Genomic DNA, 144,179 nt, shown 5'->3' with positions numbered 1-144,179 from the left:
GAGAGAACTTTTAGAAAAATATATACATTTAATTGTTTATAGTCTCCGTAACCCCTCTGTGATAGTTTTTATACAATTTACTAGTCCTTGGCACAAAAAATGATTTGATACCTATAGCCACTATAATACATTTAGGTAATAGTTAGCCAAAGTATTGTATAAGGTAGTGATAAGTTTACTTCAAAGTATTATTGTTTTTTTGCGAGTTATTTTACGTAGGTACAGTATTTACCTACTTGCTGGGGTACACAAAATATTTAATAAATTGTGTACCTACGCAATAATATTATATCTGTAACTTTACTATTTATTTATATCAACGTTTATATTACTGCATGTTTTTAATAAGTACCTATGTAAGAATATTTTATTCATTACCCATCAAAATACGAAGCGTTAGTCGTAAGTATCTTTCCTGACCTATATTTACTGACTGTTTACTTAACCCAAATCCCCCACAAAAAATATTTACCTACTCATAATTAATGTACTTACCTTATGTATTAAGTATTTCTCAATTTCGATAGAATTTGTAGTTAGTTGTGGCTTTTGATTGATTTCAAATATTTCGTTAAAGTCTTGGTATGATGTGGTTATCAACGTGATAACGACATAATGATGACATCTCTATATTTTGCCACTGCCATAGATATATATAGGTAAAGAGATGGACGCTTTCGCTTTATCCGGTCATCATCACGTCATGACCTTGATGCCTCCTGGCTTCAGTGCGCATTTATGTTTCGAAGTGAATACCATGCATCGTCCACTCCACACTGTTAACTGATAATACTTACCTTGTGGCAAACATATAAGGTCAGTGTGGGTGGTGTTGGAAGACCGTCAAAAAGCAAGAACTCTCGTATTTGAATTCATCATCATCATAACTTTAGAGCTTTGCTCTTGTCGGTGGAGTAATCGCCAATCATTTCTTTCGTGTGCCAGTCTTTTAATTTGAATTCATACTTCGCTCAAACACAGTCTAAATGGAAGAAGGAGGAACGGTGTACGTTATGTAATATGTATACAAACGTAAGAAGCGACGAAAGATCGTGTAGATGTAGACCATCGGTAGGCAACCTGCGGCACGTGAACCTGTCACTTGCGGCCCGCGAGCCTCCCTGGCTATTTTGACAAACGACAATGTCTGATAAAGTCATAAATATTAGCAAAGTGCGGCCCGCGTCAACTTCGTTAACTACTATGTGGCCCTTGGCTGCTAAAAGGTTGCCGACCGCTGGTGTAGACTGTGTTCCCCACACTGACCTTAACCCTTATCCAGTCGCACCAATCGACAAGGTTCTCAAAAAATACAAACATATTCCAATTAATCCAGCTTGGATGATTCAGTTGAAGACAAGTCCAGAAAGTGCAATCTACTTTGAACATTGGAATGCTACTCGTAAAGTTGAAATTCTATTGGCGCGTATGTGGTCGATAAATCGTAGGTACTATGCCTGGAGAATGGTTAACTAAGGTTCGCCCACAGTCAGTTAATGGTGTTGTTAGTACCTAGTCTACCTACCCATATTTTTCTAAATAACTGGATTCATTCACAGAAATTGTACAGCGGCAGGATAATGAGACAAAGATATCTTCGTTATTTTCGCCGTCGAGACTGAAAATGAGAAATTTCTGTGAGTGTTAGTCCGCTTGTTTGAGTTTTCATTACATATTACCCTTAATTTATCTTCAACTTCTATATTATTTTATGATATTATTATTTTTGTGCCTATGAAATACGCATGGTACCTAACACTACATTATCTCTTTTGACTTGATATTACCTTGTACTTGTATGCAATAAGTTTGTTACTGATTACCAGTCTCGATACAATAAAAAACCAGGGAATGCGTAATTTATAGCCAGTCCTGTTTTAACGGCAGTCTCACATAGTACCTACAACGGGATTTTAGCTCCATTTAAGAAACTTTGAAACAATTTAACAATGCATTCATTCTGTTGTTGAAGTTAATTGAGTAAGTTGATTAAAACAACTTGTTCATGACTTGTAAAGTCGCTTAAGATTGTTCAGTCCCGTCGTCTGTGTAAAACGCTGTCTTTTGTTTTAGATTAACATTTTGGCCTCAAACATTTTATTCTAATGTAATCTGAATCTGGTAACGTTTTATAATAGTTCAATTCTTAGGGTCTCCACGCGCAAAAAGAATAAACAAAACCCGGCTAATAGTTAATATTGGTTCCGTCGATTTTAAATACCATTTGTTTGAGTATTGGCGTTACATTAGATTAAAAGTGTTGAGGGCTTCTTCCCTAATGTTGTGTTGTATGTTTGTTTGCTAATGGTCCTGTATGTCGTAGGGAGGCGGTTGCCCGCTGTAGCTGACGTGCTGCCCGCGCCCCCGAGAGCGCGGCGAGGCACTCTAGTCGCAACCGCATGCTAGCATAAGGTCCAGTTTCCTATGAGTTAACTGAACACTAGTCAATCTTACACTGGGTTAAAGTATGGACGCTAAGAATGAAGAATGTCGTACATTGACTATCTTTATCGCACGCGTATAAGTATATTTGCTCTTCCGCTCGCACAGTGGCATTGACCGCCGGCACACGGGCGGAAGAGCAGTATTATTAGATACGCGCGTGCAATAGAGATAGGAACAAGGATTACCTAGAGATATAGGTAATGACTACAACTACATCCGTTAGTGAGAATCCCTTATTGTCAATTTTCTTACCAGTGTTTATCACCAGGGCGCATTTTATAAAGTGTTACTTTACGCGTCTCAATCGGCAACTATTGAAATCGTCCCTTTGTCAACCTGCCATTGGTCAAGTTGAATCAAACGCCATTTGTGACCTGTCATTATTTTCTGTGAATTTAACCTTTAGGTTGACTACTGGTCAGTTAAGTGCTTTAGATGTGTCGGTTCTGGGCTCGACTTTTGTGATAATCTGCCTATTTATTTGGATTCCTTATAAATACAATGATCTAAATAAGTAAATGCTAAAGTCCGGCCCAGGAATCATTTTGGAGGTTTCCTCCAGGAATGCCGTTATGTTGACTGATGTCAGTAAACGCGTATGAAGTTCCTTACTGCCTGTTACTTAATTATTGTCTCAAATTTATTTATTTTTCTATGTAGAAGCCACCCAGTTAAACATCATTTTCGTTATTACAATGTTAATTTTGTTCAAAGTTAAATTTTCGCCTTCAAGGGAAACGAAATTACGTTATAGAAAAATAACAAATATTTTTGATTGATAAATAACCTATAGGTACCTATGTAACGACATTATGTCCAACTGGGATAAAGATATAGTACGAAGTTGTAATTTTTATTCTCCTTTCGGATAGGTACTTACTTAATGTTTGTTTCTCTTGTTCTGGGCTGGGCTGCCACAAATATAACTTAATTTTAAACAATCTGGCTTCGCAATATTTCACCTAATTTCAAATTTACAATTTGCAGCATAATTCTCTGAACTTGCTTAACGACATTAAGCCATTAACTTTAGTAAAAAATGCTCAAAACATTCCGCTTTCATGTTGAGAGTACATATTGGTGGCGGCCCGTCCTTCATACTAAAATATCATTACTATTACATCAAATTTTGTATTTTGAATGAGTGATGCGGTCTAAGAATTACCTACAGTCTACCATTTTCACTTTTGGGCCACTTTGGACCTTATTACAATGATAGTTAAGACATGGTGTCACACTAGGTCGGCAGCAACAGCAACGTAAGGTTACCCGGCAGTCGCCATTGTCACAGAATAAATAATAGTACTAAGTACAGAAGACTCACTCTCTAACAAAACGCGTCTGTTACGATCAGCACAGATATGGCCGCTAGGTGGCGACAGCGCCACGCGCGGCTTATGGCTTTCCCCAAAATTGGGGCCGAACGGATGTACTTTTAACTACCTGTAGCAAAGCGACGAAATCGCGGAGTGAGCCACGCCTGCCATTGTTTGCATGCGGCGAACGACCCAGTGGGTTGGCGCTGTGATCAATGTCATAAATTCGAAAGTATTTAAACCAGAATTAAATTTGTTTGTCTGTTTATTTAACAGACTAAAAGTTCTGCAAGCGACCTGAGCGTATGTTTCCAGTAATTAAATAAATTAGCCAGACTGACTGTGATAGTTAGCATGCATTTAGTTAGCCCATTTATTGTTGTGTTCAATGTCCTTTCGTTCCCAAATGTCCCAATATACCACATTAATAACATTAATTATCTGTTTACTGGAGAGACAATTAACAACAGTACCATCGCCCACACTGTTAACTGACAGTTCGTAAACCTTATTACAAAAGGGTTACATATCAGAATACCGAAAATCGATTTACCTAATGTTGAATAGGCATAAGGTCCATCGATGTACAGTGAAGTTGTACCTACTACCTATTTATTTTATTGGTTTTGGCTTTCGAAAATGTGGTATTTTGGGAATGAATTGCGTTTTATTGCAATCATGCCTGTTGCCTTTGTACCTATCTATAGCTTAAAAATCTTAGATTTTTAATACCTATTAGCAGTACCAGAACTATATTAAATTTAAAGCTTACGAAGAGAAAGATGTTAAGTCCTAAGATATTATTTAGGATTGTATTTGTATGCACACACCTAAACTGATGTAAGCACCAGATTTTTACAATAAAAGCAAAGCTATTAAATTTAACATTTGAATCGACCATTTCTCTTGTCGTAGTCTGACAAAAAAAAATAACTTGAAATCTCAATAGGTATTTAAAAAACCAATTTATGTGTCGTTTTTAATTACTTTTAGCAATACACTGTATATATCTTGTTTGTAAATAAATGATTTAAACCATTTATGTGCTCGTGCAATATTATTTTTAGATAATATAATTGAGCTAACCTACAAGTTATTTGTAGCATTTATGCATATTAATATTTAATTGTACTTATTTTACGTGAATCTTGTATTAGGTGAATGTAAGACTAAAAAGCGGACTTAAGGCAGGGGGTAATATCCTTTAGATATGAAGAAAGTACCTAACAAAAGGGGAAACGTAGGTTAAATATCTTCTTATATCTAAATAATGCCCTGTGGCAAATAATGGTAACTGCCGTAAGTCCCCTTTTTGAACTAGATTGTGACGGTCGCGGCGCTCATTATTAAAATTTTACAGGTCAGGATATCCACATAATAAATATTAAACTACAAGTAGTTTTTTCTATTGTATCCACTTACCGATGTTTTTAGTCTTAAGGTTGATTTTTATTTAACCAAGTTCAAAGACATATTTTACATTGATAGTGGCGCCACCTCTGTCACGTGTATTTTCACGTGAATGTTAGTATCTACAGATATCACGTTTGGACGATGTTCCTGATAATTTGTTGTACTCATTATGGGTTGTATTTAATTTACTAAACTTAGTTTAATTAATTATTTTTATTGTTAGCGTCCAAAGAACATCATCCTTGCTACTTTTGTGTATAGTTCGTTTTTTTTAGCATTAGCAAAGACTACGCGATCTTGACGTGTCTTTTAATTGAAAAACGCTTTTTATAAATCAGTAACTATTACTTATGAAAGCAAAATAATGTAAATAATCGTATATGATTCATAATTGTTACATATTTGCCGTGACTTATTTAAAAAAAGTGTTTTTCAATAAAAAGACACGTCAAGATCGCGTAGTCTTTTCTAATGCTAAAAAAAAACGAACTATAAATACCTAATTAAAAAACTATCAAGCTGGTAGTAGTACTGCACCCAACCAATGACAACTAGGCGCGGTCGGATCATGCTATTAACATGCACAGACTGCAGTGAAAAAGTGTGGCAGTGCCACCATATTTCTAATTTCTAATGGCGTTATTCATAAACGTCTGTCAATTATAACAAGCCGTTGATAATCGTTTGTTCCTATCCGTCATTTAGTTCAAAGTTACACATTACAGTTAGACATTTGTGTTTGTCAGAAAGAAATGATATTGAACATATACGTTTGTTAAACTTTATGAATAATGGCATATGAAAATACGAAGTTTATAATGGCAGTGCCACACTTTGCAGAGCTTAGATGCAACTCTACTTGACACTGTCGACCACGATAGATATCATTGGACGTCTTAAACGGTTTGTTTTTTATGTTCATGTTTTTGAAATGTATGAATTCTATTTGCCATCATTTTGGAGCCCTTGAAATATTATTAAATGGATATTGTTAAAATAAGCTTAGAAATGCTTCAATAAAGTGGATTATTTATTTAAAACGTTGTTTCCTTTCTTCCTCTTTTTAGTAATTTAGAAAATGAAATAAAAAATATAGGATGAAACAAATATGTATATTAATTGTCATTACAGTATAACATATTTATTTACAAAATGTACATAATATGTACTATAACAGAGTATTTATTGCTTACATTACAATTAATTGCAAGGGAAGTTTCAGTCCGTTTGAGTGATGGATGCTAGGTACTGATCAGTTATTTAGGTATAATTACTTATAGTAGAGTTAGACATAGCCTTTTAGAAGACCTTACAAAAATATTTAATTATTTATAGGACTTCCATAACAATTTTCTAGCAATGGGTACTCAATCCTTTAATTATCATGGAATGTCACAGGGTTATAAAGGTACAGGATAAAAAAAGGACTAGGTTTAACAAAATTTAAGTAACATAATAAAATACTATCCAAAACTTTCCGTTTTAATACCAACTAATGACTAATTGACTATTAACCAATCCTTATTAAAAAAATTGTTCTGAAGATAATTAATTGTTCACATTTCATACCTCTGATATGACTATATCAGACCAAGTACATGGTTACGCTTTGGCCTTTATTTTCGATAACCCTCAAACTTCCTCAAAATCCTGGTTCCACTATTGGTTATCGTGTAGCTCCCCTTTGAGTTTTTTTTGTTAAATGTGACGTCCCACGGGTAAAGGTACCTTATGGCCGTTGGCGCTTACGCTATTATTAACGCCGCTCCGCCGCCGCGCGCTATTATTATTGCGGCGCTATGCGACGTAAGCGCCAAGTGCCATAAGGTACCTTTTGCCGTGGAACGTCACAAATATAAGGCTAAAATAAAAATAAAAAGCGGCCAAGTGCGTGTCGGACTCGCCCATGAAGGGTTCCGTATTTAGGCGATTTATGACGTATAAAAAAAAAACTACTGACTAGATCTCGTTCAAACCAATTTTCGGTGGAAGTTTACATGGTAATGTACATCATATATTTTTTTTAGTTTTATCATTCTCTTATTTTAGAAGTTACAGGGGGGGGGGACACACATTTTACCACTTTGGAAGTGTCTCTCGCGCAAACTATTCAGTTTAGAAAAAAATGATATTAGAAACCTCAATATCATTTTTGAAGGCCTATCCATAGATACCCCACGTATGGGTTTTAGTTCGAAGTATGGGAAACCCCAAAAATTTATTGTTTTTTTTCTATTTTTGTGTGAAAATCTTAATGCGGTTCACAGAATACATCTCCTTACCAAGTTTCAACAGTATAGTTCTTATAGTTTCGGAGAAAAGTGGCTGTGACATACGGACGGACAGACAGACGGACAGACAGACATGACGAATCTATAAGGGTTCCGTTTTTTGCCATTTGGCTACGGAACCCTAAAAACTGAGTCAATTGTTCTTAAAAACTGAATATGCCCTACTTAACTCTTAGCCTTAGCCTCTGGCTTCTTAACAACAGTAGTAGGACACTGGCACCACGGCGTCCTCTTCTCGTCACAGACCAGCGCCACGGTCACGACCGTGGCTCCCAACCCGTCGACCGTCACGGCGTGTTCGCTGTACACGCGGTACGTGACGTCGTGCAGCCCGGTGTCACGGTCGCGGCGGCGGGTCGCGTCGCGCTGGTTGTAGCACTTGCGGTGGTCGCGGCGACGGTACGACTTGTCGTGGATGTGTCTGGACATTTAAACGAATTATCAATATGCATTATATATTATACAAATGATGCGGATGTCAGAAACTGAAATAGATGTCATATACTAAAGTAAAAAATATTTTTTTTAGGTGTGTTTTTTGTAATTAACTTTAGTTAATTAATTTAATCATATTTTATGATGTATTTTCTAAAGTAAAATAATAAAACAATTGAGATATTTTCACTTCTGTTACCCGCTTGGTCTTGCTCAATGGAGTGTAGAATCTAAAGTTGTACCAAGAAGAACTGTACTATCAACTACTTACTTTGTTATTGTGCTAACTTTTAGAATCAGACATCTCACTAATCAATACATAATTTATGATTTTATCATGGATATCATAAATACACTAAACCAAAGACTTAAATAGGTACCTATGTTATTCTAATCACTAATCTGCAATCATAATATTAATCAGGAAGTAATGACAATGGTTATTAATGAAATTTACAAGATATTAAGCCATTATTGCATTTTGAATCAACTTGCCTAGGTAATAGAGTTGATTTTGGACAAAAAATATTTATTATGTAAATAAACAGATTTAATAGGTATATGTAAACCTTTATTTTTTAATCAGTCCATTCTTGCCATATTTGTAGCTTTGTTTTCTCTGCTTTGCCTCAAGGTTGACTGGTACAGAATGCCTCATGGCACTAAGCTAACTTATTTTGTGCAGTCAAGTTTAAATTTAGTGAATAATTATAATTAATTACTTAATTTAGGGACTTTTATTCTGAAATAAATTATTTGAATTGAATTGAATTATTCACTATTCTCAATACAATTTCAATAATTCTATAGGATTGGCATTTGTCATTGTCTGAACATTAGAGTCACATAGGTTTTAATTTACATTAGTTTGGGCATTCACAGAAATATCAAGAGTATAATTTATAAAAACAACGAATTGGTGGAATGTAAGGTGATTTAAAATAACATGAATACATACTTAAATGTATCTTCAGTCCCAGTGGTGATCCCCGCCGGGCGCTCCACGTGCAGGCCGGCATCCTTCAGCCGCAAGTAGAACTCATCATCCTCCAGTCCCCAGCCCCAGTAGTTGTTGGACATGCCCCGCACCAACTCGAAATGATCCCGCGTGATCAGCAGGATCCCTCCGATGAATGTTGCATAGTGATAGTTAGGATGCGTCTGTGGTGACGATATGTGAACAGGATTCGCAGCTGGATATGTATACTTCAAATCATCATTCATGGGTAATAAATCCACGTCATGCATCGCTATATAGTCAAAGTCTTTCCTCGTATGTAAAAAGCCCACATTGATCAAGGAAGCTCGGTTGAAACGGTTGTTATCCTTCTGTTGGATCACAAATATGTGGAACGGGATCCCTTGCCTGTTTAAAAAGTCGTGCATATGCGGGACGAACTCTAGAAGCTCTTCAAATCGATCTCTAAATGGTACTATTACTGCTAATCGCTCCTTTTGAGACGATTTTGAGATATGTTTTTGAACTGGTTTAGGTGTTATCAGCTTCTCTGAGGACAAAAAATTTAACTGTATAATGTGCTAGGAATAACGACAAAATATTTCTGATGTAGTTACTCACCGTTTTCTATAGGAAGTAAGGCTAAATAACAACCTACGATACAAGTTAGTCCCAAACACGTAAAGAGACATTTTGAGCCGCACATACGATAACCCATTAAGCAATAAATTTGGATATTGACTAGCAGATACAATTAAGAGCTACGAAGCATAATTATGCAAAACGAATAATTATTTCATTTAAAAATAATTAAGAAATACGAGTAAATTCCAAACACTCCTAATTTTTTTTTTTTTTTTTTTAATAGTTATGGCCTGGATGCAAGTCCTTTAAGCCAAGTCTTTGTTTTGCTATTTTTAAAACACTTCATTTAAAGAGTTAAATGGCAGAGAATGCACTATTAATTTTGTTAAAACACTTCACTTTAAATCTTCAACGCTGTATTTTTGATATACTTGTATAACGGAACGTAACTGTCAACGTTTTTAAGAATGTCGTTGAGGCGGCGGGGGACATTATTATCAAACACTTCACTTAATTCACTTGCAAGGATGAGTCTTTCAAACGCAAACACTTGGCATTTAAATATAAGGTGTTCAACATCTGCAATGCTACCATTCTGGCAGTGAGGACATGTACCATCGGCTATAATCGAAAATCTGGCTAAGTGCGCTGGTGCACAGTTGTGACCAAATCTCAATCTATTGATTGTGGTAATAAAGCTACGACTTCCTATGTTTATCTTCTCATACCAAGGCTTTCCAGGTAAGTCGGTTTGAATACTAGCGTACCATCTTCCTTTTGTCTCTCTATCTTTGGTCCATATATCTATCCACATCTTCACAACATCAGTCTTAACAGAAGCTTGACAATCAGTTAGTGGAATTCTAGTACTACATCTTACATCTAATTCGTTAATACCTAAATAAGCAGCTTTATCTGCAGCTTCATTCCCTGTTATTCCAGTATGGGATGGAATCCACATAAAATTTATATTTACATTAATGTTTTTCAATTGTAATAACATCTTTTTAATTTTATACAAGATAAAATTATCTTTATAATGCAATTGATTATTCTGTAATCCATAGATTAAGCTAAGTGAATCAGTGAAAATAAAGAAATGCTTATATTCTGACACTCTTATTATAACTTTCAGGGCTTCAAATACAGCATACGCTTCAGCCGTAAATATGGAACATAAATCGTGCAACCTAAAGCTCTGTACAAATTTAGTTTGAGGATCATACACGGCACTTCGAACATGAGACTCTGCTTTACTACCATCTGTGTATAACTTATAGTAATTTGGAATTTGTGACAAGAAATGTAGAAAGTCAGTATTATTATTGATAGATTTTGTGCATACTGTAATGTTTAAAAGTTTACTATTAAAGCTATCTTCATAACATGGCCAAATTTCATTTTTATATATATTACAAAACTTAGCTTCCACCTGTAAGAGTAATGCTGTTAACTTAGGGATCCTGGGATGACCCTTTATACTTCTTATTACACTTTGGTTATCTTTAGCATATATCTTAATTAAATATCTATAAGCTAACAACACCCATCGAACAGGTAAAGGCATTGTTTTAGTCTCTACTTCCATTGCTTTTATAGGGGTTGAACACATTGCCCCTGATATTATTCGCATTGCCTTATTTTGAATTATTTCTAATTTATGTGTGTGTTCAGTATTCATATGTACAAGAAAACTATAGTCAAAGTGACTTCTGACAAGGGTTTTATACAGTAAGGATAGTACTTGAGGGTCTGCGCCCCAAGATATACCGGCAAGACATCTCATAACATTTAAACCTCTAACAGAATTAGAAATAATGTGCTTAGCATGTAGGTCAAATTTTAAATGATTATCTATGACTACACCTAGAAACTTATGAGAAGGGACTTCTCTAATAATCTCATTATTATATACAATATTTACATTCGTTGTGTCCTTGCTCAATATTAGTAACTTGCTTTTGTCAGGGTTTATCTTTAAGTGTAAGTAATTATTATAATAAACATAAAGTTCATTTAGTGCATTATTAATATGTGCTTTAGCTACATCTAAATTTGAATTAATAGAATATATTACAAGATCATCTGCAAATTGCAGTATATTAACATTAGAACTATTTACAAATGAGTCGATATCACTAGTATACAAATTATACAGAAGAGGAGACAGCGTTGCTCCTTGCATTGTGCCTTTGAAAACTTGTCGTGGTCCATGGAGTATGTTATTAAATTTTACATATAGCTCTCTATCGTCTAAGAAATTGAATATCCACTTGCATAATTTCCCAGGGATTTTAATATTACATAGAACCTTAACAAGTATTGTAGGATCAACATTGTCAAATGCTCCTTGTACATCTAAAAATATACAAACAGCATGTGACTTGTCATAGTTAGCTAATTTTAAATCCGATATAAGAGATATGAAGCTGTCAGAACAGCTTCTACCTCGTCGAAAGCCGTTTTGAAATGGAGGCAGTATATTGTTTGCCTCAACATACCAATCAAGTCTAGTCTTTATCATATTCTCAAAAACTTTACCAATACATGATGATAGAGAAATAGGTCTATAAGAATTGGCCTCACTAGGAGGTTTGTCTGGTTTTAAAATAGGTATTACACATTGTGTTTTCCAAGATTGAGGTATTTTCCCTTGTAACCATAGTAAATTCATTATTTTCAGCAAAACTTGTTGACCATTAACATGCAGCTTCTTTAAAAGCAGGTATGGTATATCATCTAAGCCTGGGGTAGTATTCTTCCTAGATTGCAGACTTACAACGAATTCCTCCCAAGTAAAAGGGTCAATAAGGTACTTAGACTCATTATTCTCATTGTTATTTTCAAATAAACTTTCTATAGAGCTAGGATCGTTACTACAACCTTGGGTTAACTTAGTTATAAATGGTTCTATAAATTCATCATTTTTAATTATCTGCTTAGATTTTAATCCCTTAAAACGTTTAATATTGTTCCATATTAACCCAATAGGTGTACATCGATTTAAAGAAGCACAAAAACTACGCCAACTACTAGTTCTTTCCTCTGCTATTGTGCGTTTTTTAAGAGCATTAAGTTTCTTGTACGAAATATAGTTTTCTAAAGATGGATTCGCCCTGTAATATTTTAATGCCTCATAGGCTTTAATGACACTATCTTCACATTTTTTATTCCACCAAGGAACCGGCGGTCTGCTAATAAAGTTTGTATTTTTAGTAAATTTTGGAATACATTGTATTTTTAAGAGGTGAAGTTCAGAACTAAATTTGTCATATAATTGTATAGGATCATTATTCTCATTTAAAGGAAAATTAGAAAATACCTCTTCTGATAGCTCTTTATATTTGTTCCAGTCAGCTTTAGTGTATATAAATTTATCTATTGGATCATTTATTTGATATTTTTCAAGAGATGTTAATATACTGACTATAGTAGGGTAGTGATCGCTGCCCATAGGGTCATCATGGACTTGCCACTCGCACATAGGTGCTATACTCGCACTGCAAAAGCTAACATCGATCGCCGAAGGATTTCGATTGGGGTAAGTAACTGTAGTTGGGTTTCCGTCATTTAAGATACATAAGTCTAAGTCACTTATAATATCGAACAGGGTGTTACCCCGCGATTGGTTAGTAGCGCAACCAAACGCTGTATGATGTGCATTGAGATCTCCTGCTATTATTATAGGTGTTGGTAATTTCTCAATTATATTTTTAAGTCTATTTAGTCTTATGTGTGGACGGTTTGGAGGACAGTACACACATAAAACTGATAAAGGCCCTAAGTCAGTCACAATAGAGATCGCTACATTTTGAATACTTTCATAAAAGTTAGTCTGTATAAAAGTATGTTTGTATATATTTTTAACAAGTATAGCAACTCCGCCACGTCCATTGTTACCATACTTGCAGTAAATATTATAATTAGGTATTCTAAAAGCAGTAGTTGGCTTTAACCAGGTTTCATTAAGAAGACAAACATCAATATTATTTACTTTTAAAAAGTTAATTAGCAACGGTTTTTTATTTGAAATAGATTGAACATTGAATTGAGCAATACGAATGTGTGTAGGATCCATTATTTAATGTTTTTAATAAGCATATCTTTAATACTACTATTAGTGATTGGGTTAGAATCGGTCTTGTTGGCTAATTCTATGAGAGTGCTAACCAGTGCATTCATTAAATCTGTATTCTGTAACAATTCTTTTTTAATGTCAAATTTCGGGGTTTCTGCTGGTGTAGAAGGAACGGTTTTTTGCGATTGTGTTTTTGGTGTTTTTTCAGGTCTTACAGTTTTATTTTTGTCAAGTAAAGCCGGAAACTCAACTTTTCTCGTTTCAGCCTTAGAAGCATATGTGATGTTTGTCTTCTTTTCCATTATTTTTTTAAGTTTTACAGGACAAGCTTTTGAAATTGCCAAATGAGGGCCGCTACAATTGGCACAACACAACTCATTGGGTTTATCACAGTCCTTATAAAAGTGGTCACCCGAGCAAATGGAGCAACGCTGTTTTCCGTTACATACCTTAGCTGCATGATTAAATTTAAAGCATTTAAAACACTGCAGTAGTGGAGGCACATATTCGAAGACTCTGTACGAGAATAAATCGTACTGTACATTGTCCGGTAGTACATGCGACAAGAACGTAATGCTCACTGTCTGCAAAGGAACACGTTCCTGTCCGACTTTTTTCGTGAAGCGGCGAACCGCTATGATCTCATAAATAGAGCTCAACTTTGTGTATAAATCCTTGTTCGAGATATTGGCTGGCACAAATCTGATTATCCCAGTTTTTTCGATTTGGGTCGCCGGTATGTACGCCTTCATGTTATATTGGGTCAAAAATGCAGTGTTGTTTAGAAAATTGTTTGCTGTATTATACTGCTTGAAAACAACCGCAATTTTGTTAGCGTTTACTCGCTGTATAGCCGTTACACCTTTTATGCCACTTGTGAATATGTGGTTGAGAAATATTGGACTTTTATTTCCCAATTTGTCCTTTGGGTCCACATGCTCTACGAACACTTTAAACTCTAATTTTCCCGAGTTCTCAGGGTATAGTCTTTTGTAGTCCGGTTTAAAGTACGGTAAATACGCACTATTACTACTATTAGATTGCTCACCCCCGCCGCTATTGTCCGTGCCGCCTTGGCCGTTGGTTTTGGAGCGTTTAAGGGTGGGCGGGTTTTCCCCGCCCACCTCGTCACCTGCCATTGTTTAGCCAATAACTATAATTATTTACAAAATTTTACATCAAATATATACAAATTAACTTCGTTTAAACGAATAAAACTAATAAAATCTCAATTTTAAAAGTTGGAGCGAAAATTTTCCGACTACTTTTTTCAAGTTCCCGCCAAAGACCCAAACACTCCTAATTTTTTTTTTTTTAAACAGTTATGGCCTGGATGCGAGTCCTTTAAGCCAAGTCTTTGTTTTGCTATTTTTAAAACACTTCATTTAAAGAGTTAAATGGCAGAGAATGCACTAGTAATTTTGTTAAAACACTTCACTTTAAATCTTCAACGCTGTATTTTTGATATACTTGTATAACGGAACGTAACTGTCAACGTTTTTAAGAATGTCGTTGAGGCGGCGGGGGACATTATTATCAAACACTTCACTTAATTCACTTGCAAGGATGAGTCTTTCAAACGCAAACACTTGGCATTTAAATATAAGGTGTTCAACATCTGCAATGCTACCATTCTGACAGTGAGGACATGTACCATCGGCTATAATCGAAAATCTGGCTAAGTGCGCTGGTGCACAGTTGTGACCAAACCTCAATCTATTGATTGTGGTAATAAAGCTACGACTTCCTATCTTTATCTTCTCATACCAAGGCTTTCCAGGTAAGTCGGTTTGAATACTAGCGTACCATCTTCCTTTTGTCTCTCTATCTTTAATCCATATATCTATCCACATCTTCACAATATCAGTCTTAACAGAAGCTTGACAATCAGTTAGTGGAATTCTAGTACTACATCTTACATCTAATTCGTTAATACCTAAATAAGCAGCTTTATCTGCAGCTTCATTCCCTGTTATACCAGTATGGGATGGAATCCACATAAAGTTTATATTTACATTAATGTTTTTCAATTGTAATAACATCTTTTTAATTTTATACAAGATAAAATTATCTTTATAATGCAATTGATTATTCTGTAATCCATAGATTAAGCTAAGTGAATCAGTGAAAATACAGAAATGCTTATATTCTGACACTCTTATTATAACTTTCAGGGCTTCAAATACAGCATACGCTTCAGCTGTAAATATGGAACATAAATCGTGCAACCTAAAGCTCTGTACAAATTTAGTTTGAGGATCATACACGGCACTTCGAACATGAGACTCCGCTTTACTACCATCTGTGTATAACTTATAGTAATTGGGAATTTGTGACAAGAAATGTAGAAAGTCAGTATTATTATTGATAGATTTTGTGCATACTGTAATGTTTAAAAGTTTACTATTAAAGCTATCTTCATAACATGGCCAAATTTCATTTTTATATATATTACAAAACTTAGCTTCCACCTGTAAGAGTAATGCTGTTAACTTAGGGATCCTGGGATGACCCTTTATACTTCTTATTACACTTTGATTATCTTTAGCATATATCTTAATTAAATATCTATAAGCTAACAACACCCATCGAACAGGTAAAGGCATTGTTTTAGTCTCTACTTCCATTGCTTTTATAGGGGTTGAACACATTGCCCCTGATATTATTCGCATTGCCTTATTTTGAATTATTTCTAATTTATGTGTGTGTTCAGTATTCATATGTACAAGAAAACTATAGTCAAAGTGACTTCTGACAAGGGTTTTATACAGTAAGGATAGTACTTGAGGGTCTGCACCCCAAGATATACCGGCAAGACATCTCATAACATTTAAACCTCTAACAGAATTAGAGATTATGTGCTTAGCATGTAGGTCAAATTTTAAATGATTATCTATGACTACACCTAGAAACTTATGAGAAGGGACTTCTCTAATAATCTCATTATTATATACAATATTTACATTTGTTGTGTCCTTGCTCAATATTAGTAACTTGCTTTTGTCAGGGTTTATCTTTAAGTGTAAGTAATTATTATAATAAACATAAAGTTCATTTAGTGCGTTATTAATATGTGCTTTAGCTACATCTAAATTTGAATTAATAGAATATATTACAAGATCATCTGCAAATTGCAGTATATTAACATTAGAACTATTTACAAATGAGTCAATATCACTAGTATACAAATTATACAGAAGAGGAGACAGCGTTGCTCCTTGCATTGTGCCTTTGAAAACTTGTCGTGGTCCATGGAGTATGTTATTAAATTTTACATATAGCTCTCTATCGTCTAAGAAATTGAATATCCACTTGCATAATTTCCCAGGGATTTTAATATTAGATAGAACTTTAACAAGTATTGTAGGATCAACATTGTCAAATGCTCCTTGTACATCCAAAAATATACAAACAGCATGTGACTTGTTATAGTTAGCTAATTTTAAATCCGATATAAGAGATATGAAGCTGTCAGAACAGCTTCTACCTCGTCGAAAGCCGTTTTGAAATGGAGGCAGTATATTGTTTGCCTCAACATACCAATCTAGTCTAGTCTTTATCATATTCTCAAAAACTTTACCAATACATGATGATAGAGAAATAGGTCTATAAGAATTGGCCTCACTAGGAGGTTTGTCTGGTTTTAAAATAGGTATTACACATTGTGTTTTCCAAGATTGAGGTATTTTTCCTTGTAACCAAAGTAAATTCATTATTTTTAGCAAAACTTGTTGACCATTAACATGCAGCTTCTTTAAAAGCAGGTATGGTATATCATCTAAGCCTGGGGTAGTATTCTTCCTAGATTGCAGACTTACAACAAATTCCTCCCAAGTAAAAGGTTCAATAAGATACTTAGACTCATTATTCTCATTGTTACTTTCAAATAAACTTTCTATAGAGCTAGGATCGTTACTACAACCTTGGGTTAACTTAGTTATAAATGGTTCTATAAATTCATCATTTTTAATTATCTGCTTAGATTTTAATCCCTTAAAACGTTTAATATTGTTCCATATTAACCCAATAGGTGTACATCGATTTAAAGAAGCACAAAAACTACGCCAACTACTAGTTCTTTCCTCTGCTATTGTGCGTTTTTTAAGAGCATTAAGTTTCTTGTACGAAATATAGTTTTCTAAAGATGGATTCGCCCTGTAATATTTTAATGCCTCATAGGCTTTAATGACACTATCCTCACATTTTTTATTCCACCAAGGAACCGGCGGTCTGCTAATAAAGTTTGTATTTTTAGTAAGTTTTGGAATACATTGTATCTTTAAGAATTGGAGTTCAGAACTAAATTTGTCATATAATTGTATAGGATCATTATTCTCATTTAAAGGAAAATTAGAGAATACCTCTTCTGATAGCTCTTTATATTTGTTCCAGTCAGCTTTAGTGTATATAAATTTATCTATTGGATCATTTATTTGATATTTTTCAAGAGATGTTAATATACTGACTATAGTAGGGTAGTGATCGCTGCCCATAGGGTCATCATGGACTTGCCACTCGCACATAGGTGCTATACTCGCACTGCAGAAGCTAACATCGATCGCTGAAGGATTTCGATTGGGGTAAGTAACTGTAGTTGGGTTTCCGTCATTTAAGATACATAAGTCTAAGTCACTTATAATATCGAACAGGGTGTTACCCCGCGATTGGTTAGTAGCGCAACCAAACGCTGTATGATGTGCATTGATATCTCCTGCTATTATTATAGGTGTTGGTAATTTCTCAATTATATTTTTATGTCTATTTAGTCTTATGTGTGGACGGTTTGGTGGACAGTACACACATAAAACTGATAAAGGCCCTAAGTCAGTCACAATAGAGATCGCTACATTTTGAATACTTTCATAAAAGTTAGTCTGTATAAAAGTATGTTTGTATATATTTTTAACAAGTATAGCAACTCCGCCACGTCCATTGTTACCATACTTGCAGTAAATATTATAATTAGGTATTCTAAAAGCAGTAGTTGGCTTTAACCAGGTTTCATTAAGAAGACAAACATCAATATTATTTACTTTTAAAAAGTTAATTAGCAACGGTTTTTTATTTGAAATAGATTGAACATTGAATTGAGCAATACGAATGTGTGTAGGATCCATTATTTAATGTTTTTAATAAGCATATCTTTAATACAACTATTAGTGATTGGGCTAGAATCGGTCTTGTTGGCTAATTCTATGAGAGTGCTAACCAGTGCATTCATTAAATCTGTATTCTGTAACAATTCTTTTTTAATGTCAAATTTAGGGGTTTCTGCTGGTGTAGAAGGAACGGTTTTTTGCGTTTGTGTTTTTGGGGTTTTTTCAGGTCTTACAGTTTTGTTTTTGTCAAGTAAAGCCGGAAACTCAACTTTTCTCGTTTCAGCCTTAGAAGCATATGTGATGTTTGTCTTCTTTTCCATTATTTTTTTAAGTTTTACAGGACAAGCTTTTGAAATTGCCAAGTGGGGGCCGCTACAATTGGCACAACATAACTCATTAGGTTTGTCACACTCCTTATAAAAGTGGTCGCCAGAGCAAATGGAGCAACGCTGTTTTCCGTTACATACTTTAGCTGCATGATTAAATTTAAAGCATTTGAAACATTGCAGTAGTGGAGGCACATATTCAAAGATTCTGTACGAGAATAAATCGTACTGTACATTGTCCGGTAGTACATGCGACAAGAACGTAATGCTCACTGTCTGTAAGGGAACACGATCCTGTCCGACTTTTTTCGTGAAGCGGCGAACCGCTATGATCTCATAAATAGAGCTCAACTTTGTGTATAAATCCTTGTTAGAGATATTGACTGGCACAAATCTGATTATCCCAGTTTTTTCGATTTGGGTCGCCGGTATGTACGCCTTCATGTTATTTTGGGTCAAAAATGCAGTGTTGTTTAGAAAATTGTTTGCATTATTATATTGCTTGAAAACGACTGCAATTTTGTTAGCGTTTACGCGCTGTATAGCCGTTACACCTTTTATGCCATTTGTGAATATGTGGTTGAGAAATATTGGACTTTTATTTCCCAATCTGTCCTTTGCGTCCACATGTTCGACAAAAACTTTAAATTCTAGTTTTCCCGAGTTCTCAGGGTATAGTCTTTTGTAGTCCGGTTTAAAGTACGGTAAATAAGCACTATTAGATTGCTCACCCCCGCCGCCATCGTCCGTGCCGCCTTGGCCGTCGGTTTTGGAGCGCTTGAGGGTGGGCGGGTTTTCCCCGCCCCCCTCGCCACCTGCCATTGTTTATACACTAACTATAATTATTTACAAAATTTTACATTAAATATATACAAGTTAAGTTAGTTTAAACTACTTTAAACTAATAAATCGCAATTCTAAAAGTTGGAGCGAAAATTTTCCGACAACTTTTTTCAAGTTCCCGCCAAAGACCCAAACACTCCTAAAATCATTGATATCTTTCGATTGTTAAACTCAAACAAGTGTCAAGTACGTCTACTGAAATTGACAGCTGTCATACCTATTACCTGTGGAACAAACATTCATATAAAGGCATGAAGGGCTCATCAGTTCAGACATTTTAAAAATAAGTAAAATTTACTGTTTTTCAAACAAAATAATCATAATGAATATGTATAAGGTTTCAGGTATAGTATATAAAAAAAACAGATGGGATGCAAACATCGCAAACATTCAAGAAGTTAAGGAAAACGTTTCAATAGTTTGACATTAGGTTTGGTGTTTACAAAGACTGTCTTTAAATATTACTGTTAATTAACTTAAATTGTATCTTGTGATATAAATTTTAATGTTTGTTCATAAAGTGAGACCAAAATAAAATTTCGTATGAAAACTAAACTATAAAAACTAAATCTCATCCAAAGAGATACATATAATCACTACGTTTTACTCATCTCATCGAGCACGGTTAGAGTAAACTATAAATAATAGATGGCAGCACATATCATAAACTGAACCATGGGAGTTTGGGAGTACCTATGTAAATACCTATCTATATTCCACAAACTATTATACTACATTTCAAATACCAAGGCCCGATTGCACTTGAAACTTAACAATGGGGCTCATAATGTTTGCCTTTTGTTATCTAATTTGGAGCACTTCAAATTGGCACGCGTCGTCGGTGCAATCTGCATTGTTTAAAAGGCGTTTAAGCAAAAGGGTCTAGCCAGGTATCTTTTGTTATCACTAATCCTATTGTTAACGCCCAATGACCGTCTCAAGTGCAATCGGGCCTTCGTATTTGAAATGTAGTATACGAAGATACCCGCGGACTATAGGCTTCGCGTTTTGTTAGAGTCTGTTCGGAAAGAGAAGAGTCATGGAATGTATTGGGCCCCATACATTCCACGACTCTTCTCTTTCCGCACAGACTCTATTCCGTGATGATTATAATTTATAGAGATTTTATCATACAGAAAAACAGATACCTTTTATCTGAATGTATGTATTAAGTGACCATAGAAATTCAGGCTCTGATATTTTTGCTCGCGTGTGGTGTGCTGACAATGTGCCACAATATGCTACCGTTCTCAATGTCACGTGATTTCCTTCCGATAAAAATGCTCTAGGTAGTGTATAATTTATACCACTTAACTTTATACTGAGCTAACTTGCACTTAGCAACGTTTATTGAAAGGTCGGCTTTAACTGCAGTATATCGATTCATCAGCCTATTAATTATTAATTAGACCATTGGCTCAATCGAACCTGATACCAGAGATAACTAGAATATAAAGACTGTTAACCACCGTAGGTACAACGTCGCGTGCCTGGTCTAGCTAGTGGTAAACTCCACACAATAAGTTTCGGCCGAAAAATACATTTTTAAAAACACAATTATCTATTTATTGGTACCGTCAACATTAATACTATGAGAGTACTATTATTTATTCTGTGCTATGAGCCCAATCTAGAGGGGTCTACTAGTAGTTACCGTAGAGTTCTACTAACTATACATAATACATCTTGTTAAGCAAAGATTAGCAAAATATGATACAGAGACAGTTTACTATAATTATGTACCTACTTAAGTAAGATTTACCTTCATAAAGTAACCAGACACCCTTTTCATTCTAAAAAGGCAACATTGGCTCGGCATTGTTCAAATCCGTATCAATCAATATTTTTAATATTTACTTGATATGGTTGTTTTCATTAGTTACCTTTCTTTGTCGCAACTAAATTGCTACAAATGGCCGATCAAATAAAACGGAAACGTCTCTATAGTCACCTGTAATCGTAAATACTATCAATATAGAGTCCATTTTTTTACAATTAAGGCCTGCGTGCGAGTCCTTAAGCCAAATACACCGTCTATTTAAAGGACATTATTCTTAGCTTATTATGAATGGATAATACTCATGTAATAAGGCTATTTGTGGAACAAAGACTCGTTAAAAACGCTCCGCGGGCGATCCATAAATAAGATCCCCGTTTCTGTTTGTTAACTCGAACCCTCAATTAAAGTTCGGAAAATAAACAAATGCCACAATACCAGCTCTAACTCCTTATTCTTAATTACTTCGACTAAGACGTAACTCAATGCTGAAAGTACCTATTTAGTAGACTTATCTAAGGACGTTGATGTATCGCTCCGTGAAACGGAGCGTATTTGTTTTTTTTTAATCGCCCAGGGCCGCGGTCGGTCAGCCAAACCGTGTAATTAGGGCGATTATAAAAAGTTTAGGTAATTAATTGTGTTCCATTGTGTTCATAGCGAGTGTGTTAAATTGATATTTATTGTTGACAGTTCGTGCCGTGAGCGGAGCTCGTATTTAAATGTTGTTAATTTTTATTCATTGCATTCTCGGGTTTTAATAAAACGCGATTTGGAGATAGGAATTTTGTTTGCAATTAAAATTGCTGGACGCGCTTCCTAATCTGGAGTTTCATCTATTATTTTAATTTAAGAGTTTATTCCTGTTGCTTATTAAAGCTAAGTTTTTTCTAATGATTTTAACTAAGTATAAAATTCGTTCAGATTACGTACTAAAACAATAACAAAAACGGTATTTTGCTATCGGTAAAATTATTTCCGACATTTCGAGTGGTTGTTTTTCCGCTCGGATTAGGTAAGTAGTTACCTAATCCCAAGAAATAACGTAGGCACTTGCTTTTACGAAACTACGATCTGATCGACTTAGTTCCGCTCAGAGAGGACACCACAAGGCCTTAAGGCTAGTTCAGATTACATTATTTAGTAATTTAGTCGAGTGGCGAGTATTTGTGACTTTCTCATACCTACCTAAAGGGTCCCTATCCATGCTCCATGTGTAGCACTCAACTAAATTAGGTACTAACGTAGTCCAAACTAGCCCTTATTGTGATTAGTGCAACAAGTCAATGTTCAACTCAAGGTTCATTAAACGTGTAGGTCGTTTTTAGTTGTTTAAGAAAAAATTAGAAAGTTTATCAGTTTAAACATTATAAATAGGTACTATAGTTAAAATCAAAACACTATCCCATTAAATAGCAACGGAAGTGCAAACAATAATTACAAAATATGAATTAATCGTCATTACAGCCGCGAACGCTCGTAAAACGGAGTGTTTACAAAATGGCCGCGTTTTTAATTTCAACGATACTCTCTATGGCTGCCTTTTACTTTAAGGGGAGGGTTCTACAAAATAATGTAGGAAATAATTTTATCTATTAGAGACTGTTCGGAAAGAGTGAGTCGTGGAATTTATTGGGCCCTATTCATTCCACGACTCTTCTCCGCACAGACTCTACAAGTACTTTGCCGAAATTATTATCTTAGACTATGCTAGAATTTGAATAAATAATGGCATTACAAGCTAAGCCAACTTTGTAAGTAGAAAGAGGCGTTGAATTTGAAAAAAGTAGACACGCACGGAGGAGCGATTCAAATTTTGAATTTCGCGTGTTTTTTTACCGATAAAGTTGACTTGCCAGAGTATACCTAGGCATCAATAGCCCGTCACTAGCGTATGCTAATTTTTTTTCTAATTACGCCTGGGCACGAGCGATAGAGCGATCAGCCGTCGCGTGGCCCCAGCTATTCGGACAAGAAAGGTTAATGTTGTCTTCGCCCTCTTTTAGATAACGCGTTTAGGGGTTATTACCTCACTCGTCGTCCAACACTTTCTACTATAACAATGGATGTAATGTAAGTAGTACCAATAATGAGAGGGTATAGACGTAGAAATTTTACGGGTAGGTATCTATTGGTGTAAGCATTTAATTTACTCCAATTTTTCTCTTCAATGTCTCCTGATCGATCGGTGCCGTTACTAAAGATGGTCAAGCAGATCTTGTCAGTAGAAAAAGGCAGCATATTTGAAAAATGTAGGCGCGAAGGGAATCCGTCCCATAGAAAATTTGAATTTCGCGCCTTTTTCTACTGACAAGATTTGCTTGACCATCTATATATCTTGCTGCTAAGAGGAACAGGGAAAGAACATATGTACCTACCTCTGTCGCCCTTAATAGAAAGTATCCGGCCGGATAAAATGTAATACCCCCTTTGGTCGCCATACTTTATTAAGGATAGTTAGTTTAAGCCTTAAACTTTAAGGTTAGAATAATGTTATCTAGTCACTTATTTCGATAGCGTTAGGTGAAAACGGTAATGGGCAGGGTAGAAATGGCTTGGAATTTGCATTAGCCCATTTGTCCTGAGCTGTTAGGCAGATTAAGGTTAATGATGATTGAAATACTGTTTATTTATACTAAGCATTTAGTTTCAGTTAATTTAAGAATGAGTATGATTTTTATGTAAGTGAGATAGATTTCGATAAAATATGTTAATTTTCATCTTAACGCATTTACTGCCAACGTTTTGTTTATTTGTTTATTAGGATCACCAACAGAAGATACAATTTACATACGAGTATAAGTTCGTAGCTCTACGCTCGTAGCCGATCCCAGCGTATTCCCGCTATGTAGAGGAAAGTGACTACGAACAGAGAACCCGCCGAGCCGGTTCCCGGCACACAATGTGTTATGTAATTGAAATCAGGTCTGAATTTATCAGATTTAATAGGTCAGGTCCAAATATAGCTAAATCAACGAACTTTTGCAACGTGTCGCCCCTTAAATAGTGAGGTGGGCATATCGAATAATATCGATAGTTAATTAATTAGGGAAGGGACCGCCCGCGGCGCCCACCCGCAGCCATTGTTCCGCGACACTTTTATGATCGATTCCGCTAGGGCCGAGCCAATATTTCGGACAGATACTTAGTGTCGATATAACGAAATTCTGGGAATGTCCATAGGCAGGTTGAGAATGTTGAGATCTACATTTGTATTCTATAGTTTTTCTTTCATTATTACAATTTGTGATACTTAGATGATAAACAAATTTGCGCTGAATATGTACCTATTCCAGTATCTCTAAAATCATGTTGTAGCCTGTTGTAGGTATATTTTTCAAGGGTACAAAATTATCCCATTAATACTTAGTTTACTGAAACAAGTGTTAGTTAGTGTGTTGGTTATTTGAAAATACTGAAAGTCCTTTTTCATATGTTCTTCACATTATGTGCCAACTTCTTCACATTATGTACTTCAAGTAGGTGCGTTACACCCCCTAAGTTTAAGAATAGAATAACCGTCACTCAAGACTTCTAATATCGAGCTATGAGTTTTGCAGTCCTCTTCGCCATCAGTAATAGAGCTCCCAAACGTCTCAAATCAAAGTTGTTTAAAATATCGATACGAACTATAACGTGTGTCACAGCCCTACGGCTATTACCCGACTATATCGTTGTTTCTGAGTTCATTACTTGCGGGGCCCGATTCGACCCACTGCCATTTCTCAATCCGTGTATTTCATGCTTTTAATCCGTAAGTATGCGTAATTCGGGAGCGGGCGTTTTGCTCTTATTTCATTTAGACAAGGCTCAGTTCTAAGACGTGCAAATATTGTGATAAATGTCGTGGGACGTGGAGCCATTTACTTCAGCTGTCAAAACTGCGGCTACAATATTTTGCATTACTTAATACGTCTTAGCGTTTCTTTGATGCTTTATGACGTTATTCATAAACGTGTATCAAACCCAACAAACTGACCAAACTGTTGATATAGTCTGTTCGGAAAGAGAAGAGTCGTCGTGGAATGTATTGGGCCCCATAGGTAGGTACCTAGATACGTAGATCCCTTACCTTACCTTACCGTACCCTTGGCGAAAGTCAATATAAAAATATATGTCGGAAACCCAGTGCACAAACCACGGGTCAAGCCTGATGACGTCACCTAATTTCAAGTGCTGTGCCAGCGCCGGCGCGCGGGCGGTGCCACCTTGGTGCCACGGGACACGGGACAGTTCCTATCGCCTATCGATCCTTGACACGTGTAGACGCATTGATTTCCGAATATTAATTGTGATTACCTAATTAGTGAGATTTGGCAATACAAGGACGACTTTCGTGCAATTACATTGTGTCTCAGTTGAATCTAGACTGTTTTATTATCTCGAGGAACCCTAAGACTAATTAGTCATTACGATGCCCAAAAATAGACAATAATCTGATGATCCAGGCCATTCTGCGACATAAATATGAGTTTTAATTTAATGAAACGTGTTCAGAATGAGATGTGACGTTAAGACAGACACATTTACATATCAAGCTAGATGTTTGAGTTGATCACCATTTTACGACTAGATACATTTAGCTGCGAGACATTAAGAGTATTTACCCGTAATGGCCAGCTTTATGGGAAATTTGATCTTTACCTCTTATAGCTGTTCCTTTAACAAGTTTAATTGAATATCTTGTTTTGTTGTTTGTCCGGATAATGAACTGACACCGCGGTATTTCCGGACAACGTTAAAACTTAAAACATTCAAGGATAGAGCGTACTCCCATCTTAAAGGCCGGCAGCGCACTTGCAACCCCTCTGATGCAAGTGTCCATGAGCCACGGTGACCGTTTCCCGTCAGGCGGCTCGTCTGCTCGGTTACCTACTAAATACCATGTACCTACCTACCCTTGGAACGCGAGTCCGACTCGCACTTGGCCGGTTTTTTTTGGTATTATTGTCTCGCATGTGCACAATGCACATCCGAATTACCTACGCTTGACTGCACATTTCTAATAAGTTTTCCTGTCATCTATAGGTAAAGAACTATTTTGTGTATTTTTCTTTTAATTTTCGACCCTGTAGTTTCGTAGATACATGGGGGGGGGGGGGGGGGGGATGGTTGGACAGACAGACAGACGCACGAGTGAATCTATAAGGGTTCCGTTTTTTCCTTTTGAGGTACGGAACCCTAATAAGAAATTTTTCGATCAAAAGCAGTGTATTTGTAAGCACTGCTCGTCTGAGGCATGGTACCGGTGTTTACCTAACCGTTTTATATGCCATTGTCTCCTGTTTTTTATACATTTACATAAGTTAGCTTCCTATGGGTTTTTAGTTAGGTACCTATACAGTATACCTACAGTATATACCTAATATTTTATTAACTACTTGTGGCTTGAGAAGATAGTAAATGAATCAACCTATCTGCCGTTTTAATTTGACAAACGATGTACCAAACAACCTGTATAGATAAATTAATATTAATCCATTCTTCAATTTATTTATTTAAGAACTCAAGGATAGTAGGTACCTACATAGAAAAGGATAGTCCATATAAGTAGGTAGAGTACCTACCGTATCGTATAGGTAGTAATAAAATAAAAGTTAATAAAATTTGAAAAATGCTTTCAAAATTGAACGGTTTCGTTTATTTGTCAAACAAAGAAAAAATAAACAAACATAATAAAACTTACATAAAAAAAAGTTTACAGACAAAAAATGTGGCCCAGATCGCCGTCAATCTTCGAGCAACGTGTCGGAAGCCGGTCAAGCCGGTGTTGATCGAACCCGTCAACTATTTACTAAAAAAAACGAATCTCTATTCCTATTTCCTAAATTCCTCTTTCTAATTCCTAAAAAGGAAGTGCCAAGTGTCTCTAAGTTTGGTTTCTTCATGTAGGAACATCCAACACCTAGTTAACCCCCCCACGGCTCGCGACCTCCGACTATAGCTGAAGGTACCCAATCATTAGCATCCACTTTATTTGCTGTAGCCTGCAGTTGCAGGTGATAAAAGTCCCGTGATTAGGGGGCAAAAGCCTAAACTCGTAGGCAATCATTTGATGGTACGGAACTGGGGCACGGGGTAGGGATGGGACATACAATTATAGGCACCGGTATACTCGACTATACCGGTACCTATTTAAGATTCTTGAAACCGGTACTTTCACATTGCATTAAGAGTTACGGTCATACAACCGATGTTACGGTCTCGTTTTAAAATGACATTAAATTACACAAAATTTGGCATAAACATTTACGTAACATATATTATATCTGGTGGTCTGGTACTCATTTTCGTAGCTAGAAATTGTAATAGGTACAAAGAAATTAAAGCGAGTAGAAAATAAGGGTTGGTTTGGCTGGTTTGTCATATGTTTTGACGAAACGTCAAATTATATACATCAAATCCATTTTAACCTCGAAAGCCCTCAGCGTCATTGTCAAATATTGAAATACCATAACATTTTTGGGATATTTTTTTGATTAACCCAATACTGTATGTACCGGATTACCGGTACGTCGGTCCTTACTGTGATAGAATGGTTTCACCATTGAGCTGAGTAGGTATTCAAATGCGGCCACGACACCATAATGAAGGTATCGAGGTTTAGCCACACTGTGTACTACCTAGTACCCAATAGGTAGGTAGGCACTATGTGTACGGGACTACCGGTATAGGTACGGCGGGCAACCTTACTTTAATCGAATGGTGAAATCATTGAGCTGAGAGTATTCAGTATTCAAACGCGGTCACGACGCGATAATGTGATGCTATCGAGGCTCTAGCCACACCTTTGGGCTTGTTTGTTCTTTCAATATTTAATCAGACAATAGATAGGTACTATGAGTATATAGGATGTAAACTGGAGTTCAATACATATTGGCAAATTAAGCAAGTAAACAAATATGACAGAAATATAATTATAGAAACATATTTTGGTTTTCTAACACTACCTAATTAGCGATAAGACTAGACTACGTTTGAGTTTGTGATTTGTACCATTTTCGTTTATTGAGGTGTGCAAGAATATTGTATTGTATTGTTGTGCCTCTTAAAATATTATCACACAAGTGTGTGGATTTAGCACTCTATGCAACCTTTAGCTTATCTTGCGTTGCATTCAGATTTGAAAACTAAATAAGTACCTAGAGGATTTTGGTGCGTCGGTTTCTGGACTCCAAGCGAGGTCCAAGCGAGTCGAGGTTCAAGCGAGGCAAGGTCCAAGTCCAGCGAGGTGAGGCGAGCGAGGTGGAGGCCTGGACTATAACCGTGAAAATCGAAGTTCCCAAATTGCGGCCATTTTTCTCTGTCACTCTAATTACGCCTTCATTGGAGTAAAAGAAAAAGATCCCCGAATTTCGGTTTTTGCGGTAGCCCCTCTTCTGGAGGGTAAATAGCGTATTTCTTAGATTAAATTGAGTGTTTAGTATTTAATTAGGATAAACTTAGAGCCCAGATAAAGACTAATGAAATCTAATTGAAAATGTGCGACCAAATTCTAATTAGTAAAAGGGGTCAAGATTTTTCAAATAATAATTATAGGAACCTCGCAATAAACAAAACAGCCTTATTTAATTTCAATTCAATCATTATTTCTATTTTTAAAAAGAGATATTAATTATGTCTTTTTGTATTGTTTATTAACCTAGATTTACATAAGTATGTATCTAAGTAACACCTCTCTTGACTCCTGGTTCTCCGAATTAAATAAAGATTGAATTGATATTGAATAAGGCTGTTTTGTTTATTGCGAGGTTCTTGTATTTCAAGTTATATTCTTACCTATTTGAAAAATCTTTGCCACTTTTACTAATCACCTACTTAAAATTTGGTCGGACATTTTCAATTAGATTTTATTAGTCTTTTACTGGACTCTGTGTGCATAATAAATAACCTAATTTTCAACGAAAAAAAAAACAATAGTTATAAATCTGTAGGTAGGTACCTACTCCAATTTTTCTAAATTATAAACAGTATGATATTGGAATAGATAGAAGAATAAATGCCTATGAAATAGCATTATACAGGATGATGTATATTAACTTTAGGGTTCAGTTGGTAAAAATAAATGGTACCTAGGTGGAGAGAGAGCTAGGCTCAGCTAACTCTGCACTGCGTTTGATAGATCAGGGATCGGATACCGGTATTTTTTGTATGGGAACGGAAACGGTATTTTTTCGTTCTTTGCTAATTACTTCATTTCTAATTGAGCAATCTAATAATACGAATAAGTCGTATCCTAAAAACACAACCGAGTCCTACATTTCGAGTATAAAATAATTCGAAAAATATGGTTATTTCTAAGTTTTTGCAAAAAACCGGTTCCGATCCCTGTGATAGATAACACAGAGTGCGGAAGTGTTATCATAAGCGTCAAACTTCTATGAAATTTTGACTTTTATAGGTAGGTTTAACACTTGCACCCTATGCGTTATCAAGCACGGTGCATCGTCCATAGCTTAGCCTGACTTTTAGGTAGTTAACCTACCTACTTACAGACCTACCTATTTAGATACCTACCTAACGTTACAAAATAGGAACCAACTGTAGATAGGTAGGTACCGTATAGTAACGGCACCAGTCATGGGACATTTAAGAGGAAATTTGGAGTATTTGTGATATTTCCCTGATACATGTAAAAGTTCTACCGCTTAGCTTGTTAAAAGATGAATATCCTATCCTTCTTTCATGTTTCAGGCGTGTTGTATCAAAGATACTGCAGTTAGTTTCCACATAATTAATAAATTAAAAGTATGTTTTTTTTCTCCAGTCATGGACACCAAAGCTCCAGTAATGGAACCCCGGTAATGGACGTGGATCCAGTAATGGGCCCCCTATAATGGGCATACCCTATCAGTATAAGATATTGGAATAGGGAATAAGTTTTTGGCAAAAAACTAGTTATTAGTCATTTTTGTCACCCGATTGCATTGTCATCCGATTTGCATACGTATCCAAAATTTCAACTCAGTCGGAAATCCGAAAGTGGCTCAAATGCCATTTCCAAGATTTGAACCACACTAACTAATACAGGGTGGATTTTCTTTTTGGGTCAGTGAGGGCAGCTACCAGATCCCGTGCTGCTACGAGAAAACGGTCTTAGAAGACCTTCCCTCGATTTCAAATTAATGAAGATTGGCTTTTACAGATTTTGGAAAAAACATACAGGGTGCGAGGAAAAGGTAATTTTTGACAAACTTTTTTTTTGATGCCAATCGATCCCATTCCTATTGAGGATCAAAAGCTTGTATGGAACAAAAAAAAATTCCGGCTAGAAAAGCCACAAATCGGGGAAAACATTTCCCATACAATTTGTATGAAAATGAAAACTTATATTTTTCACATGCTATTTTTGTATGCCAATCGATTCCATTCCTATCCAGTATCAATAGTTTTTTTGGGGTCAATGGAAAAAGTTTTTATTAATTTGTGGCTTTTTAGTACATTATCGTAAGTTGACCCCAAAGAAACTATTGATACTAGATAAGAATGGAATCAATTGTCATAGAAAAATAGCATGTGAAAAATAAAAGTTTTGATTTTCATACAAATTGTATGGGAAAAGTTTTCCTCGATTTGTGGCTTTTCTAGCCGGAATTTTTTTTTAGCTCCATACAAGCTTTTGATCCTCAATAGGAATGGGATCGATTGGCATCAAAAAAAAGATTGTCAAAAATTACCTTTTTCTCGCACCCTGTATGTTTTTTCCAAAATCTGTAAAAGCCAATCTTCATTAATTTGAAATCGAGGGAAGGTTTTCTAAGACCGTTTTCTCGTCGCAGCACGGGATCTGGTAGTTGCCCTCACTGACCCAAAAAGAAAATCCACCCTGTATACAAACTAACAGGGCAAGTTAAATAAAATTTTGTAAAAACGATATTAATTTATCCGAAGTCCGAGAAGACCTCCTGACATAGTTCGTACGAGTAACTACATTATACTTCTGTATTGTTTAAACATGAAATTACGCCATGGCAAGCATCATTATGTAAATTATCCCATCATAGGAGGTATGCAGTTTTACAGCTCCTATAATGGGATTGGGCAAAATACTACTATTTTTTATACATCTCTAGAGTCACAACATAATGTGTTGTTAAATGCAATTGTCTCATGGTAAATGCAATTAACAAAACACATTCTAGTTTACACCAAGTAATAATTAATTACAATTTAATATATGAACTCACCTCTCTTAGCGAAGTTGTTAAGAATTCTTACTGGTTATTTTTTCCAGTGACACGACAACTTTTGGGTTGGCGCCAATTTCTTAAAAATTAACCGAAATTAATAAAAAGTCAAACTTAAACAGCTCTATGACTCTTATTTATGGTAAAATATTGCCAGTGTTTATAAACTACTTTTACATACTTATTTTAGAGGATTTGTGATTTTATGTCCCATTACCGGTTCCACGTCCATTATAGGGTCCATTACGTTATATAGCAACGACACTAAAAAGAGTCGCTATCAGGGCCGATTATTAGTTAGTTTTCATTTTTAGGGTTCCGTACCTCAAAAGGAAAAACGGAACCCTCTCGTAGGATCACCTTATGTGATCTCATAGTTATAATATTATTTAAGCTATACTTTGTTATTTAATTATAAGATTACTGCGTCCTTGCAGGGTCCATATTATGTAATAATTACCTATGGGTATATGTCGCAATAAAAATGCTTTTGAACTTACTTAGACTTTTGATAGGTATGAATTTAGGTAGGGTAATTCCGGAGTAGATGGCCATAAGGGCGAGATTGCCCATCGAAATATTTCATGGTTCTGATGGCTAGATGTCGCTAGTTCTTGTTTAGTACGCTTCACGTCATGCTTGGGAGCAAAGATATGGCCAAAATGTTGGAATAAAAAAATGTAGAAGTACATAAAATACTTGTTGATGGTTTTGACTAGTGCAAATATTTTTAGAGGGTTCTTATTTTACATGGTACTGATGCTAGTGTCTTATTCTAATGGTGTTATTTGCTTTTGGTGCAAAGTATACGGTTGTAGTTTTGTTCTAACCTAAATAAGAATGAAGCTCGAGTCTCAACTTGTTTTGATTTTAGGCGTGGTCTTCTCTCCCGGAAAAAAAGGAGAGATGGCCAGTTCAAGTTGGGTTGGGGGGTCATAATAATGACCATATATATGGCCGTGAAGGTACACAGTGATGAAGATGTATCTATCACGAATTAGGTATTCCAAAGGTTATCATATAGCAGTGATGATGTCTCCCTATGCATGATAACGAATAAAAAAGGAAAATTTACTTAATTTTGAAAGATAACTATTGCAGGTGTGGGAAAAATATCACAAGCCTCTTCTTCTCCATGATTGCATTGAGTGTGCTGTTTGCCTAATTTGCCTAATTCGGTGGCCTAAACGGGGTCTTGAGAAGAAAAGGAACTTGGGAAATAAAAATTAAAAATAAACAATACCAAAATTAAGAGTTATGGCATGGCCATCTCTCCTGTAATAGTATGGTCATCACTCCCGGACACCTCGGGAGAGATGGCCAACTGTACATTTTTTTGAAACATTTTTTCAAGCTGATCGCAATAGAAATAATTATTTGTCTGTTCCATTTTCGAAAGTCAAAGTTTATGAGGAAATAAAGATTTCTTGAATTACATGTAAACTTAATTTTTATCGCGTTCTAAAAAAAACTATGGCCAACTACGCCGGAATTACCCTAATTACCTACCTAAAATATTCTTCTTATTGTATACCTACATACCCACGTTCACAACGTAATTTTATCTACATACATAATGTATAGTAATTAAATATAACATGGCGGAACGCATACGTTTTCCAAACAATAACTAATCACAGTCGTACAGTGCTACAAAACACAAAACAATTTTAATTAAAAAATCAAACTACCAAACACTATTTAGTTTATAATAGCGTAAAATTTGCGTGAAATTCAATCCTTATCGCGTTTTATTAAAAAATAATTTAACAATATGCGGGCTCATATCAACGATAAAAATAATTAGAAATGCCAAAATGGCGGTCCGGGCGCTGCAAATTAATTGTTTCTAAGAGAAATCGCTGAAAAATTCTTTATCTCGCGGTATTAAGTTAATAAACTATCGGAGTTAATTAAAGTGTATTATTTCGAATGCGGAGGCAGCGGGCCCAAAACGAGCAAGCCCAATCCGGGCCTTAATTGATTGGTAACCCGACCAAAACGCGAAGCGGAACCTTCGCCGGCGCCGCCTCGCGCCGACTGACGCCCGCACCCGGCAGGCTTACACGCAAGCTCCCGGCTCCAACCGCCCATCGTGAAAGCATTCCAAATTCAAACACAACCTCCCTAACCCAACCGACCAATCAGCACGCGTCGCTTCAAATTTCAAATGCAGCTCTACGCCCATTGGAAAACGCCGACCAATCGCTCGCGCGGCATCCATGTTCGTTATTTTTTCCCTCGCCGGGCGTCGGGCGCGGTAGTCATTCGGCCGCGCGCCGCGTTGGCGTTCGTATCGCGCGTCACCATGGATTGTGCTCTGTGACAGTGCTAAGTGTTTGTGACTCGTGAAAGCATGATGCCTCTCGCACCGACCCCTGTGCTGGCGGTGCCGTCGAAGCCGAAGATCGGTTTTAGTATAGACAGTATAGTGGGTGGCGGGCCGCCGAAGCACGCGTCGCCGCCGCTTGCGAGTCCGGGGTCCCCGTCGCCGGTGGCGTCTCCTAGGACGCCCAGGAGTCCGTCTCCGAGGCCTCTGTTGCGGCCTAGCGCATTGCCCGCAGTGTTTCCGTCGCCCGAGTTGAAGAGGCTGCCATATTTGGAAGCGCAGAGTCATCACCAGCAGTTCCTGGCGCACTTCCAGGGTGCAGCATTGGCGGCGGCCCTCGCGCATCAGCAGCAAGGGTTCGGCGCGCCGCTACCCCCGCATCCCCCGCCGCATCCCGCGCCTGTACCCCGGGAGTCGTACCAGCTCTACCCCTGGCTTATCAACAGACATGGAAGGATATTTCCACATAGGTTTCCTGGGGGTAAGTTTCTAATTTTGTTTTCTATTAAAGGTCAGAGACTATACCTAGTTCAGCTTTACCAAGTGAAGTGATTTTTATGTCGGTATGTAGGATACTTAATGTCTGACCAAGACATATATTATATGAAACTCTACCAAAATCTATTTTAATTTAAAATAAGGAGTACCGTCGTTTCATCGGTTCTAATGTTCTTACTAGACTTGCTTGGCCCCTCAAGTCCCAGCCATACACAATGTCAAAAACTTGTAAGTTTTTTTAAATTTTTTATACATTTTGAATGAACTCGTTTGTGCGATCACAGAGGTATCTAATTTTTCCGCCGACGCCGACTTGACATCGCGGGACCCGCGCGCCTTGGGGGGGTTAATCTTACAATTAGGTTAACCGGCGAACTTAAAAAAATATGTATTTTGAAAATAACAAAAGCTAAAAATGAGGTAGGTATCTGGAAATAGGTATCTATTCAATGTAATTTTAAATTTTAGTTTAAACGATTTCATTTGGGGACGATATTTTCCCTTAATTGTGTTTAACGTAAAATAATTGCGTCGCGTTACTTAGGTAATGTTTTATGTTGTCCAATAACAAGAGCTAATAAAGTAAGGTTGTTGATCTAAATAATGACTATACTTATAGTTTTTTTTTTAGCATTAGAAATAAGGTAAATAATCTTGATGTGTCTTTTAATTGAAAAACACATTTTAAAAATAAGTTACGGCAAATATGTAACAATTATGAATCTAATACGATCATTTATATTCTTCTGCTTTCATAAGTAATAGTTTTTGATTTTTTAAAAGCGTTTTTCAATTAAAAGACATGTCAAGACCGCTTATCTTCTTGCAAGTTCTTTCTAATGCTAAAAAAACGAACTATAGGTGGATCAAAATTTAAAATAACATTAGCGTATCTATCAAGTATCTAACTGAAATACCTACCTAAATATAAACACAAACAAAAAAAATTTCAAAGCATTTCATTTTATCCCTATTTGTATATTACATACAACTTACAAAAAAATGTATCTAAATTAAAAAAAAAAAAAGCATTGCCTAATTTCACCATTTAACCGACAAGGTGTTCGTTAATTAGGCATTACCTACTAGGTATTTACACTAGGTACCAAATGATTGCCTAGGTATATTACCTATATATCTATAGATACCTACCTACCTAAGCACCTATTGTTTATTATCGCTTAGAGTAAATTAAAAATATTAAATATCAGAATTCAAAGCACATAACAAGTAGGTACCTACTATTACTAACAATAGTAATAGGCAAAAATAAAATTTATAAAAGTTGTTTTTTTTATACTTACCTACCTAAAACCAATCTCTGTACCTAAAACCTACCTAAATACTGTGCAAGCTTTCAAACGATATTGACTTAAGCCCGCTATATAAGTGTGTAAATTAGGGCATGCAGTCTTACCGGTCCCGGTCCCAAGAATTTCATCTGGGTATAGCCGGAACCGGGATTCCCGGTTCTTCCCGGTTCTCTAGGCATCTTAAAATGATTATTTTTAAGAAATTGTTTGTGTTAGCGTAAATGACTTATTTTCATATAAATAATTGCATAAATATTCATAAATGACTTTTTTATTAAAAAAATAACACTTTATTAGCGTTCCAACCTATTTTACGAAATTAACCGGCACACTTTACCTCCGCCTGGGCTTTAAGGTGTACGAGCCACACGGCCGTAGTTGATGCACTCAGCACTATGACGGGACAGATACATACAGAAGGGTCAGAAGGTAAAAATTCAACGCGAGAACGGAATATTTTCATATAAAACCAACTTCCTAGAAGAAGAATATTCGAATATAATATCCTAAAACTAAACTACTAAAAGATAACTACTATTGAAATGGGAATAAATACGCATACTCAAAGGTTAGCTGGAAGATCTCTTCCAGCTAACCTTAGGGATAAGTTCGCCTTTGTACATACACTTACATCTTTTACTCTATTGTTTCTGTTTTTTGTAAACTTGTTTATGTGCAGTAAAGTGACATACATACATACATACTGATGAGTACCGAGTCTTCAGTACCGGTTCTTTCGACACTATAAAATTCCCGGGAATCACCGGGAATTCCCGGGAGCATGGCCTAGTGTAAATACAGTAGAATCCGTTTATTATGACTACGCTTATACTGACCAACCGCTTACTATGACGTAATTACTGTGTTTGGTTTTCATATAAAACTCTTTGTGACAAATTCGGATAAGTTGACTTCGCTTATAGTGACAAACCGCTTACTATGACCTAAAAATCCTATTTCCATGAAATTATGTCCGGTTATACTGACACCTTCGCTGGTTTTTGTGGCCGTCACCATGTCTTTCCCTGCGAGGACGTTTGGTACGTTCGTGGCGTGTAAGGTATTTTAGTTTTGATTCTCAGTGACAACTTGACAAGTTGATATTTGTTACAAGTTTAATAAAACTCATCTCTCACAAAGGAATTTGAGATTAATTTGGAAAACTTAACAGAAATAAGAAGTTGTACAACTCATGTACAACTATGCTTTATATGACATCCGCTTAGTATGACGTGTTTGTCAGTTCCCTTTGATGTCATTATAAGCGGATTCTACTGTACAACACTAAACAACTATTTAGCTCTTCCGTGTCAATTTTACATTTATTACCGACACAAAAGTCAGACCAGTCCCACGCTACCTGTCAAACTCTGTCAGACACAAATGTCAGCGCGGCAGCTGCGTCTTGATTTCCACTTAATTGCTGGTCAAGCCTTGACAGTCGACAGGTCGAGCAACTCGTATTAATTTGCTAAACGGGCGAACTGTCAAATTAAACTTATGTTGTTGAATCATTTAGAAACAGTTGTAAAAGTTCTACGAAGTATTCCATTAATTTTGACAAGCAGAAATGATTTGGCTGTTTATTTTCTAAAATATACCTATATGACTTTTTGTAAATCGTGATTTCAATATTTTCAATCGCTTGTATTGTTTTTAATTTCGTATTGACCTTTTCCGTGTTTCGTTACTTTCTGTAAGTAATAATACAAGTGAATAGAAAAGAAAAAATGTCTACATCGTTCTTTGCCCGCTATAATTCCTACAGAACCAGCAGGGGGTGCGACGGATTGATGTGAAACTTCACACCCCCTACCGATCTAGCAAATAACACTCTTGTGGCAAAAATGCTAGGCCTCGACGCACATTTTTATCGATATCGATATCTTTTATCACTCGATTTTTTTTAACTCCATATTTCGGAAGTCTACGTTTTTATAGGAATTGTGTAAGATCGTTTTTGACCATAACCTTCAAAGTAAACTAATTATCAATGCCTGCACAAACTGTGCTGACCGATGCCATAAAAAATAAATAGGTACCTACCCTAACTGCCGCTGTTATTGACTCGGCTACCATTCTAAACGTTTTAAACCTTAACCCGACTCTAGCAAAGACAAGTAATGTGTTTTTCTTTCATGAATCAACAAATTATAGCATCTCGACAGGAAGTCGTATTTTAGATCTCAGGCGGATATTTTCTTAGGAGAAGTAGTTAAGCGGCAGGCACTCGATAAATACTTAGCCACTGGGTAAATACAGGCGTGGCTACTTGAAATTCTCTTCTATAAATAGGCTTAAAATTGGTCCGGTTGTTACTGAGATATGTTGCTGCAGATAATATTTACAGGTGTAACTAAATGATCATCTACTTTTTACATATACATATTATGCATCGTTTTGTAGCATAATTGTACGTGGTTATCATTTGATGTACCTATATTATAAAATGCCCTCTTACTTACCTATTTAAGTACAATCTGTACAACTGTAAAATTTAATTTGGCAACATGTAGGATAAACATCTTCCTAAGACTTTAGACTCATATTTCGCTAAAACTTTAGTACCTAGTTTAGTTTCAAATACAGTTTGTACATTATTCTGGCAGAGATTTATTTTATCTCTTACGGTAGTATAATTTCCCAATCGTAACACACCTACCTATTATACTAACCGTATTAAATCAGTGTCTATTATTCACTTCACCCAAGTATCAATTGAATTTATCTTTGACTATAAACGTACAGTTAAAATCAGCTTACGCTTAATCAATGCAATTAACCGTAGGTTTATCTCAAACGGCTCATTAATCCTTCACCGACTTACAAACTTTTTGAAAAACAGAACTTATCTCAAAACACCAGCGTTTACGATAGCGTTATCTCTAGTCTGTTGGCGCTTGTTCAAAAAAATAAAAAAGCAATCCGGGAACGTTTGAATTCAGAACGTCCTTTTTCGAAAAAGGAACAGAGTGTCGTTTTGTTTGTCCCGATCGCGGTTTTTGAAATAAGTTAATTGGCTTTTCTTCGGCGTATTTTAACCAAACAACTTTGTATAGGATCTTAAAAGGTTTAACGGATTGTAGGATTACTCAGTCCATTTATAAATTATAAACCGTTACTGGGCACTCTTTATGTTTAATCCGATCGTCTTAATTGTCCGTTTTAGAATTTAATTAACTTATTAAATATCAGGTTTAATATTTATCTTAGGTAAGTATCTGAGTAAGATAACTGACTTGCCTGGATAAACAAACTTAATTCAGTAAAAAAAGCTATACCTATAACAAGATATTACATACAATTGCGATATTGTAACCTCAAAATGATACCATATTTCATACGCATAAACTGCAAAAGCAATAAATCATTCAACAATGTTGCTAATTATGAGACAATTAAGTTATCTGCTCATAATTACGCTTAATAGTGCGATAGTAACATTGTAACGGTTTATGTGGCAAAACGTCGCAAGCGCGCGAGTGACACTCCGTTATGTTACGTTTTCGTTATACGGTATTGAATTGAGGTTATCGCTAAGTTATGAAATCTTCGTCCTAATAGCGCGGGATCAAGTGTCACGAGTCAGAATAACATCTTTATTGCTTTTAAATTATTAATTATTAGGGTTCCGTACCTCAAAAGGAAAAAGACGGATCCTTATAGGATCACTTGTGCGTCTGTCTGTCCGTCTGTCACAGCCTATTTTCTCCGATACTACTGGGCTAATTAAGTTGAAATTTGGCACACATATGTAAGTTTGTGACCCAAAGACGGACATGTAACGTAAACAAATGAATTTTAAATATGGAGGCCACTTTTGGGGGGTAAATGAGCAAATTAGAAAATAAAGTTTTTCAAACTATATCGTGTTACATATCAAATGAAAGAGCTCATTGTAAGAATCTCAAATATACCTATATTATTTTTTATAATTTTAAGATAAATAGTTCAGCAGTTATTCAAGAAAATAAGCATAAAATTACCATTCCCCCCCCCGTTTAACTCTGAAACTACTGAGTCTAAAATTTTGAAAAAAATACGCAAAATAGTTCCATACCTACAGATGATAGGAAAACCTATTAGAAATGTGCAGTCAAGCGTGAGTCGGACTTAACTTACTTAGTTTTTGATCCGACCCCTACGGGTTTATTAAAGACATTTTACTCACTTATCATAAAAAAAACATATTGTTAAAAATTGTGTAATGTACGGAACCCTTGGAACGCGAGTCCGACACGCACTTGTTTTTTGTTTGGTTTATAAACGAAATATTTTTATTTGTTTTTTTGTAAGAATCGTTAATTAGATAGAAATGAAGCTCTTATCTTTGTTTTTAGTAACCAATTTTATACTTATCAACTCTGCCTACTATTACAATGTTGCAGCTGAAATAAAACATCAACTAAGGTTATTACCTACTTAACTCTTGTTATAAATATGTTGAACATATCTGATACGGATATTCGCAGTACTATTAAATGTTTTTTTATAGAGACTTGCATTAGGTAAAATTAAACTCAATGACAGAATTACCCGACATCTACGAGTATACCGATATGTACCTAATATCCACAAGTAACTAAGTACATACAAGTACATTCTGTAATGATAAATTAATACTTTACTATATCGTAACAATTGAACAGAATTAACTCCACTAACTAAGCCGTTTGTTACACCAGTTATTCGTAACCAGTAGCAATAAAAATCAAATTATCCACCCCTCGAAACGGCAGCCATTATCTACGCACCACCCCTCCCCTCCCTAATTCCTTCGGATCAAAAGCAAATATTATGTGACAAATAAGCAATAACGAAACGCACCCTCTATAACAACAATATTTTTATGAACCGCCAGAAAAAAAACAGTTCATTTTAATTAAACTGGCTTAACGCGTCCGTCAGAAACGGTTTAAAAAAATGTTTCAAAAAGTTAAGCGCTCTGACAAAGGTCTTTTGTGAACCGAACGCCCGCGATTATCAACCGACGCCATTGTTGTTCGAAATTTGATTGTTCCGTAGTGCGGGGCCTAGACCATCGATGTTTTCAATCTGATTTAGGTCTATTCCTCTGTTACTGTAAGCAATTTATTTATTTAGATTTAATGTACATACATCGACTACAACTCTTTTTTACCTTTTGATTAAATGTTTGATGGTAAGTTGCAGAGATATATTTATATAGATATACTATAAGTATCAATAGGCCAAACGCATAATACAATGCTAGTTCAATTAGGAGTAGCATATTATAACAATTTAACGTATGTATAACCGTTATAAAGAGAAGCCACATTAAAGTTTTATGTTTATTATAAGATACTTAGTTACAATATAATAATGCTACAAGATAAGATCTTTACACACTTGTCTATTTTAATTAATCGCTCATACTAAAAGTATATTTGATTACCTATTGTAACTGTACCCCCTCCCCCAACACGTAGTGTCCAACTAATCAAGCATAATGTCCTGTTTGTCCTATAATCATAATTAAAGATTCCATGATGTAATTTACGCATAAATTATGACTCGCTATAAAACTTTATAACCTCTAAGTGCCAATTGTGTCTGTATAAAGAGTCGATAATCGATATCGATAGATTGCGTCCCCGTCACGGCGCCATCTCGTTAGAACGTCACATTTCTTAATTACGCGATTGTTGTGGATGTTTTTTAACAGTATTCGTCTGAAAGATTTGAATGGCGGGTAATTGTGTGTAATTTGAGCTACTTGTTGGTGCTACTGGCTTGAGCGGGGCACACAACAACACGCACAACAACACACACACGCACACAACTGACGCTCATCGCTCATTAAGGCGGTGACAGACAGATCTTTTGATAAAATATAGTTTAAGTACTTTTATTCCTTTTTAGGGTTCCGTACCCAAAGGGTAAAAAACGGGACCCTATTACTAAGACTTCGCTGTCCGTCCGTCCGTCTGTCACCAGGCTGTATCTCATGATCCGCAATAGCTAGACAGTTGAAATTTTCACAAATGATGTATCTCTGTTGCCGCTATAACAACAAATACTAAAAATAAAATAAAATAAATATTTAAGGGGGGCTCCCATACAACAAACACGATGATTTTGCTCTATTTTTTGTTGATGGTGCGGAACCCTCCGTGCGCGAGTCCGACTCGCACTTGGCCGGTTTTTTTAAGGGTATTCTCAGTGCATTTGAAGTTGAACGTATACTTACATAATAATATAATATATGTTTTCAAGTCTATGCGTGTTTCGGGTAGAGTTCTATATCACAAGATTCTGTTGACCCCGGGACCTATAAAATAGCAAAATTTATACTCTGTCAAGCCATTTCTGTCAGTAGAAAAGAGCTGCAAAAAATGTAGCCGCGAAGAGTTCTCGTCCCATAGAAAACTTGAATTTCGCTCCTTTTGCTACTGACAACCTTGTTTGACCGGCTATAACATGCATTCGATATTGACCAGACGAAAAAAAAATATATGGTTTTTTTTTAGTTTTAAAAATACGATTTTTTATTATAAGTATTATAACGTTGCTTTTTTTTTCAACAATCTAGATTTTTTGTAAATTATTATATTTGGGTTTCTTCTATTATTACAAATATCTGGGAGACCGAGCTTTGCTCGGAAAACATATAAAAACTCGAAAATGCGCGTTTTCCCAGAGATAAAACCTAGCTAGATCAATTTTTCGCCGCCAAAAACCCCCATATAGTAAATTTCATCGAAATCGTTGGAGCTGTTTCCGAGATCCCCGAAATATATATACATATAAATAAATAAATAAATAATGCAAGAATTGCTCGTTTAAAGGTATTAGGTGGTATTAGATAGATAGAATATCTGGGTGACCGAGCTTCGCTCGGAAAACATATAAAAACTCGAAAATGCGCGTTTTCCCAGAGATAAGACCTAGCTAGATCGATTTTTCGCCCCCAAAAACCCCCATATAGTAAATTTCATCGAAATCGTTAGAGCCGTTTCCGAGGTCCCCGAAATATATATATATATAAATGAATAAATATATAAATAAACAAGAATTGCTCGTTTATAGATAGATAGATAGATAGATAGATAGATAGATTAGATAATGTAATGTGACTAAAATGTTACAATAGGTATATACCTACCCACTCAATTAATAACTTTTAATAAACAGATGTCTCTAAGAAAGTATTAGCCAGTGTGTAACCAGCTTAACCAAACAGTTTAATTATATCTATTTCCAAACCCGTGTGTACTGGACTTAAAAACGGACAATTTATCCCCTTTGTCCGGCCATCTTGATCAGCAGTGGTTACAAGTGATTTATCATTAAAGATAATTGTGATTAATTAATTCATCTTCCTTGTTGAGATTGAGATGCTTACAACTCTTACAAGGTCTTATGAAGCTTATAGTGTTCTTGGTAGATACGACTTTTTATCACGAGGGCTTAGATATGTTATGACTAGTTTGAAAAGCTTGCGTCACAAACACTTACTGAATTCTCATTTCTGCACAAGTCTCGTAGAATAAACTATTAACATAGGTTCATACTCGTACTTGTATCCAGAGATGCCGAGTTGTCTAGCCTAATTTACCTACTGAATTCCATATAACATCTGTGGCGTTGCAATTCAGCGAGGAAATGCTGCCAGTATCTTTGGTACTATGCCCCACGGGCCCTCTTTAGATATAGATTTTTAGTTTTCCTTTTTTTAAGTAGTAGTTTTAGTTTTGTAGGTAGTTTTATTTAGGTTACCTACTTTATTGTTATTTTCCTACGTATGTTGTTATTCAATATAGTTGTAGTTATTACTTAGAACATCTGTAGATAGATTTGCCATTTTCAAAATCACCCCGATTTCGGATTAACCCCAATGAGCTATAGTCCTCACACCAGCCGAAAGCGGATTAGATAACAATTTTACCCAGGAATCGCTTTTAGTTAGTTCCCTTGTACTGTACATAGTCACGCTTTTTTGATTAGGCTAGGCAAAAGCTATGTATCCAACAACTACCTGTATCCCCTGAATATCGTATATTTAGTACGAAGCCGTGCGAAGTAGTGCGAAGCCGGGGCGGGTCGCTAGTGTTCAATAAATTGTATTTGACAACCCAACACACACACACACACAAACCATTTTGGCTCCAAACCTAATTGTAAGAAACGTAGTTAGCACATTTTTACGACTCGGCTGTAATGATTGGTAGGCGTAAGACACGGGTTATAATTAGCCTCGTTAGAGCAATTAAAAAGGGTTTGTTTGAGGAAATTACACTTGGTTTATTTTGAGGTTTTGGAGCCTTTAAATTGTGCCTCGCGGCGGTTAAGTGGACGATTACTTTGGTAATTCGGAGCTTGTTTAATAATAATCATTAAACAAGTTTTGTTTTGTTGTAATAATTAGTGTTGGTAGGAGAGAGTGTTTGAGTCTAAATTTGAAGAACTCGACTCGTTTGTGTGCGACTCTGTCTCTGACTGTCTGACTCTTATGAGTCTGACATCTTTTTGAGATTATTTTAACACTGGCGTTGCGATTTCGTCCTACTGTCCTACACGTGTGGGTTTCGTCCGAGGTGTAGACCTAGCTTAAGAAAGAGTGTACAATCAGCCATTAATAATTTATATCTACATGTAAACAAATTAATTTGTGCCTATTTAAGTTTAATTCTAAGGCTTGTAATGTTTTGTAGCATTGCCTGTAATTCTTTTTCAATGTGGTGTTAAATAAAAATTTTCTATATCTATGTCTACTATGTCTATTATTTGTAGGTACAGTAAAAGTTACTACCTATTTCTCAAAAGGTCACGAAACATTTTTGGTAACGTAATTAAATTAAATTTATTTAATTTAATGTGCTCGAAATTTAACTTTTTAACTATATTTTATAATTACACTTTATAACTTTGTTAGTTAGGCTAGGTACCTAAAGGTGGTTATTTTAAAAATATTTTTAGATAGGTACCTACATAATATGTGACCTCTAATTCCCCCGAATGTCTACCGACACTATTAATAAAATGTCTGAAGACAAACAACATTAGTAATCCTATTTTGACAGCTCGCCGCACTCTCCATACAAACGATCCTATTAATTAATGATCTACCAATGATGGGACTGTAACTTGATAGTCATTTGTTGTAGTTTATCATTGGTTATGGACAAGAAACTATGCGGAGCAATTATCATCACTTTGTTTTATGTTTTATGGGTCAAACACATTCCAGAAAAAGGTCACTATATGGACAAAACATCAAAAGTTAGCGAGAGTAAGTACAGTACACCTATAATATTTACGTCTTTCTTATTTGAGTTTCAAGTAGTTGCTGAACAAATATGTCCCGACTTCATTAACTACCTTTTGATTTTCTTAAATTTGCGATGTCTACAGGAAGGACTCAAACGAGTTAAGTATCTACCTATACAATAAAATGTGTATGACCCTTGTAACAGTTATAACAGATCTAAAATTATAGGATAGGTATAGGAACTAAACGCGTAGGTTTATGATAAATAAATAAATGTCGCCTGAGATTTTATTTCCATTATTATGCGCTGTCAAATAGTATTGCATCTGAACCATTCATGTTATGACATTACGACATTTTCACAATGACACAAATTGTTAAAATGTTTCCGCTAAATGTCATAACCCTCATTAAAGTTCCTTATTTTCAACTCTGTCACAAGACACACAAGTTTACGAAATGATTTAATTGCCCACTAAATTATATTTTTTATCGCTCACAATATGATTAAACGAAAATAAAATAATTACTCTTGATGTGTCTTTATGACACAGATAACATTTAAAAGCTTTTTATTTCGATATAGACGTATTTGTGAGAGAAATATGTTGTACTTACGCCTTTATTATATAACCCTTTGAACGCCAAGCCTATCGTGCAAGGCGCGTCATCGTGAACCTTGTCGGAATGCACGAAGGTTGTTATTGGGTTGTAGCCGGGCGCGTCAGTTGACGTCTTGGCGGTCAAAAGGTTAAGAAATAAATGTGTTATTTTGTATTTAAAGGGATTTTATGCCCATTGGTACTTAAGTCGGCAAGCGTCGCTTTAATATTAAACTCTTGTTGGTAAGTATGTAAGCGCCTGCCGACGTAAGGTTCCTTTTTAAGCGAAGCGACACATTTGATTTCCTACACCCCTAGCACATGATTGGCGCGACGCGACAGGATCTCGCGGCGAGTTAGACTACCCGTCTTTTGCTAAGTATGTTAATAAAAGAGGGACGGGTAGTCTATCTCGCCGCGAGATACTGTCGCGCCAATCATGTGCTAGCCCGGCTAGTAAATTTAAAAATATATGTCAATCATTTATTTCGACCAACTTAAGGTCATTTCATTATTATTACAAAGAAAAGTGATTATTATTGATGCTAAATACCTACTGGTGTACATAATATTTGCTTCTCTAAACGTCAATGCAAACAAAACAACAAATAATAGGTAAAGGGGCCCACTGATTACCAGTCAGCAGCCCGCCGGACGATATCGGCCTGTCAGTTGTTCGGTACTGTCACCTCTGGCGTTTAAATGACAGGCCGATATGGTCCGGCGGACTGGTAATTTATGGGCCCCTTAATAACAAGTCATATGTGTAAAGGAATAATAATAAAAAAAAACACGAATATTCTCTATTCAGAAAATTTATATTCAATTATACTAATAATTCAATTAATGAATAGTTTCCGCTCTACATTAAGTTACGCATGAGCGCTGGCGTTACCAATACAATTCGCATTCAATTTTATTTCAATTTCAGCGGCCAGAGAATCGATCCCTGTAATTATAATAATTATAAATACTTGCGTGACTTTGCAGATCGTTAATTTGTACAATCTGGAAAGAAAGTGGACGACCGCACGTCACCGATTCAACATACAAACAGTCCCCATTTTCCTCTCTGGAATTAACATAATGGGTTTTCACGCAATTAGGTGTGGGTATAATACAGCTAATGTCTTTCAATAATTTTTATTTTTTTATTTTTCAATTATACAAGTTAGAAACTTCCAAAAATTTGTAACTATGGTTTTTATTGTACCATTGTCTAATTTTTTCTTAACATTCTTAGTTTCGTAACGAAAATTAACCATACAAAAATGCAAATTTGTATAGAAAACATTTGAGAAAATTAAGAATAGATTTTACTTGTTTCGTTTTGAGATTATGTTAGTATACATCAAATTGGGTAAAGCTATTTTCCGCAATGTAACTATATACCCAGAGAGGGAAATGGGGACTACGTTTATATGGCGAAGCGGTCCTCCACTCTCCTCTTAAAGTTTTAATTGGTAGTCATGAGTAGTAAAACACTTATCATAGAGATAAGTTAATTTATGTTTCTAGTGACGCTTTCTAGGGGTTATCAGTTTATCACTAATGGTTAAGTGTAATATGTTCTTAGAAATTTTAAATTATATGTCACTTTAACTTGACGATAATATAATGTAGCTAAGTAATTAACAGATTGGGAAATAATGTGTTTAATAATAGTATTTTATGCAACCGTTGTTTAAGAGAGGTCAAATAAGGCGAGTGGCGTGAGTAACAATTTGAGGTGAAGCCGAAAATAATCTAAAGTTTACTATTTAATCGTAAATGAATGTTTCTAATGATGCTCAATCTGATCCTTAATAATTGTAATCGCGTGTTTACTTCCCCGCTGAAGGCTAATTATCAAGTAATAGCAATAATACGTGAAACTGTGATCACGGACAGACAGACGGACGGACGGCTGAGGTTGGTTTAATGATACTCTTTAACTATTGTTATCGCTTTAATTACGCTACCCTACTTATATTACGGCACGGAATCGGTTTTTATTATATCGTAATAGAGTCAGACCAAGATAACTCTGCAGCGGTTTTGATAGCACAGACTGTGCAAGTGTTATTTTAAACTTCATCATTTCAAAATAGCTGCTGAATTATTTAGGTCTGAATCTAGCAATGCACTAAAGAGGTTTTTTTTAATTGCAAAGTTTTTATGAAATGGTCTCGGTATTTTTTTCTGCACGTTTATTTGCCAAACTTTCTTTTATAGTTTGTTTAGGTTTTTATGACACTTGAAATAGATGCCAATGAGTGACGTAAATATTAAATGAAACAGTCTATTGAAGTTCTAATCTGTAGGGCTACCATCAGTTTGGCACTGACATAAACGCCGTCGAGAACGTAATTTACTTTATATACATCTCGCTCGTACTCGCATATTAGTGCAAACGAGATGTATAAAAAGTAAATTACGTTCTCGATAGCGTATATGTCAGTTTTGACACTGTCAGTGACTCATGGTACGGGCTCTGTACGGGAACTTTCTAGAAACTTGCATGAGAATTTTGTCATGAAAGTTACCAGTAAAATTCTTGAAAATTACTGTTTCGGCTGAATATTATGAATATTCTTGCAAAATATACGTTTCTTTTCTATTCTACATATATAATAATAGCGTGTGTTAACCAATATTTTATGAATACGTATATTATCCGGCATTTATCAATCCTATATTAAATTTGTTTTTTCCTTTATTACTTATATAAGTCAACAGTATGTATACGTAGTATGTACGTACCTATGTATAAACTCAGCCAAGGACTAAAGGAAGGAAACCAATTTCATATCATTAATTCGCTGTTACCGGCTATTAAGACACATTAGGAATAATTCTTAAGTGGTCATATAAGACTCGTATACCGGTATAATAAGGGATATAATAGCTATTTAACGACGTTTTAATAGCTAGGATTGTCACCGCAAATGCGGGTTTCGCGTGACGCGAATTTTGCCTTAATGACTTTTCACACTTTACCTATCAAGGTTTTTTATGAGGTTAGAGATACATATAAAGTTTTATGCTGAACTGAGAAATGTCATGGAAGAGTGGGTGTACATGTACTTACAGTCAGCAGCAAAAGTCACTAGGAAATGTTTTTCATTAAAACATGAATCTTATATTGAAAGCTAAACAGTTGAATGAATTGTCGCTCGCGTTATTTTTTATTGATACGACCTTGGAACCTCCAAGAAAAAAGCGTAATCCCATCTTAAAGCCGGCAACGCATTTGCGACCCTTTGGTGTTGCACCATACAGTTAAAAATACACAGAAAATTAAATACAGTTAAAAGCTAGGTAACAACAGGCGGTCTTATCGCTAAGAAGCGATCTCTTCCAGACGACCTTTCGGTAGCAGGAAACTAAGGACTTACAACATTGAACGGGTAATGCCGATATTATACATTTAATTAGGTAGGTACCTATATTCTTTGTGGACGTGAATGTTCTGCTGGCTGTACACACGTGCATTAAATTAGATAAAAAGGCTTCAAACGTCAATCTGGTGGTCGCTGGAGCACGGAACACATTAGTTAACTGCAATGTTTAAAAAAAGAACTGATGCTAACCACCTCGTTATCTACGATGTGCAATCTTAGTTAGGTCATCAAATATCGATTAGCTTCATATAAACAATTGTAATATGACATTTAAATGTCAAATGTGAACAGTTACTAACGGCGTAGAATAAGAATTAGAATAAGAATTGTTTATTGCCACATACATGAAAATAAAATAGAGTTAGAATTACTTACATAATAAAATAAAACAGTTATCATTATCAATTTATATACAAAACAAAAGTGAGAAGATTTTTGTATTAGGCAAAGGGTTCCAGTCTCAGCGTGTGCCGGGCCTAGGTGCCCGGCGCTGGTTTTCGGCCCGGTATTATATGCGTAGGTATTTCTTTATTTATTTTACTCTTATTATTCTACTAAATCATAAATACATGTTGTCATTTTTTTGCAGAAAATATAGTACTTGTATAAGATATTAAAATATTTTTGAACTTTTGAATATGACTGTACTTAAACTTTATGACGAAATGTTGACTTTTATTTATCAATTTATTTTTGGTCGCCTGTATTAATGTTAGTACATAATTAATATTATTAAGGCATATAATTTTAATTTTTATTGGTAGTATTTTGATATTTTCTGTCATTATTGTATGTACGTAAGTAAATATAAAATGCCAAGTCGTTATTACTGTAATCCACTAATTAAGTAGCCTCTACTAAATAAAACGAGATAATATCTCAATTTAACGATACAACAACGCAATTGATATCGTACCTTTCTGTACTCATACTCACTTAGGGCCACTTGCACCATCCCACTAACCCGAGGTTGAGCGGTTATACCGTTAACTCAGTGTAAAATTGTACTGGTAACCATGGTAATTCCAGGTTTAACCGGTTAACCCCGGGTTAGTGGAATGGTGCAAGTGGCGCTTAGTGAGTTAAGAGTCTTACAAACCCACCGCCAAAAAGAAAAACCCGCTCCCATACAATTGAAGCTCGCCCGCATTAACATGAATCTTGTACGTTTAAAATATTTTGTATGTAAAACTTTTACTCGCTCTTATTTCAAGCAATGAAAACTAGTACAAGACATAGACCAAAATAGAATTATGACTGTTATTTCAGAATATTTTTAAAATGCGAGCGTAACTTCGATAGTATAGCGTCAACTAGGCTCGTGTGACTCTTAAATATTAAGGTGTAGAAATATCTTATTATATTGGTCGTGTGTACAATTATAATGTCATTAGTTAAAATGTCAGGACGTCGCTACGAGGTCATATCATGCGGAACGCATACAAACTATAGCCCACACAAGTCTTACACCCCACCCCATTGAAAACCCGACTCTATCCCTTTTGAATACGTCTTAAAATCGCTTGTGGTCTCATATTAAATTTACACGTATTGAGATATGATATTGTGATGACATTTAATAGCGCATAATTGCCGGCCGGGCCGCAAAGTGATTGCTTTCCTTAATGCCTGCAATCGGTACAAAGTTCGCGGTAACGATGCTGGAGTGCCATTCGAACTTCAACAATATGATCTAGATTTTATACCTACTGACTGATATAATATTGATTTTAGTGCCTCTCGCTTGCTCTTATATATGCTTGTGAGATTTAAACGTTGTGTAATATCAAATCGAAATCACATTTTCAAAGTCTGAATGCCACTGGTATTCAGTAGATAATTGTTTGCGTTCGCGGAATCTCAGCTTTTGTTGGGCCTAATTTGAAGGTATTTCGGGCCCTTTAGGGCCTTGTAAGCACCTTTAGGGCCTTGTTGTATATGAATACTGTATACTTTCATGTGTAGGTGGTTATTTTATAATTTTAAGTGTAGGTGCCTGTTTGTTTAAGGCCTGCGCACACCGGATGCGTGTGCATAGACGTTGAAATAGCATTTTAACCTGTGCCGGTGTGCTCTGGCCTTTAATTAATGATTATTTCGTCTTGTGGCATAGTCAGCAATAGGTGATAATACATTATACATAGGTCCAATGAATCGCAATATAATAAAAATAAGAATACACAACCCCAGCAAGCTCGACTCTTATGACAATTTAGGTTTTTCCGTAATTTTGGCTCTACTAAATATATGATGCTGACTGTAGTTATGTAATGTCTTAATACTTATTTAAGCTTCGGTATAACAGCTTAAAACAGCTAACTCTAAGCTAAACTTACTTAGTTGCTAAATACATTCCATTAATTTCAGCAAATCATGTTTTAACCAACGTTTACTAAACCAGCGTTGGCACGCCCACAATTTGTAATACACTGGTTTGTTTAATGCAGTCTTTCATTAGGTCATATATCACAAACCACTTGAAACGAAACGTCCTATGTTGTATTTCGATTCGTGTCCTTAGAGTTTCACATAGAACGTGTACTGAGAAACCAAACCAAACCCCATCTGTGCCCTGTTTATCAAAAGCTTGTAAGTTGTGATACAAGTGGATGTCACTTTTTGCCATCTTTTGTTCGAAAGGGACTTCCACTTGTATTACAAGTTACAAGCTTTTGATTAACAGGGCACTGCTCTGTGGTTTTGTGCATTTTATTAGCCATAATTATTAACTCTGTGCACTAATCTATGGATGGCAGGCGCAGCCAGCGATCTAATGCAGTCAGAAGGTAGAAAATTTTGTCTTATTTAAGAACTTTTACTGACTACTCCCTAGAGTCGAGCCAAAATAAGTTTTTATGGCACGTAGGACTTCGCAAGAAGATAATAATAATATATTTATGTAGGTGACTGCATCTACTTAGTTTTAATGTTTTGTCTCCAGGTCCAGACATCCCCGGGTTCCTGCTACAGCCGTTCCGCAAACCAAAACGCATCAGAACAGCCTTCAGCCCCTCGCAACTCCTCAAGCTCGAGCATGCCTTCGAGAAGAACCACTACGTAGTTGGGGCGGAGAGGAAACAGCTAGCACAAGCACTCAGCCTTACAGAGACTCAGGTATGTTTGTACAAGCTTAATACAATCATCAGCCCCTCATACCTCCTCATGCCTTCCAGTAGAATCATTATGTAGTTGGAGTTGAGGGGAAACATCTAGCATACAGTGTTACAAAGACTCCGGCAAACCCTCACAACTCCCCAAACCATTACAGAGTTGGAGCTGAGAGGATACAAGCACTCTGCGTTACAGAGGCTCAACTCAAAGTATGTAAAGTTATTAACCAAACTTGAAACTCTCATAGCTTCCTACTCCATCTCGAAAATAATAATTAAGTAGTTGGAGCTGAGAGGAAGCAACTGGCACAAGCACTCAGCCTTACAGAGGCTCAGGTATGTAGTTATTAGACAGACTTGAGGCTCTTGCAACTCCTCAAACTTATTCATGCTTTCGAGGAGAATAAGGAGGAAGGTTAAGGGTGAACAGATAGTTCTGCCGATGAGCCGCATGGAGGGCGAATTATTAAAAAAAACGTGTAACCTGAAATACGTCTTCCAAATTCGCTAAGTACGGCTACCATCAGTTTGGCACTGACATAAACGCCATCGAGAACGTAATTTACTTTCTATACATCTCGCTCGTACTCGCATATTAGTGCGAACGAGATGTTTAGAAAGTAAATTACGTTCTCGATGGCGTTTATGTCAGTTTTGACATTGTCAGTGACTCATGGTACGGGCTAAGATCTTTATTGTAAATGTGTTACTTATATGATAGGTACGCAGGAAAACGCAGGTGCATTTCTTTTATTGTATGTATTCCAGACATTCCAGTAGCAGAAGTATTTACTCGAAAGCAATAATTTTATAAATGTCTTTCTATTAACAAGAACCGAACAGGTGATTTCATGGTTATTAATTTTAACTGAAGCCTTTCACGGTCAATCGTAGTCATAAAACACATATCTATTTACTTTTATACCTAGCTATTGTCTAGACATTAACCGTTGGTATGCATACAATTAGCACGCTCTTTAAGTTAATTGATAATCAATTAATTATGCATATATATATACGTAAACATTGACATACCGTATTGTAATGAAATAATAGTTAGCGATAAATAACAATTATAGTTTTATCATATAGGTAACTGTCTACTTGGCCGACATACAATTATAATGAATTAATGATGTTTTAATAATGGAACATAAAACACAAATACTGTAAAATAAGTAATTGAGTAGGTACACGATTGATCGATAATTTAATTAAATAGTTACGTTACTGACTCGTAATTGTTAACAAACTATTTCTGTCTATCTATACCCATGCACTTGTTTTTTACTCATTAGGCATACTTCAAATAATAGTAGAGTGTCTAACGAAAAAAAGTCTTCTAGAAATCGATTTTCGTTCATGTCGTCTCGGATATGGGTGAATATGGTATCGATGCATTCAGTGTAATGCCCTGAACATAAATATATGAGATGACAAGCACAAAAGTGGTGGGGGTAGTTGCTGTGACGTCATAAATTCGCCAGTACAAACTTTTATTTTATTTTAAACATACCATGTGGGGTACCAAATGAAAGGGCTTTGTGAGTAGATCACAAATATATAACATACTGTACCATTTTCAATACTTAGTCTAACTAATTATTAGACAACGTTCAAAATTTTCACAATCCACAGTTGACTTCGAACTGCTCTAAATTAAAAATGGCTGAAGTAAATCATTTAAAAATAAATATGTATGTACAAAAAGTTATGTGACTTAGCCATCCGTTTCTAATGAAGTTATTAATTATTATTACCTACGCCTGTGAAAATGTCAAGAGAAAAATAAATAAAGAGCAGACTAGAACAATGGGCTAAGGTTATAAATAATGCAGGGTGCAAGTAGATCGACAGATACTACGGCTATTACTACGGCTACGGCGGCCAGTTTTTACACGGCTTAATGAGGAAGACTAGATCTAGTGTCAAGATACGAAGGTTCTCAAACCTAGTATATTTTATTTAGCGTCCGAATGTTACTTAAGAGTGTTTCTACAACTTGGACATCTTAACAAATACCTACATATATCACACGACTCATTGAATACCAAGCGTTACTATATTGCGTACACTGTCAAAGTATCTAAGCTTTATCCAAATACAGTCCATTTATTTGAAATTAATTTTATATTTAGAGTCAAATCTAAAAAGAAATAAATTGCTAATGCTAGTTTATTGAGCCAACAATGTTTGGATTTTTTGACGGAGTAGGGGTTCCTATTTTACTAAGTAACCCTAAAAAGCTCTGGAAAAGGGCAAAATGGATGTCCATATTGTGGCATTGCGAGTTGATCGAGCTCCTTACAAGTTGAAAAACTTTTTAATGTGTAATTTTATTTTATGTTTACAGTCATGGTATGTCATTCTATATTGATTTTTAGCCTATTTGTAAATAGGCATTTATATTATCTGCTAGAAAAACAACCTAACCTTTTTACAACATCGCAATTATCCTTTATTTGACTTGAACAGCCTCAATTCTACAGCTAGGGGAAATTGCTGTAATGACATAATAATGTATAATTATAGCAAATGCATACCAATTAGTGGTCCGAGCAGTCGGCTGTAATGGGTTAAATAATATTGATATAATTTATTATAATTTACAAGTTACAACCTTTTACTTGCCACGTATTTCTCAAGTAATTTACGTGGTTATAATAACTATTGTTTTTCAGTAGTTAAGTGGCTTTCATTTAATTAAAATAAATTTTTAGTGCTAGAGCCACGGGTTATTTAATTTGGTAAATAACTAACCTATTGACTCGATTTTCACCATAATACAGAGGTAACTTTTATGTTAGTACCTAATGAAATAAACGTTTGTTCGTATACTAAAAAAATTACAACTGATTCCACAGAAGTGACATCCACGGATGTGACATGGACAAAGATCTATGTACTCCGAAGCATTTTTTATTTTTTTGTCTTGGTGTGTTTTAATTTGAATTTAATAATTGATTCTTTGTTTTTTTTTTTGTGTATATGGGGATAGATTAATTGAAACAGAAAATGTGAGTACCTAAACATGTAGATAAAGTAGGTACCTAGTTAGTAGTAATAGGCAATTTCTCCTTCTTAAAGTCCTTTAGGGTTAGGGTCCAACGTTTTCTAACGAGAATGAGCGATCGACTCCACGGGGACATCCATGGATGTGACGCTATGTGCAAATACAGAGAGTAGCCCAATCGATTACTAGTAAAAACAAACACGGTTAGTTCGCCAGTTCCTTTAAATGAGTTATTAAATGATAGTAAAAAGCCGACGGCAGTGAAACCAGGGCGCGTGGAGCCACACCCGGTTGGCCCAAGAGCTCATTATAGTATTTATAGTACAGTGTGCAGACAAATTGCGATTAATAATTACGGCACTGATTACCGACTTTGATATTTAAAGGGTCAGATTGTCATATATCACATTAGAAGAGCAAAGCGTAATGTCATCTCGCTCGAACTATAGCGCCGTTTCAATTAAAAAATAATTCTGAAGTCAAAAAATCTGTTTAAAATGGTTTTCTAATATCACTTACGGTTGTTAAGGCAGGTATCTCCGGAGGATTCGAAGTGAAGGTCCTGCAAGCAATTAGCTAATTAGCTACCAACCTAGTGAGCTAGAAACCTAACTAATATTAATTTAATGGGGTTATTAAACACAGATTTCATATCAGCGCCCAATAATTATATAATTTACGACTCGCATGTGTTGCGAACGCTACGCGCCTAATGATCGGTAATTAAATCATTTTTTCCGATCCTCGGGCAATTAACGCCGCTGATACACTTAGCGGTGCGCGTGCGATTGTTTCAATCACTTGCAGAGCTACGGCGAACGCATGCCATTAGTTAGTTAAAATTCGTTTGATTTTGTGTGAGTACCTTACGTTTTTTTGTGTCGTTAGTAAGAAAATAAAAACATACGGTATCATTGTATACCTTTATTTTTTGTTATTAACATATATTTCATATAAAAAATATGAGAAACCTCTTGGGTACGTTTCTCAGAGACAGAAAACAAGTCAACAACAATTTCGACCTTAGTAAATACACTTATTGTTACTTTAGATGAAAAAGGGAGTGAGGCTCAGGTATACGTTGCTTTCAGTCCAACGTCCCACATTACGCATCTCACTGGTTCTCGCGAACACTCGACTCGCGAACTATCAGACCATCACACGGTATAATAACTTCCGATTCAACATATTCACACTCGACAGGGAGAAATCGAAGCAAGGTTAGCGATTAGCGCAGTTTAATTATAAGTAGCCAACGCCCATGCATCGAAAAAGGATATAACTTCAGAAACGGTTACTATACTGATTAAATAAATAACAGTAAAATATCAATCAATAGTCACCTTGCAAAAATCTACCTAGTCTCACAGTAATAAGTTCAATAAAGCTTAAGTAGTTGTGATATTAAACGACGATATAATTATAAGATAAACATATTATCCATAACTCGGAAACTAATTAATACCTCCGTGTTCATCAAATAACAAATAACTATAGCTAGCTATTATCTGTAAATTCCTGTAATTGGCTCTGAATTGCTGTTCAAAAGTTGAGTGTAGGTAGAGGTACCTGGTACCTCTCAATTATATTATAGCTGTAGGAATTTATCGTATAAGTAAATATATAAATAAATCATTATGCTTTGTCAACCTTCATGCGTTGGATTAAACATACAAACGGACACACTAATTACATCAGCCGCGCCCTGTATACGCTCAGTTTTTGTTAAACCAGTTACGACACACTTACGTCGCGCACCACCGACGCGGCTGTCAATGCAATAGACGCGGCTGTGACAGCTGTGTTAATCCTGTCACACTTAGGTTTAAGTACATACACTACATAAAGTTGAATCAAAGAATCCAATGCCTAATTAGAACAACAATGTTGTGTACAGTTTTAATTGAACGTAGAACGCTGAATGCGAATGAATGCAGAGCAATGATAATGGGATTTGTATGGAAATTCGATACTATGTAACCCATATTGCAGTTGATTATCCTGGATTACAAGTTATAAAATATCAGGGTCAGTCTAATCAATTGAATGTTTTGCACTACATGTTTTCAAATGTCTATTATGTCACTACCGTTACGCGGACTAAGCAGGTTTAAACAGAATACTGAATGAAATACATTTATATATGCCAATGATAATCATATATGTAAATTGCTAATAATATAAGTTTTTGTCAAAAATTTCATTTTTGGTACAAGCTTTTATCGCTGACTGTACTTTTCTTACGAAAGACAACTAATACTCATCGAGACAATTCTAAAAACCCCTAACACAATTAGGTTGCGTTGTTTCATCACAGAGTTCCTATGGCCACCTCCTGTCTCCATCATCAGATCAGCTCGATGGTACCTTAATATTGCATTGTCACCCGACTTACATTACATGTGTATGCAAAATTTCAGCTCAATCGGAAACCGGGAAGAATTTTAGATGCAAGATTCCATTACATAGTTACATACAGGTCGACCTAATAAAGGTTGTTAATAAACTAACCTAACAGATAGTAGCAAACGTTAACTGCTTAAGGTGTTTTATTACGCCATTTTAATAATTAATTAAAACTGCGGATGAGGAAGAGACAATTACAGGCATGAATAGGGCAAATTTAGTAGGCCTTTATGTTAATTGTTTTGTAGTTTTATGTTGTTTTAAACGATCAGGATTTACACATAGTTACTTATTTGATGAACGGGACTTAATAGCGTACTGCGATATCTGTTATCTGACCTTTGAGGAAAGGTCAGGTAGGTCAGTTAGGTCCTACACCCGATGTCTTATTTACCGCACGTCGATCTACTGCATACATATTTTAGCTTAGCAGGGATATTGAACAGATAAAAACGGATCTTTTGCAAAGAAAAACTGGATTAGATTTCTCTTTTTCACATAACTTTACTTTTTACTAGTACTTTTTCCTTCTAAGATTTTTATTCCAGTGACACAGTTTATTACGAGACGTCAAGATGTTTGGCGCGGGTGTGACATTTCGTTATAAATACTTAAACTCAAAATGTTTAGCTCGGTTGTGACAACACTTTTAAAATAGACCTAACTAAAGAGATTGATGTAATCGTTTGGTATTTAGGCATGGGTGGAGGGCATCATGCTTTTTATTCTAAAAATATATGAAAACCGTGAAAGTAAAAAATACAGTAGTAGCTGGCCTTTTTGAATAAGATAAAACACAGATAAATTTCGACGTTATCATCATATTAAAATCGCGGGAAGCGACACCTATATTAAAATAATTAAGAGCATGGACTAATAGACATGTTCTTTGTTTTTGCTGGGAGCAGGAATGCTGCTCATTAATAAAACAATAGAGCATTAGCGCAAAATTGGCCGCCTCATGCAACGCGAACATACCTGTTTTTATGAGTTGGATGGGTAGTGGAGGCAGGCACAGTGGGTATGCAGAGATATTGTATGTATGTATGTAGATTGATATGTACTTATTAATTTTTTAAATTTGGAATCAACTCTTCATCTCTCAAAATCAGGTCATACATATTTCAACAGAATATCCTTAGTGTGTGCTCAAAGTTAATCTATCACTAGAAACTGTGTGGCGTGTGTTTTTTGGCTAACTTTAGTTGATCCTTTTGTATTTAATTTGAATAGATATTCAGATTCAGATGTTTATTCATAAAACATTGTATTTTACATCTCAAATTAAATAGATAGGCAATGTAGTATAAAACAATTCATTTATTCATATATCTTGGATCTTGTTGTCTAAATAAATGAACATTTATTATTATTATTATACATATATGGATAAACGTAAACAGTTCGACAGTAATCGTCTCTATCCGACTGCCAAGACCGAGTTTTGTGTTTACTCTACTTACTTTGGTTTACACTTACAGGAAAGTGGTGACGCATGAAATATTTTTATGAAAACATCAAGCGATCGTGAGTGGTATTAGGTAGTAGTGGTAGTACTTACCTAGTTACCTACTGTAAGTTTTAATGCGCGCCTGCTGTACCTTTGTGTGGCGCGCACGAGTGTATTACAGCGCTAATGTGCTGCGGATCTACGGAATCACCGCCAATGGGCCGTGCCCGACTTTCTGCTGCTAATCTTTTGCAACTAGCTGAACTAGCCTCACCCTGCTACTTCCACTGTGTTTTTATAGAATCACACCTAACCCACTTCTACTACCACCCAAGATAAATTGTCCATAAGTATAGATATTTGATGATGATTTCCTTTCGTAATAAGTCTCCAGCTATTACTGGCCAATTTTTCCCAGGGCCTTATCCTTGCCACAGAATAAGTAATTGTAGTATTATTCCTTGCCGCATCCTATGTTTATAGGCTATTATAGTTTTTGGACAATATATTGGATGGATGTATGGATGTCCCGTATATGCCAACACTACGTTAAAATACTCTGCTAACATTAAGGGGTTTTCGTACGAATAGTGACTGTCTCCACGGTTGTGATTGTGACATCCACAAAAAATCCTCTTAATCTTTACGCTGTTTGTCCTTCAGTTTTCAATTCATACTTGGTCAAAGCTACTAACAAAATGTCAAGTATTCATTAGGACACATCAAATATCATCTTCATTGAAATATAAAATTGTTATTCTACACTAACCACAGGAAATTACCTTGTACTCGTAAAATACAATCTTCCGGCCAGCGATTAAAAATCGAATAATCGAATATAATCGATTAAAAACTTGCAATAATCGAATTATTAACGTAAACAACAAACAAGGGCTAATGGCGCGCAGCTGCTAGTTTACTTAATCGTCTGAAATTACCACAACCTTACGTCTTATAAAATAGAGTAAAACAGCGCAGCGAAAATTGTGGAGGCACTATATTAACTGGCTTCAAACGATTCGAATTATCTACACAAGTATAATAACAACACGAGCCTTATTGAGACATTTGAGACTAGGTCAATTTGTGTAAGATTTATTTGTTTCATAGTACACTGAAGAGCAATGAAATCTATTTTATTTGCAAGTTCTTGTTTATCTTTCCGAAGCGCTACTACAATAAGCCTTTGAAAATAATGAAATAATTTATAAATCGTTGCTTAATAAATGTTATATCTACAAGTTTACTAATTGAAGTGACATCTTTTTAATTTTCAAAATCTATAATATGAGTATCGACCGTAACGCAACCATTGCGTGCCCTTTACTTTTTTAACGAGTAGGTTGTAACAAAATTGAGCTGTATGCCGTGTACAATAGAACTCAAAATTGCACTAATATCTCAGTAGCTACAGCAAAAACACAGTGCATCTATTGTCGTGCGTTTTTTACAAAGTCAATTAACTGTCCACAGTAAACCCGCTGTGGCCGGGGTTCTCTCGCTTGTCGTTAATGGCACGTTGGTTCAAACGATACATTACGTGCTTTCAATATCGGGATTATAGTCCGAGACGGGCCACGGGCGTGTTATCATATAGCTGACTTTAAGTAATCCTTATACCGTGGCAATAAGGTTTACTAATGGTCAAATTGTGCTAACTTTAGACTTATAGCGATGACATTAAGTAACTAATCGTTGTGTAATGAACGTCTTGGATTTGGTTGGACAAAATTATGTAGATTACATTCCTACTATCCCTACTCATCCCTGATAATAATATAAATGCGATAGAAACTCCGTCTGTCTGTTAACTTTTCACGCTTAAACCGCTGAACCAATTAAGATGAAATTTGCTATGGATGTAGTTTGAGGCCCGGAGGACTTAGGATAATTTTGCGGGCAGAAAGAAGCCAATTACCCATTAAGTATAAAACTAAACGCACTATAAATTTCATACAATAGGTAACTCAATGATAAATTGTTTACAAAATAAATAATATACATAAACAACAAACTGTAACAAACATAAGTTAGTGTAAATTATTTATACTTAACATGGACCTTGTTTCCTGAAATGAATGTCAGTTTATTCATTCAATATAACTAATTAAATATACTTAATATAAAAAACATATTTATGTGGGTCTATACTTATGTTTAACATAAAAAGCTGTTTCCTGCTAGGCTTAGTTTCAATCTAGATTCTAGACAAAAATAACGACCGCTGTCAAAGATAATGCGTTTTTTATCCCATGACCATAATAGAGACCTAAACTACTGACAGCCTAGGAAACCTGTTCTATAATTATATCAATTGACAGGACATTAATTCAGTAATATCCTGTCAATTATACAATGTGCGGGTATAAGTGAGCCAATAAATTAAAGGTACTTACGTTGACAATGTAGACCGGTAATCATCTTCTTAAACATACAAAGTGATTATAATAACGATGAAGTGTGACTCATGCAGACATTACAAGCAAAAACCATTAAATATAGACAATCGTACGGTTTTCATTCGGTTAGTGTGTTTTCATTCTCATCAAAATTCTCGCGTTTTATAAACACGCGAAATGATGACCTAGGTTGAGTAAAAAAAATTAGATTAGATATACAAATGAGAATGAACTGATATTTTATTTTATTTTATCGCTGACGTCTATTTAGTTCTCTGTATAAATAAATATTAACGTGGAGTCACTTTATGACACTTCCACCTCAAGAACTAGCGCGTGCAGTGTCTTTTACCGTGTAAGCGAGTTGGTAAACTACTGTAAGCTTATATGAGAGAAATAAATGGTATTGTATTGTATTGTATAGGTATACCTATTGTATAACTTACTTGCTACCTAACTAATTATCAATTACGAACATTTTATTTATTTATTATTAAAACGTGACTGCAAAGATAGTTACCAGGCTTTATGACGTGACAATTTCGAATCAAAATCAACCAGTTCAACGGATTGTGTCATACCTACGCACCCTTAGCGCATGCGCTATTGACTCCATAACTCTCCCATTCATAAATCAACCTTAGCTCCTTGACACAAAACTTATTATCACTTGCTCTATGATACCCCTATGCTTTACTCTGTGATCTGTTCGGGTGATTTGTCTCTTCAAAAAGAGACCTTAGTACTTTAACACAGAGTTGATAGTCGCCTGGTGGTGCAGCTGGGCGGGTATTAGCACAACCCCCGTTGTGATTTTGATGTCGCCGCCGGGGGTTGCTACAGGGTTGTCACATGAGCAAGAATATTTGATGCTAGATACCATAATATACGTGGTCCAGATATTTTGAACTATGATATGTCACAACCATGTCCTCAATATGTTATTTATGATTTTGTATAGTAGATAGGTTTATAAAGAGAGGTAATTGGCGACGATAATGAGCGCGGCATATTAACAATATGATCGAGGATTACTTAGATGCATGTGAAAAAACGCAAAAAAAAAACCAAAAAAGTTCGACCGTGGTTGTGACAGACAGTGACCATGAGAAATCGTTCCCGTATTTTTTATTGACCCTAGTGACAACCCTAGTAATGACGTCACCCCAGGGTTCCAGGGTGAGATGAGGAATTGTGGGAGCATGTTCGTGCGAGGTCTAGTAAAGGGTGTTTTCATGTAACCAGTAGACTAGATATCATTTGTGTACCTAACCTACCTACCTACCTAGTACCTATTATGTAGTTTAGGTATTTTAGGTACTTACTGGATAATGTATAACGTAGACATTGTTAACGTAACGTGTTTTTGAATACCTGTCTGAATACAGCCGTGTACAATTTTTATAAACTCTTATATCACGAAGAGTATCTTGTATACTATGACATATTGCAATAAATACGTGACAGGTGACGCAGCTATAACGGTATACTACATAATAAGTTACGAACCTTATTGTCAAACCTACTTAGAAAATAATGCAATGCATGCAGAAGTAAATTAGTACCTATGTACGTGTTAAATACTTATCTACCTGAGATCTAGTGTATAAATTGTTTATGTACCTTATTTGACATGTAAAACATTATGTTTTATGAATAAATATTAAATCAATCAATCAATAATATAATATTATTTAGAGTTCCTTGACCCGTATATCATTAACGAAAAGCAATAAAAGATTTCCTCCGGAAGCGCGTCTATTGGAAACAATTAAAATCGATAAAGGGGCGAGCGACCACCTCAAGTATTGGAAAACTTCATCCAATTATGATTAAGTATCATAATCATAATGAAACAGCATTCGAACTTCGTGAAACTGTTCTTGATTTGATATTGATTGGATAAATAGGCACGAAGGCACATAAATAGGCACGAAGTATGAAATCAATATCATATAAAGGTGAGATTTTTAAAATGTAATATTTCTTAGAGAAATTTTAAAATGAGCCAGCTTAAGGATTTAAGGTAGTTTCCCTCCAGGGCCCGACTTATCTTTCCACACTGTATACTTACGTACTTAATTTAAACTTTAAACACATACACTTAAAAAGTACCTACTTAATGGTTTAACCATTAGCAAAAAACAATACTAATATTAACTTAAAACCTAAAACAAATTGCACAGCAAAAAAAAAAACATCAAAACATATTTTAATTTTTAATTAACAATTTTTTATGTACACGTCAGTATTTTTGACGGACGACTCATTATATTCCACTAATGTTTGTATAAAATATGGCCACCGTTCACGAAAACTTTATTTATAAGATCCGGGATCCACAGAAATGTAAAAACAAAAAGGGTTACAGAAAACTGGATTAAAGTAAATCGAACCCTTAATAAATCCGAATCCCACCCAATTTCCAGCAACAATAGAAATCTTCAGGGCCGCCATCTTGGCTTTAAACGCGAACCGGAAATGCTGTTGAACGTCCGGTTTCCCGCCGGAAATGGACTCTACATTGTTTTCTTTCGGCCGGAAGTGCTTTATGGCCTGCGTTTGGTGATTATTGATTATCAATATTATACTTGGTCAACCAGATCTTGACAGTAGAAAAAGGCGGCAAATTTGAAAAATGTAATAGGCGCGAAGGGATATCGTCCCATAGAAAATGAATTTCGTGCCTTTTTTTTACTGGCAAGATCTGGTTGACCAGCTATATGTCACATTGGATCGCATAATGCTATAGTTATGCGGTTAATTTTGCATAACACCTAGTTTAAGTGTCATAATTAGTAAGGTAACGAGTATATGAAATATGAACTTAAATTAAAATAGAATTACATGAGGTTCAAATTTCTTCATTTTTTTAGGGTTACGTACCTCAAAAGGAAAAAACGGAACCCTTATAGGATCACTCGTGCGTCTGTCTGTCTGTCCGACCTTTATCTCCAAAACTACTGGGTCTAAAATTTTGAAAAAAAAATAAGTACCTACACAAAATATTTCTTTACCTATAGATGACAGGAAAACCTATTAGAAATGTGCAGTCAAGCGTGAGTCGGACTTATGTACGGAACCCTTGGAACGCGAGTCCGACTCGCACTTGGCCGGTTTTTATATCTCGAGTTATCGACTTGTTCCCGCCGTGTACGGATTAATCTTCGCGTGTCCCCGCTATGTTGGACTGTCTCAACCTAACTTACGCAACCCGTACTTAGCCGGCTGTTTGTCTTACAAATCTAGATCCAGACCATCTAGACTTGGTTTATGGCCTTGATAGCGACCGGAAACGCGGTAAACGCGCGCTTTCCACTTCCGGTGCCATTGTTAACGTTGTGTTAAGGGGGTAAGTTTGAGAGATGAAAATTAGTGTACCTATCTAATAGATAGGTATATATTCTTTATTGCTTTATTTAGAGAATTTAGTTATAAAATGGACGTTGCTACTTAAATTGTTACGATTACCTGTTTGCATTTTGTACCTACAAAAAAATATAAATTAAAAAAGAACTTTTTATATTTGATTTGATATAGTGTAATTAGTGATTAGACGAGATTTAGATAAAACGAGCAAGTTTTAAAATGCACAAGCTTAGATATATATTTCTTTCATAAAAAAAGAATCCGAAGGAGATACTTGTTTTAAAATAGATATAATTTGCCTAAAAATAAAACCGTTACATAGTTACATAAAAACTCACGGCCCCTTAAAGAAAAGAAGTTGTTTATAATTTTCTATAAACGCCTTCCCCGGAATTTGAACAAATGTTGAAATTGCATATAGAATAGAATAGAATAGAGAGCGTTTATTCGTGACCAAAAATAAGTAAAGACCACATCATTCATTTTATGAAAATGTCAATGTCAGTGCAGTTTTCAAACTCAGTCAGTATACAATCTTCTAAAACCAATTATATTCAACCAAGCACAATACCCTTAATCAATTTCTTTTCCACACAAAAGATAAATAAAAAAATAAACTACCAATTTCTAACTTAACATTAATCAAACACTCACAAAGACAACGATTAATCACCCGCCCCCCTCGCACACCCCTCACCCCTATCACCATCCCTATTACCCGTAAAAATTGCAAATCGGGTCGCCCAATTTGTCGCATAATTCCCATCGCTATCTCCCTCTCTCCTTAATCATCTCCCTCTCTCCTTAATGGCTCGACAATAAAGTAATACACGAATAAATAGCTTTCCGTTTAAATTTCGCTCCGAATTCACGCCACTTAATTGCTCGTCTCCCCTCTGTGTATCCATCCCTGTCTCTCCAGTTCACTTAATCGCCTGTCCCTTTCTGTGATCCGTAGGGGAGTATAATCGAGCACATAAGTACTTAATCGTATTTCGGGTTTGAATAGCTGCCCTTTATTTATTCAGTGCCCCGGGTGTTATGAGTTGCGATTCCCTTTTCCCATTAAACTCATTGTTTGCGTTGTTATAACCAGAACATTGGGCCACTTATTTAGGAGACGGCTTGTGTGTGTGAGTTTGTGTATTTTGTAGATACACTGTAAAAGGGCACGCACACAGGGGAGATGTGCGTCTGTATTGTGTAGGTACACTGTAAAAGGACACACACAGGGGAGGTTCGCGGCAGATGCGTAGAGTAGCTCTATTAAGTTTATGTAGAGGGAAGCAAATTTGCATCAAATAGCTATAATTGTTTTATGGTTGTTTAAATTAGTTAGAGAGGGTTGGTGTCGTTTTAGTAAATGATGCGATGATGTTTTTGTTATTTTGTCCTTGTTTGTTATGAAGGTTTGGGCTAGTTATATTTTGTGTACCTATTACCTTCAACGTTTTTAATATGTATTTCTTCCTTTTGAAGGTATTCTAAAAAATATGTATTTAATACCTATTTTTCTAGGTAAATTGAGTATTTTCTTTGCAGATACCATACCTATTTAAATTCAGTACCGACAGTACCTATACCTAATGTTGATCGCTGCGTAAACTATCAAGTGTAGAGTCGTTCGGAAAGAGAAGAGTCATGGAATATATGGGGCTCAATACATTCCACGACTCTTCTCTTTCCGAACAGAATCTATTTGACAAGCTTATACTTAGTCTTGATTCTAATTTAACAATTAGTTATGGTTTTAAGCTGGTTTTGACACGACCTTTGAAACTCTGATACCTACTTATAATAGACGTGTCACGTTATGGAATCTAATATAATATCATAATCTCATCAAAATCATAATCGTTTGGGGTAAAATCCACGCCTTCAGGCCCCCCCTGGGGGTTGTTAGGGGGTTGCTAGCAATCTGTAGCTATGGAAAACGAAATCTTAAGGTGTAAGGTTTTACTTTATACTCTTGCTTTCGGAATAGCTAATTTTTAATGAACACAGAAATCTACATCTATCTCCTACTATCACCTACTCCTATTTAATAGTCAAAATGGAGAATTTTATAACCGCATTCCTATTCTGTTGCAGTAATTTGGAACAACTTTATTTTTGCTTTTCACTGCAATGAAAAATGTTTATTCCTTTCTAAATATTTACCCATTCCTTACCTATTTACGCTATGCAAGACAAATCTATTTACTTACAGTCTTACATACCTTAAAAAGTCCCCTCTAAGAATGTCAAAATGAAAGTAAAGGCTAAATAGGAAAATTGTGCAACTTACTTGGACTCACCTCGTAAGTAATGTCTCTGTTGTCTGCTTTCAAATGTAATTTTATACTAAACATCGTATATACGAAAGATACTAAGTAACAGTAACTCCTCATTATCGACCCTATGTCTTTTGAAAACGGTTTACGAGTTAAGCAGTAACAGCGTCGACTATACATTATCTTATTTTTATGAAAGACTGTGCCTTTTTGCCAACGCCTACTGCGTCAAAGATGTTTTGAAAACCTTATTTCAAAGACATACCATACACGACTAAAGGTACCCGTTATTAGTATTGAAGTGTGTTTAATACTAGCGTAAGCGCCGTTTGCAATAAGGAACCTTTACTCTGGAACGTAACATTAAATGTATGTTTTACAATTGCTTTTATGTAAGAACCACCTAATACCTTAACCTATAGGTTTTGAAAGCTTTAAGTACCTACCAATTACCATAAAGACATAAACTACACACACGGACAAAAGGTGTGTTATGTGTTTAAGGCTATTTGTTATTTATTATTTGTTATTAAAAGTTGTCGTAAGAACTACGACAAAGCAGTGGGTAGACTAAGAGAGTTGTACAAATACACATTAACAGCCCATAATGAAAGGCAAAGACGTGACACACTACGCCCCTTTCCGAGTGTATGTTTATCGGTAAACTTTACAGTCTGAGAGTCACGTGTGATGTGTCGATAAATTATTAGAGATTTGGAAGTGGCAAATATTTTTTACACTCTGCTGTAATAGCTCTGCTCTCGTTATGAGTTTAAGCAAAGGATGTAACCTGCTTTATCTTGAGCAGCAACGCAAAACATATAAGATTATGTCTTCCATATTTGCGCTCTTCATTTTCAAGATATTATAGCAGGTACATGGACTTTCTGCCTTTCCTAAATTAACATACTAGGTATGTACTTTCCTCCATTGATATTATTTTCTACATTCCCGCTAACGACATATCATTCGCCGCTCACGCGTCATTGCCTCGCGATTGATATTTGATGTGGATGGCGGCTAATGTGCCGTGACATCCCTCGGTGTCACAGTCGGTTGACCGTTCCTAAACCTTATTGTAAGGAAATAAGGTATATTATAGGCCAGTTAAGTTAGAACCCTAGAGTTATATAATGTATAATTGATTTAGACGGGCTTGCGTGAAAATGATCGCTTTTGTTATGGTTTATGGTAATGTATTGGCTCGTTGGAATATTGTTTAGTTATTAATGATGTAAACTATTGGTAATGACAGACTCTGGCGGTAATATAATGGATTCATATAGTGTTGTGTAAAAATAATCGCCGTATAAGTGTTATTCTTTAATAATTGCATCAATAAATTGCTCTGATCATTAGATTATGATGATGTTAGTTACTGACGAATAAAGAATGTTTTGAGTCTTTGACTTTAAAAGCGAAAGATTCAAAACATTCTTTATTCGTCATGTAAAATTATCATTTCCTTGTCCTTTATTTTATTCGATTTGTATAATTAGCCGTTCTGTCCTGCTTTATGAAAGCTTTACGTAAAATGTAAAAAATGCGTAAAGTAAAAGTATTCAGAAAACGCATCCTACATTCGGTAGCCATGTTTAAAACCCAATAAAAAGCGAGCCCACCGCTCAAATCTTAAACAAACGAGCCATAAACATAAACCGCACAAAATCCAAACCAATAACCCTTATCTGGAATCGATAAATCATTAAAATATCGCAATAATAATAACTTATTAAAATTTCCATTAGCCCCGGAGCCAATGGCGTCGGTACAGCAATTCGAAATGTCAGTAAAACATAATTTGCCTTTGGATTGCCGTGAAATTGTGCAAATGTTATGGCTTACATTACTACGAACAAGTTATAAACTTATTATTTACCTACCGCTGATAAAGCATAATCGGAAATTACTCTTTTATTTTTGGAACGAGATTGTTATTGTGTTCTGTTTAAATGGAATGGCGTTTACTTTTATGGGGCTAAAACAATGTACGCACCGAGAGTAACATGGCCCAGAAACTTCGGTTATTACAGTACCTATGTCTTTTACTGCAACTTACAACCGAAACTGACTTTTTTCTCATTTAAAAGAGTTGTTAACATTTAATACATTGTTGTTTAAACTTCAACAAAAGAGAAACTTAAACTAATTTTCTTGAAGAGGCGCAATTTTGTAATCCAAGTGGTATTCTTTTGGTGCGACTCTGTCTGCCTTTTTAAAGTTCGAGTAGGTTCATTGTACGTATTTAAACAGTCATTAATATCATTATAGATCGCCAGGATTCAAGTACCTATCAAACTTCTGATATTATGTACAACCAAAATCCACACAAACGTTTTTATTGTAAATATCTCAAACACGATACTGCCATGCGCCATGAATAGATTTTTCGCACCATTAAACTTGACAAATCGTTCAAAATGGCGGACGATTTTTACGCGGGAAATCCATTCTCCCTCGCAGTTTCGGATTTTCTTTGAATAGCGATGAAATATGATAAGGGAGCGATGTTCCCGACAATGCTGTAATAAATGGCAACGATGTCACGGAAGTAATGGCGTAGAAGGTCTTTAACCCCTTCGATAAAATGATCGTTTTAAATAAATAACTATTACCTACAAGCTGTCACACACCCCTCTATTGTGTCTATAGCACGGAAATTTCGTATTACTATTTTTATTATTTTTCAACACATGTGTAATTTGAGGATAATAATATTAACCAATTAATTTTAATATGAAATCACCGACTGTATTATGAATAACGGACGCATTAAAATATTATCCGTTATGCAAATTTTATGTGAGCGATTAACATAAAACAGTTTTAAACTATAATAAGAAGCCATTTAACATTGAACCAGGGATAACTGTTTTTTTTCTTGTTACAGGTAAAGGTGTGGTTCCAAAATAGAAGAACGAAACATAAACGTATGCAGCAAGAGGAAGAGGCCAAGACGGGAACCAAATCTGGTTCCTCGAGCAAGCCAGACGAACAGTTCAACAACTCGTATGAAGACGACGAGGAACTTATCGATATGGACATGGACGAACTAAGTGAGAGTGAAAACGAAACGTAGGAGTGACATAGACATTCGACTGTAAATATCTATCAATAGATTCTATTTATTTATTATAGTTTTTGTAAATAGCTTAGCGGTAAGTAAGTATTTATTACGGTAATCGAATCCAATGAATGTTTATTATAAGTGTAGATTAATTTTTAAATTAATACAGCAAACATTGGTAAAAAAAAGTAGAACAACGACTTCTAAACGCGCCCCAAATGAAGTTCTAACAATCATCGTTGTCTTGAATCATAAATCATCATATAAAGCGTCCATTATAATTAAATGAAGGAAACCCAATTTTTAAAACGGTTTCAAAACGCCTTGTTAGCTACGAGTTATTACATAACATAATTGGTCCCATTATAATAGTTTTGGGACTAAATTAATTAAAAATGCCTCTTTGATGCGTGCTCCAGTGATGTGGGTATAATTAGGAGGTTAGATTTTGAGCGCTGATAGCCTGATACGTATGTTCCTAAACGAAGGCTGTCAATGATAGAAAAGGATAGTTTCGCTTCACAAACGGCAGAGCGAGATAAATATAGTTTTGTGATGACGTTTGAGATTAGCGTTGGTCTGTGGGTCTATTATTAAGAGATGCGTTCAGAAACATATCTTGGGCTCGAATCGCGTTTCGTAATTGCTCGCGACGCGCCCAAATTGTTTTTAAACAGTTGACGATTGTTCTCCACGGCTATTTGTCTATGGGCTGATACGATCGGATTGGCTCGTTAGGCTTTCACGCGTCGCACACCTGCTTTAATTTTGAATTTGGAATCGACAACGTGTTAGGAATTTAAATTAATTTGTTCCAATTAAAGATTGAAGCCTCGTTTGAGATAAGTGGAGCGTTTTGGTTCTTGTACCTAAAACAAGATTCTTTCCAGATATTACCTTTAAATAGCCGAAGTTAATTCTGAGTGCAGACATTTTAATATGCTCTACTTATAACCTGGAAGTGACTTTATAATGACAAGTTATAATTATTGATCTAGTTGACAAGGTGTTCAACATATTTTGATCAGTTAAATATTCCGTTTTAAAAACATATCGAAGAAAAGTTATGTTCCTGCTTGCCACGGAACTAAACATAGCAACTTACCTATAGCTCTTATTTATCGGTAAATTTCAAAATGATTACACAAAATTTACGTCTATTTGACACTTTATTATTCGTCCACAATTTAAACTATTTCTCGTTATGTGGTACGAAATATGATTCATAATTTACTTCAACCATCCCCCATTCTTCTTCAAAATTTATAGACAATAGGCTACATGACTAATTTTCATTTATGGTATCAATCGATCGGGTTTGTTTTTAGGATCAAATGTCTATATGGGACCCATTGCGTTAAAGTAGCACAAAAGTCAGAAATTGTAGTCAAAGTCCGACAGTCGCACTTCACTCGCAAAACGCCCTTAACAAAACGATAAATGAACGTGACGTGAAGGTCTCTGAGAGCCCGATCTTGTAGTATGGACAAAACAAGAAAATTGCGTTTATGTAAATAGTTGCTATACAATATTTTTTTGGATAAAATGTAAGGAATCGAATGGTACCTTTACTTTTATCATTTTTGGAAGTTAAAAAAAACTTAAATTTTGAAACAGGTTTTTTTTTTACATTTCCATATTTTATTTTAATATCCACATTATTGTGATAAATTGCTTGTTCGCTATCTATTTTACTAGATTTTGTTATAAAATTCAACATGTGTCATCATCCCTATTGACATGCATGTAGACTTTTAACTATGCACATTTTTTTTGCAATCCGTCCTCAATATAGGTTGGAAAGCCTAGCATTTATGAATTTGTGCAGTGTTTCCCGCTAATCTGATATTCACTTTATGCCGCAATTAAAGGCAGAGTTAATGAGTCGTTTAATTGGCATTGTTCGCGACAATTAGCCCAGGATTATGGGACAAGCGTGCTAGGTCACCACGCTGCTCTCATACACACATATACATACATATTACCTGTAGGTACTGTACTTAACCATGCAGCTGAGCAACCGAAAGCTACATAAAATAGGTATCGGTGTCCGTAGAACATAATTCAAGCAATAAAATAAGAAATTGGTTTTATTTACATGTCCGGGGCAAGCTGAAGTTTAAGCATTAGAAGCTTAGGTACTTTAAAACAAGTACAAGTCTATCTACAACAATTCATAATTAATAATTAGGTATGTTAAAGAAATAATTACCACAAGAACCAGTTATCTGCTAAGGGCTTCCTCAATTCTCATATTAGGAAAATTCCTAAACCTGTAGGTATATTATATATATGAATCAGTGTAGATTTTCCTTATGCGTATTCCCTTTCTTATTCAAAATCTTCCATCTTCTGTTGTTTGAAATGTCAAACATTGTTGAAATGTTTCTCTCAGGTCAGCAACCTTTTTAAGGCTCGAACATGAAGCGCCGCGTGCGTCGTACTTTACTCGTAACTCTCGCAAGTGAGCTCGTAAAGACGGAACAAAGGGGAAATACAAATTAACCTTGTAATCCATTACTGTGGCTACGAGGGAGGCTGGTGGGTACCGTCAGCAGAAGTAGCCAGACGGGCAAGGTGGCCAAAATTAGCTGAACACAACTTTAGAGAGAGCATATTGAGATCATTTTACTACCCACACCCGGGTCCGCCTCCGGTTGCTATTAGTAGGAAAAATATGTTCTACATAATAGCGATACCATAACCGTTTAGTGTGTATAGAAACAGAAAAAACTATTCCTACTTATTTAGTGCACACTCCTCACAATCATAAATTACTGGCAATCAATACTCGAACAATTAAAAACCACGGAAAATCGTAAAAGGCGGACATGGTCGCTAATCGGAATCACTTAATGAAGAAAATCGATAATTAAAATCGACTAACAGTTAATCGACTTGAAAATGGAATGCTGATTCCATTCAAAATGGCGGGATCGTTAATACGGGAATAGCTTTAGCTATGTCATATCTTGCTCTATGATTGCACAGCGAAATTGATCTTAAACTTGTTGTGTTAAGATTGGAATCTGAGTGATAGGCGAAGATGAGATGAGAGGTATTTGAACGAATGCTTTGCTAATTGTTTCATAGGTTATGATTGATTGAATGTGTGCCGGATTGAGAAACGTAATAGGAAAGGATATAATTGTGAAGTTAATTGCATAATTGGTAAACGAAAACTCTTGGTAATTGTAATTGGTATTATTTGGGTAGCTGAATAATTGGTAAGTATCTATATTGTGTAATACGAATTAATGTATTGGATTTTGAGACGCTATAAGTAAGTAGTCATACTCTTATTTTGAAAAGAAAACAAAAAACTCGAAGAGTATGTTTTAACGTACCCAACATCACTAGTTAGTCTCATTGTAATTTTATTATTTATTTTAGTTTTTTATTGCTTATTTTGCTAATGACCATTTATTGTTTGATTACGATTACTACGGTTACATATACTCGTACCTACCTGTCACCATAATTGACGCTCTTAAAATATCTGACACGCCAAACAAAATAGTTTTCATCCAGATTGTTTTCCCTTTTTGTTCTGTCAGATACCTATTATTATGATGATGATGATTATTCGATTTTTTTTTTATTTATCACAAAGTACACAACAATTTTTAACAATTTATATTCCTCGCCAAACTGCGATTGCAGATTGTTGGCGAGATCGCGCTCATTTTTCAGTTTTAAGAGCCAACAGGAGTGGTAATTTCTCTATACAAACGTACTCGACTGTTTCCTCCGTGGGTTTTGAAGCTAGATCAATGATTTTTTCAACATAGATTAATATTGTCAATATCTGTGTCGGACCGTTTTGCTTTTTTTGATATTTTTGTTTTTTAAGGCGCTAGAGCCCTTCAAAAATGGCCAAAATGGCCTAATTGACTATGCCGCAATGAGAGGCGTGCTATTCAGGTTGGTTCTACTCAATAAAAATGGTTATGTGTATTGAAATACATGCCATACCGTAGCATATAACATTCCTAAATAAATTCATGCATTGGATTCGATCATCTAAATTAAATATTGATTGAAATTTTATCAAAACACGGCTTACACTTATTTGGAAAGATGATATCCGTTGGTAGTAATTAGTGATATCGTTCAATGGCTCAATAACTAATAACTATGTATGTAACTATTAATAAGACAGTTCCTTTAGTATAATATATGTGTGAATGGCTAAACTTTGTTTACATCCAGTATTATTGTCTACTTATGAAAATAATATTTATAATTAACTGGAAGGACACCTAAAACTTGTAAATGCCCTTCCAAAATTTCAAAATATTGTTTGTTTATTGCTAGATGGGCTGATTTTTATTGTTTTCTTTTTCAGCAGAATCCGATAAAATTTTGATGGATATATAGAGTTCCGAATTCTGTAGATACAATACCTATAAGCACAATTTCCCCGTATGTCAAAAAAAACCTTCCACTCAGTTACAAAAAGTACCTATGGAAAATTACATGCATTTTTTCACGACACTTTGTGATTTCTTATTTATCTCCCCCAAAATGAGGAGCACTTCAAATCAGTTTTTTTTCCAAATCGAACGAAAAAAAATACGACAGCAAAATAAAAATTAGCATAGATTCTGTTAAACTTTTTCATTTCATTATATACTTGGTCAACCAGACCTTGACAGTAGAAAAAGGCGGCAAATATGAAAAATGTAGGCGCGAAGGGATATCGTCCCATAGAAAATTTGTATTTCGCGCCTTTTTTTACTGACAAGATTTGCTTGACCAGCTATACCTTATACCTATGTAGATCAATTATGCCCTTGTATCTTCAAACAATTTTTTTCAATTCAGTCAGCCTTTTAGTTTTTGTAGGTTCTCGATTATGACTGAACAGAAAATATGAAATTTTCTTATAACTGTGCAATTCTAGGCCAACCATTCAAGTGGGATAAAGTCCGTCGGATAACTTTTATGGAAGTTGATAAATTTGGTCTAAGGGCATTTTCATTTTAACCAATGTTAAATTCATGTTAACTGTTAGGTGACATTTATGTGATTTGACTATTGACATTGTTTTATGTTTTTAAGGACTAAAAAAGGAAAAACAAAGAAAATGCCCCTGTGAAATATTGATTTCGTAGTCAAACCATGTTGTTGTGTTTATTATTATTTATATACTCTCTGTATAAGGTACGTACCTACTTTAAATACCTTAGTAAAAAAAACATATTCTAAATGGTAGGTACTTTAAAACAGAATATAATAATTATTATATCCATTAAATATAAAATGCCAAAATGTATTTAAAAACATTAAATAAATTATTATGCTGAATCGTTAATGTCAACAGTAGGTACTACTAACTGCATATTTCTTTTATTTAAAATTTCGTTGCAGGATTGTATGTACATACCAGTATGTAGTACCAGTAACTATGATGCTTCGATTGCCCATTTTGTTGTTTTGTATGGAATTGATGTAATTTATTTATTTTTCATTTATTTTGGGTCAGCTTTGTACCTAAAATCAATCATCTATTTATTTCCTTGGTACTTAAACTTAGTATAAACGAATATCTATAGACGAGTAGATGTAAATCTCATAATACGGTTGTTCCTTCTGTCATCTTACGCCATAGACTCAAATTGTAAATAAAATTAGATATAAATTGTACATTTTATTTTAATTTAACTAGCGTTGTACATACTGAGTGGTAGAATAAATGTTTCTATATAGCGTAGGCTATGTTAAGTATATGTGTGTATATTCGGCTAACACTTTTCTCCGCGACTGTCCAGTGAAGGTTTCTTTTCGTGACTGTACGAGAGTGTACCTAATTTAAAAGACGAGTGATATAAAATATATGTTTTTACTCATTTAATTTGTTTTTCTTTTACCTATTTTAACATAATTTGAAAAATCCTAGAGACTATAATACAGCTCAGCTTAGCATGTCAGCTGAAAAAAATTCAACTATAATATCTCCTGGCATAATTTAAAAATACACAATCAAGTGAAATCACGGTGACTTGTATAGGTAAGTAGGTATTTCATTGTGTAATAAATGTACCAAACGTAATTATTATTGGCAAAATAAAGAATGAAATAGAAGAAATGATCAGAATTTCAATTCTGCCATTGCCATTTCATTTCATTGTCATATTACTGGTTAAATGGTAAAACATTTCTATAAAAACTAAATAAATTCATATACTTAGACTTATATATAAGTCACCTGTGGCTAAATGCCGAGGAGTCACTGCTACGAAGATGATGGTTTCATTATTTTCATATTCCATATCCTGTTTAAAAAAAAAAAACAGATTAGTACCCCATTTACAAAATAAATGGCCAACTCATGGCAGTGGTCAAATCACAGAGCAATTTATAACAACTCCTGCTTTGGCAAATGTTGACAGATGACATTAATCATTTGGCAAACCTGTCAAACGGGCGATAAGAGACAAATGGAAGCCAATTGCAATGACGTGGCAACATCAGTGACTAAACAAAAATTAATTAGTAACGGAAAATATGACCGTTAGGACTCATTTAGACAATGCGAGAACTCGCATGCGAGTTTCATTACGTTGCGGGTTTTGATCGGTCGGTTGAATTGGACGTAACCAATAGTCCGCAATGTAACTATAAAATCGCATGCGAGTTCGCACGCCATTTAAGGGCTGAATTAGACGGCGCGCGAACTCGCATGCGATTTTAGTTCCATTACGGACTGTTGGTTACGTCCAAATCAACTGACCGATCAAAACCCGCAATGTAATGAAACTCGCATGCGAGTTCTCGCATCGTCTAAATGAGCCTTAAATCAGCCCAAAATTGGCTTCTGAACGCGAAGAGGTGCAGCTTTATGATGTAGGTAATAGGAAAAACCGGCCAAGTGCGAGTCGTACTCGCGCACGAAGGGTTCCGTACCATTACGCAAAAAACGGCAAAAAATCACGTTTGTTGTATGGGAGCCCCATCTTAAATATTTTATTTGGTTTTTAGTATTATACATATAGCGGCAAAATAAATACCTACATCATCTGTGAAAATTTCAACTGTCTAGCTATCAGGTTCATGAGTTACAGCCTGGTGACAGACAGAGGGATAAACGAATGGACAGACGGACAGCGGAGTCTTTTAGTAATAGGGTCCCATTTTAGGTAGGTACGGAACCCTAAAATCATACATACATTCACGTTGGATCTTTTAAATGGTGCACTGATCGCAGCCATCAGATTCCATCAAAATGGGCTTAACAGACCTTCCTTAGCTTTTAAATTGACTATTTATATATCTTTATTGCAAAAATGAAAATCCCACTGTAGAAAAGCCAAACTTAATGCCATAAGGCATTCTTTATCAGTCAACCTGGCCAGGCAGAGAGATTATGGGCGTACTTCAAAAAAACCGACCAAGTGCGAGTCGGACTCGCGCACGGAGGGTTCCGCACCATCAACAAAAAATAGAGCAAAACAAGCAAAAAAAAAACAAGCAAAAAAAAACCCCGCCCGACGTTGCTTAACTTCGGTTAAAAATCTCGTTTGTTGTATGGGAGCCCCACTAAAATCTTTATTTTATTCTGTTTTTAGTATTTGTTGTTATAGCGGCAACAGAAATACATCATCTGTGAAAATTTTAACTGTCTAGCTATCACGGTTCGTGAGATACAGCCTGGTGACAGACGGACGGACGGACGGACGGACAGCGGAGTCTTAGTAATAGGGTCCCGTTTTTACCCTTTGGGTACGGAACACTAAAAACAACAAAAACAAACATAACATACCTACATAACATAAGTATGAAACATATAGAGCTAATCAGCTAATAGATACCTACACTAAAACTATGATTGGACTTATAGGTACAGTACTTACAGATTTAAAAAAAAACAGTCAGCGACAAAGATTCAAACATCTTGTTTGGTGCATTACTTATTGGAGTTTAATAGGCTACTACTGGCTATGACTAATTTTCATTTATGGTATCAATCGATCGGGTTTGTTTTTAGGATCAAATGTCTATATGGGACTCATTGCATTAAAGTAATACAAAAGTCAGAAATTGTAGTCAAAGGCCGATAGTTGCACTTCACTCGCGAAACGCCCTAAACAAAACGATAAGGGAACGTGACGTCAAGGCCTCTGGGAGCCCATCTTGTAATATGGACAAAACAAGAAAATTGCGTTTTTGTCGGTGAAATATTGCGTTTATGTACCTATAGAGTTGCTATACAATATTTTTTTGGATGAAATGTAAGGAATCGAATGGTAGGTACCCTTACTTTTATCGTTTTAGGAAGTTAAAAAAAAACTAGAATTTTGAAACTTTCAGCTCCTGTATTTTTGTAAATTTTCAATATTTTATTTCAATATTCACATTTTTGTGATAAATTGCTCATTTGCTATCTATTTTACTAGATATTGTTGTAAAATTCAACATGTGTCATCATCCCTATTGTTTTTGTCTCTTGCCTAATAAAACGACTATGTACCTATAATTCGAAGGAATGTGGAACCCCACACGCCGCAGTGACGTCACCGTGCACATCGATGCACGTGCCCGGGCTCGCAATCGACTCGATTTTATCGATATCGATATTCGGGGGTTTAACGTTTGCACGACGAGCGACTGCTAATGTTTGGGTGAAGTGCTGGGTTACCAATGTTACCATGCCCTTGGATAAAGTTATTGACGGAGGGAAAATACGCATTTTGATTTTACAAGTTAGGTAAGTACAGAGTACAGTTGCCATCAGATATAGGAGCGGCCAAGGTGCAAGGTGCAATGTGCTCAAAAATATTTGAACACGCACTCCGCCTTGACAATAACGGCGATCAGATATTTCAGATATTTATAAAATGCCCCTTTTTTCTACTGACAAAATTGGCTAGACTACAAATAATCGCAGAAATCGGTCTATTACTATGATATTGTAAATAAATTGACACAATGTTTCAATCGACGATGTTTAGCTAGAGTTTAAAAGCAAGTTACAGTTACTTTACGTCTTAGACTTCCTCCGACAGACTGCGCAATAACCCCTTTACCCCACAAGCGTCGCAACAATGCCAATGATGATGACTGCAACTTAAAATGTTACCTTTGAAATTAACCAATGTGCTTAACATACAAAAATATGTCTACAAACATTTTACGTTACAGCGACTCCATATAAAACTTTCGCATTCGATGCGAGAGGTAGGTATAATTCTCTAATACCTGTACGTCGCGCGTTCGAAAAAGATCTGCGATTGGACCAAGCGAGTTATACGGCCCATCTAATGAGTAAGTAATCTGTGTCCTCCACCCACATAGCGCCATTTGCGGCGATAATCGTAAACACAACACTACAGGCGACATCGATAACACTGTATTACCGCGATTGTTTATGTCCGTCCGTCTGTCGCTTTACGGCTCCTAAACAAGAGAGTTACGAGTGACAGCCGTAGTCAACATCAGTAAAGTAAGGATGCTGACCACGAAGAGATTCGTACATTGACCCCCCCATTTCCTGTCTCTATCGCACGCAATTATGTTGCTGAATCGCCCATGATGCCGGTAGTCAATGACACTGTGCGAGCGGGACGCGTGCTATAGAGATAGAAAATGGCGATGATGGTTGACAAACTGTCAACTATTGGATTCAGGCTGTCAAATATACTGGTTAAAACGTTATTACTGTAGAATATTAATAGATTAATAGTAATTATACCGGGTGGGGCCTGTAACAGGAGCGATAAACTAAACGTAGGCATTTGTTCAGCGACTTTTAACATAACTTGTATTTGATTATTAGTACCCTTTAAAAGTATATAGTAAGTAGTAAAAGTAAACAACAAAATTAGTAATGGGTACATTGCGTCTTGGAATAGACTTTAAAGTGTACTAAATATCGGAACACAAGTTATGTTTAAAAGTAGCTGAACAAATGTTGGTCAGTTTGAGGAGTACAGCCTACAGTTTAGTTTACTGCTCCTGTTACAGGCTCTACCCTATATATTTCGCCTTATACCTATTCATAATAAAAGCGTTCGACGTTCCCACACTTTAAAAAAAGTTTTTGCCTCTTCACACACTTTGGGTTCCCAAAAACCTATTAAATAAAATTAAAAACAGCTTACTTGAAGAAATTAGATTTAAATTATACGCGACTAAATCCCAAAAAAATCTTCAAAACCACAATTTTCAGTCGAGCGCGAAAAGTCAAATGGTTAAAAGGATTAGTTTAATACCGTCAGGTAGTGGGTTCGAGTCCGGACCCAGATGTGGTTCTCGGAAGCGACGCGGGTGGCTCACTTAACGACATTAAAAGATTTCACAAACAAATACTTAGATAACTGAGAAATTAGTTAATTTTTTATTGAGTTGACAACCCTGGGATCTAATTTCTTCAAAGCAATTTCAACTTTATTACCCTTATTGTAGAGTTGCATTTCCTTTAGTTTTTTGATTTCGTAATAAGGGTTGCCTCTTTTACGTATCACCGGTTTTGTTTGAAAAAAGTGCAAGTAAAGTACTTTTATCATTAAAAGGTGTTTGTAAAAGGATAATTCTGTTTTTAAATACATTATCCCGCGGAACCTTTAGGGGTTTATCCAAAATGGCGGCAAATTCTAGTGGATTTGCCAAATGCCGTTGGTGTTGAGGCTTTGTGGGTGTTAACGTTAAGTAAAAAGGATTATAATTAACTCATTAACTCGGGTTTGTTTGACGGTTAGCGCTGAAGTTTTTTTTTTAAATAGGTATTTAAAAAAAATCAATTATATTATACTATAAACTTACCGTAACTATTAGTTGCCATCTCAGCTTCAGAACTAATAAATTTGTTCTAACAAACAGTTTTCTTCGTAACATGAGGTTTTTGAACACATCAATCACATCATAGAGAGCTATTATTGAGTGTAGATAAAACAGTGTGTATAACGGTGCATAATTACTGTAATTAGTCACTCGTATGATCCTAATATGAAACTCACTTCGTTCGTTGCATAAACCCACACTCCTATATTACTGCCTTTCATTATGTAAGTTATCATGATGTACAATACTTAAGTGTAGTATAATATAAAAAGAAATGAGGCACAATTTTCTCATGTCAACTTCGAACTAGGTACAATGAAATATAAATTACTTTAAATGGTTTATATATCGAAACCACTTCTTTAGGCAGCAGTTGATAAAATGACTACTGCCTTAACGTGTTATTAAGCGGTCATAAAATATCCGATCGTACATACAATGTAGTTTTATGAAATTGGTAAGTATGTATGAATTACCGTCCGAACACAACGCGGAGAGGAATTTATAACAGATTGAGTTATCTGCTCGTAACAAATGATTTGTCAGTGCGATTGTGCATAGTATGAAGTTATAAGCTTTTAGCGGAAAGTTGCTTTAGTTAGACCCGATTTAGACATTAGTATTAATGGCGAGTTAATACGAGGGTAATTTGAGAAGTAACTTGTTTCGCCTATGGTATAGATGGCGTTGGCGTCAACTCTGTATGTATTGATTTAGTTTAGTAATTAAACATATTTAATATGTGGCGTCATGTCATTTTTGGCACGAATTTGTCATTTGACAGTAGTTCAAACAAAACTGGTCTGAGTTACGCGGGAAAATTTAGAAAATTGGAATTCGTGGAGTTCTTCAATTCTTTTTTTTGGAAGGCAAAACTGTGAAACAAATCCATTAAAGGATTTTACCTACGTTGGGTAGTTCGTGTCCTTCCTAGGGAACGGTTTGACTTTGGGTAAATGAGTTTAAGCGAGGCAGGACACGCATTAAAGATGCACCTCGCCCTGGAGCCCCGAAAACAGCACTTTTACCCGAAATCATCGATAAAATCCATGATTTAGTTTTAGCCGACCGAAGATTGAAAATACGCGAATTAGCTGAAGCCACAAACATCTCTTCTGAGCGGGTGCATTTTATTTTACACGACGATTTGCACAATAAAAAGCTTTGTGTAAGGTAAGTGCCGCGATTACTGACTCCACAACAAATGCGTATTCGCATGTGAACATCTGATGAAGATTTGCAGGTGTTTAAAAAAATCCAACAGATTTTATTCGCCGTTTTGTCACTATGGATGAAACCTGGATCCATCACTACATCCCGGAGACGAAACATCAGTCGAAACAATGGGTTGGTCATGGTGAGCCAACTCCAAAGAAAGCCATATGCATTCCGTCTGCTGGAAAGGTGATGGCGTCTGTGTTTTGGGACGCAAAGGGATACTTTTCATTGACTACCTGGCCAAGGGAAAATCTATAACTGGAGCATACTACGCATCACTTTTGGATCAGTTACAGGCGGCAATAGCTGAAAAACGTCCAGGTTTGGCAAAAAATAATGTGATTTTTCACCATGACAACGCTCCGGTGCATTCAAGCCGTGTCGCTGCACAAAAATTGTCGTAGTTACGATTGGAACTTCTTCCACACCCTGCTTATTCACCAGATTTGGCTTCGTCGGACTATCACCTCTTCCCGAAACTGAAAACATTTCTCTTAGGGCGAAATTTTAAGTCCGATGAGGAGGTTATACGGGAGGTCAATGCGTATTTCGAGGCCCTTGAAGAGACGCACTTCCGATGATGTTGCAGACTCGTTGGGACAAGTGCGTAGAACTTCGGGGGGATTACGTAGAGAAATAAAATAAATACATTTGCAATATTATTATTTTTTGATATGAAACCAAGTTACTTCTCAAACAACCCTCGTAAATATGCTTTTAAACGCAAGGGATCAGCCCTAGTAGCACGGTCGCATTTTTATCGTTTGTCACCATGCCTGTCACGTTCTAACAAGTATGTAAGTACGAAAGTGACGGGCATAGTGATAGTCGATAAAAATGGAACCGTGCTGAGCCCGCTGATTTGTTAACTCGCACATACTAATCAATGTAAATCGGGCATTATTTATTGAGTTATAAAATAAACTACTTCTTTGACATATTTCAGGCCGATGCATTATCTTTGTGATCAGTTTCAAAGCACTCGCAGGCCAATTCGAACGTAAGTACACTCACATCAGAATGATACGAATGAATGAATGATTATTTAGTTATCGCGCGTCTTGCCCGCGCCTATACATGTACGGACAAGTACGCTAATGCTTTAATACCTCGTGAAATGAGCGCGGAGCGCGGGACGACCTGCGAAGTCAATACGCTTCCAACAGTCACATCGCAAATCATTATTCATTGATAACTTTCTAAGTAAAACGCTATAGCTTATGCCTTAAGCCCCATAAATCGAGCGCGGGACGCGACCTGCGGAGTCGAAACACTTCCAACAGTCGATACATCACATCACACATTATTATTTATTGATAACTTTCTAAGTAAAACGCTATAGCTTATGCCTTAAGCCCCATAAATCGAGCGTGGGACGACCTGCGGAGTCGAAACACTTCCAATAATCGATACATCACATCACGCATCAGTATTTATTGATAACTTTATAAGTAAAACGCTATAGCTTATGCCTTAAGCCCCATAAATCGAGCGCGGGACGACCTGCGGAGTCGAAACACTTCCAATAATCGATACATCACATCACGCATCAGTATTTATTGATAATGATCCAACTTATATATTTATATTTACACCTAGGTGCTGCCCCATGCGGTGATGGGGTGTCTTTCCGGGTGCTATTTGTACCTTTGTGTAAAATAATACCGTACAATATGATTTTATGTCTGAATAAATATAAAAATCAACATTACAGTAATTACATATAATAAATATATGAAGTATGTAGTTACAGTAAATACATATATACCTAAATCGAGATTTTTATATAGCGAGAGATATAATTATAATTACCTACAAGGAAAAAAATATTAAATCACACTCACAAAAATATGTTGACAATTTTTTGAAGTGAAAACTTCTTTAGCGGCGCTGGGCACTTTTTGAGGTGGGGAAAAAATGATAAACTCGAGACAGCGTAAGGCGATCACGTGACCGTAAGCCCCGTAAGGTGGCCACTCATAATTTCAATGGCATTTAAATCAATAAAGAAAATCTCAATGATATTTGACATTTATGTTGCGAACTCCTTTTCAAGACTCTTTACCTATGTTCAAATAATTTGACGTTGTCATGGCAGTATGTAAGAATAAATATGTCAATGAAAAAGTGTGATCTTATTTGAGAATGATAATAATATATAATAAATAAATATAATACCTCCGCTAAACGTATGTATCGTGTTACAGGGCGTCGGTAACAGTGAGGTGAGTTTTCACTTCTATCGGCACTCCCGGAGTGCAACCGTTGTTGCTTGTTTTATGAATTTGTCTCCTCCACTTCCCGTTCGGTATCCTCTTTTGTAACCATATCCATGTAACTATAATAAAAATAGATACACATACCTAATCAGGCGAAAGTATAGACTTCAAATTAATTAGACGATCCAATAGTGAACACTTGGAGGATATAATCAAACGGAGACGCCATGTCTGTGATTTTCTGTACAAAACAGTCTGCCGATTTTCGCGGGGGAGGGGAACGTCAAATGTATGCGTAACGTAAAAATAGCCATGTCAGATAAACGTCAGTCCATACATTGTGTATGACCGTTGGCCGCCTATTTTCGACAGAGGGGAAAGCCCGTTAATGGCTACTCCGTTTAGTTGTATCCTCCAAGAGTGAACATCTCACAAGATAACAACTCAAACAAAACACCGACCTAACATAAAACACATCGGTACACTTCAAACATTTCAGAAAAAACACATTTACCGCCCACAAAACTTTCTAACAACCTTACTGTTCACTAAATAGGGGTTATTTTGAAACAAATATTAGTTTACCAATACCATTTGTGGTTTGTTGACAATTGACATGTGTCAGGCAGTGGTTATTAATAATTAATTATAGTCAGTTGTCATCAATCTGTGGTTGCGTTAAGGGCAGGTTTCGGCTTTGGACTTCATTTTGTTATATCGTGGTTTTGGTCAAACAAAAATTTTGCCGTCAGTCAATTTTTAGGGTTCCGTACCCAAAGGGTAAAAAATGGGACCCTATTACTAAGACTTCGCTGTCCGTCCGTCCGTCCGTCTGTCACCAGGCTGTATCTCATGAACCGCGATAGCTAGACAGCTGAAATTTTCACAAATGATGTATCTCTGTTGCCGCAATAACAACAAATACAAAAATAAAATAAAATAAATATTTAAGGGGGGCTCCCATACAACAAACACGATTTTTTTTGCTCTATTTTTTGTTGATGGTGCAGAACCCTCCGTGCGCGAGTCCCACTCGCCCTTAGCCGGTTTTTTATTAAAATGTGACGAAAAATATATTACCAGCAAGAGAAAAATCAGTCCTTAATGCCAGAAACATTCAATAACTTTCAACGAGAATTTGATCTTATTGTATTAAAAAAACACACAGATAATCAAATTCACAATAGCCTACTCCATAAAAGTTAAAACCTAACCTATACAATTATAACTGGCCACATCACCTCTTTGGCCACAGATAAGATAAATTAGACGAGATTTGGAGCGCACAAAACTAATTTAACCCTATTCACCTTAACCGGGCACTGAGCGCGCAAACGGCTGTCAACGAATACAGATTCAACGATAAAATAACCTAAAAACCATTTTACATTTACACTTAAAACATAACCTAAAACACGTTGCCTTCATCCTTAGTTTACATAAATTTAAAGTTCAAAATAGCGTGTGAAAGTTGTGAAAATTTCGTTTTAAAAGTGAAAGTGACAGTTGGTGCGCGCGAAGTCTATTTACCGCCATAATTTGATTATAGTTATCAAGATGGAGTTGTCAATCGCCATTAGACGGACGCCATTTTGACAGGTAAACTAAACGTTCGAAATTTTAATCGTGGAACACGTTTTTTCAGTTATTGATTCGTAAGTATTGGGTAGGTATTTATGTAACGGTTCTTTGTAATTTGTATTTAGCATGTGAAAAAAAAAATACTAAGTATCCAATGCTGTCTGGGGCCTATTTCTCGAACGGTATTAGACTAATATTATTAATCCTCGAACTGTCAAGCCGTATGGGTTACCATGGCAACACACTAATAATATGATATTAGACTAATACCGTTCGAGAAATGGGCCCCTGTTAATAAAATTAAATAATGTGTTTATTGGTGTGTGTGGGACTTTAGTTGATTAGAGCGCCAGAAATGTTAAATATATGGTGTTTTATCATTGTCACACCATAGAGGACACAATTTTGGAGTTGAATAATAGATATTCAACACCCAAAGTGGGTAACGAATTTTATAATAGGGCTTATTATTAAAAGGACAAAAAAGTAAATAGGTACGAGGGGCGTTCAAAATATTCTCGGTATTGATATCTTACGACCTCTTCTAAAATTTCTTTCGTTACTGGCCGCTAAGGTTTATTCATTGACATTAAAAAAAAGTATAATTCGAACCGAGATAGTCTTTTGTTTTTCTGCAATTGCTGAACAAACATGAACATCCTGTGCGAATTGACAATGTTAACTAAATTAGAACATCGATGCGTGATAAAATTCTTGACAAAACAGGGTAAAAATCAAAAAACCATAAAAGAGGAAATGGATTGTGTTTACCGTGAGTCTGCTCCTTCTTTATCTACCATTCAAAAGTGGTCAAGCGAGTTTAAACGCGGAAGGGAGAGTATTGAAGATGACCCTAGACCTGGCCGGCCTGTAGTAGCTACTTCACAAGAAAATATTGATAAAGTGGAAAAACTTATATTGGAAGATGGTCGAGTGAAGGTAAAATCTATAGCACAAGTAACCAATCTCTCTATTGGTACCGTACATGATATTATACATGACCATCTTAATATGTCAAAAGTAAGTGCAAGATGGGTTCCGCGAATGCTGACTCGGCTTCAAAAAGACATGCGTGTAGCTTGTTGTTCCGATTTTATTGACCTGTGCGGTGAAAATCCTGATGAGGTGCTGCAAAGAATAGTTACTGGAGATGAAACCTGGGTTCATCATTATGACCCAGAGAGTAAACAAGAGTCCATGCAGTGGCACATTAAGGGTTCAGCTCATCCCAAGAAGTTGAAGGTCATCCCTTCAGCTGGCAAGGTCATGGCCACGATATTTTGGGATTGTGAAGGAGTATTACTAATCGATTATAAAGAAAAAGGTGTAAATATCACAGGACAGTACTACGCTAACATTCTACGTCAATTAAAGGATGTAATTAAAGAAAAGAGGCGAGGAAAGTTAACCAAAGGTATTCTGCTTCTGCATGACAACGCCCCCGTCCATACTGCTCATATTGCCAAGGCAGCTATTGTTGAACGTGGGTTTAAAACTGTTACTCACCCACCGTATAGTCCGGACTTAGCCCCCAGCGACTTCTTTTTGCTCCCCAATCTTAAAAAGGATCTGCGTGGAAATAAATTTTCTGACGATGAAGCATTGAAGGCGGCAGTGGAGGAGCATTTTTACACGAAAGATAAAAAATATTTTTACGAGGGATTAAAAAAAATAATTGATCGATCTTTTAAGTGTATGAACATAGGGGGGGAGTATATTGAAAAATAAAAATATCAAACTTTTCGTACTTGTTTGTTTTCATTCTCATACCGAGAATATTTTGAATACCCCTCGTACCTGCTCTCTAGAAACAAGGAGTTCTTTTTAAAATTCTACAAGTAGCTGATTCGCCGAAATGTGTAAGACAAACCTTAGTTAATATTAAAGGATAAAAAATAATAGACAAATAAATAGTAGATGTGCATAGCAGGTCAACTCAGTCCCAGATATTTATGTCATTATAATTTTATTATAATGTGTGGTAGGTAGTATAATAAGCTTTACAAATTAATCTACATTTATTTTTATCATTTTGTTAAATCACATTGGAATGTCAGTTGTGTATGAGTTGTATATTTAGAATGACTAAATATGAGATGAGATTCTGGTAGAGTTGTGCCGTTTTTTTAAACGTTCTCCGTTTTGTATGGATAATGTTCTCGCTCAAGAATATTTCTCATAGTAAACGGAGAACATTCTCGAGTACGGTACAACGCAACGGTACAAGTGGCACAACTCTACATTCCGGCTACTGTTCACAAGCAAGCTTATTTGCCTCTAGTTTTTATAACATCACAAAAAATCTTACATGTCGTGTTTGCAAATTTTATATGATGCCCCGGAGCATCACACACTGATCTTCACTTAATTAGTGTCAGTTAGTTAACAGGAAACTTTAACAAGGTTATTTTTTACGACAACCAATAAAAAAGCAACAAGGTGGATTCGAATTACGGGCTATTCTGAAGCAATCAAACGTTTAACTACATTAGTTAACCTTTTAACGCAAAAACCACAAGTCTCAACATCTGTCAAAAAGGAGACACCCTATTACGGTGTACTGGTAACCACACGTCGCGGTTATTTTTAAAACATCGTATTTTTCATAGAAACTTCTAGTATGATACGACTTTTTGGCTGGTATGCTGTGACTCTTAAACTTTGCCTTGCTTTCCTAGTAAATAGCTCTTATGTTTAAAGTCATAAGTGTGTGTATCGTGTGTGGGAGAGTGTACGTAATAAATTAACATTTAATAAGAGTTCAGCACAAATTATATTTTTCAAATTGGAGAAATTACGTTTATCATAAATGGGGTGCGCCTAAAATTAGATTAAAGCGCGTGTCCATTATCCTATACGAGTAAGAGAATTTTGGAAGAAATTTTGTCAGTGAGTTAATAGATAAAAATTTCTTATCTACCTAAAACGTAATTGCGTCGATATTTTTATAGCGGTAAAATCATTATTCGGTACTTCTCTCAGATTCCCACGATACAGGCTGTGCCTAATGTGGGGATCACTGTACTGCCTTTATTGATACTTCTGTATTTCTTGAAATAAATATATTTTGAAACTTGTTATTTTTTTATTAAAACAAAAAAGAGCGCATTGAAGAACAAAACGATTTTTTGTCGTTTTGGAAATTAATGTCATAAATAATGCTCATTATTTAACATGGCCTTTATGCAGTCCTGTCGTTAACAACCATCTTACGAGCATTCTCATATTGTCCGATCGGCAATCGGATGTCGGATACGACCACAAAGAAATGAAAATTTAAAAGACGTCTTTTTAAATTTATTCATTGCTTTAAAAAATATGTATTGTTAAAATAACAATCTTAAACCAAAACAAAAAAAAATGAATTGATGCCATATTGCACCCTGTAGCAGTTGCTTTTCTCCAAGGATCATCCAACATCGGATATCGGATCGGACAATGTGAAATTTAACTTCGGACTTTGTAACGGGCTTTCCCGTGTGACGTGTGACAATGCAACCACGCACTCGGCCCGCTGATGGGCTAAGTGGGTGTTTAAATCCCCATTCGGGCAATTTCCCGTCACTCACCGCCCCCAAACGGATGATTACGGGCCTCATGTCACAAAAACAACTACAATCTTTAACTTCAAGTTTTGTATAAAAATATGTTTTTTTATCTCTTCTATTTATGGCCGCGCTTTTAAATAATCATAATAAGCCAAAGCTGTCTGAGTATAAGGCAAGCCGGTAGGAATCGAGTTCAAATGATGCCCAGCCACTGCTTGGCATCTAGAAATGGATCTTTTATCTGTATCGGTGCCTTGTGAATGAATTAATGCATTTTTATTTGCCGGAGTAGATATTTCATATTCATATTATTCATATTAATTGTATTGGTAGTATTCAATGTCAACATTCAGATGAAATATATTACAAATAACATTGTTATCATTAAAGTGCCTTACAACTATAATTACCAAATTAAGAATTTAAAAAATAGGTAGTAAGCTCGAAATGTGGTTAGAAATATTAAATAAGTTTCTGTTTTTACAGGTTTTACATAACATTCTCGCACCCGCACCCAAAACCAAAAAGTATGTTAATAATTTATATTATTATTTATTACAATATATTTACACAGCATTACAGTTCGCACCAAAGCGCTGGCAAATTTATACATTCAAATAGCAAAAATAGTACATAATTATTGAATTATAATTTAGTCAACACAAGTTAACACAACAATACACAACAATTGTCAAAAAATAAAATTTACACAATTCAATTTATAAACCTTATTTAAATTAAAAAAATACATATTGATTGTCCTTAACCTATGACGAGTACCTATTTCGTACGAATGTGATGGCCTTCATAACCTCAAATAGCCAATAAAATCTTATGTTCACTTGTTTCATCAATAACCTCAATAAATGACACCACAACTTTCCCTCCTTATTAACAACACTGCCAATACTGTACAAGAAAACTCAATAAGCAAAGAGTAAGAGTAGTAGAGATGTAAGCTTAGGAAAGATTCGTGCCTAAAAATTGCCTCCATAAAGTTTGTCAAAAGTTGACGTTAGACAATTCAGTTACCACAAAACATAATTAGTCTTGAAACACGTTTAATCATTCTTTAGCCAACAACAGCACAACCCCGAAAAATTCCATATCTACTAAATTGTTGCCATGTTTATTTATTTTACGTCAAAAATGTGACAGTTACGTTGAATTGAAAGTGGCGCCCTCATTTAACTTCTACTATTTTATGTCGCACTTTAGATCTGTAATCAAACTACAGGGCACGATTTTGACTTAAAGTTTATACCTCTCCTACAAACTCTTTGTCAATAAGGTTTCGCAACCTTACTTAAACCAATAAACTCCAATAATTACCCACAATCACCAAAAATTACCGCTCGAAATGAAATTCGTGTGTGGAAATTCAAAATGGCGGTCATTAAAAAAATTGGTAGGATATAATGATGCGCTGGCAACACACAAAGCGGGAGTTAATGAGGCAACATTGATCTTTTAAAACATCTAGTTAGGGCCAAATTATGGAGATGCGGCCCATGAATATGAATATGCTTGCTGGCAGACGATTAAAGACTGGTCTTATAATATGTACAAAGTTGCGTTTATCTTTATTACAAGCTTTTATTTAACTTGCTATGTTCGGGTCAAATTTTGTAAGCTAAATTAGACCCACTTCCCACTATTGAAACTTCACATACACATAATATTACGAGTATGTAAGTATTGTTAATTTGGGTGACAGTGTCAACTCATCATGTATACCTCATCATGGTACCTCTGTGATAAAACACAGCAACTTAATTTGTTTGGCCTTGTGAGAAATGTTAGAATTGTTTCTGATGATACGAGTAGATACTATAAAGCTTGTTGCAACTTGCAAGAAAATAACGGTCAGCGACAACAACTTGTATCAATAATTACATTAAAATTTGATGTATGTACCTATTACAAAACGGTAGTTAAAATTAAAAAAAAGCTGGATTTTAGAAAAAGCTCTTTTTTAGGTACTTTAAATGCAAATGTACCTACCTACCTACAATAATATGCGTTCGTTTTTTTTCCCTAGACTGTTCAAAAACAGTCTAGGGAAAATAGCTTATAAAACTACCTACACAAAAAGTAAACGTCGTATTGACGGAAAAATATCTAAAGGTATATACTTCTTACTTAGGTATACGTAATTAATATATATGGTAAGTCTTTATTTTACTACTTGTCTTTGTTAATTGTAGTGAATTCTTTGAGTATGGGAAGGTTCATTGAAACTTTGAGGCGATTAATTCAGAAATGAGAAGAAGCGTCGGCACCTGATATATATTATCGAATGATGTTATGTATGAAACCGTAAATCTAGGCAAATTAGAGTTTAGTAAAGTTACATTGCAGACTATTGAGGATGCATCCAATTCAGCCGACCAATCAATTTCAAAAACCGCATTTCAAAAAAAAAATCGACAGGACCGCTCAATGTGTTAAAAGAAAAAACGAGATTTAAGAAAAAAATAGATAAGTATTTATTAGTCCAAACTTATGCGGGGGGCGAGGGTACATTTTTTTTTATTTTATTACGCTTTTATCTAGAATAGGTGTGCCTATGCCTATGTCTACAAGAGTTATCTAAGTTACTCAGTTAGTTAACTTATAACAACCTCTCTAACCTCTAGTAATTTACCAGTTTAACCAAGAAACTAAGTTCAGCTGCACAATACTTTCATAATAAATTACCAAATTACCTAAATCATCTCAAACAAGCATTTATTCCAAATATCGTCTAAACGCTCCGTTTATCCTAAATCATCCTCACCCTCTTTTAAAAGGACTTAAAACGTCAAATTTTTCAATAAACATAGGCTTTTTTGTGTGAATAGTATAGCGCAGCTGTCCCTCTCTCTCTAACAAGGCTTATAAATGAGCTTAATATTATTTGTGCCGCGTAATGACATTTTAAGCGGCGATAGGAAGCGATTAGTATTAAGCGCTGGAGTGGTAGTGGTACCTACTCGTACTCGGTAAGTTGGGTCAAATTGGTGGCAGTCACGCGATGATTAACTTATAGTTTTTTGGGTAATAGAGAGATTTTTAATGAAACTAGTTTTTTAGGTATTTGAGGCCCCAACAGGCTGGCCTTTCTACTGAACATATCTCATAGCTGGTCTGAACATACCTATTTCATAGTCGTTTTTTTACATTCCCGAGAACCAAGAATAAGTTGCGTGGTCAGCGTTTTCAGACGCTTGTAAAACTAGCCTATTCATCATTTCGTACTCTATAAAAGTAGGAAAATAATATTTTGAAGGTTAGACGAGGTCTCTTTTCAATTCTTGATGTTTTCAGGGCAGCCCAGCCCTCGTATATGACGAGTACTTCTGACGGCTACATAAACTCATACATCTCAGTTTGATCCTCTTTGAAAGCCACAACCGCAATAACCATCATGGTATTTAGAAGCTAATCTGCAAAATGCGTAAAGAAAAACAAGATTAAAAACACTACAATACTAAATAATATTCTTTATAGGTCTATCTCTCTCTCTCTCACTTTTAACGGTGTTTTAGGCAAAAAAGTTAAGGACTCTATAATCAGCTTAAATTGACAAATCCATATCCATTTAGTGATCGGTCCTTTTTAACCAAAAAATTATTAAAACGAATAAGTAGGTAACTGTAAATTGTTAAAACGGCTTTCTGTAGCCTACCGCAAAAGTTAATAAAATTAAGGGATTAGATGGATATTTTATCTTTTTTTTTGCGCTGGCAATGATCTGAAGAACCGTAGATCCGTAGGACCCTTTTTTATACATTTTAACGGATCCTTTAAAACTAATTTTGACTAATTGGTAGTAATTAAGATAAGGATAAATGAGTTTTAAAATTGGTTAATATATTGCCGTCTAAAAAGTAAATTAAGTTTTACTATTTTAAAGCAAATACCTACATCTGAAAAAGTAGAAAAGCGCTCAATATGTTATTAAATAAGTAAGTAAATGATTTTCACTCTAGTGTGCTCTAGTGGAAACTGAAAAAATATAATTTAGATATGATTCTTCTATCTAATTAAGGATTGTGGCTTTATTTAGTGTATTTAAAAACACAAAAAATAACTACCCGGCTATATTATGTTTGTATATGAAAATTATGAAACGTGAACTTTCCAAATAAAAAAAGTAAAACTCTTTAATCCAAGCAAATCGTCCGTTTAACCCGTTTATCGTTGATATTAAGTTTATATGTTGGTGGGTTATTACGGGGCTGACTAAACACACTAGCAGGCGATTTAAAAATGCTATAAGATAGCGTGTAGTAAATAACGTGTTTAATGCGGCTAATAGGGCCCAACATAAGGGCCTGGGGGCGAGCCAGTTAAGGGGAAGACACTCTTACAGACGTTCAGGTGATTTAACCCATATGTCTACAATTAAAAATTATCCAAACATGTAATCGCTACAAAAAATCTTTATAACTATAGGAATTCTGTGCTTCAGTGCAGCAGTAGATCAAGTAAATTTACCTTAAGACGTAGGATAAGTAGGTAAGTGATTTAAGTGATTGGATTGGCAATCCAGCTTGAAGTGCGTTTGATGTAATATCTAGCCAAAAATATCAACCTCCTTCAGTCCCGAAACCGCGCTTGAGCAGGCTAATTGGTATATTACAATTTAAGGTTTCAATACGATGACATAGTTTTAACCACCTTTTCAATAGGGAATATTACGCGAAACTCTGCGTAGGGGGCGCCACTTCCACAATCCGTCACAATCTAAGGGTCTACCGCAAATGAGAGAGTCAAAATTTGGTTATCTAACCTCTTTATCACTCTTGCATATTCGAGCGATAAAGAGGTAGCAGAGTTTCGATTTTCGCGTTTCCCGGTAGGCCCTTTGTAAAAAAATCGCCTTGATGTATCAATGTCATACTTATTTCATCATCATATTTTGTCATTTTATTGTCTGTGAAAACTTGTCAAAAACAGTTTAAGACACAGTATGTATAAGTTACTAATCGTAAACCATAGGGTTCTGGCGGTAGAACATTGCAGTAATATCTCTTATTGGTATAGATTAGTAAACCTAAATAGGTAGCGTTTTTAAGCGGTCCCTGCAATTATACTACGATTAAGACCTTTAAAACGACATAAGTCTTAACAGTATACATCCATGGGACACTTCCCATACAAAAGTGCCCCATACTCCTTTAGAGCTACATAGTTAGTGCTTACTGTTTTTCAAATATAAAATGCCCCACCGCCCCTTAACGGCCGTGTCCGCGCGCCTGTGTGAGTGTGTGTGTGAGTAAGCGCGAACAACTTGTTTGTTCAGAGATTTAATACACGGTGAATTTCTTCACGTTGCCTGCCCGCCCCGCGCAGAAGGCTGCAACTGACTTTCAGTGGCGTGGCGTCTAATATCCTTCAGGTAAAAATCTTAAATGGGGTTTTTATCAAGATATACCTTATAAATACCAGTTTTTAGTTTAAGTTAGATGATCTTAACTATGACAAGGTCCACTGAGAGTATTGCTGACAGTAGGAATACCTATTACGAACCGCCTGATGGCAAGCGGACACCGCGGGATCCTAATAATGGGGCTGGACTGACGCTGAGCTGAAAAATGCGACTGCGGAGACCCTGAATAACCAGTGCACCATAAATAATACATAATTATGCACGTTATAGCTTTCAGTGACTATAATTAACAATATATTACTCGATAACACTGTTGGTATATCAACTGGTGAAAATTATCTTTCAAAAATGATAATACATATTCTTTATTTTTAGGCAATTACTACGGGTTACAAAGTAAATAAAAACTCACGACAAACACCAAACTACCTACGCGGAGAAGCCAAACTACCTATTCAATACCAAACACAGAGCTTTAAAAGCTCGAAAAAATATTTTCAAAAATGTCAGCTCCGCTCTTCTCCACCACATCAACTTAATTGGATATATCATACGCGTCTGTTTGCGCATGGCAATTGATTGCAACTTAACAACATGCCAGCAAATTGCCTGCGAGAGCGAGACGGCTGCACACGCTCTGTGTGCGTTAGAGGGAGACGACTGTAGTTTGAGAGTTTCGGGTGGAGTGGAACGATATGATGGCGTTGGGCAGTGGCGGATTTGGGGTTAGTTTTTGTTGAGTTTAAGAGGGGTTTTATTTAGTGTAAGTGAGTTGGTCTCTGTTAAATGCTTGGAAATTAGTTTGCCGTTTGACTTTATTAGGCAATCGTTTATTTATAACGGGTTGGCTAAGTAATGAGAAGTTTTGTTTTCGAAAACATAAAAATATAGATGGTCAAGCAGATCTTGTCAGTAGAAAAAGGCGGCAAAGGACCATGGGCAACTTTGTATGGAGCCTGGACCCAACGCCAACAGAAATGAGAGTAAGGTAGGTATTTCTATGTACTTAATTTTTTTCTATGGGCACCAATCGGAATTCCATTGTAGAACTGAGATATTGGTATTTTAGCCAAAAAGACGTCACCCTTATTACCTAGGCAATAAAGTCCAAGTAAGTAAATTAATTGCTGCAGGGTAGATGTTCGCGCACCGCCGGGCGAGCACACCGAATGATTTGCCGTGCTCGCCCGGTGGTGGACTCTATTGCCTAGGCAATAAGGGTGACGACATTTTGACTAAAATACCAAATTCTTAGTTCTACAATGGAATTCCGCTTGGTGCCCATAGAACGAAATGAAGTACAGAAAAATACCTATCTAATGACCTAACTCTCAACTTTGTTGGTTTTGGGGCAATTTTGACGCATAGTCCTTTGAAAAATGTAGGCGCGAAGGGAAATCGTCCCATAGAAAATTTGAATTTCGCGCCTTTTTTTACTGACAAGATCTACTTGACCATCTATAATGACAACAGCTATAATATTGGTGTTTGCGTTTGGTTTCTATATAAATGATATTCGGCATTATAAACCATTTAGATTTTTCGGAACTGGCTTCTGACCGTTCGCATTATTATTATTATGCTTTGAACAATTTTCACAATTAGCGGTCTAGCCAAGGTGACAATCGTTTGAGCTTCGCCATCGAATCGCTTTGTGTCTTTCTATCGCTCGTGACAGTGACAGTTGCGTTTCGTTCGCTACGGAGCGTTAGCGACTGGCATGTTGTCTACGGGGCCTGGTTTTCTAACATTTATTTTAATTATATCGGCATATCCAAAAGGCCATCCTTCAGAATAATAACCCACATTCACCTACCAGATTTATATTTTTGTTTTTTTATTATTTTAGATAAGAAAAAATCCAGGGTTAAGATTTATTAGTTATAAGGATGTTACCCTTAAAAATTTTAAGGCTCTATTCGACATTCGCCTATTATAGCCAAAGCCATATGTCACCGGCATTTCTTTAGGTAGCTACCTACACTACCTACTTTGAAATTTCATATAAAGAATCTATTCGACATTCGCTTATTAGCTAAAGCCATATGTCACAGCACATCTAATAACAATAAAGTCCGTGTGTCTGTGTCGCCGTAAATCCCGGCTAGATCGTATCGCGTGCGGTTCGCGCGGGAATAGTTTATTTCTGTGCATGCTACAATTTCACCCAAAGGTTACATTATTATTTTTAAGCCAATAAAGAGTGGTCAAGTGCGAGTCGAAGTTATAAAACTGAATAAATAAATATATGTTTATTTCAGGCCTCGGATCTATACATTTTTAGGGTTCCGTAGCCAAATGGCAAAAAACGGAACCCTTATGGATTCGTCATGTCTGTATGTCTGTCTGTCTGTCTGTCTGTCTGTCTGTCTGTCTGTCTGTCTGTCTGTCTGTCCGTCTGCCCGTCTGTCCGTCTGTATGTCACAGCCACTTTTTTCCGAAACTATAAGAACTATATACTGTTGAAACTTGGTAAGTAGATGTATTCTGTGAACCGCATTAAGATTCTCACACAAAAATAGAAAAAAAACAATAAATTTTAGGGGTTCCCCATACTTAGAACTGAATCTCAAAAAAATTTTTTTCATTGAACCCATACGTGTGGGCCTGTGGGGTATCTATATAGGTCTTCAAAAATGATATTGAGATTTCTAATATCATTTTTTTCTAAACTGAATAGTTTGCGCGAGATACACTTCCAAACTGGTAAAATGTGTCCCCCCCCCTGTAACTACTAAAATAAGAGAATGATAAAACAAAAAAAAATATATGATGTACATTACCATGCAAACTTCCACCGAAAATTGGTTTGAACGAGATCTAGTAAGTAGTTTTTTGTTAATACGTCATAAATCCCCTAAATACGGAACCCTTCATGGGCGAGTCCGACACGCACTTGGCCGCTTTTTTTTAAAGTTACAATGCCTTTAACAGAGTGCGCAGTTTAGGACGGGTAATAAATTATTTTTAATCTTTAGTTTTTGTTTTAGCCTTAAGTATAGACTTTTTTTTACTAATCAATGAAATGGATAATGTGGCTGAAATAAAGTTTTTCAATTCAATAAGATTACTAATTAAAAATTCAAATAAATAATACAAAGTCATCTCGTCTAGTTAGGTGCCATAATTCACTAAAATGGATCACTTTTACGCAAAAAATGGGCTCAGTGACCCTTTTATCTGGGATTTATCACAAAAACATAAAATACACAGGACGATACTGCAGACCTATCTAGTCTTGCAGTTTAAAAATTTTCAATACAAGAAAAGTTATATTTCCACAAAAAATAGTGCTTAAACTAGGCCCTATTCGATTACTCCTTAAAAGGCTTGTATTTAATCGAGACATGACAACATGGGATAATCATTACTATCATTAGGCATTTTTTATACGTAATTAGTCCCTTTATTAAGTACATATAAATATAATTTTAAAATAATAGTTTCTATTAGGGACTATTAACTGTGTGTCCGAATATATGGCTAGACTAGATTAGCTACCTACTTATTACCTGCACACACATTCTATTCTATTCTATTCTACTTATTTGCCGCCATCGTATAAAAATGCGTATTTCCCAGCACTCGCATTTAAAATTTTATATTGCAATTAACCGTTATGGAAATATCATATTTACTGCGTAGCGAGCGATACAGACAGACAGACAAGACATCTCGTGGCTACTAATTGGGTATAACACGCGTTAATATTGCTATTATTTATTTCATGTATAACTGCCGTAAAATATGCTATCGTAAAACAGAATACTCGCATATCTGCTTACATTCAAGAGGAACAGGTTAAAACCTACATATACAGGGCGTCCCACGGCGATGCCACATGGAGGGAAAGTACCTTAAATATCATAGATAGCATATTTTGCTGAAAGAAGACTTCATTTTATTTTTAAAACTTAGTAAAGTTGCATTCATACTTTTTTTTATAAATTTTATGGAAAAAAATTATCGCGTCATTGGAGGAAAAGTACCTTAATTGTTGTAAATGAACATCTTACTGAAATAAGACATTATTTCAATTTAAAAAAATAAGTTGAATTGCATTTTAAATAATTTCATGTTTAAACCGGGAATCGAACCCGCTACACGAGAAAAAAAAATACCCTGTAGCTTTGTCATATCGATCGAAAGGCTTCAATGTGAGAATTACTTTTTTGCTAAATAACGAAATAAAAATAAAGGCCATGCATTTTAATATTTTTAATACAAAATTAAATCAATTTATCAAATGCTCAAAATGTTTTCCATCCTGTTCAATACAAAGTCTCACTCTTTTCATTATTTCACTCCCTGTCGATTTTTTAATTATGGTGTGGTGGATATTTAAAATAATACGCCTAAGTTCTGCTTGTAGCTCGTGGACATTTTCATACTGGTTCTTGTAAACTACATTTTTTACATAACCCCATAAAAAAAAATCTAACGGGGTAAAAAATAATGGTCTTCCTTTTGTTTCCAACACTATGTTATTTGGCAAAAAAATAATTCTCACATTGAAGCCTTTCGATCGGTATGACAAAGCTACAAGGTATTTTTTTTTCTCGTGTAGCGGGTTCGATTCCCGGTTTAACCATGAAATTATTTAAAATGCAATTCAACTTGTTTTTTTAAATCGAAATAATGTCTTCTTTCAGTAAGATGTTCATTTACAATAATTAAGGTACTTTTCCTCCAATGACGCGTTAATTTTTTTCCATACATTTTTTTTTTCAAAAAAAATTAAAAAAGTATGAATGCATGTATTTACTAAGTTTTAAAAATAAAATGAAGTCTTCTTTCAGCAAAATATGCTATCTATGATATTTAAGGTACTTTCCCTCCATGTGGCATCGCCGTGGGACGCCCTGTATAGAATGTGAGCCTTTTTTATCCTCCTAAGGCACAAGGTCCTACCTATAGTACTTCTTTAGTTCGATGAAATTTAAACCATATTCAATTGGAACAGAGTTGCATTTCTTCTGTTTCGTAAAATTTTCAAACAAATAAAAATCAACTGTGTTCCCTGCACTTTAGGTTAAAATTATAGTGGCAAATTTTGGGTTTTGGAGTGTATGACTGGGCCTTAGGAGGTTATTGAACTTTGCTGTAAATAACGTTTTTGGAAAGTAATTAGTATATTACACACGCGGTAGTACGCATGCATGATTTTATATATAGATTTATAATATCTGGGTCACCGAGCTTCGCTCGGAAAACATATAAAAACTCGAAAATGCGCGTTTTCCCAGAGATAAGACCTAGCTAGATCGATTTTTCGCCCCCGAAAACCCCCATATAGCAAATTTCATCGAAATCGTTAGAGCCGTTTCCGAGATCCCCGAAATATATATATAAATAAATAAACAAGAATTGCTCGTTTAAAGGTATTAGATAGATAGACAGATAGATATAGAATAGAAGTTCCCGGAATTATAGCAAGTGCAAATTTCGGAATTTTGGAAACTAACAGACGTCAGCGAGGATAACTTTAAATTGAATATAAGTATGGGTCCGCCATATTGAAAAACAAAAAACACAATCTGAATTGACAAATTAAATGTATTTAACCATCGAACGCGCTCACAAACCGATGATAATCGGCTGAGAATCGCAACCCGTAGAGGAGGACATCTGGACATACGAAAGCATTTTTGCCCAAGCTGAAACGCAGACCTCCGCTAACGCTCGATTGATTATTGATATTTTTTTTAAATAATTATAATAGACGACCCAAACCGCAGGCGGCCTGGACGACCTCTCTTAATACCCATTTGGACCTAAAAGGATGACTCACGTTAGACCGGGCCGTGTTCGGGCTTACTTTTCTATAACAGATGACAGGTGACCACTTGTGATGCTTTCCATAGAAAACGAAACTCCGGAAGCTCCGGCCCGGACACGGCCCGGTCTAACTTGAGTCATCCTTTAATCCTCAAACAAAACTCGTATGAAGCCCTAACAAGCCCCCCAGCGCCACTAAATAACGCAAATCGTTTAATCTTCTACGAGGCGCGAAACAACAATATTACCTACATCATCCCATGGATATCTCGTGTTGAGAAGCGAAATATTGACCTTGTCGACTATATAACTTTTCCTTTTGTCTTTAGACAAATCATAACATAATATAGGTGAGTTAGATGTCGTCCAGCTTTAGTTTTCGTCCACTTGACGAAATTTGAATATAAACCTACATTACTGCACAAATTTGTACGCATTGCAATCCTTAATGTAAAAACAATATATCTATTTACATAAAAATGATATTTCGCAAGTAGAAAATTAAAAATCTAATAATATTAAGTATTTGCTAATCTGTCAAGTGGACCAAAACTAGAGCATGGACGGAAACTAGCGCAATGACCCTATATTTAGTATATTGGTTATCAGGTTCACACACAGAAGTAGGCATGACTTCTCTCCTGCAGACATACTTACGCCAAGTTAGGGGCTATAAAGCTTAAGTAAGTAATTTTCGGATTGAACTCATCGGCATAAAGGAATAAGTGTTTTTATTCTATTAACTTGTGTAATAAAATCAATGCACACAAGCTTTTGTTGATTATTAAACTCTGTGTATGGTTCACGTAATTTTTTTTTCAGAACAACGGGCTGTCGCCGTAATGAAGAAAATACCAACAAAACACCTTTAATCATCATCTTCCTCGCGTTATCCCGCATATTGCCACGGCTCATGGGAGCCTGGGGTCCGCTTGCCAACTAATCCTAAGAATTGACATAGCACTAGTTTTTACTGCCATCTGACCTTCCAACCCAAAGGGGAAACTAGGCCTTATTAGGATTAGTCCGGTTTCCTCACGATGTTTTACACACCTTTAATGTTCGCTTTAATTTCGCTCCTGGAGAATTCTGTCTTCCTATCTTTCCTTCCTTGCCTAAACAATTTGCATGCATAAAAAGACGCAAAACGTGGCGTCGTTCAAGGTCAATATTTTGCGTTTCAACAAAACAAATTAGATGGAACATCCAGTTTAAATAAACCTCCTTGGCCCCAAGTCGCGAAGCGCCACGAATCCAAAATGGCTGCTCGGGCATAATGCAAAAATTAATTTAGTTTAAAAAGCAAAGTGTTGTGCGCGCAGTAAACGTCCCGGTTTGTTTACGACTCGGCTTGTATTTATTTATTTCGATATAATTCGGCCTGTGTTTATATTCCGATGCATTGAATCGCCAAACGGTTGGGTACACGGGGGAGTAGTACTGTTTAACTGATTATACTCAAAAGTAGATTGCTGTTAAAAATAATTATAATTAGTCTATCAATATTTTTCAATAGCAATCTACTCCAAATCTAATAAAAAGTAATCTATTTTAGAAAGTTTTGACCTTTAAATAAACTTGACATTTCTTTAAAGAGTAGGCGTGGCAGTGGATATACGTATTTCAGCATTATAGGTATTCGTTTTTTTTTCAAACTAGATGGGTATGCAGTGACATGTATGAATGACAGGTGTTATTTCAATACAATTTTGCAAGATGTAGCGTTTTTAGGTTATAAATTACATGGTGATGACACCTGTTGAGTTTGAAAAATACTATAGTTAGGTAGGTACTACTGACCTTTGAGTCTGAAAAGGTCTTCCTAACTTCCTATAGGCTGATTTATACCTACCTAAATTTCTGTAAGTTGTGATACAAGCAAAGTTGAAAAAAGACTCAATCGATTTACACGTTACAGCCTTCTGTTCTGTCCCTACAAGAATAGCCATGTACGTTATTTCTGTTTTGAGTATGGTTGATTGGTAGAGTATATCTATTGGTATTAAGTACTTTCTTATATTGTACAATTACCTACCTAAATAAATATCCCGAACGCAGTGTTACTGGACCGTTCGGCGGATTTCATTTAACGCTCGATCAGATTTCGCGAACGCATTTGTACAAGCTTTATTTATATTATATTGAGTTAAAATCACGCAATAAAATATATTCCAATGAAAATATGATACGCCTTCTGCGTATGTTTATTAAATAATAAATGTTGTTTGATAAAATTGTGCTAACATGAAGTTTTGAAGAGTCTATAGGTAGGTATGTACAGTTAGTTGTGCCCGTGGCTTTGATGATTTAAGGGATGACTCGCGTTAGACCGGGCCATGTCCGGGCCGGAGCTTCCAGCGCTTACTTTTATATGACAGATGACAAGTGATCACGTGATGCTTTCCATAGAAAACAAAGCGCCGCAACTCCGTCCCGGACACGGCCCGGTCTAACGTGACGTGAGTAATCCTTAAGTTTGTGTTATTTCCCTTTTTTCTCTTTACAGGATGATAAGCTCTTTTTGCTATAGGAACCTAATATAGGTAGATTCCGTCTTAGCTTAGCTTTGCACAGACTTGAACAGACTGAAATGAGGAAGTGTCATTATGAACGTGGTAATCTTCATATTTCATATAAATTTGACATTAATCATGACACTTCCTCCCTTTATCATCGCAAACGCCATGTAGAGTTCGCTTGGTCCTACTCTAGGTAGGTGTGCCTACATAAGTTAGTGTAGACTATGGGTATAGGTACCTACTCAGCCGTTTAAAATTTGCCGTATAGGCGGGAAAAAATGTGGGTGAAGCCTAACTCAATGCTAGTTAGTCAACCTGAAAAATTATAGCATGCGCAGCTCACGAGCGGACAGACAGACGGACAAATTTATACGCGCGTTAACGAGACACTCGTGCGCAGCACGCGCACGGAGCTGACCATTTTATTTATTTTATCTTTATTGCACAAAATACATCAATGTACAAATGGCGGACTTAATGCCAAATAAACTAAGTATTCAACCATATGGACAAAAGAGATACTTACGTGCAAATTTTTAGTTTAGGTAAGTAATGAAAGTTTAATGACGAGAACATTTCCTTTTTTACTCGACTACGGCTGCAAAGCCAAAATGGAAGTTATGATTTTAGCGATTTATAATAATTGTAAAAGACAAATATGTATGTAAATAATGTTATAGGTGGTGTGGAATTTCCTCCAGTTAACCTTTGAGTAGATGAGAATGATTTAAGATTCCTTAAAATCGTCTCGAAATAAAAGCTGTAAAACATTAACTTGTAACTCTCAGCACCAACATGATTCAAAACACTCCAACAATAAAACGTAAACAAATAAACACTCACGCGCAGGTGTGAGCTGCCGGAGCGACAGGGACGGAAGATACCACCAGTCTTATGCTGTTGGAGAGGCAGAGATGCAAGATATCACCAATTTACCATCGGTTTGTTGTTATCATGAGCTAAGCGGATGTAGAGTCGAGTTCCTGGAGAGACCAGGAGGCCTAGTACAGTGGCCATCAGATATATCGGAGCGGCCAAGATGTTCACAATATCTGAACAATGAACATGCACCATAGCGCCCTGACAATAGAGGAGTGTTAAGATATTTGTGAGCGCCTTAGCCGCTCCGATATATTTGATGGCGACTGTACATCGACAAACGCCAAATGAAAAGAAATAAGTTTTTTGTCATAAATTTCATTTTTGATACACTCTTTTATCTCTGTACTTTTCTTACAACAGGCAACTAATTCACACCGAGACAATTCTAACAAACCCAAACACAATTAGGTATAGGTTGCATTACAAATACCCAAATGACAGGTCTTTAATTATTGCCCAATAGCCTTCTTATGTTTGATCACAGACTACATATATACAGACGCTGCTATCCCATACATTCAAATGTGACCGCCTAAAAGCGCACCATTACCAGATGGCGTCACTGAAAAAGCACTGTTGCCTATCATGGATACAAGATGGCGCTGTGTCACATCCAAATCATAGAATTCCTAACGACATCTATACGTCTTCATTGAAAGTTAGTAGACATATGTCGTTGCCAACGATTAGAAGTAATCAACAGATGTCGCTTTATAGCGTATTGAATAAATCATGAATCTAGTTTAAAACTGGATCAAGCATGAGGGGTGGAAGGAAATGACCGAACAGGATAGTCTTATGTATCTTTCAGTATGAGTAAAGAGAGTTCGGGCACTTAAGGAGTACAGGGAGGGAAGGGAGAGGCAGGGTACAGAGAAATAGCGTAGCCAAACGGTATAACCATAAAGTAATTTCGGAAAACGATACTGTGGTGATGATAATATTTATATATTATAAGAATGCTACATAAGTCTTGCCGAAACTATTTAAACCGGCTGAAAATAAATACCTGTCATAATAATTTTGCGCATGCTACCATTGGTGCATGGCAAAAGGATTAGACATTACTACTGGCGTAAGTCCGTCTATATGCCACCATGCCACTGGTACTTGAGCGTTTCTTTATATTTTTTTAATCCAATTGCTCAAAAAGTTTAGTTTTTGTAGCTGCAAATCGTGCGTAAAGTTTGATTTTTTTACACTAGTGCTAAAAAGTAATCTGATTGATACATTTTAAATAAATGAGTATTATGCGAGACCTGCTTATAAATGACCCACCTGAACAACGCGCGATTGGGCATAAAGGAGTATTATTCGAGACCCAATAGTATTACTTGAACAACGCGCGACAGAATGAAGCTGACGTTCGTACAATACACTTTATACACTTAATATAAATGTAATTAATTAGATATATATCAATATAATGAAATAACAAAAGATTCATGTTTTTTTACATATAGCTGGTCAACCAAATCTTGTCAGTAAAATAAAGGCGCGAAATTCAAATTTTCTATGGGACGATATCCTTTCGCGCCTACATTTTTCAAATTTGCCGCCTTTTTCTACTGTCAAGATCTGGTTGACCATGTATAATTATATGTTCTGAAAATTAATTTTATTAATTTTAATAATACAATTTCTCTTCAATTGGCATAATGCTGACAACAGTGACAACAGAATCCACATTGAAAAAAATGGCAATTAAAAGTAAAACTTTTTTTATTCCCTTCCCGCCTTTTTTATTCAACATTTAAAGTGATTTATGTTTGTAAGTAATTGCCAAGAAAGCATAAGTTATTAAATAAAAATGAGTGATTCAGACGATTTTGGAGTTAATTTAACGCCACCAGATATCAAAGCAAAGGCATCCGTTGTAAGTGACAGGGCTATAACCGCGAAAATCGAATTTTGCAAATTGCGGGCATTTTTCTCTGTCACTCTAATTACGCCTGCATTGGAGTAAAAGAGAAAGATCCCCGCAATTTGCGAATTTCGGTTTTGGCGGTAGCCCCTCAGTATATTTCCGGAAAAATCGAAAGCTCGGTACTCGTGCAAAATGACATACTTCTCGCACTTATATCGAAAACTACTATTTTTTGCCATTTTTTATATTGTGATCTTTTTTGCCACTTTTGTGTTATTTGTACTCAAATTCACGAGCTCTTTCGATCCTAATGAGATAAAATACCTCAATTCATGCTCAATTCACTCTTATCGTGCCTTCTAAAAATTTACGATACAAGTTGCATTGCAATAACTATAAAAAAGTAACTGATTTGACTAGTACGAAAATACCCTATTGTAACAATACGATGCGACGTTGTCGAGTTAAACTGGACTCGCTTCGCAGTAACTCATAGCAGTTTGGCAACGTCGCGTCGTGCTTTTATTTTTAAGCAACAGATTTGTACATGATTTGTACCATCTTAGTACCTATACATACAAAGATATGTTTTCATAACGTTCCTTTTCAACTTCTCCCATGGCAAAACCCGTACCTATCAAACCTGAAATTATTATACAAAAGCATTTAATGTTTGTTTTAATAAACTTTTTCTGTTATAATTAGAATAAATATATCTAATTTTGCGTATATTGACCAGGCAGGTGTTTGTATCACTAATTATGTGACCTATAAGTATAGACAGACAACAGCGTGCACAGAAACGTCAAAAACGGCATCAAGTAATGATTATTGCTATTTTAAAATTAGTCCCCTACTTCAGGGTAATGTTATACGCCTGTTCCTTAAAAAAGCTGAGGGCCTACCGCGAACCACGTTCGACGTGTTGCCTCCCTGTCACACTTACGTACGAATTTACAAGTGCGACAGAGAGGCAACACGTCGAACGTGGTTCGCGGTAGGCCCTCAGAAATGGACACTGAGGCATAATTATCATTATTTTGGAATTTAAGTACTATATAATATTATTTGTAGTCTTTTGGAATATCATATTTTATTTGAACTAATAATATTGTATAATAATAAATCATAAAAGCTCTATTTAGGGACAAGAAAGAACTTTCAACGGCAACACTAAAAATAAACTGTCAAATAGTCAAGTCGCCACAAAGCGGCACCGCGTTTGTTGGTTGCCTTTGCTTTGTTTCTGTTTATACAAACTTATTAATTTCATATTATAGCTTCATTTGAACTATAGTACAAGTACGTGAATAGAATACCTAGACGTGTCTTGCTTGGTGCAGTTGCGTAGGTATGCTAAAAGGAAAGTTGGAAGACCGATGTGGCGCTTTAAAGACTGTGCTAAGCGTGACATGTGCCCAAAATGTGGGAGGTCGTGCCGCTCACGCATCGGCCTCCACAATCACCAAACCCGTTGTCTAAACAGCAATGCATAAATCGTCTGCAATAGACGAAAAGACCTGTGATGATGACGTGAATTGCCGATGTAGTAACGGAACACTACTAATGGTAAAACCTACATATTAATCTGACAGTGTCTACTGTTTGCCAATAAATGATAAAATTGATAAAAAATTAACACTTCAGGTAAGTTTGTTTTGAATACAAAGGTTAATTAAATAATTTATCACCACACCAACTGGTAAAGGCACCCTTGATTGTTCAAATACTAATGAGAAAATTGCATTTATGATTTATCCCACATGTGGGGCAAAGTAATCAGATCTAAATTTTGAGTTTCCTTATGTTAGCTGGTAGAATTTACTTTTAAATGATGATTTTGAATTATAAATTCTTTATAATGTTCATGTGGATTTGATTTTTTTGGTATTTTATAGTTGGTATTTTCCCTGCATTGGCATGGTGATAAATTCTGTGTTTCATTAGGTGGCAATGTTTGTTTAACCCTCGTGCCTTGAATTCTCACAACGCTCAAGATTCCACTTCTCGAACCACTCGCTACGCTCATAGTTCAAATCTTCTGCTTGCCCTGGAATCAACATTAGCATGAGCGGTTAAACAACTGCTTTGCCCCCTTGCCCACTAATAACTATTGTCAAGTTTTATTTTAACCCCCCATGCTAATATTGATACCCGAGCAAGCAAAAGATTCCAAAGTATTTAGAGTTAGAGCAAGAAAGAAGAAAGGTACGTCATAATTTCAAAGATGTTTGACATTTAAAATAACACATGTACTGCGCAGGCGATCAATATCGCTGCATACTTTTCTTGGTCTAAATCTATACAATGGTTAGTGTTTGCAAACAGACTCCAATGTGAAGGCAATGTGTATTAAACTTTATTGTGATATTATTACATTTTATATATAAAAAATATGTTTCTGATTTCAGGACCCAGCCTCTAGCCACTAGAAGTTACAATGTATGCAACAAGAGAGTGAAGATGAAATAGTCAATGCATCTCTGTACAGTCGCCATCAGATATATCGGAACGGCCAAGGTGTTCACAATATCTGAACACGCACTCTAACGCCCTGACAATAGAGGCGTGTTCAGATATTTGTGAGCGCCTTGGCCGCTCCGATATATCTGATGGCGACTGTACCACAAGTAAAATATTTTGAGTGGAAGATGGTTGAGATTGATTCCTGTTTCAACGGACAGACACATGCTATGAAGATTCTCTTAAAAATAATAAAATACAATTAATAAATTCAATGTTTAACATGATAGTGACTTTATTTTGTCTACCCACTAACAACCAATTTGTTCAATGCTGGCGGGCAATGGCGGTAAACTTAAATATTTGATTAGTGGAGTCAATATAAAGTTAAAGTTACATTAATTGCACAGTCAAATGTTTCTACACGGGTGAATTATATATCATATTGACTACCCGGCTGCGAATTAACAACTTGATATCTGTTCCCGTTTTTGAGAAATAACATTTTTTTTATTTTATATTTTATACTACCTAAACAGTAATTTCACACTAGAGATTTTTTGAAGAATGGGCTATGAAGCTTACACGACTACACGGTCAGAATTTCTCCCGACAATAATATTAATTATAGATTTAATGAAAAAAACAATAACTTTGTAAGTTTTTCATGACCGAGAATATCCCACACTGAGAGAAAAGTTTACTATTGTGGTTAATAGTATTTGTTTCGATCATGTTTAATTTATCTGCCTGAGGAACTGCTATATTCGCAGAATAGCAGCATGATATTGGAAACAAACAGCAAATAATGTTCTACACAATTAATGGACACTTCTAGTTTTTTGACAGTAACTGTACAAGTTATTGAAGAATAACATACTTATTTTTCTCGCAATTATTAAATCAATTTCCAGCATAAAAAGTCAATGAAGTATGCTGTATTTCCAGGCTTCCACAGAGGCCAAGTCAAACTTTGTTTAAGATGTCAAAAAGATATCATTTTGTTATCATTCGCCCAACCGTCTCGCTCGCACCAATACATATTTCATCTAGTACGAGTGAAATGCACGCGCGAATGATATAAAATGACATCTTTTATAACAAAGTTCGAATTAGCATCAAGGTATATTAGGAAAATATACCTTATGACTTATGGCATTGCGTTAAGGTTTAATAATTCAATGCATAAAGTGTCTGTGTTTATGTGAAAAATGATAGGTGTCAATTTTTATATCTATTCACAAAACGTTTAGAATACAGGATGCACAGTCAGATATAAATAGACCCTTGAAGTCTTACAACTATCTATGATACTGGATCTCAAGCTTATTTGGTTAGTAAGTACCGTCCACCAAGTTATACTTCGAATAGCCACCCGGACAAATTCCAAAGCTAATTTCGAATTTTAAAATTTGACAATTCACGAGAAGAGTAACGTAACGTCAAAGGATATGTTTGTCCCTTTTCAACGATCCTGTCATCCGATGCTTGAGTAGAGTGAAACTAAAAGAAGCAAATGTCAGCAATTCGTAACGCTTAGTTTTTGTTAGCGTTAGCGCATCGCGACATGAGAACTAGTATGAGCCTGGACCTCGATTACGTATAATTGCAAGGAAACTTGGGACAAGTTATCTTAGTCAATTTAGAGCAGTTGGAATTCAACTCATTGTGAAATTTTTGAACGTTTTCAAATAATTTGTTGGATTAAGTAGTAAAAGTGTTACAGTGTGTTATATATTTGTGATCTACTCACAAGGCCCTTTCATTTGGTACCCCACATGGTATGTTTAAAAGAAAAATGGTAAAAACTTTGCGTCGTAGCATAGTCATAGTCATCTCATATATTTGTGTTCAGGATATTATACTGAATGCACTGATACCAAATATACTCATATCCAAGACGACATGAGCGTAAATTTTTCTAGAAGACTTTTCGAGAAAAGGCCAGGCTACAATATCTTTACAGGTTGATTGATACTGAGTGTATTAACACCATGTTCACCCATATCCAAGACGATATGAACGAAAAGTAACCTAAAGCCACCCTACCAACATTTTCGTAACAATGAGAGATTATTTCTTGGAAATAATGTTGTAATATAAACTCCTTGTAGAGCACCTACCTGCGAAGAGATCGTGCTGTCAAAGTTGTTAATGATTTAATATAATATTGTTAATTAACTAAAGTTTTATTAATGCATCATTTCATTTTATACACCGCGGGATTTAATAACCCGAAAGATTTAAACCACGTATTTTTGACGACAGTACGAGTAAATAATGTTATATCAACATGGGTCCAATTATATATTTTAATTAAACTACTATTTCAGTACAAATTAAATCATATTAATTTACCGCTTCTTTGTGAACAAACCTTTATTCAGAGAGTGAGCGAGTTTAATTAATCTCAAGTAGAGAAACAGAGAGCGAGCATGACATTTCATGAATCACTCCGATATCATACGATGCACGGCGAATGCAGTGACATGTGTTCCATGACAAGAATTGTCAAGTTATGTCTAGGATCATGTTTACGTTGAAATTATTTCAATTGATTGGCACCTCAAAATACCACAAATTGTATCAAAACTTTATTAATTACTACAACAGTAGGTACAGTGCAGTTATTATTGTTGAAACTTTGCGATAAAATCTTTTCCTTTGAGTGAGGTAACCAAAGCCATTAACCATGATTATATCCGAAAGAAATCATGCCTCTTATTGTTTTAACTCATACTACAGCTGGAAAGGGATGATTACTTGAATGACCTTTTGTTAAAATATCGATCATGCTTATCAGTACGTATTTTAAATTCTCGATGTGTTGATTTATACCGAGTAAAGTAAAATAAACAACTATGTTAAACAATTACGCTTTTTTATTAATTTAATGAATTAGGTTTTCGAAGTGTGTACCACCGTTTTCAGCACAAAGATTTAATTTTAAACGGATTTCATTATTTAGGTTTACAAAAGTGTTCTTTATTTCTTCGGAAGCCGTTCGAATTTTTATTAATAATTCTTCTCCAGAGTTCACTGGTGTTGAGTATTCCTTCCTTATCTTTCAGAGTTCCCCATAGAAAAAAACCAATGGCGTTAAGTCGGGTGACCGGGCGGGCCAGGTTAGAACGTTGCTTCCACGGCCAATCCACCTCTCAGGGTATTGTTCGTCTAACCAATTTACGAACTTCTAGGCTGAAGTGGGTCCGTCGTGCCGGAAGCACATAGTTCTTCGGGTTTCCAAATCCGTACACAAAGTGAATATCCGCTAAATGAATTTTATTTATTACAGTCAATCAAATTTAAAGATGTTATCTTGCGCATATCTTGTGTGACATATGAAATACCTATGTCATTTTATTGACATCAATTTCGTCATTTTCGTCAAACTATCAGCCAGTTATCGTAAAGGTAAATAGTTTGTACTCTCGTGATTGAGAACAGAACAAAATTTCGGTAGTGAAACCTTTTTGTAGGATATCAAACTTAATTAAGTGAAACTGGCTAATAACCATGTAGTTAGTGCGTCTGCGTGTAAAATTAGTTGGTGGCTACGTCACGCATAAGGGTGTGTTAGAATTGAGATTTTTTTACTTGTGATTTGTTTTAAATAATTAATATCTCTTAAATTAAGGGTTTTTGGACTATGTGTTATATAACTTTATATACTCTAATTAGGCTCTAAAATCGTTGGTTTAAATCTTTCGGGTTATTAAATCCCGCGGTGTATATAACCCTATTACCCTTTGAATGACCTTTTTCACGTTTTCTACAGCAATGCAGTCAACTGCAGCAATTTTGAAGCGCGACATTGCTACCGACTGCATTACTGTGGTAAATGTCAAAATCGAAGTTCCTGTCTGGATTTTGGCGTCCATTAAAAATAAATAATCAAAGGAGGTCATCGATCAAATGGGCCGGAGGACAAGCCATCGTTAACTGGTAGAGAATGCCTTATGGCATTAAGTCCGCCTCTTGTACTATAAGGTTTTTCTTTTGTGCAATAAAGATTAACCACTTTATTCGTAAACTTTACGGGCCTGATTTAGTTTAATTATGTTTATCCCTTACTTACAAATACATAAGTTAAAGTGACAGATAAGGACAAACGATTATTACTATTATTAGCTAATTGAGGTTTGTAGCGCGTTTATGAATAACGGGGGTTAAAGAAATAAAATAAATACAGATGATGACAGTAATTATATACGCATTTTATTACGGAAAAAGATTTAATATTGAGTGTAAATGAAACGGGAATTGGAAATATAAAATAAAATGATATTATATTATTCATTTCCGTAAGTCAAACCATCATCTTTATTAGCATTGACATAACGCTCAACTTCGCACAAACCGTATGGTTTTCCACTAAGGAGTGATATATTCTCTTTACGCTAAACTTTATGGTGGGTAGACAAGTCTGTATACTTGTTTATGACTTGTTTGGAACTAACTGCCACAGTCTGTCATAGCCATGTCATAGCCTCATAGCTGACATATGTGACGTATAGGAGATACCGCAATGCATGCATGCATTGCGCGTTTTATAGGAGCTTGGCCTGAGGTGTGTTAAGTAAGCGCGCAACGCATACCGATGAAACTGGGTAAGATAGTCATGGGAGAATTAACGGTCGACCGGATCGCGAACTCTCGGCTGTTGAAGCGGAACAATCGTCTGCCGCGAACATTGAAGTGAGACGGAGATATGGAAGTCGATAAAACGTTCTCTACAGTGAATCAGTACCCGCCATTTAGGGTAATTTAAATAGCTTGGATGATTTAATAATGGTTTTATTCCATACAATATTACATATACGTGGGAGATTTTTTGTTGTTACACTAACATGAGAAAGAGATTTGAGAAAGTGAAAAACAAACCCACTGTCCATTTTCTCGAAGCAACGAAAACATTTTCAAAACAAAAATGGTTAATAGTAATTAAATGGATTAATTTACGTGAGAGATTTTTTTGTAGGATATAGTAAATATACAGAGCTTAATTAACATGTAATTGTTATGTACACATAGTTGTTATTTTTATATAAAAAAATATTTTTAATAAAGAAAATTATTGGGAGCTGGTTTTGGTGTCAAGCTGGGAGAAAATATAAATACATAATGAGTATATGTTTGAGAACTGCATATTAAAAAATCTCGAGTGTCGGATTCATGTTTTGATATATTTTTTCTATTTTAATAATAGTTTGGATTTATTAAAACCATGTGACATATTTTGTGGAGATTTTTTTTTAAATATAGTATTTGCAACATAGGTTATCACATCTCAAAAAATCTCTAGTGTGAGAATTCATGTAGAGCTCTCATACATTATGAACTGTGCTGACCCGACTAGATGTGGTATGAAGCTAAATGTTTTGAACATAATGGCAAGCCACTAAAAAGTTTTAATCCTAGATTAGCCATTAAACTGTGGCTGCCAGTCTGATTTGTTAATTGTTATATAAGTACAGTCAGCGTCATATAGTAGGTAGCATCCAAAGTATTCAAATAGTTCGGTACACCATATTATTTGTATGGCGTACTGAACTATTTGAATACTTTGGATGCGACCTACTATACGACGCTGACTGTACTTAATTTAAATATATATAAATTGTATATTATTTCTACGGCCTCCTAGCTAGTCAGTAGTGACAGTGACCCTGCTCTGCTATGTGCTATGAAGTAGGAGGTCCTGGGTTCAAATCCTCATAGGACATTTATTTGTTTTTTAATTGTGTGTGTATATATTAATGGTCTATATCTATTCCCATCTGTCCACACCTCTTGTATGGCGGCGGGGACAAATGGGCCACCACCATGGGACACCATATTAATACACTTTTAGGGGGATCCGAACCTAGGACTTCCAGCTTTGATATGATCATAAAATATAAGATATGTATGTATTTACATTTACACATTGTATTATTGCTCTCATACATATAGGGATATTTTTTTAAATGTCGGATGTCTCTTCTCTTTTGAGCATGAATAGAAGCAGGGGATAACTGACAGAACGGGATAGTCTTATGTATCTTTCAGTAGGAGTAGCAGCGAAAGCGCTATTATTGTTTGTCCTTGTCACAGTCTCACATCTTGTTTTATTCCCCACCGTAAATTGACCACCGTGATTGGTCGAATTCATTTGTTGCCCACCATAACAAATAAATTCGACCAATCATAGCGGCGCAATGCGACGCTATGATTGGTCGAATTTACATGTTTTGTCCCTCACGGAGGCACGCGTACACCACTTCTATAGGATGCTACCTTCTATGCTTTTGAGCAAGTTTTTGTCACCTGCCCTGCTATTCAAACTACTCAAGAATTTACAATGTTTTGTTACCAAGTAGGTCGATTAGTGTAAGACTGTCCTAAAATATATGTATAGCTATATGAGGACAATTTTGTAATGCGTAAGGTTAAGTAAATTAATATACAAACAGCAACACTCCTAACTGTACATCGGTACAGTTAACACTTAACAGTGTGGCTGATGATACCATGTAGGTTTAATATATTTTAATTATTATCACGTTTCTAAGAACAATAGTACATTATTGTCGAGGTTCGGAAGTAGCTACTTGCAAGCTGAGGATTCGTTTTAAACGGACGACCTTGGGAGTCCGTTTAATTGAATCCGAAGCCAGCAAGTAGCCTTCCAGCCGAGTCATATATAGTGCTTTTCTCAAAAATGGTGCAAGAGATATTTTACAGAAGCAACGTTCTAATTTTCACAGAGAAAAGTAAAACCATTAAAAAGATTTGCTTGCCGCCTTTAAAAAAAATAGAAGTGTATTTTTCTGCTGAAAATACGCCAACGTATTTGAGACACCTAAATAGTCGCGGTACCAACATTATATTAATAATAAGTGCTGATCATCTGTTCGGCTGTTTAATGGACCTATGCCTTCATTTGATATGGCCATTTAAAGTTTTAAAAAGTTTGGAACTCGTTTAATAATGGAATTTGTATGCAACATTGCAGTCCCGAAATCGAGACAGCAATGTTTTTAACTTTTTAATTTTTAGAATGACCATAAACTACACACTTCGCGACCTATTTTTTAACCGGCAACGTCGACTTTGCCGTCCATTTTTGAGAAAAATTATATTATTTATTACTTAATAATGTTGATATGTTGTCTGTGATATGATCATAAAGTATGAGGATTTACTACAGTGACATCTATTGATAGTCTTTCTCAAACAATCGAGCTATTTAGTGTGTTACAACGGCAAGAAACTAACTGTCTAGTAATGCGATAGATGGCGCTTAGAATAGTTCATGCCATTATTTATTTATTTTTTTCTGCGTCGATTTACTATGTGTAAATGGATGTTTTAAAAGGTTTTTGTTGTAATATGCTAAATAAATTAGAACTATACATGTTAATTTAAAAATTGGCAAGATTTGAAATAACACAAATATATATTTAGGCCCAATGGTGCTCTGAGTGACATCTCTTGGATTTTTGTGGAACTAAGCGAGGCTTGTATGGGCCGATTACTCTATACTATACTTACTTTATGGTTTGATTTAATGCTAAAGTTATAATTCAATTATATCATTATCCAAGGAAGAAATAAATAAACGTCCATTTTAGGGCCTGTATCTTTTTAAATAAAATTTAATTAGTTACATTCATTGCATTGCGGTAGGTACATATTTTACTCTTTATATATAAATGCATAGTTGAAACTATAACTTTTTTTAGGGTTCCTTACCTCAAAAGGAAAAAACGGAACCCTTATAGGATCACTCGTGCGTCTGTCTGTCTGCCCGACCCCCCCCCCCCCTTTACCTCCGAAACTACTTGGTCTAAAATTTTGAAAAAAGATACACTTAAACTGTTCTTTACCTATAGATGACAGGAAAACCTATTAGAAATGTGCAGTCAAGCGTGAGACGAACTTAATGTACGGAACCCTTGGAAAGTCCGACTCGCACCTGACCGGTTTTTTTTAAGCTTTACCATAATCAGGTAAAAATTCAATTCAATTCCAATACGATGACATTAATGTAACATTTCTTCTTATCTAAATCGAAAGGGCAGTCACACACGATCCAACATCTCCTGTCACGAACACGTGACCCTCACATAAACAAACAAACATATATTATTATCTTAACTAGAAAAGTATCGCTTTAACTGTTAGTTTAACTGAGGCCTTAACTTTGGATCATTCTTACATCTCAATCAGTTTGGTTTGGCTGATGCCGGCTGCCATACAAATTGTATTTAAACTAAACTAACTATTTTGGCTCAGTGATCCATGGAAAATCTTGGCCGCCGAAACGAGAGCGTACCACCTGTCCAATTGTATTGATTAACATTAAATAAAATAGTCGTGTGTCGTAAGCAGGGCCGGATTAACCCTAAGTCAGAGTAGGCAACTGCCTATGGGCCCCGCTTCGGCTAGGGGGCCCCGCCTCGGCTAGGGGGCCCCGGCGGCCCCGCGCGAGCCAAAAACAATATTTGTTTCATATGGCCAAAATTAGACCACCACCCTCACACCTCCCAAAAGCCCAAGACAGGGATGAGAGGAGGAAAAGTGAGGAGGCTTCCACCCAGCAATGGGATCTGCAGTCAGCCCCAAAACAAAGTTAAAAAAACAAGAATAATAACAACCTGACTGTAGAACAAACGAAGCTTTAATAATTAATAAAAAAAAATTCATAAATATTGTGTTTATTGTACCTAAATATTTATACCTACTTAATGTCCAATATCAGTTTCTCAGATTCATAAATATTGTTTTTATTGTACCTAAATATTCATACCTACTTAATGTCCAATATCAGTTTCTCAGATACACGATCATTAGATGATTATGTCAATTATGTTATTTTATAGATTTAAAGTCTGTAATATCGAGCTCGATTTTCAGGCTCCCGAGGGCCTAATACCTCATCTCCGAGTAACTCTTGCTTAAGACATATTATTGTCGAGTAACATTTGCGCTGCTTTCTTACAGTTCGACCTTCGGCGTCGCTTTTTAACAAATATAAACATTGATTTCAGAAGCTTGGCCTTTTGCCTCGCATGAAAGCTCACCTCGCTGGTTATAAGTACGCTTCGGGCTTGTTAAGTAATGTGGAGATTGCTGAGCTCGACCTTCAGCCTCACACCTCCATTTTTGGTTTGTCTTCCAAATCTCCTCTTCTTCAGCTTAGCCTTTGGCCTCACTGCGCCAAGCTCGGCCTGCGGTCTCGCTTTTTAATACAATGGACATTGGTTGGCGTCTGTGCTCTAGCTGAGCTTATCCTGAAGCACGGCTTCGACCTCGCATGAAAGCTCGGCTCACTGGGGAACTTCGGATTTTTAGGCCCGGCCCGGCCTTTTTAACACACTTTCACATTTTTTTAACAAAAAATTTCGCGCTCGCTGCGCTCGCGTTTTTTTGCTGCTTTTCTGGTTGACCTGTACCTACATGCTAACTTGACTGGTGAATGAATAGGAATTTAAACCTATGGAATATCTTTATTATTACGTTAATTTTAATCATGTGGCTCGGCGTATGGTATTATGGTCGGACAATCGCTGTTCAGCCTCGCACAATATTTAACTACCTATTGAGAAAAAAAGGGCTCTCCCCACACTTGACGCAAATACGGATTCGGCAAAGACTGATAGAAAAAAGCTTTATGTCCACGCAATAAGAGCGAAAAAGACATCGCTCGGCATGTTCGGATCGGCTCAACCGACACCTGAAGGTTGAAATTAAAACCACAAACTTACTTCCCTGAACTGAAAAATGAACATTATGTATGCAGAATTGACTGTAAGGGCCTAAGGGGGCCCCGATCATTGCACTGCCTAGGGGCCCCGACATGCTTAATCCGGCCCTGGTCGTAAGAATACTCGTACTAGTTTGTTAAGAATTTAGGTACCTAATAACTTCTAAAGTACATATAACAGAAATATCATTTTCATATTTGCCTGTTGCTCTACGGCGCAGGAAAACATCGTAGAGAAATATTCGTTTGAGAAGAAATTAGTGAATGTGTAAGTGCAATTATTAGTACTTAATTCATAATGGAGGACTAAAAGTCATGATGATGCCGTGAACCCGTCTCTGTCGCGCTAATATGGAAGAGTGATAGAGAGACATTACCGTTTCGTTCACTACGGCGCAAACGATTGGTATTTTGGCTAGGACCTCTGATTAAGGCTTGTAAATTTTTATGACCTTAAAAACTAAAAACCTGTTTTAAGACAATGGCAGTGCCTATAGTCTCAGTCAGGGTCGTAAAACTTCTCATTCACGCTCGCGGGGTCGAAGGTAGGGTGAGAAAGATAGAGATATGACCCCGGTCGTCCGTTTGGTTTGGGTCTACTATAGCAGTGAGTGTCATGTAAAGTATAAGTATAGCTCATTTGTCTGTCAACCGCCCTCCATTATCCTCAACACGCCTTACTGCGGCCGTATCAAGTTACCGATGTCTCTATCCAAGATTACTGTAAAGGCATATATTAGGTTTCTTTCTATTGAACGTGTATAATTATATATTAGATTTATTTATATTGCACTGCTTAATGGGATATCGTATGGTTAAACTGTTGGCTATTAAAGTTATTGGATAGGTATTTAAGATTTTCTGAAGGCGTAGATAATTGATAATCGATTGTAGAAAACGCCAAACAAAACTTATGTATTGAAATGACACGACACATTGCATTGCATCTGTCACCCCGATAGGTACATACTTTTTTACAGTCCCAATAAGAAATAACTTCTTTCTGTTAATTATAAGATTGTAATGTTTTGAAAAGATTTGTCCCGCCGAGTTTGTTGCCGGTCCCATATTGGGATCCCCTCCTCCAATTGAGGGGGGATTTAAATCTTCTCGAGGCAGAGGTGTAGGGTTGGAGCCGGTGTAGCTTTATTTGACGTTCACGCATTGAAATATTCCTACTTGAATAAACTATCTTTTATCTTTATCTGTATGTAAATGACTCTTACTTATTTTTCTAGGAGGCAAACGAGCAAACGAATCGACTGATGGTAAGCAATTACCATCGCCCATGGACACCTGCAATGCAACACCATAGGAGTTGCCGGCTTTTTAGATGGGAGTACGCTCATTCCCTGAAGATTTGAAGATCTAATTGGCCCTCGTAATGTTTAGCTTATTAAGTACAACCACTAAGCGTCACTTGCACCATTCCACGAACCCGGGGTTAACCGGTTAAACATGGAGTTACCATGGTTACCAGTACAATTTAACACTGCGTTAACAGTTTAACCGGTTAACCCCGGGTTAGTGGGATGGTGCAAGTACTGCAAGTGGGCCTTAAATAGAATGTTTATTTGATATTTTTTCTTAGGTTAGCACGGTGAACTATTAATTCACACCTGCATTGTCAAGTTTGATTAGCTCCCAACAGGAACTTATTAATGGTACAATAGTCAAACAAACATATGATACTCGTGGCCACACGTCGCGCCTTCTAATAAAATTCTCACACCGAGTACTGTTGGCCGCTGGTGCTGGTGAAAACATTTTTTTATTTATCTTTAGTATTTACTTACTAGTGGCTCTGCGAGCTGTAAAATACACCTCAGTCATTTTGTAAAATTTGCAATTACCTGCTGAATCGAAAAAAAGACTATAAAATTATTGTACGAAAGCATTTTCCCCCAATTTTAAACGGAGACCTTTGTTTTTTAAATAGTAATGCATTCGGCGCATTCTCTATAGAATTTCTCAGTACAAAAAGGTACGAAATTGTTATGAAAAAGAAAAGTTGAAGTATGGCTGAACTAGACAGTATGTCTCCAGTGTATGAAGCATGGAGGCCGAGTGTACACGTACACTTCGATGGAATAATTGACCGGCTATTCCGAATGACGGCCCATTATTCTGCGCCGAGATACACATCACAAATTCGAGTGCACACGGACAGGCAAACGCACGGAGACGCGGCGGGTCAACTTTTTAACATCACAAAGTCCAGATCTTAAATAAATTGGGCAGTATTTAAATTAAGGCTTTGCGGTCTTTGGAGGTTTGACTCTTTACTTACAGCCATATTCGAACTTTAAGATATGTCAAATATTAGATTTCGAAACGATATTGGTTTGGATATTTCAGTGTCAAACAAGTGTCAAAAGTGATATTTCTTCACACAAATACGTCACCTTTGACACTTGTTTGACACTGACATATCCAATCCATGTCGTTTCGATATCTAATATTTGCCGTATATTATAGTTCGAATATGGCTGTTAGCCTTTTTCATGAAGCAGTTGGCATCATATCATTTAAAACACGCCCTAGTGTTGCACAAGGACTATATAGTCACCCTTGCGATCTTTAATAAGGTATCTCGTCTTTGAGCTTTTAATTTCACTTCCTATGGAGCCCATGTAATGATCCTATTAAATTAGTTGCGTTTTATAGTAGCTAAACACTCTTGTTAGGTACTTTCGGTTGTATCCAAGGACGAAAGGCATTCTCAATTTGATTGATGAATAATCGATGTAAACTTAATAGTTGCAACAATTTATACTGCTTTATGATCTTTTAATTCAGAGGGGACACTACATATATCTTCAACTAAAGTATCAAACGAAGAAAATTTCTGAAGTGAAAGAAAACCGCAGCTTTTTTTAACCGCTATCGCATCCGTATGTTTCCATCAGTAACAAGTAAAGCACGATGTATAAAAACTTTCCAAACGTGTCAGTTGTTCGTGTTTGTTTTGTACGTTTGACACCCAAGAATCATTAGGTGTGGAGGTACCTTTACTTGTATGTCCACTTCAGAGCTAAAACAGTTTATGTAAGAGCATGAAAGTTATCAGGTTTAGAATGTTTTGTACATTTCCTTCCCGCCCTAAAATCATTACTTGTAAAATGTCATTCTTTCGAACTTGCTAACTATGTAAACCAAAGTCACCAGTAAATTGACATTGAGAGACAATTTTAATATGGAGGTTTGTTTACATAGTTAGCAAGTTCCATAGAATGACACTTTAGAAGGTATCATAATTGTAACTTTAGGAACACACATAGGTCCAAAAGGACTTTTGTACGAATTTGAATGATAGTTAAGGCTTGAAGCTTTCAACCGCGGCACGCTGTGGAGGCCAAAGGCAAAGTTGCACATGAGCAGATATTGACAAGCTCACAAATGTGGCCAAGTGGCCAACATTGGCCAGTGACCACACGGCCACAGTGGCCAAGTGGTTATGAAGTGAGGCTGACGGCCGATCTCCGCATTGGACTTAAAGCTTGAAGCGTCTTGTTAATGTAATAATACTTAAATAACAATTTCATAGATCTAGACTTGAAGAGAGTTTAAGAGAGAGATAAAATTGCGACAAAAACGCTCGTTCGAAAATTAGTGACGCGATGTCTCGAGTATTTATTAAAAAATAAATAAAATAAATATAAAGCTTTTATTTTAGGCAGTTACCCATATTGCATACAAAAATTAAAACTAATTTAAAACTAATTGACACTGTAAAAGCCGAATCCCTTTTATGGGACCTTTCGTTGTAAGTTTTGTATTGGTATACAAAACCAAAATGACATATATTGTGATAAGTTTAATGATATTAAAACGTTTTAGTTATGAGATGGTTTAACATCGGTTAGATTTAGATAAGGCCGTGATTTTATTGAACGTTTAGATGTTTTTGCTGTCAAGTGTGATGTGTTTATTAAGGTGTAAGGTTTGGTTGGCTTGTTTGTTAGGATTTTGTTTCGTAACTTTACCTACCTATTTAATAATGAATTTATCTAATATAACGAAAGTTGATATAATAAGTGAAGTATCCTGTTTTAATCACGTTAGTTACATTCTCTTTGCTTTAATCGTTTATTTTATATGAGACAAGAATTATTAACTAATTAATTATTTTATATTTATTAGAAGTGAAATCATCCGTTTACTTAGTTTGTTTATGAATAACTATCGGGATAACCGCGAAGACAATATAATGTACCTACCGAAATATTCGTTTTAAGTGAATTATGATTTACGAAATTTAATTTAAAAAAAGTACCTAGTCCATTTTGAAATTGAAATTTTTAATCGTAAGAAGAATTACTTATTCCTTATTCCACTTTTTAATCGTAACCGTTCATTTAAAGGTAATTAAAATTAAACATGCCCACACTGCTAGTCACAAACCAGATTTAACTGTTTAATAAATATTTATATACAATCTTAAATTCGCTCATTCATTGAAATTAATGGCTCAGTTTAATCATTACTTAACTTTGACATAAAGCCCATTTTAACAGCCATAAATACGGTCTCCATCACGACCAATAGAGACATTACAGGACCTTATGGTAAAAAGACCTTAGTTATTTTTAAAGGTCGAAAAACCAACCTAATTTCCAAGTAATTAGGTTACTTTTCGGTTGTTTTCGAAATAGTTAAAGTCCTTTTTGTGGAAGAATGATCGTAATCGGACATTTTATTCTGCTCGCATGCTGTATATCTGTAACACGACACCGTAGCCTTTGGACGGTTAGGGGCTCGGGGAAATAAGATTTTTTCATTACTTTATTGTGTCAACCGATCATAGATAGTATTTATGTATTTATTCGATTATTTAAAATAAATGTTTACTGTATAAAATACTCTACATTGGGACCTGTTTATTACATTGATTAGTGTTAAGTGCTAGTTGATACATTAAATATATTAAAAACGGGTCACTCACGTATTTTAAGTCGAAAAACGCTCGACATGTCCATCCATCCATTAGCGAGTGACGTAGTGAGTGTTGTGTGCAACCCATCGTTTGACAATAAATGAGGGTAGTTTCTCGCCCCCCCCTGCCGCCACCGGCGCCTGCGCCGAGTCATCGGGCGCGGAGAGCTGCGGCCCGCAGTCTGCGCCGGTCCGTCACCGTAAATGCAAGCTCTCGGTACGAAGTGAAACGTGTCGAGCGTTTTTCGACTTAAAATACGTGTGTGACCCGTTTTTAATATATTTAATATGACTTTGTCTCACGGAAGTTTTGTTATTAAAATTGCTAGTTGATACATTTGCTACTTGCGTTAAGTATAGTATTTAACTTGCAATTAACACTAATCAATGTGTAAAGCGGGCCTCTTGTGCCTTCTTGCGTGATTTTCTTTTCAGCCTGCGCTTTCGCAGCTAAATGTCACAACCAAAGCCATAGTTACAACGTCTGGTAAATGATGGTAATTTGAAACCGTACTTGTAATTTCTATAAAGCCCATGTGATCAATAAAAGGATATACACGGGACCCTTGTCACACACACACACACACACACACACACACACACACTTAAGTGCTAGATTGAGTTATCACCGTAATGTTCATGTTTGTTGAAGGCAGAGGCGTATTTACAAATTTGGCGCCCCGGGCCATTTTGATTTGCCGCCCCCCTTCATCAGTGACGATATAGTATTTTATGCAACCGTTGTTTAAGAGAGGTCAAAAAGGTGAGTGGCGTGAGTAACAATTTGAGGCGAAGCCGAAAATTGTTAATAAAGGCGCCACGAGTATTTTTTGACTCAGTTAAAAAACAACGTTGCATACAATACTTTTTCTACGACCAAGCACTTACTTTGAAATAAAATTGTAACTTTAACAATTATTTTTAATTCAAGAAGTAGCAAAAATGGAGGGTACGGGCGGGGAAAGAATGAATGAATGAAAATTAAAAAAAACAGATCTATGGTTCACTTATTTGTCAGAGATGACATTTAAAATAAGGTTGGCAACACTGTATTTCATTCAATATTTTTTAAGTGGTCATTACACGAAGTATCGTAAAATCGCCAAATCGCATATATTAATAACAGAGATTGAATAACAAAATAAATCAAAAATCGAACCCTGAATTAGCCTGAGGCAGTTCCCAGGATACTGGCCGCGTTCCCTCTCTGCACAGTGAGGCTGAGTTTTTGGGCAAAATACCTAATTAATTATATTACAATAAAAAAACCATCTCTCCTTAATCTCTTATTAGTTTGGGATACTCTGTATCTCCAAAATATAAATAAATAAATCAATAAAAACGCGAATATTCCGAGCATAATTTTTTTTTGTGAAAAGAGTGTAAAACTAAAAATAAAACATTTACAAGTAATATCTGTGTAGGTATTTACATTAAAATGTTAACTTAACATTCCTAAATTCAACGAACAAAAAATCGGTAGGCGTGTATGTATGTGACGTACAATATTATTACCTATTATTATACAAAAGTTTACTCTTATACACATTTCGTGTATTTTAAATTGAAAACTTGATTACTTATTTCTAAAATAACACACACACACACACACACACACACACACACATACACACACAGGACACACTCGGTACTCGTACATAGCACAATAGACCGGCATTTTGAACGTTCCGTCCGTCATCGCGTCGCTAACCGAACTGAGCGCGCGGCTAAAACTCGGCTAAAGCCCTTGCTACACGGTCGCCGACAAGCCCCTCAGACCGCGTGGCCTTGGTCTGGACGGACCGTGTAGACAGTTGTTACCAACAAAATTTGACCAAAACTGACCAAGGACAGACCAAGGTCAGACGGTTAGAAGGCTTGTCGGCGACCGTGTAGCAAGGGCTTAACTGCTGTCGAGGGGCGAGGTAACCGAGTCGGGGCGGGGCGGTGCGTGTCCGTTCTGTATGATAATACTATTACTTATTCTGTGCCTCAGCATCTCGAACAAGGGTACTTTGCTTCTTAAAAATAGTGAGCAAAATGCGATTTTGCTCACTGAGTGAGACCACAGACTACATATATACAGACGCTGCTATCCCATACATTCAAATGTGACCGCCTAAAAGCGCACCATTACCAGATGGCGTCACTGAAAAAGCACTGTTGCCTATCATGGATACAAGATGGCGCTGTGTCACATCCAAATCATAGAATTCCTAACGACATCTATACGTCTTCATTGAAAGTTAGTAGACATATGTCGTTGCCAACGATTAGAAGTAATCAACAGATGTCGCTTTATAGCGTATTGAATAAATCATGAATCTAGTTTAAAACTGGATCAAGCATGAGGGGTGGAAGGAAATGACCGAACAGGATAGTCTTATGTATCTTTCAGTATGAGTAAAGAGAGTTCGGGCACTTAAGGAGTACAGGGAGGGAAGGGAGAGGCAGGGTACAGAGAAATAGCGTAGCCAAACGGTATAACCATAAAGTAATTTCGGAAAACGATACTGTGGTGATGATAATATTTATATATTATAAGAATGCTACATAAGTCTTGCCGAAACTATTTAAACCGGCTGAAAATAAATACCTGTCATAATAATTTTGCGCATGCTACCATTGGTGCATGGCAAAAGGATTAGACATTACTACTGGCGTAAGTCCGTCTATATGCCACCATGCCACTGGTACTTGAGCGTTTCTTTATATTTTTTTAATCCAATTGCTCAAAAAGTTTAGTTTTTGTAGCTGCAAATCGTGCGTAAAGTTTGATTTTTTTACACTAGTGCTAAAAAGTAATCTGATTGATACATTTTAAATAAATGAGTATTATGCGAGACCCGCTTATAAATGACCCACCTGAACAACGCGCGATTGGGCATAAAGGAGTATTATTCGAGACCCAATAGTATTACTTGAACAACGCGCGACAGAATGAAGCTGACGTTCGTACAATACACTTTATACACTTAATATAAATGTAATTAATTAGATATATATCAATATAATGAAATAACAAAAGATTCATGTTTTTTTACATATAGCTGGTCAACCAAATCTTGTCAGTAAAATAAAGGCGCGAAATTCAAATTTTCTATGGGACGATATCCTTTCGCGCCTACATTTTTCAAATTTGCCGCCTTTTTCTACTGTCAAGATCTGGTTGACCATGTATAATTATATGTTCTGAAAATTAATTTTATTAATTTTAATAATACAATTTCTCTTCAATTGGCATAATGCTGACAACAGTGACAACAGAATCCACATTGAAAAAAATGGCAATTAAAAGTAAAACTTTTTTTATTCCCTTCCCGCCTTTTTTATTCAACATTTAAAGTGATTTATGTTTGTAAGTAATTGCCAAGAAAGCATAAGTTATTAAATAAAAATGAGTGATTCAGACGATTTTGGAGTTAATTTAACGCCACCAGATATCAAAGCAAAGGCATCCGTTGTAAGTGACAGGGCTATAACCGCGAAAATCGAATTTTGCAAATTGCGGGCATTTTTCTCTGTCACTCTAATTACGCCTGCATTGGAGTAAAAGAGAAAGATCCCCGCAATTTGCGAATTTCGGTTTTGGCGGTAGCCCCTCAGTATATTTCCGGAAAAATCGAAAGCTCGGTACTCGTGCAAAATGACATACTTCTCGCACTTATATCGAAAACTACTATTTTTTGCCATTTTTTATATTGTGATCTTTTTTGCCACTTTTGTGTTATTTGTACTCAAATTCACGAGCTCTTTCGATCCTAATGAGATAAAATACCTCAATTCATGCTCAATTCACTCTTATCGTGCCTTCTAAAAATTTACGATACAAGTTGCATTGCAATAACTATAAAAAAGTAACTGATTTGACTAGTACGAAAATACCCTATTGTAACAATACGATGCGACGTTGTCGAGTTAAACTGGACTCGCTTCGCAGTAACTCATAGCAGTTTGGCAACGTCGCGTCGTGCTTTTATTTTTAACCGCCTTCAAAAAAAAAGGAGGTTCTCAGTTTGACCCGTATGTATGTATGTATGTATGTATGTATGTATGTATGTATGTATGTATGTATGTATGTATATTTGTTCGCGATTATCTCGCGTTTGGCTGAACCGATTTTGATGCGGTTTTCAGAAAAGTGTTTCTTACATTCTGGAGAAGGTTTTAGTATACATAGATCTGAGCTGATGCTGAACCCTGGCTGTACCTAGTGGAACTCAGGTTTGGTGCAACATAGGCTCACGCTGTTTTGGTCATCCGACACGCCTTGATGAGCACTTGGAAGAGCAGTACCCAAGATAGGGCTGATGCTGAACCCTGGATGTACCTAGTGGAACTCGGGATGTACCTAGTGGAACTCAGGTTTGGTGCAACATAGGCCCACGCTGTTTTGGTCATCCGTCTCATCTTGATGAGCACTTGGGAGAGCAGTATCCAAGATAGAGCTGATGCTGAACCCTGGCTGTACCTAGTGGAACTCAGGTTTGGTGCAACATAGGCCAACACTATTTTGGCTATCCGTCACATTTTGATGAGCACTTGGGAGAGCAGTACCCAAGATAGAGCTGATGCACAAAACCACCCTGGCTGGCAGGGTTCACCCTGGCTGTACCTAGTGGAACTCAAGTTTGGTGCAACATAGGCCCACGCTATTTTGGTCATCCGTCACATCTTGATGAGCACTTGGGGGAGCAGTACCCAAGATAGAACTGATGCTGAACCCTTGCTGTACTTAGTGGAACTCAGGTTTGGTGCAACATAGGCCAACGCTATTTTGGCCATCCATCACATCTTGATGAGCACTTGGGAGAGCAGTACCCAAGATGGAGCTGATGCTGAACCCTTGCTGTACCTAGTGGAACTCAGGTTTGGTGCAACATAGGCCCACGCTATTTTGGTAATCTGTCACATCTTGATGAGCACTTGGGAGAGCAGTACCCAAGATAGAGCTGATGCTAAACCCTTGCTGTACCTTGTGGAACTTAGGTTTGGTGCAACATAGGCACACTTTGTTTTGGTTAACCGACTTGTCGTCGTTTGCCTATGTTGCAGAGGTCCACTAGGTGGGTCGATGAACTTTTTTCTAACTGCCTTTAAAAAAAGGACGTTCTCAGTTTGACCCGTATGTATGTACGTATGTATGTGTGTATGTTTGTTCGTGATTATCTCGCGTTTGGCTGAACCGATTTGGATGCGGTTTTCAGAAAAGTGTTTGTTACATTCTGGAGAAGGTTTTAGTGTACAGTACATGGATGGTTTGAAAACCCATTGGACCCGGTAGGTGGCCATGCTAGGCCATCACCAACATTAGTAGACTAAATAGAGAGCCTAACAAACTAGTATTTTAGCCCAAAACCTAAAATAAATGAAGTACCTACCTATCACTAAAAAGTAATAAATAAAATAAAATAAATAAAAAATAATTAAAAAATTAAAAATAAACAAAAATAAAACCAAAATAAAATAACTTAATATAATATCTTTTTTAAAAAAAGGGAACCGCCTTCAAAAAACCAACCCACTGAAAAGTACAAAATAATTTTTATATGGCACCCCTTTACGTGTCCAGTCCCTATCCCACGGCGTAAAGCAATTTTTTGCCAAAAAGTAATTAATACCTAATAATAAGAAAATTAATAATCATCCGGGTAATTACTTAGTTTTTGAAGGCGGTGCCAAACCAACAAAAACAGTCTTTACTACCAATCAGAAAAACAATACGAGTACGTAGTACTTAACCTACAAGAACTAAATTAATGAGTAAACTAAGTATGTATTTATAATGCAAGTAAGTGCAGCGTTCTTCGTTGTATAAAATATCGGTTCTCAAAAATTTTGGTTTGGCACCGACTTCAAAAAGTAAGTAATTACCCGGATGATTATTAATTTTCTTATTATTAGGTATTAATTACTTTTTGGCAAAAAATTGCTTTACGCCGTGGGATAGGGACTGGACACGTAAAGGGGTGCCATATAAAAATTATTTTGTACTTTTCAGTGGGTTGGTTTTTTGAAGGCGGTTCCCTTTTTTTAAAAAAGATATTATATTAAGTTATTTTATTTTGGTTTTATTTTTGTTTATTTTTAATTTTTTATTAAGCAACAGATTTGTACATGATTTGTACCATCTTAGTACCTATACATACAAAGATATGTTTTCATAACGTTCCTTTTCAACTTCTCCCATGGCAAAACCCGTACCTATCAAACCTGAAATTATTATACAAAAGCATTTAATGTTTGTTTTAATAAACTTTTTCTGTTATAATTAGAATAAATATATCTAATTTTGCGTATATTGACCAGGCAGGTGTTTGTATCACTAATTATGTGACCTATAAGTATAGACAGACAACAGCGTGCACAGAAACGTCAAAAACGGCATCAAGTAATGATTATTGCTATTTTAAAATTAGTCCCCTACTTCAGGGTAATGTTATACGCCTGTTCCTTAAAAAAGCTGAGGGCCTACCGCGAACCACGTTCGACGTGTTGCCTCCCTGTCACACTTACGTACGAATTTACAAGTGCGACAGAGAGGCAACACGTCGAACGTGGTTCGCGGTAGGCCCTCAGAAATGGACACTGAGGCATAATTATCATTATTTTGGAATTTAAGTACTATATAATATTATTTGTAGTCTTTTGGAATATCATATTTTATTTGAACTAATAATATTGTATAATAATAAATCATAAAAGCTCTATTTAGGGACAAGAAAGAACTTTCAACGGCAACACTAAAAATAAACTGTCAAATAGTCAAGTCGCCATAAAGCGGCACCGCGTTTGTTGGTTGCCTTTGCTTTGTTTCTGTTTATACAAACTTATTAATTTCATATTATAGCTTCATTTGAACTATAGTACAAGTACGTGAATAGAATACCTAGACGTGTCTTGCTTGGTGCAGTTGCGTAGGTATGCTAAAAGGAAAGTTGGAAGACCGATGTGGCGCTTTAAAGACTGTGCTAAGCGTGACATGTGCCCAAAATGTGGGAGGTCGTGCCGCTCACGCATCGGCCTCCACAATCACCAAACCCGTTGTCTAAACAGCAATGCATAAATCGTCTGCAATAGACGAAAAGACCTGTGATGATGACGTGAATTGCCGATGTAGTAACGGAACACTACTAATGGTAAAACCTACATATTAATCTGACAGTGTCTACTGTTTGCCAATAAATGATAAAATTGATAAAAAATTAACACTTCAGGTAAGTTTGTTTTGAATACAAAGGTTAATTAAATAATTTATCACCACACCAACTGGTAAAGGCCCCCTTGATTGTTCAAATACTAATGAGAAAATTGCATTTATGATTTATCCCACATGTGGGGCAAAGTAATCAGATCTAAATTTTGAGTTTCCTTATGTTAGCTGGTAGAATTTACTTTTAAATGATGATTTTGAATTATAAATTCTTTATAATGTTCATGTGGATTTGATTTTTTTGGTATTTTATAGTTGGTATTTTCCCTGCATTGGCATGGTGATAAATTCTGTGTTTCATTAGGTGGCAATGTTTGTTTAACCCTCGTGCCTTGAATTCTCACAACGCTCAAGATTCCACTTCTCGAACCACTCGCTACGCTCATAGTTCAAATCTTCTGCTTGCCCTGGAATCAACATTAGCATGAGCGGTTAAACAACTGCTTTGCCCCCTTGCCCACTAATAACTATTGTCAAGTTTTATTTTAACCCCCCATGCTAATATTGATACCCGAGCAAGCAAAAGATTCCAAAGTATTTAGAGTTAGAGCAAGAAAGAAGAAAGGTACGTCATAATTTCAAAGATGTTTGACATTTAAAATAACACATGTACTGCGCAGGCGATCAATATCGCTGCATACTTTTCTTGGTCTAAATCTATACAATGGTTAGTGTTTGCAAACAGACTCCAATGTGAAGGCAATGTGTATTAAACTTTATTGTGATATTATTACATTTTATATATAAAAAATATGTTTCTGATTTCAGGACCCAGCCTCTAGCCACTAGAAGTTACAATGTATGCAACAAGAGAGTGAAGATGAAATAGTCAATGCATCTCTGTACAGTCGCCATCAGATATATCGGAACGGCCAAGGTGTTCACAATATCTGAACACGCACTCTAACGCCCTGACAATAGAGGCGTGTTCAGATATTTGTGAGCGCCTTGGCCGCTCCGATATATCTGATGGCGACTGTACCACAAGTAAAATATTTTGAGTGGAAGATGGTTGAGATTGATTCCTGTTTCAACGGACAGACACATGCTATGAAGATTCTCTTAAAAATAATAAAATACAATTAATAAATTCAATGTTTAACATGATAGTGACTTTATTTTGTCTACCCACTAACAACCAATTTGTTCAATGCTGGCGGGCAATGGCGGTAAACTTAAATATTTGATGTGGTATGAAGCTAAATGTTTTGAACATAATGGCAAGCCACTAAAAAGTTTTAATCCTAGATTAGCCATTAAACTGTGGCTGCCAGTCTGATTTGTTAATTGTTATATAAGTACAGTCAGCGTCATATAGTAGGTAGCATCCAAAGTATTCAAATAGTTCGGTACACCATATTATTTGTATGGCGTACTGAACTATTTGAATACTTTGGATGCGACCTACTATACGACGCTGACTGTACTTAATTTAAATATATATAAATTGTATATTATTTCTACGGCCTCCTAGCTAGTCAGTAGTGACAGTGACCCTGCTCTGCTATGTGCTATGAAGTAGGAGGTCCTGGGTTCAAATCCTCATAGGACATTTATTTGTTTTTTAATTGTGTGTGTATATATTAATGGTCTATATCTATTCCCATCTGTCCACACCTCTTGTATGGCGGCGGGGACAAATGGGCCACCACCATGGGACACCATATTAATACACTTTTAGGGGGATCCGAACCTAGGACTTCCAGCTTTGATATGATCATAAAATATAAGATATGTATGTATTTACATTTACACATTGTATTATTGCTCTCATACATATAGGGATATTTTTTTAAATGTCGGATGTCTCTTCTCTTTTGAGCATGAATAGAAGCAGGGGATAACTGACAGAACGGGATAGTCTTATGTATCTTTCAGTAGGAGTAGCAGCGAAAGCGCTATTATTGTTTGTCCTTGTCACAGTCTCACATCTTGTTTTATTCCCCACCGTAAATTGACCACCGTGATTGGTCGAATTCATTTGTTGCCCACCATAACAAATAAATTCGACCAATCATAGCGGCGCAATGCGACGCTATGATTGGTCGAATTTACATGTTTTGTCCCTCACGGAGGCACGCGTACACCACTTCTATAGGATGCTACCTTCTATGCTTTTGAGCAAGTTTTTGTCACCTGCCCTGCTATTCAAACTACTCAAGAATTTACAATGTTTTGTTACCAAGTAGGTCGATTAGTGTAAGACTGTCCTAAAATATATGTATAGCTATATGAGGACAATTTTGTAATGCGTAAGGTTAAGTAAATTAATATACAAACAGCAACACTCCTAACTGTACATCGGTACAGTTAACACTTAACAGTGTGGCTGATGATACCATGTAGGTTTAATATATTTTAATTATTATCACGTTTCTAAGAACAATAGTACATTATTGTCGAGGTTCGGAAGTAGCTACTTGCAAGCTGAGGATTCGTTTTAAACGGACGACCTTGGGAGTCCGTTTAATTGAATCCGAAGCCAGCAAGTAGCCTTCCAGCCGAGTCATATATAGTGCTTTTCTCAAAAATGGTGCAAGAGATATTTTACAGAAGCAACGTTCTAATTTTCACAGAGAAAAGTAAAACCATTAAAAAGATTTGCTTGCCGCCTTTAAAAAAAATAGAAGTGTATTTTTCTGCTGAAAATACGCCAACGTATTTGAGACACCTAAATAGTTGCGGTACCAACATTATATTAATAATAAGTGCTGATCATCTGTTCGGCTGTTTAATGGACCTATGCCTTCATTTGATATGGCCATTTAAAGTTTTAAAAAGTTTGGAACTCGTTTAATAATGGAATTTGTATGCAACATTGCAGTCCCGAAATCGAGACAGCAATGTTTTTAACTTTTTAATTTTTAGAATGACCATAAACTACACACTTCGCGACCTATTTTTTAACCGGCAACGTCGACTTTGCCGTCCATTTTTGAGAAAAATTATATTATTTATTACTTAATAATGTTGATATGTTGTCTGTGATATGATCATAAAGTATGAGGATTTACTACAGTGACATCTATTGATAGTCTTTCTCAAACAATCGAGCTATTTAGTGTGTTACAACGGCAAGAAACTAACTGTCTAGTAATGCGATAGATGGCGCTTAGAATAGTTCATGCCATTATTTATTTATTTTTTTCTGCGTCGATTTACTATGTGTAAATGGATGTTTTAAAAGGTTTTTGTTGTAATATGCTAAATAAATTAGAACTATACATGTTAATTTAAAAATTGGCAAGATTTGAAATAACACAAATATATATTTAGGCCCAATGGTGCTCTGAGTGACATCTCTTGGATTTTTGTGGAACTAAGCGAGGCTTGTATGGGCCGATTACTCTATACTATACTTACTTTATGGTGAGACAAAATGATATTCAAGTGACTTTATACTCAAATATCATTTCAACATGCGGGGTCTAATACAAGTTCGAAATACTTGGGTTCTATTATCTCTGTCCCTTTCACACTGTTAGCAAAAAGAAACAGACAAAAAATATATATATATTCACGGTTTATAATAGACCCCCGAAAAACTTCAGACCGCATCGATCCAAACCACGTATACGAGTATGAACACTATGAACTATAGCATATAACGCATAATAACTAATTAATAAAAATAAAGTTTAAGATTTGATAAAAACTGATAAAATACTATATTTTAGGTATTTTATTTATTGTACAATTAAAATAATTAACTCAAAAAATACACAGCGGGCTCAGCACGGTTCCATTTTTATCGACTATCACTATGCCCGTCACTTTCGCACTTACATACTTGTTAGAACGTGACAGGCATGGTGATAAACGATAAAAATGCTACCGTGCTACTAGGGCAGATCATCACGCAAAATTAATTATTTTACTTATAAAAATTTCTACCATACTAATACCTCTTGAACGAAAATGTTGCTTAATTTAGGTACTTGTTCGTTTGTTTATTAATTTAAATGTCAATTAAAATAAAATATAATAAAAAATATAGCTAAGTTTGATTATAAAAGGCGCCCAGAAAAAGCCGCGAGGGGGCGGCTTCGCCGCCCCCCCGAGGCCTGCCGCCCCGGGCCATGGCCCCCTTGGCCCTAGGGTAAATACGCCTCTGGTTGAAGGTGATAATAAATTGGTTACATTTATTGAGCCTGTATAATGGTCGAATAGTCAACTGATCATTCTTAACCCTTATTACGACTGGTTAAAGTCTAGAATGTGTATTTCTGCGCGTCTTCATTTTCCTATACCATTCTCGAATGACAAATCAACGGATTTCTTGTAATAGGTAAGTACGTGTAGTAAAGTTTATCGGGTTTTAGAGCGGGAAAAAGCCCCGTATTAGATATTTGCTGTTAGAATAGAATGCACCTGCGTGTGGCTTTACGCAAAAATGGTGACAAAAGGCTTTTGATTTTCAAATACATAGTACTTATATTTTTTGTCATTACAAATTACAATAATTATCATATACCTGAATTGAAGAGTAAATTGCCTATGTATCTGAGTTAATACTTTCACACTACTGTATCTCGAGAAATACTATAACTCTTAAAAAAGTCGTTATTTTTTGACATGGCTATCCAAACGAACCCAGTTTCTGAGACAAAACACTAAATTGGCCATTTACCATTAATCCTAATCTGGTGTTGACCATCGTAACTTAATCCGGCCATTTAACAACTTAACCAATAAAATAAATAACGTGTCACGGCGATAAATCCACGCACGCGTCCCGAACGCTCAAAATACACATACGTTAAGGGAGTTCCCACCATCAATACACATGTATTATAACTGCTTACCGAGGATTAAGTAGTTAAAGCTTCGGATACAAGAAACAAAAACAAACTTGTACCTATACTGTAACTAGACTTCATAAAATAAGTAAATCTTTCATTGGCCAATGTGCTCGTTTCTACAATAATTTTTTTTAGATATTCAACTTTTGCCATTGCCACGGTCATCAAACAAAAGTTGTGTAAAAAGGGATAGGTATTATAAAATATCAGACTATTTAGAAGAAGTTAACCCATGGAGTTAATAAATATGTGTATAGTGTACCATAGATAATATAAATTATGTTATTCAATTTTTAAGTAATTGCTACTGTTTGACGTCATAAAGCGATTGTAAAATCCTATTATGAAAATAAATTATATGATATGATATTATATTATGATAATTATGATCATTTAGACGGTTCAAGATCTTGCATGTAATTGGATGTAATGCATATTCGATACATTGCTGACTACAGAGTACAATGAATTCAGATCGACTAACTAGCTACTTGCGTTTAGTAGCAAATGTAAGAACTCACAATAAATACTAATTAATGTGTAAACAGGGCCAAATGTGTGCCATACTTACCCGTTATGCTACACTTACCCGTACTGACCTTACTCAAAAGTATTCTTAGTAACTTTAGCCGTAACATAAGTAAGTCTTTAGTGGGAAAAAATTTCAAAATTTATAATAGGTCCGATAATTACCATATTTTTTCAAGTTTTTGAAGTATACAATCTATCTATAGGTACCTAGTAGGTACGTATGTATTTCAAAATTTCAAACAACAATTACCTACAACATTACCTACTTTAAATAAGTTAACAAATAACTTAATCATGTCAGCCTAAATTGCTGAACAGTGTATGAAACTTGAGTTAGTAGTTGATCGTCTCACTCAAGCTCGCTAAGCAATGCCAACACAAGGACAGACCGCGATAACTCAATCTAACACTTCGGGAACATGCGGCTATTTGAATACTGATAGCATTCCACCTTCACAATCCGAATTTTATAGGTACAGAACGAAAGATACTGCTGTTGATTTCAACATAACAACTAAGTTAAACTATGGTTTTTCTCCAGTCATGGATAGTAGGTGACATTTCTTTTAAAGCTTAATGTCTGTTAAATTACATTACTATACAATTTTAATGTGTGTTAAAGCAAATAAAAATAAAATTCAAATAAATATTTGGGAACCATCTTACACAGATCGACCTAGCTCCAAATTAAGCAAATCTCGTGCTAAGGGTATTAGGGTACTAGGCGACGATATACATACGTATATTCTTATAGGTAAATACATATACTTATATACATAGAAAACACCCATGACTCGGGAACTATAATATGTGCTCATCACACAAGTAAATGCCCTTACCGGGATTCGAACCCGGGACCATCGGCTTTATAGGCAGGGTCACTATACCCACTAGGCCAGACCGGTCGTCAAGAATATTTCTGATTATTGTACTTATATTATTTTTATAATACTATCCAATGTCATTCCTTCCAGTAAGAGTGGGAGTTTATTCCAATCCTAAGCCATAAGTCCCCGCAATTACGTTGTAGAACAAAATATGTATGAAGTGAAGATAACGCTCGGCCGAGCTCTCCTATGGGACTCGGGGCTAATATAGTATGGAGAGAGCTTTTGTTATATTTACTTAGCTCAATAAAGTCACACTCTTGCATTACGTCTGCATCGAAGTAATGTATCATAACATAAACATAAAACTTCTATGAAAATGCTATACCTACTTCTGTGGAAGCCCCGAAAATACATTGACAAAGAATTTTTAAGTTTCTTACACGTTTTTAACAAAATCATCAATTTGTTTACTAAAACAAAACATAATATTATCTTCAAAATATACTCCTTTAGCTTTGGTACAAACACGTAAACGTTTGTTAAAAATTAAAAACATTTTTTTTTACTTTGATGTGTAAGATAATTTTACATTATATAGGTCAATTCTAAATCAACTTTTCTCTCTTACTACACAAATAAGTATTGTTTAGTCACAGAAATGATCGTAGAGCCACGCCTGCGCTCTGACGTTTATATTAAGACGAGAGTAAGTTATCTCAGCCATCATAATCTAACAAAGGATCACAATAGAGTGTTGCTCCATCATCAATATATTACCCGACAGAGCAGGAGCTGTTTTGATACTTGTAGCTAATGATACAGGCCGCGTAGCCAACGTGCCAATCGCTTACGCTCTGTAGCGATCGAAACGCAACTGTAACTGTCGCTGCACTAATACGGAAGAGTGCTAGAGAGACACAAAGCGTTTCGTTGTCGAAGCGATAGCGATTGTCAGCTTGGATAAGCCGGCTGGTCGATTTACGAAAGGGCGGCCTAGCCAAGGTGTCGATCGCTTGCGCCGAATCGCTTTGTGTCTCTCTGTCACTATTCCAATTAGTGTGACAGTGACAGTTGCGTTTCGTTCGCTACGGAGCGTTAGCGATTGGCATTTTGTCTACGGGGCCTGGCACGAATCGAATGGCATGAATGAGTGAATGGAAATATATATTTCTGTAACAGATAAACCAATAAAATGGTGAAACCAATGGTGATGAATGGTGGTGGTAGTGGTAGGTAAGCATTCTTTTACTCTGACGGATAAAGGATGACTCACATTAGACCGGGCCGTGTCCGAGCCGGAGCTTCGTTTTCTATGGAAAGCATCACGTGATCATCTGTCATCTGTCATAGAAAAGTAAGCGCTGGACGCTCTGACCCGGACACGGCCCGGTCGGCCCGGTCTAATGTAAGACATCCTTAATGTGTCGCACATGTCAACCGTCCGATTAAAAAAATGCGTACAAATAATCGTGTATGTAGTAGGTAATAAATATAATGTACTTATGTATAAAACAATGTACTAAAATCGCACTAAAAACGCTAAATACGCGCCTCAAAAAAACGAAATAAATAAAAGTCTAACTAAACAGTAAAGTATCAAGAAAGTTCTAGGTGCTCTAATCCAAGCCCACGGAGGTGTGATCGTTGTGAATTACGTCCCAGCGGGGACTCGAACCCGGGACCGGGGCTTCTCGGAACGTGATATGATCGCTGGCATGTTGATTGTGGCGAGCAGGTGGTAAAAAACGGAATGTTTGGCCACTGGGAATAACTAACACTAAACACAATATATTATAGTATTTAAATCAATTACATAAAACCTAAACCATACACAAGGTTCGTCAGCATTATAAAATACTTCTATAATGAACGTGGCACCAATAATGAGATGTACACCACAAATCCTGTAACATAAGTATTAAACATCAGTTTTGATTAAACACTGCTAACAGTTTCCCATAAACAAGAGTCATAGACGTTCATATAAATTTATTGAAATAATTTTGGTCCTACGGACTAGGATAGTTTTTATCGCGGAAATCAGACGCAGACAAACTCGTGGGCAAAAGCTAATAAATAAATCAGTCACAACTATGATTATTTAATTAAGATAAACATTGTGGTCAAACCGGCTCAATGCCACTGACACTTGAATATTATAATTTATAAACTAATATTGGAAACTTAGCAAAAAAGTAGATAAATCATCGACGCGACGGGGAACTAGTGCTATTAAGGCATTATTATTTTGTTAGTGAGAAAATTATTAATAGATCTTAACTTAATACTGCTCGAATTATAATAATCTAACGGCTTTCCTAACGTATTAACGAAAATAATTTGCCATGATCAAAGTAGGTAAGTACTTATGTTGTAGGTATCAATGAGACCTAATGACGCCTAAATTGTAATCCCTCTATGTCTCTGGATGGGCTTAAAACGAGCCAAACTGTACCCACAGCATATTCTTTAATAACACATCTAAAATAAGACTACGTTGAAAGTAAAATATTTTATTAATGTAAATAAAATGTGCGTAGGTAGTACTAGTAATTCAGAGAGTAAAGATTCGATATCGGATCGGACGATGTGGAAACGCTCTGAAATTGTTATAGGTATGTATTGATTACACGACAGCATGTAATCAATATTATATTTCACCTATGGTTATTAGAAATACCTATGTATACAAATGATTAATGATAAGGGGAATTAATATCTTCATATTCGTTTTAAAATAAATTTTAAGACACAGTTGCAGAGCATTTCTTTATAGTAAAAAAAAATGTTTAATTCAAATGAATTTAGGTAATGGCTTTAAAAACATGCAAGAATCACCGATCGATTAAAAAAACCGGCCAAGTGCGAGTCGGACTCGCGCACGGAGGGTTCCGCACCATCAACAAAAAATAGAGCAAAAAAATCGTGTTTGTTGTATGGGAGCCCCCCTTAGATATTTATTTTATTTTATTTTTAGTATTGTTGTTATAGCGGCAACAGAGATACATCATTTGTGAAAATTTCAACTGTCTAGCTATCGCGGTTCATGAGATACAGCCTGGTGACAGACGGACGGACGGACGGACGGACGGACAGCGAAGTCTTAGTAATAGGGTCCCGTTTTTTACCCTTTGGGTACGGAACCCTAAAAAACTATAATCATCACGTATGAACCAAATGAACGGAATTCGATCTGATATATAAAAGAAATCAGATGCGAAACTGTCACATTAAATTTTAACTAGGAGTGTTTAACATGGTTCTTAGGCAAAATAAACAAATTAATTTAATTTATTAGACACCTCGCCTGACGTTTCACATTAATATATTGATATAATGCTATTAGCATATAATGTTATAGCCGTTAAGCCAAAATTGGAAAATGTTCCATGTTTGCGCCTACTCTTTATGTCAAAATTACTGTGGTGACACATTATAGCTATTATTGAAACGGTTTTTACTAGGGCGTATGTATTTTGTTTTTAGCTCAAAATATTGGTGATTCTTGCTTTCTATGTCAAATGTAAAAAAAAGGTTTTTTTAATGTCGAAAACTGCTTCATTCATCGAAATTGTTAGAACCCTTTTCGAGAAACCCTTTCCTACATATTTTGTTAATTTGTCTGTAAACAGCTGTTAGGTCCAGCACAAAGGGATCAAGTAAAGAGGAAGGAGGCGGCCGCGTCTCCATACAAACGTAGTCCCCATTTTCCTCTACGGATATTGTCATTATGGAAAATATTTTTACATGATTTTATGTATATTAACCATAGCTATGCCCCTACGTTTGACTTTTATTCCTTTTTTGATTAGGTATTGTACCTAAGAATTAGGAGCGAATAACAGATTTCATACAATTTTTTAAATGCTCCTAACTCAATCGTAGGCTGTAGTTGATATACATAAATTGTATCTATGTATCTAAATATGTTCAATAATGTTAATATCCAGAGAGGAAAATGAGGACTACGTTTGTATGAAAAGGCGATTTCGCGCGGGTCCCCTACTTTCGTCTTAAAGCCTAATTTTCTGCTCCTTTTGTGTTACTTATGTTACAGTATGGCTATGGCAGTGACATTTGTTTTAAAATCCGTGTAAAACCCAAATAGATATTAGCTTTTCGAAACCACAAGCTGTTTTGCATAATCTCAGTATGGGGTCCTATCGGACTACTGACGCGCCTATGTCTTTATACATTAGGATAAAATCATCCTCTTAAACCAAACAGGTTTAAGCGACGCAATGAAATAAATCTATTATCAACTCAGTCTCAGTGCAAATAAGGTTGATGTTTGATTAATTTTGGAAATGAAATAAGATGTTTTGGTTTAAAAACGAAGTGTTAGATACCAGTTTGCTTAATTTGATAGAACAATAATGATTTTAGTTTATTGAACTACCGAGTATACGGTAGTCAATTTGTTAAATGTGTTTATTTTATGTATTTTAAGTTATTTAGAAACGCGTAGAAATAGTTTAATTAATATGTTTTAGGATTTGATTGTATTAACGGTAAAGTGATAGTCGTAATTAAATTAATAAACATTTAATTATACTCATTGAAATCGACTAAATGGTTTTAGAGAAATTATTTGACATCCTTATTAATATGTAATTTAAAATGACACGCTTTATTACTAATACCTAAATTTTTACTTATATTGAATAACATAAAAATACGAATGGAAATCATGTTTGTACGTTATTTAAAAATCAACATGAAATGGTATATAAACTGAAATTTAACAGTTAAACACACTTTGGAATAGGTAATTGCTTATTATGACAATAAAGTACCCTGAAGAACAATAAAATGGGGTTATCTTGTATGCAATTTTCCATCCCATTTTCATTGCTTTTAGACTCCGCTTTACATATAGCCAAGTGTTACAATAAAAAAAAGTTTTTGGCAAACATTTCATTTTTGGTACAAGTTTTTATCGCGGACTGTACTTATTTTTCCACAGACAACTAGACAATCGAGACAATTCTAAAAACCCCAAACACAATTAGGTTCCGTTGTTTTATCACAGAGTTCCTATTACTACCTCCTGTCTCCATCATCAGATCAGCTCCATGGTAGGTACCATAATATTGCATTGTCATCCGATTTATACATGCAAAATTTCAGCTCAATCGGAAACCGGGAAGTGGATCAAATTTAACTTGCAAGATTTGATTACAGACAGACAGAGAACGGGACAGGTGAAAGTAAATAAAAGCTTGTAATAATAATAAAAAAGTTACATATGTTTCAAAGAAATATATCTATTTTTTAATAGGTACAGAAATTTACAAACTTATAACTTGTTTCAAAGTGTGTTAGTTTTTTTGTGATAAAATATAATGTTAAAACACTTTAAACTGGCCACGAAGACAATCTAATGTGAAATTTATATGCGCCGTCAATTCAAACACTAAAACATACCAATAAACATGACAGTAACGGAGCCATTTAAATCAGTGATTTAAATAAATAAGTCGATGGAACAATCGAATCAAAATAAGAATATCTTGCGGCGATAATTTCCGGGATGGGGAACTTATTCTATTGCTACTGAAATAATTATTATTTAGAATTTACCGAAACTTTGCCTACGAGTATCTTTCCTATGCATGTAGGTATTATCTTGATTGATGTTACTAATGGTTAATAAGCAGAATTATTAATATTATTATATAAAGTAAGTGACGAAATACTTAGTTACTGTCACCTGCAATCTTGGAGGATATAATCAAACGGAGACGCCATGTCTGTAACTTTCTGTACAAAACAGTCTGCCGATTTTTGCGGGGGAGGGGAACGTCAAATGTATGCGTAACGTAAAAATAGCCATGTCAGATAAACGTCAGTCCATACATTGTGTATGACCGTTGGCCGCCTATTTTCGACAGAGGGGAAAGCCTGTTAATGGCTACTCCGTTTAGTTGTATCCTCCAAGCCTGCAATAATGTTACTCTTCGAAAGCCGCAAAAATATGTGACACGCTCTTATGCCTCTACAAATAAATAAGAACGTGTCAGATATTTTTGCGGCCTTCGTTGTGTAACATATTATTGCAGGTGACTGTACTTACGTCTGGATTTGATACCCTTGCCTAGACCAAGATAAACAGGTAGGTAGGTAATGAAATAAAAATCATTCTTTCATGTCTTCACATAAAATTCGATACCTAACGTGAAAAAATCCATTGTGTCATGATTAGGCATTTTGCATGCAAACCCTGCGTCGCAAAACCTGGCATTATGTGTAAATTAACTTAAATTGAAACCTAACTCCTACTGCTATTTCAATAAAGCTTAATGTCCTCCAACAATATGTATCTTTTAAAAAGCCACCTTAATAAAATGGCGCTTACTTCGTAAAGAGTAATATTTTGTATAAAAGTATCTTTAATAAAGGAATAAACGCCAATAATCGTAAAGTTCTTTTTCCCGTGAATTGTCTCATGTTCTTTGGTATGTACAGTCGCTATCAGATATATCGGAGCGGCCAAGGCGCTCACAAATATCTGAACACGCCTCTATTGTCAAGGCTTTAGAGTGCTTGTTCAGATATTGTTAACACCTTGGCCGCTCCGATATATCTGATGGCGACTGTACAAGAGTATGTACTTACTTACTAAATTGTGGCCATAATTAGACCATTTAAAAGCCTCGAAGTGGCCGCACCAGGATGTGGCTTAATAGCGGATTGGTTGATTTTGAAAGAGCTATAATATTGGTATTCGATTGATGTAGGGTATTGGGGGTACGGGGAATTTTGGGCAGTTAAACGGTCAATAGAATTATAAAGTAATTATCCAATCGGAGGCCAGAAGCGAATGATGTGAGCAATAAAAGCCATGAAAAGAATAATAAATATGGTGATGTATTTATAGTTGGAATGTTTTAAGCCTTTAAAATTCGCATACACCGAAGTTACACTCTGATTATAAAAATGATTTTCATAAAAATAAGGTACTTACTTACCTAAATTTTCAATGAACATATTCATAGTTCCATGTGAGCCTGCCGCGAGTACACACTAGAATTGTCACACGCCACACAATTTATTGCACTTTTCCACTGCCTTGCCGTGTCAGAAAATATCCAACGTCATAAGAATAGGTACAAAGAAACTTGGCTATTGGCCTCTTCAAACGTCAGCGATACTACTTTACTACTTGAGTCGTCAACCATAAGGGGCTGTTCATAAATTACGTTATCTATTTTTGACGATTTTTGACCCTCCCCCCTCTAAAATCATCCAAAAATCATGCCGATGTTCAGACCCCCCCCCCCCCCCCCAATTTGAAATCACGTAATTTATGATTAGCCCCTAAGCGTAGTCAGTCGACATACTCTGCCTACCCTCGTCGTCAACCATTGGACAACGTCGCTTATCTCGATTCGGGGTAAGTACGTGCTCCCTAAGATAAGGTAATTGAGACGGCAGCGCCGTGACCGACCCGCGAACGGTAGTGTCAACCTGTAAACATACATTATTGCGCTTTAGACTTCTTATTATAGTTTTGAGGATAAAAATAACTATTGTGGCAGTAATGTTGAGAATAAAGGTATATGAAGTTCAAGGTTCTGTAGAATGACTGTTCTTAATATAGAGAAAGGAAAATGTTTTTTTTTATCCGTTGTGTTGTAGGTACTGAGATAGATATGTTTAGTTTGGGATTCATGAACTTTAAAA

The 144,179-nt window shown here is 35.8% G+C and overlaps 2 protein-coding genes and 2 long non-coding RNA genes across 4 annotated transcripts; 2 read left to right on the top strand and 2 right to left on the bottom strand.

Annotated features, from left to right (window-relative positions):
• Positions 1–7,630: 7,630 nt before the first annotated feature.
• Positions 7,631–9,695, bottom strand: LOC134657764 (beta-1,4-galactosyltransferase 7). Its single transcript, XM_063513329.1, has 3 exons — positions 9,480–9,695; positions 8,859–9,408; positions 7,631–7,886 (listed from the first exon to the last, which is right to left on the bottom strand). The coding sequence occupies exons 1-3, from the start codon at positions 9,574–9,576 to the stop codon at positions 7,631–7,633; spliced, it is 903 nt and encodes a 300-aa protein (XP_063369399.1). The 5' UTR covers positions 9,577–9,695.
• A 5,137-nt stretch (positions 9,696–14,832) lies between these two features.
• On the top strand, positions 14,833–15,955 carry LOC134657641 (uncharacterized). Its single transcript, XR_010097640.1, has 2 exons — positions 14,833–15,301; positions 15,696–15,955. It is a non-coding gene; the product is annotated as an uncharacterized LOC134657641 (long non-coding RNA).
• A 17,415-nt stretch (positions 15,956–33,370) lies between these two features.
• LOC134657407 (homeotic protein empty spiracles-like) lies at positions 33,371–71,087 on the top strand. The gene is made up of 3 exons (XM_063512954.1): positions 33,371–34,563; positions 52,052–52,224; positions 70,021–71,087. The coding sequence occupies exons 1-3, from the start codon at positions 34,110–34,112 to the stop codon at positions 70,207–70,209; spliced, it is 816 nt and encodes a 271-aa protein (XP_063369024.1). The 5' UTR covers positions 33,371–34,109; the 3' UTR covers positions 70,210–71,087.
• Positions 57,519–141,728, bottom strand: LOC134657408 (uncharacterized). Its single transcript, XR_010097617.1, has 2 exons — positions 141,610–141,728; positions 57,519–57,600 (listed from the first exon to the last, which is right to left on the bottom strand). It is a non-coding gene; the product is annotated as an uncharacterized LOC134657408 (long non-coding RNA).
• Positions 141,729–144,179: the final 2,451 nt, after the last annotated feature.

This window comes from Cydia amplana, chromosome 20 (assembly GCF_948474715.1).
Source record: "Cydia amplana chromosome 20, ilCydAmpl1.1, whole genome shotgun sequence".
NCBI lineage: Eukaryota > Metazoa > Arthropoda > Insecta > Lepidoptera > Tortricidae > Cydia > Cydia amplana.
The sequence above is the reverse complement of the archived record's forward strand: the minus strand, read 5'-3'. Positions and strand labels throughout refer to the sequence as shown.

Bases quoted from the DNA above. Each gene is read 5' to 3' on its own strand.
- LOC134657764 (XM_063513329.1), bottom strand. From the start codon at position 9,576: ATGGGTTATCGTATGTGCGGCTCAAAATGTCTCTTTACGTGTTTGGGA. The intron at 9,409-9,479 runs GTGAGTAACTAC...TTTTGTCCTCAG, and splicing joins CTTACTTCCTATAGAAAACG to AGAAGCTGATAACACCTAAA. The intron at 7,887-8,858 runs GTATGTATTCAT...TTAAATGTCCAG, and splicing joins GGGACTGAAGATACATTTAA to ACACATCCACGACAAGTCGT.
- LOC134657407 (XM_063512954.1), top strand. From the start codon at position 34,110: ATGATGCCTCTCGCACCGACCCCTGTGCTGGCGGTGCCGTCGAAGCCG. The intron at 34,564-52,051 runs GTAAGTTTCTAA...TTTTGTCTCCAG, and splicing joins TCCACATAGGTTTCCTGGGG to GTCCAGACATCCCCGGGTTC. The intron at 52,225-70,020 runs GTATGTTTGTAC...TTCTTGTTACAG, and splicing joins TCAGCCTTACAGAGACTCAG to GTAAAGGTGTGGTTCCAAAA.